Raw genomic sequence first — 130,808 nt, forward strand, 5'->3', positions numbered from 1 at the left:
TAAGCTTACATCAAAGATAAAATTATATCTATAAGAAGTGTATTTGGTTCATATGATTTTCTTTTCATGATTGATTTATCACCCTTAACAAATTTTTATTGATTCCTAATAATGTGTAGCATGTTTTGTGTACTAATGGTTAAATCTTCTCAACTTGATGACCCATTTGACAACTAATCATCCACCCAAAAGCAATTTACGGGCGGTCTCACCCAATCCTTTAGTCGAGAGTGAGTAGAGGCACCCTTCACCTATTAGAGTTGATTCAATTGGAAGGTTGACCCTTAATTTGAGGCTAATCGTTGCATGATCGCCCTTTAGTGGTAAACGATTAAGAACATTTAGATATATTTAAGATGAAGATTTATTATAATGAATCTAAAAATAATACAGTACTATCATTCGTATTTGGTAAAATAAGATTTTAAATAAAATGACCATTATATATACCCAGGACGATTAAGAATTAATTTTTCACCATAAAATTTATCCTCTCTTTCTTTCTTTTTTTGATATCTATCCTCTCTTTCAAATAAAATGAATTGATTCATGCTTTATTAAATATTACTTCAATATTATATTTTTGTGTGGTTTTTTTTATTTTTTTATTTTATTTATAATGTTTTCAAATATGATTCTCTGAAGAGTTCGTGAATACGATATTAATAGTTTTCATAATTTATTCTTAGGGGTGGCAATATTTGACATGATTGGCAAATATGACATGGACACAACACGAAATAAATAAGTTAGTATTTGGTGTGATTGTATTTATGTAAAAAAAAAAAAATGTTTAGCCTATCAAACATTCTTAATAGGTGTAAATGCACTTTTAGTCCCTACATTTTGACTTTTTTTCCATTTTGGTCCCTACTGTGAGGGGTAAAAGACCAGTAGGCCCGTGTCGATGTCTATATTGGGCCAAAGGTCCAACCCAAGGAAAAAATCCCACTCTCTACAAATTCATTGGCGAATATGACGGTTAGTCACGGTCAAGCTCCTATCAACAAGAATCCCTCGAGAGGAACATTTTGGCAGTGGTGTGAGTTGCGCGAAAGCCCCCCAGCATTTCCAGGAACACACCGCCATTATCATAGCTCAGCCTCCGTTTTGGGTCACACTTCAAAGTGTTCATTACGAGGGGAGGATCGCTAGATAGCGTAGTTCAAGGGGCTGGACGTCAGATATGCGCCCCCATGTACTTGTTAAGGGGCTAACTCTTGAGACCCCTAATATTGCGATTCGCTGAATTCCCTACGGACAAGGTAGCCGAGGGCTAAACCGGAATCTATCCAAGTGCTAGACAGAACCAAGGTCTTGCATGGTCCTCGGACTCAAACCTATGGGGAAACTAGACACTCTAAGAGCCCAAGTGCTAAACAGAACCAAGGTCTTGCATGGTCCTCGGACTCAAACCTATAGGAAAACTAGACACTCTAAAAGCCCAAGTGCTAGACAGAACCAAGGTCTTGCATGGTCCTCGGACTCAAACCTATAAGGAAACTAGACACTTTAAGAGCCTAAGTGCTAGACAAAACCAAGGTCTTGCATGGTCCTCAGACTCAAACCTATGGGGAAATTAGACACTCTAAGCGCCCAAGTGCTAGACAGAACCAAGGTCTTGCATGGTCCTCGAACTCAAACCTATGGGGAAACTAGACACTCTAAGAGCCCAAGTGCCAGACAGAACCAAGGTCTTGCATGGTCCTCGACTCAAACCTATGGAGAAACTAGACACTCTAAGAGCCCAAGTGCTAGACAGAACCAAGGTCTTGCATGGTCCTCGGACTCAAACCTATGGGGAAACTAGACACTCTAAGCGCCCAAGTGCTAGACAGAACCAAGGTCTTGCATGGTCCTCGGACCCAAACCTATGGGGAAACTAGACACTCTAAGCGCCCAAGTGCTAGACAGAACTAAGGTCTTGCATGGTCCTCAAACTCAAAGCTATGGGGAAACTAGACACTCTAAGAGCCCAAGTGCTACACAGAACCAAGGTCTTGCATGGTCCTCGGATTCAAACCTATGGGGAAACTAGACACTCTAAGAGCCCAAGTGCTAGACAAAACCAAGGTCTTGCATGGTCCTCGGACCCAAACCTATGGGGAAACTAGACACTCTAACAGCCTAAGTGCAAGACAGAACCAAAGTCTTGCATAGTCCTTGAACTTAAACCTACGGGAAACTAGCAACTTCAAGAAAGGCCTAAGTCCTAAGTGGAATGGAGGTCTTGTATGGTCCTCGGCCCCCCGGCCTTATGGAAACTAACACACAATGGTGCCTTTCTGAGTGTTTAGACCAGGTACAGTCATGCCTCGGTCCTCGGACCAGATACTTAAAACAAGTTAAAGCTACGAATATCATCGGAAACGCGGAAAAGAACCCTAGTACCTAGTGACCCCCTCAGACAGTTTATTTTAGATTACACGTACTCAGGCAGTCACCCCGTTCGCAATACAGAATGTGCGGCTGTTATCCCAGTTAGTCTTATATAGTTAACCTATTTAAAGTCGGCATTGTTGTGCTCGTGAGTTTCGATAAGTTCAAAGTAATAACTTTTTACTGACAAGGGCATCGGTTCTAAGTACGGTTCGAAAGAAGAGACACCAGCACATTCATTCACAAAATAATTATTGCAGAAAAGAAAGGACACATAAAATGCGATAAAATCATCTTTTATTAGATAAAGAGATAGTACAATATACATAAAAGGGCTTAGACAAGCCTATATCATAAGCTAACTATAAAAAAAAAAGAATACACAGGAACGACAGATCCTTCAATTTTGCTCTAGCAGCAACTAAGCAAGTCTGGATGGCACCAGTGATGGAAGAGAAGAAGAAGCAAAGGCACCTGGTCCACAACCTTGCTCTAGCAGCAACTAAGCAAGTCTGGATGGCACCAGTGATGGAAGAAAGGAAGAAGCGGGGATGCCAAATCCCCATACCTACTCTAACAGCAATCGAGCAAGTATCATTCTAGCAGCAATCAAGCAAGCACGGATGGTACCGACGATTGAAAGTCGAAGCCCTTACATGCATAACACACGGCGCCGGACGGAAGTCACAGTGCTGTCGCACCAAAAATCTGATGCGACCTCCACCTGTTTCGGATTTTGGCTGAAGGAAGAAGAGGCTCATTTCTTGCCTTATTGAGGAGAAGAAATGTCTTGAGCCTTTGTCTCCCTTGCCCTGATCGGGCCATTCTGAATCTCGAAGATACCCAAGGCTTCTGAAGAGGGTGTGGTTCCTTCACCCTCACCCTAGCCTTAACCATTTCACCTCCTAAAACTCAGTCACACTGGTAATGGGGACTTTGGGAACAATTGGAGAGTTAGGAATCTGAAAAGCTCAAAGGGTTTGCAAATAAAAGGGAATGACCTCCCACCGTGCTTCTTATATAGGAGGCAAACCTGGTGGCAATCAATTCACCCAAATCTCCAAAAAGGAATTACAAGCGAAATAAATCTCGCTCAATTTCCAAGGTGATCTTCAACCGTTGAATTTATGTCACCTCGTGAAGGGACCCTCATTAAAGCACGCCTCGTATACCGAAGCAACAGGGACGCGGCTTGGATAGATTAAAAGAATGTCTCACAGCCAGGAACGTGCCTTAGGCAAACAAAGAGACTCTGGCCTTTAGTGGAGGGCTTGACGTGGCAAGCCGAGACAGAGGCCCGATATCTCCAAAACCCTCCTCTCCGCCCGAGGAGCCGGATAGCAGGATTTTTATGGGCTATTGTGGGGGGTAAAAGACCAGTAGGCCCATGTCGATGTCTATATTGGGCCAAAGGCCCAGCCCAAGGGAAAAATCCCTCCTCAATCGCGGGGAGGAAAAGCCCCTCCTCGGCCATAGGGAGAGCCCTCATCGGCACAGTGTAGCCAAGGATGGAGGAGGTAACCTACCACCGATAGTGACACTCCCTATCATCCCACGGAGCGGGAAAAGTACTAAAGCAAAAAAGGACAGCGAAAGTGTTTAAAGGAAAGGCTGTCATTATTGCATTCAGTGCCTTGTGCCTGACACGGCCATACTTCTCTGTCCTTACAACCACTCCTAACAACTGGAGGGAAAGGCTGATGGGACAAGTACCTACCCTAGGGACCCCATTCAGGAGGAAGAAAATTACTATAAAAAGGGAGTAAAGAGAGACAGAGAAAGGGGGGCGAAAACCCCCCAACACATAAGAGGGACCAAAAAGGGCTCCTGGAACCGTGCCGAGGACCAATTCTCCCAGATGAACTTAGTCCATCTCATCCGGATCGAGTAAAACACCAGGATAACTCTTGTTCATACACCAAAGCCTAGCTCTTTGGCCCACTCTCTACAAATTCATTGTACCGGGCTCGCTAGTCTAAGGTCCCACGCATCCTGGGCCGGATCGGAAAAATCGGACCCTACACCTACATTTTTATTTTACCACTTTTAGTCCCTAAACCAATTAACGCGTGTTATTTTTGTCCTTTCCATCAGTCAATCGATGGAAATAGCTGAGGTGGCTGCCGGAGAAATTAAAATATTATAAAAAATACCACATCACCCATGACACATCAGCATATAAATTTAAAAAATTAATTTATTAATTTTAACTAAATAATACAAATAAAAACAAAATTAAAAACTAAAATTCACCTGAATTAAGATTATTCTTCATGTTCTTCAGATTGTTCTTCATTTTACATCTTGTTCTTCATATTCTTCCCAAATCAAACCCAGCAACCAAGAACTTAAACCCATCACAAGAACACAAACCCAACAACCCAAGAACTCAAACCCAGATCACTAGGACATAAATGAAAACAAGAAGAAAAAACCCAAATTCAACACCTCAGAGATCATCAAACCTAACACCATCAGATCTACCATAAATCAAGATCATCGAATTCTTCATGTTCTTCCCCAAATTCTAACACAATTAACACTGAATTCTCAGAAAATCAAACCCATAAACCCAGTTAACAAACCAACCCAAATTAAACCCAGATCAAGAAACCAATCACAACAAACCTAGACCAACACAATCAAATCCAAACCAACACAATCAAACCCAGATCCCACCACTAATGACCGACACAATCAAGCCACCACTACCTCGCCAATCAAAAACATTTCTTCATAAGATGAACTTCAACTCAAAAACCCACAAAAATTCTAGAACATGACCACCACTGCCACCAAAAAAGTCACCAAACCCACCGATCAGTCAATAAACCCACACCAAGACGATGGTCGAGATCGATGAGCTCCATTGTGACCAAGACCGGGATGAAGACCGAGACCTGCGAGCTCCATTGTGGCCGAGACGGTGGCCGAGACGGAGGCCGAAACCGAGTTCCATTCTCTCTAAACCACTGCCGGCCCCCTTCCTCTAGATCTGCTCCAAACTGCCGGCCTCATCTCATTCTCTCCCTCTCTCTCTCTAAAATCAGATCAAGGTTTAAAAAGGTCTGATAATAAATAAATAAATAATTGTTTGATGCTTTTGACTAACTCACTTAAAGAAAAGTAAATACACTTAAAACTAAAATGATCTAATGATGAATTTTTGTTTGGGTTGGTTAAGATGAGAGAATAAAGTTTGAGTTTGAGATGAAAAAAAGAAAAAGTGTGTGGCCGGTTTGAGAATAATGTTCAGGTTTGGATCTTATGTTAATTTTTTGGGTTTTATAATTTTTGGGTTGGTGTTCTTGTTCAAGAAACTTTTAGATCTTAATTCATGTGAATTTTAGTTTTTAATTTTGTTTTTATTTTCATTATTTAGTTAAAATTTTAAATTTATATGCTGATGTGTCACGGGTGATATGGCATTTTTTATAATATTTTAATTCCTCCGGCAGCCACCTCAGCTATTTCCGTCAGTTGATTGATGGAAATGACAAAAATAACACGAGTTAATTAATTTAGGGACTAAAAGTGGTAAAATTAAAATGTAGGGACCAAAATGGAAAAAAATCAAAATGTAGGGACTAAAAGTACATTTATGCCTTCTTAATAATATGTCAAATTCATGTTGACCTACATACCTAATATACATATAAATTGTAAGCGAAGAATTGAATAATTAAAAAGAAATTGATGTCTTAATTAGTAAATACACATACAACTTTAAAGTAGGCTTGTTTGTATGCTTATAAAATGTAAAAGGTTAATTTTTTTATGTAATGTATTAATGTTAATCCAATATGTCTCATTTCATACGTTGAAATGATCATTCTGGTGTTAATCTAACAAAACTTGTTAATTAAGTAGGCAATGCGGATCGTATCATGTCAAACCACAAAATAAATATGACATGTAGAGTTCTGGGGCTAACACAATTATTAAATGAGTAATGGTTGTGTTGGCCCATAAAGTTAAATGTTCATATAAAGTTAAGAGTAATTCTTACATTCTTCGGAAGCAATGCTCCCTCCTTTCACATGAGGGGTGGGCCTTATGGTGGGACCCATGTGTGAGGCCTACCCCTCATGTGAGAAGAGGGAGCATTGCTCCCGAAGCACCTAAGTTTTTTCCTAAAGTTAAATGTTCATATCTCATCACAATATACATCTAACCCATCAATATGAATTGTCACCCTTACTTCAAAAAAAAAAAAAAAAAAAAAACTTTTTTCATTTGCTTTGGAAATGGAGAAATTTTGTCAAGTGTCTCAATTCTCAAACACGAGTCATATCTCCTCTTCAACTCTGCCCCATTTGGTGTATGTTTGTAAAGAAAGTTCATTATAAAATGAAGATTTGTTGATGTGGGCCGCGTGGCTTGTATTGCCAAGCCCAAGTCAACACAAGTTTACCAAATACTTGTTGTATTAGGAGTCCAAGGTAGCCGACCTAGCATATATTCCTATATATATGTTTATTAGTTACGGCAATAGAGGAGATTCCTAATAACCTAGGAAGTAAAGCCAAGTGAGAGAATTAGACAATTCCTAAAAACCTAACAGCAGCCGCATAAGAAGAAGAATAGTGTTTTCTTATCTTGTGGGTGAGAGAGAGTTATGGTGTATTGGGATTTGGGTTTTTTGATAGTGTTCTTGTGAATTATTATATCTCCCTATTTTTATAGTGATATTTCTCAATCGTCGCCATGGAGGTAGGCAGTTTGCCGAACCATTTAAATTCTTGTGTTTTTGTGTGTGCTTGTTATTTAATTTCCGCTCATTTACTGTTATTAATTTGAGTCTTGGGGTGCTATATGCACAACAAGATTTAATATTTCTCAAATCTAAAGATGAACGCGATGTCATGTTATTTGAAATCAATAATCTTTCATTATTTGATGGTGTGAGATTTTAAATGATACGATACTATGTATTCATTTGAATATATTATAGATTAATCTTCACCATGACATAGATTTCCTTCCTTTCAAATCATATAGAAAGATCCTGATTCCCCTTAACTTTTTAGTTTATAGAAAATCAGTTCTTTTTTCTTTCTTTTTTTCCATTATCTTTACTTAAATTTAAATTGAAAAGAGTAGTTTTGAAAGCTTTTTTTTTTTAATTATAAAAAAGTATTAAAAGCCATTCTCGTAAGCAATTGAAGTTTTAAACAAGACCAGCGGATGCAATGGTGCTAAAGGACTTTTAGAAAGGGTTTTGATTAAAAATTCACCACCAAATTACATATGGACTTGAAAAAAAAAAAGAAGAAAAAAATTGCCAAGTCATAGACTCATACATAGTTGAAAGATTGACAGAAAAGAGACTACACAATTTATTAGTGGATACTTTTGTTTTTTGAAAGGATTATTAGTGGGATAATTGATAGATACTGTTCAGTGTTTTATTATGGAATAAACTTCAATTCTGGTGCCACAACTTGTAGCACAATTTTTGTCACAACTCGTCTATGTGGTGAGTTATGGTTGGTGGAGAAGTGCCCCCACATAGACCCACCATCACCCACGAGTTATGCCGCTAACAATGCTCATCTTTAGGAGTGTCATCACTGTCATCATGTCTCCGTATGGCTTAATTAGCAAAAAAATACTAGAGTGAGTAACATCCTTAGGACAACTTTAATTTTGGGGTGGAGCTTGTGTCGGTGAATGAGTGCATTGAACACATTGAGGTTCGGACTTGTATCCAAAACTGGACATGTCCAATCGTGTCTTAAATTTTTAGCCTTTTTTTTTTTTTTTTTTTTTTTTTTCTTTTGGGTGCTGAACATAGGTACAAACAGAAAGAAAAGAAATTACAAAAGAGGCTTGCCCCTCTTAAGAGCAAAGGACTTTGTACAAATTTTTAGAACAATTAGACCACCACACCATTTGGGTGAGTTGGTACCTCCTTAAGCACGGTGCGATTTGCTTTGTGAGCACAAATAAAATTGCATGAAGGGCGACTAATCGAGTAATGCTATACCTCTACCCAAGGAATAGAGTCAACTTTTTCTTCGCGCAACCAAGCCCCAGTGATGTTACCAACTCAGTTTCTTCCCAAAGCATAATGGACTACTTTGTAATTTTGCAATGCAACTTCAAAATTTGGTTTTATCCATTAAGTTGGGGAGGAGACCACACTTTTAAGACTTTTGACTCCTTTTGATATCCCTTTTAGGTTAATCGATGCTCTTGGAGAAGCCCTGTTTTTCTTTTTCCTTTTTGATAAACAGAGAAGCCCTGCTTATGTCTCTTTCCAATTGGAAATGATCCACTTTATCACCTATAAATATTGATTTCTTTCCTGCCATCCATAATCATGAAAAAATGAAGCAAAAAATAGATTTTTTCTTACACTAATCCCTGTTAATCCTAGGTAGTGGCCTGGATCTATTACCAACATAACTGTTTTTTTTTTTTTTTTTTGAGAAACAACATAATTGTTAAATCTTGAATACTAACGATTTTTTTTAAAAAAAATATTGTGTATCATAAGATATATAGATACCTTAAAATAAATAAAGTATTATATATGACATATAGTAATCATACCTATATAATTTTATTTTTTTAAGAAGCAATCATACACGTAAAATAAAAATTATAAAATAACTCATCCATGCTACCTTCATATTTGACCAATTAATAGAGTTATGTAATTGTTAGGCAAATTTTTGTGGTTATAATACTTCCTCTATGAAGAATATTGATTCGAATCCCCCTTGTTGTAAGATGATGATGATGATAACAGCAACAGCAACAACAACAATAACTTCTATTAGTTACTAAAAGCCAAGAAATTTGTAACTCAATGGCTCTCCTTTACGAGGAGAATCAAGATTCAAATTCATCATTCCCTATTGTTGTAATTATGGAATTATAATAATATTGATTATTAACAATGGAGGATTTAGGAAGGGTTTCAAATTAAACTAAACCTTCATGTTTCATAAACTACAAATTAAAAACTATAATTTGGAGGCTTTCAAATTAAACCACATTGTTTGATAATTTACAAATTAAATCGTATACTTTTACAAACTATTCTCTCTCTCTCTCTCTCTCTCTCTCTCTCTCTCTCTCTCTCTCTCTCTCTCTCTCTCTCTCTCTCTCTCTCTCTCTCTCTCTCTCTCTCTCTGATTTAGATCACATTGGTTAGGGTTTAAATTGAAATGGATTTAAAAGTTCATGGTTAGGGTTTTGAAACTATATATATGGTTCAATATTCAATTTCCTAAGAGAGAGAAACAGAAAGACCGCATTATGTGACAATTGATAAAAGATTACAAGCAATTTTAGGGATACAATTTTTTCACAACTTGTTAAGTTGGAAAGTTTTGATTTGAGCAACAACAATTTTACTTGAGTCTACCATTGACACCACTTTTTTTTTTCTTTCTTTTTTTTAAAAAAAAAAGATACGATAAAATTTGAACATATGACATCAACTTTATAATGATTACTCTTTATTATCATTTAGCCAAAACACTGATTGGATTCTTTTTGGTGTATGCAAGACTTAAACCTAGACCATTTATTCAATAACAAGAGAGTTTACTAGTTGAACTAACTAGAACTCATCATTAACTCTATTTTTATTATTCACTAATCACAATAGATCATATTAACAATTGTAAAAAATATTGTAACTCTTGACTTATTTAGTAAAAAAAAAAAAAAAACAATGAATCATTGATGATGTTGTGTGCCAACAATGAATTACTTTTTTTTAATAATCGTGCCAACAATGAAAAATGATACGATATTATGGAAGTATGTCATTATTATACTCTCAGGAAATAATTGCTCACAAACAATGTAATATACAACTATGTAATGGTCTAGTTAAGGATGCAATATATATCCTTATCAAATCTCATTCCCTCTCCCTTCAGTATGTTTTTGTTTTTTGTTTTTTAAATTCTACAACTAGTTCCAACTGGTTGGCACCTTCTGGTGTTTCTTCATGGAAATACTTATTTTAGATAATCTTGAATATTGTAATTAAATCAAGATATTGTCAGCATAGTAAGAGGCTTACGCAAAAGAAACAAATAAAAAGATAAAAGAGGGAAAATATAATATCTTTAAAAGCTAATTTTGTCATTGTATTTTTTTATATATATAAAAAATTGGTTCTTTGTATACACTATACAGGTCTCTCTCTCTCTCTCTCTCATAAACAAAATAAGGAGAGAAAAATGAGATAAATATTGAATATATTTAAAGGGTATGTATTACAGTCATTAAAAAATTAGAAGAATTTGCTTCCTCCCTTGCACATGTAACCACACTTACATGTGTAACTGTGCGTTTATAATGGTGACATAAAATAAAAATGTCTATCTAACTTATGTATTAGATGCATGTAATATCTCACTCACAGTGTGTAGATCCTCTTTCCTCACAGCGTGTGGCCTTCTCATACATAAGATACCACCATATTTAGTAACCATCACTCACCACCATATTTAGTAACCATCACTCAACTTTGGAGAATGAAATGCCATATTTCATTGTTACATATATCCAAGTGGATGTTTCTTACATAAACCAATATAAAAATTCTATCTCCATCAAATAAATAAGAATCCGATTGTTTGCATCAAAAAAGAAAAGAAAAAATCCATGTTATAGGTATATTGTGCCAAGAGAACCCCAATATTAATTTATCTTTTGATAATTTGATAGTTATAATAGAAGAGGAGGGGATTGAACTAGTGCGTCTCCATTAGAAATTAATGCTATCTTTCTTAAAAATAAATAAATAAATAAGTACCATTTTTTCTTGGCCGAGTAAGAGTTACTATGAATTTACTATTTTTATGTTTATGTGTATGTTATCTAGGCCAAATTTCTTCTTTACCCTTTTCCCTAATGAGAAGGGTGCATCATATATGTCTTTTTCCATTTTTCTTATAAAGTAGGGGGAAAAGAAGATTTAAACCTTAAACGTTAAGGTTGAAAACTCTAGGAGGTGGTAGTAGGATATATGTGTATGTGAATGTCTCAGTTGAAAATACTAAGAAGTCAATTGAGCTACAATGTACTCTTAATTGAGCTATTTTTTGATAATTCAATAATTAGAAGAGGATACGAACTTTGGATTTTTCCGACAGAAACACTATAAAAGTGCTACCCAATTGAGCTATAAAACTCTTGGTAATAGAGCTAGCAAGATTTGAATATTCTTTTAAGTGTGTGTCTATATATATATATATATATATATATTTATGGATATGATAATATTTCAACATATAACTTTTCTCCATGATATTTTTTTTCCAAAATTTTGACAAAATTTTGAATCTTTAAGTATAAATTAGAAACTGCAACCTAGGATTTTTATACAAGCTTTTTTTTTTTTTTTTTTTTTTTGAGAAATTTTATACAAGCTTGTAGCGCAAAATTTGCCATATTTGGTTATATAAAAGAACACCAAAATTTGGTGGTACAACTATAAGGACCGAGGAATATGTCGGACGTTTATTTTGTTTGTTTATTGTTCTTTTAAACACACGTAACGTACTTTCCACCCCCCCTCTCGTCCCGAGATCAAATGACAATAGACATAAAGCACTCGCACAGACACTAGCATTCATTTGTCTCTGCTTTCTTTTTAGCTTTCCTTATTCCTGGATAGAAGTAGAAGCGGCCAAGCCATCACTGTTTTGGAAGAATTGTAAATGCCTACTAAGTTTTCACGTCCCTCATAAAACAATAAGCAACCAAGCGTGATTGTTAGCCTTCGTTTGACAGAGAAAAAGAAGCAAGGGAAACATATTATATAATTCAAAGACAAAGATAGTGATTCTTGGTTTCATCGTAGATATGATGAGTTGGAAATACAAGGGAGGGTTGCTTCTCATCGTCAGTGTTGTGATCATGTGGGTCACTTCTGCAGAAGTCACCCAGGTCAGTTCTCTCTCTCTCTCTCTAGTCTCTATGTTATTTATTGGTTCAGCCAGTTATGGCTGAGAAATTTTTAAGTAATGGGTGTTGATTAGAATGAGATTTTATTGCAGACTTTGATATTGTTTTGTATGTCAGATGCCTTTAGATGATTTCTGATTACTCTGGGTGGACTTTGAAGCTTAATATGAGCACTTGTCAATTAAAATGAATACATATTAATGGAATTTATGGTAGTAATTGAATTCCAAATGGGATGTGAAATCCAAGTTGGCTACTGTAGAAACTTTAAGAATTCCTTGCAGACCCGATTTTTTTGTAATCCGTGGGGCATTCCCTGGCCTGTTCAGTTTTAAAGGCACACAGAAATTTTGAGTTTTTGGTTAGAATCCGCTGTTTTCATATGTTGAATTTTTTTTCCTTCTAGCTGTGTTGGCTTAGTATTGTTGCAGTGTTTTCCCTGCTGGTTTTTGTTTGTTTGTTTTCTGCAGTACCCTTTTTGTTGAACTGCTTGTTGTACTTGTTTCCGAGTATTGTTCATAGTAAAGTCTGCTCATTTATCTTAAAAAAACAAAATTTATGGTAGTATTCTAGGTGGTAACTGTTGTTGCATCGTCTATGAATTAGAAATACGCAATGGTTTTGAGTGTTATGTCTAACTTATGGTAGATAAGACATTGAGAATGAAAAAATAGTTGTTTCTACCTTGCTATCGGATTCTGTAGATAAAAATTATTCCTTGACTGTCCTCTTAATATCACGATCTTCGTCTTCTCCAGTAGTTTCAGAACGGTGGGGTGCACACTACCATCTTGCTTTGGTGGTGGGTCCCTATAACCATCAATAAGTGCATTATTTTTGTTTTTCACTTTTACTTTTGGAGCTAGTGCTTAGTGACAAACAAAGGCTCCCAAGGTTGCCAAGGAAAGTTTGGATATCTTTAGTGGGGCCCCTTAATCTGATCATCTTAATAGAGGAAGTTGAACCAACACAGTGCCAAAAGCATCCACAAGTACTTTACTTATACATCGTTTATTTGTTTTTTTTGGCATCTTCTGAACCAGTGTTGATTTTAGACTTATTGCTCAATGGTTTATTATTTATGACACAATGAGCTTCGTTGGGGTTGACCGTGAGTTCCACTTGTTTCTATTTAATTGGCTTTGGAATTAATATATATTATTATCCGCTTTGTTTAAGCTAATGCGTCTCATTGTGACTCCAATAGGATATGGATTGCCAAAATTTGGAGAGTAAAACCGGAAAAAACAAAGAAAGAGGGCTCCAACAGCCTCTCTAAAACTCAAATATTTTTTTGCTAATAAACGGTAGTTTATCAGGTCTGATGAGCTACTATTCATTCTTCAAATCTTTTTTTCTATTATAATAATTAGGTATTGAATAAAAAAATGTTGGAAGATGTGTAGTTAAAAAAATAATAAATAATGAATGAAGAAATGATATTTAAATGAGATAGAAAGTCTGTTGGAAAGTATATTTGAAAAAGTAGGTAGATAAAGGTAAAAGTCATTGTTTATTCTCCAAACAGTATAAAAATTTGTTGATTCTGCTAGAGATGCTTTTAGAAACATCATTTTTGGGCACCTGGTATTCTTCACCCGATTACCTATGTATAAAGAATGAGAGCCACACTATATTTGTACCATTTGATATTATTGAAGTTTGATTTGTTATTGCTTTATTATTTAATGACTTTGGTCCTAATGAAGCTCATTTGCAACAATATAATGTGCTTAAGATTTTAAGCAAGGATAATTGTTCTGAAGTTCTTTAAGTTATAGTAGATGCAAGGTAGAGGATTTCTGTGTCCTTGATATTTGATATGTAAAAGCCATTTTCTTCCACAAGTGAAGCAGTACATTTACTCAGTTTATGTTGCTGTGGGACTAATTACAAATTTAGTTTCTTTTGTATGATTCTCATTGTGACTGCTAGAACACCTAACTAGTATTCATGCAACAGGGTGTCTTCAGAGAATACAAGCAGCCATTTGCAGTGGCATATCTTGCAACCTCTCTATTGGTAGTTTATCTTCCAGTTGCATTCATTAAGGATTGCTTAGTAGAATTTCTGAGATGCCACCGTTGTAAAAGTGTAGATGATGCAGAAACTGTGGATGAGACCTCTATGGAACTTGATTCTACTGCAAAACAAAATGCGAAGCATAGTATTTTTGAAATTGAACATCAGGAAAAGCTAGGGAAAGAAGACTCTTGCATAGATGTTTATTCTGAGGACGTAAAACTTATAGTTTCTGAATCTGCAAAAAATATAGACACACTGAAGGATGACAAAAAGATTACTACAAAGGAAATAGCTAAATTTGGATTTTGCATTGCTCCTCTCTGGTTTTTTACTGAGGTGAGATCCTTGAATCTTCATGGAGCTTTCATTTGTATCATTTGACTTACTTCCTGGAAAAGAAAAAAAAGCAATTGATTCCTTAAATGTTGTTTTTCCTTGAATCTCTTAAGAAAATAAAACTCTTGCTTGGCAGATTTAGGAATTTTTTCTAGGGTAGCCATTAAGACATTTTAATTATGCAAAATCTAATAGTCTATTATAACAAATAATGCTGCCAAACCAATGACAGTTAAAATAGTCTAATCGCCTTTTTTTTAGGGTTTTTTTTTTTAAAATTTAATTTTGTTGTTGAATGGGTTTATTGTTGAATATTTTATTCATTTGTTGTTATCTGGCCTAATCATGTTGTTGTTTAGGATATTTTTGCTGTTATTTCTGCTCATTCTTATTATTTATTTATTTTCATTTTGTTTAAGGGGTTAAGGATTATGTTTGGAGAGCCAAAATTCTTTTTGTTGAACCAAAATTCTTGGGATTCTCAAGCCAGGGTGTTCAATATATTTTTTAACAATAAACAAAATAGGTTAAGTTAAAAAATAATTAGGCATATAATTTTTTTTTGCAAATCAGAACACCTTGAGCAATACATATTGCTGCCAATACTCTTGCTAACAAGCACTAGCTTACTTGGCACCTCCTCCTCTTGCAAGTGCTAGGTGGAGGATGAGATCTTGGGTTAACGACCCACTAGGTGTGTGAGTAATTTACCAATAAAAAAAAAAAAAAAAATACAACAACTCTTCCAGAATCATTATTCATTTTCCATGCTATTTGTTTCGGTACTTTTCTTTGTGTTATAATTTTCTAAGAATTGATTGTTCACATATCCTGTCAAACTTTTACGTGGTTAGTTGATCTGTTACATCTGGAATAAGATATTATTACTCATAATTATGTATGCACACAACTGTTATCTATTTGATAGATAATGTTCCAGGAAACTTTAGGTTATCAGCTTACAGAATGAGTAGGTATCTATCTTTTGTGAAGAAGCATAATTGAGTTTGTTTTCTGCAGTATCTAAACAATGCTGCCCTTGCACGAACAACCGTTGCCAGTACAACACTGATGTCTTCAACTTCAGGACTTTTCACTCTTTTAATTGGTGCATGTCTGGGTCAAGAATCTATAGATATCGTTAAAGTAATTGCTGTTGTTGTTAGCATGGCTGGTGTTGCCATGACCACATTGGGGAATGTATCAGCCACAGATGAATCACAGTTAAGCACACTTAAGTACGTTTCTTTTCCTTAGTTTAGTGAAATCATTCAGATCATATATGAATGTGGCTGAATGACATGCTTATATTGTTAGATATAAGAGCTCTGTAAGTCACACTGAGCCTATTCATGGGGAATAAGAGTTCAAGCTCCATCAAGTTTTGATTTCTAGTCTGATGATCAAAGTATGTGCAAATCTTGGATGATATATGAATTACAGAACTTTGAACCCATGTGTTTTCAAAGACAATGTCACAAATAACAATTTCCATCTGAAGAAGCTGACTCTAATCTCTAACTACTTTTGTGATTTGCTCTCAAATGTAGTTGATCAATCTTAGTGTAATGTAATGCCGGCCATACATTACATATTCTGGCACTTATTGTTTTTGGTTGACTAAGTTTTTTATTAACTTGAACTTTATAGAGCATGTTTCTTAAGCAGTGACTGATGATTGCTTTTTTGTGTTCAGAAATGGGAAGCATTCGCTTCTGGGTGATCTTTTTGCTATTCTGTCATCTATTACTTATGGACTGTTTACCGGTTGAATATCTTCTCTTTCTATTCATGGAATATTTATGTCTTTTTTGTAATGCTACATAATGATTGTCTTTGTTGCAAAACTACTAATGCAGTGCTTCTTAAGAAGTTTGCTGGAGGGGGTGGAAGGGTAGATGTGCAAAAGTTATTTGGCTCTATGGGATTATTCACGCTTGCTGCTCTTTGGTGGCTCAGTAAGGCTTGCTAGATTTTCCAAAGTCCTGTTACTGTATATGATATATTATACCTGCCAAAGAAAAAGTATATGATATGCTACAGTTCTTTTGCATGAGTTGGCTTCTGTTGTATCTGTGGCTCTTTCTAGTAAATGTTTCTGTTGGTCTCTCATCTTAGAAATAGGCTATGCTATTTTCTTTTTTTCTTTGTTAATTTCCAAAGTCATTGTTATTGTTTGGAAAAGATTATCCTTTTTAATTTTCAATGTATGTTTAATTTTACGCATGCACCACATTTCTGAGAGTTTGGTACTGTAAATTTGGGGCTTGAGTTTTGTTTTTGGTAAGTAATTTGGATCTTGACTTACTAATTGTAAACAATATAGGCTCAGCACCATTCTTGTGTTTGTGTCAGCGGTTTACAGGGTAAAAATGTTATATTTAATCAGGAAACAGTATAGTTTAATGATGCTTTCAGAATATGAGGGATGATAGAATGGGGACATACTGATATACCTGTAGTTTTGAATAGCACAATATTGGCACAACAATAAACAATATGGCATAAATGAAGCAAGTTGGAGCATTTAAAAGTAGGAATGAATTGAACTACTAGGTTTAAGCTTGTTAAATAACCATTAACTAAAACTGTATGACTACCTTGCTTGTGAACCATTAGCCGTCTCTGCACATAATTGTCACCTTTAGGTGTTTCCTCTAAAATTTCAATAATCCATTTCCTTATGTGTCTTTTTCCATGATCACTCATTTATCTCACATTCTCATTAACTCCCTGCATTTTTGAGTCATAAATTATGGATGGTCATATAGCTCTCTTATTTGTCTTTTTTGCGTTTGATCCATGGACAAGTTTGCTCCTTTAGATATTTTTTAGAATTTTGCATGCAGCATTTCTTTTCAGTATGTTGCATTCACCTTTATCACCGTATTTACATAACCCAGATCACTATAACCGTAGTATAAATCAGAGGGAGGATCATTATTGGAAAATGAAATTAAGTGGTTTTTTTTTTTTTTTTTTTTTGGGTTGTTGAGCTTCCCCTATAATATTTGAGTATATACGTTATGTTCAAATTTAAAAAATAGAATTCAATAGAAGTTCTATCAAATGCATACTTTAACTTTGGATGATAAGCATTTGGTAGAACTGCCAATTAATATGATGTAAGATTCATGACTCTTATTGTATCCAATCTTATTTGATGAGCATCTAGAAGACTTATACAATAGGACCTGTTATCTCATTTCCATTGTTGTTATTATAAAAGATTATGCACAAATTTGAAATCAAGAAGGGGTTTGGAAGTCTCAACCATAACATTGTCTATTTTCTTTCATTTTAATCGTGCATGACATTGAATGATTAAATTTATATTCTCTATCTCAGTGTGGCCTCTTACTGCTATGGGCATTGAACCAAAGTTCAAATTCCCCACCTCTGCTAAAGTGGAAGAAGTTATTCTTATCAATGGTTTTGTTGGAAGTGTTCTCTCAGACTATCTCTGGTATGTTAGGAGAGTAACCTTTTGCCACTTCAGTTTGATGAATTTTAATGCTCTTACTCTTCTGATCAGAGTTTTATTATACTTACCAGGGCATTAGGTGTTGTTTGGACCTCACCACTTGTAGCAGCTCTAGGTGCTTCGCTTACCATCCCTCTTGCCATGATGGAGGACATGTTGATTCATGGACAGCACTATTCAATAATTTATATTATTGGTTCAGCTCAGGTAAATGATGTACATCATTATTGCTGGTATTATAGGGCCTTGGTTTTGGAATTTGTTTTTATTATATATAAGTATAGTGCTAGTGCTAGTGCAGTTTTTATATTGCACCCACCCTGCAGAAAAGGTTTCCATTAATTAGTGGTAGTGGAAAAACCAATCCCAAGCTTATAATAATCAATGCTAGCTACTATTGTTTGTGTAGAAAGCAAGTTCTTGCTGGTTGCACTGGCCACTTATTTGTATATCAATTACGCATTGCAGGTATTCCTTGGCTTTGTAGTAGTTAACCTTTCAAATTGGTTCTCACAGAAGTGGTATCAGTATCATCAAAAACCTTGAGTTCACCAGGAAAAATATTGCTTCTCATATTCTCTCCTTGGACGTTTCTTTCTTAACTTTGATGATGCATGGCCTATGGACTGCCTTTTTTTTTGTCCGTATATTATAGGCCTTATTATGAAAGAAAAGATAATTGTTCACAAGATGCAACACAAATTCGAAATCTGGCCATCCAGTTTCTTGGCTTGATTGACGAAGACACGACTCCAAATAGAGTGGAATTGCTGCAGTGAGATGTTGTTAAAAGTTTTCTTGTTCCTTGGGTTTGAAGAGACTTGTCTTTGGCCACTTATTACTCTATATGTACTCCATAAGATTTGTACTGGACTGATGCAAGGAATTATGTGTATGATGTAGCTCGATCTGCATTGCCTTAAGGCTATTGCAGATTGATCGGTAATGGGAGCAAAGGTAGATAATTTACCAAGGAAAGAATGCGCAAAAGCAAATAAGTATAGAAGTTGTGAATTAGGGTGGGAGCATGGTGATAGTGGCAATGCAATCATTATCTGCTTCTCTCATAATAAAATACTTTTTATTGTTTTCTCACAATTTTAAATTGAAAAGCTTCTTACCTTTACATTTGGTGCTTCTCCTAAAGGTCTTACATTCTGCCATTAGCTGAAACTTCTTGTGCTCCTGGTCAGGGTTACCCTTGCTTTGCTTTATGTACATAATCCAATCCCTTAATTTTTATCCTGATCCAGTACTAGAGAAGGACTTTTAACCCCTTCAATTCTATACACAACACTGACAATTTGTTTTTAACGTGCACAATTGATCATATAATTAGAGCTGTTAAGGTCTTCCACTTTCCTTGACACCTTGGATAACTTCAAGTTAAGAAGCAAAAGACAGAGAGAGAGAGAGGTCCAGATGGATTCAATTGAATGTTGATATTTTAAGCTGAATGAAACCTAGCTGAAATTACTTGCCAAAGTGATGAATATGGATTTGGTTTTTACTGACAGCTTATTTACTTATTTGCTAAAAATGGGCAATTCAATCTAAAAAACATGAGGTTTTATAAAAGATGTACTCAAGCAAATAAGTTAAAAAGCTAAATGAAGAAAACAACTAATTCAAACTCATGCTAATCAGGTTCTCAAAAAAAAAAAAAAAAAAAAAACTTCACGCTAATCAGCAAAATGAAACCCAGAGGTGGAATTACTTTGGGGGTAATATGGCCCAAGTAAATTTTTTGGAGTATGCATCACTAACTTGACTCTTTGCTTTGTAATGTAGCTGTGTTTCTATTTTGTTAAAAAAAGAGAGGGTGAATTACACATACCACCCTTGTGGTATACCCATAAAACATGAAATTCCCATGTGGTTTTCTTTGTCACCTACCTTTCTTGTGTTTTGTTTCATGAGGCATTTACCTCACTTGTGATTTATTTATGAGCCATTTTCAATAACTACAATGGAATTTGATGGTGTTACAAGTATCAACATTAAAATTAAAATTGGAAGTTTTCTACAATGAGACTGTTGACGTATTAGGTCAAATGCCTCAAGGGCAAGGGAGAAGAGAGGAGCCGCCATCGAATTGTAGGTCTAAAAAACACTTTGAATCGCATATACGAAGCTTTAATGGCCCAAATTGAATTTAGAGTTAAGGTATGTTCTTGGGAAGATGTTAGACATCCAAAACCACCTAGCCATAACTAGCCCTTCACTTGCATTATTGGATTATACTTGAATGAACGTTACTAAATAGACTACTATTAACATGCATTTGCACCCTAACACTAAGTAAATCATACAATAAAGCAACAAAATGAAGAAAATACAGGATGTAAATCTTCCAAACATTATGGCTAATTAAGTATGTGAGCATCCAAGCATGTGATCACTCAAGTATGAGAATATCCAAACATATAAGCACCAACCAAGGGATTTGAGTGGCCAACTTGGAGTGTGACAACACAAGTGCTTTTGGCAAGTTTACTTTGGTGTGGGCCCCACCATGAACATAAGCCTAGGAGTACATCACATGCCTAAAGGGCAAGGGTAGAGAAAGGAGCACATTTTGAATGAGAGAAAAAAATGAGGAATCCTCTTTTCAATTTTAACTCTCCCACTCCAGTCATTGCTTTTCTTTCTGTTACTTTGAAAGTAGCTACTTCAGCTTTAACCACTCGAATTTTCGATATTCCTTTTTATAAATCATCAGTTGCCACTTGGTTGTAGTTCCAAGAACTACTTGAAACCATACATGTGAAGGTCTAATTAGCCTAGACTAAGTTTGAAGCTAGAGTACGTTCTATGAAGGTATTAGGCACCTAAGACCACCTAATTGTAACTAGCCTTCACTTGCAATTTTGAGTGCTAATCAAAAAAAAAAAAAAGGGATGGAAAGATCTAACAAGACTCAAATGAAAGGTTAGTAATTTCAAGACAAGAAATGGAAAAAAAAAAAATGAAAAAGAAAAGGAAATGATGAACCGGTTGTATTAGATGGAATCCAAGAGTGAGAGTTTAGCTAACTAGTGGTGAAAAACCAAAAAACTCAATTTAACTCTCAAAGAATTTTCCCTACTATTTTGGCGAGGAGAGAAAAATAAGTAGAGAGTGAATCCAACAAGGTTTCATTATGATTTTTAGGGATGTTCTTCCTTGTTTGAAATGACGGTGTAAGGGTGTTTTTAGAGACTTATTGATTCTCTAGAGGTTGGTAAACCATTCTGGCCAACTAGGAGCTGACCAAAATCAAAATCACCCGATAGAAATGGAAATAAAGTGATTTTAAGGTTCTTGTCACTAAGTGTGTGCACACCACCCTCCCATTGGCATACACTAGTGGAAGCAGCATACATTGCTTTAGTGCTTATTTGAGAATAATTTATCTAGCTCTAAAAGTGTGTTAAAGTACATTTGTACCTTAAAAAAGTTTGAAGACAAGAAAAAATGAAGTTTTAAAAAGCAGTACATAAATGCTAAAAGCTAAATGCTTATCCCAAACACACTCTTTAGTGTGACAGTTACTAAATGGGATTTGGAAATGGGCTTGATTTTTGCAATTCAGACTGTTGGACTTAACAGATGATGCTGATTATTTTGACAGTGATTAAGACTCATTCATTATCAAGATCGGGGACCTCAAGTATAGATTGGAACAGAATAGAGTGTCTAAGCTTAATATTAACCTTTGTCCAACCATGTTCTGCCTAATCTACTCCACAATCCTCTTCATTGCTCTTGTAGTTATCCTTAATATATAGTTTTGTTACATTGTCATATTCCATAAGGTTTATTGGCCCCAAATCTTCGGTAATCTCTTTCTCAAAAAAAAAAAAAAATCTTCGGTAATCTTCACTATATATGTAAAAGGTAGGTTCTCACCACCTCACCTCGAGATAGAGTTTAGCAAAAATGGTCATTTGAGTGGTACAAGGAAACTCATGGGGGAAAAACGAAACATAGAATAATCACAGGCACAGCAAAACAGGACAGCACCCACGGCCACGCACACTAGACCTTGTTGGCAACATGAGTGAGCAACTTGATGTCAAGGAATTTTCAACAAAACAATTTTATAAAGCCTTGACTTTTGTCGAAGTTAACTCTCTTACTAGTTATCACATGCGTATGAGCTGAGCAAATAAGGACGGTGTTGGCTTAAACGCGCTTAAGAGAAAGTATTAAGGTATTAAATATGTTGGTAGAACTTGCCTAGTTGTTTCTCTTCTTTCTTTTTGTATTTTTCCCTTGGTGCATATGCTTGTGCGTTCGGTTTGTTTACACTAACGCAAAATGCGACTTGATATATTATACTACTTATTTTTCTAACAAATAAGTGTATCCAGAATTTCAAACCCCTTCGAGTATTTGACTATTCCTTCAAGTATGTACAGTCCCTCTGTCCCATACACAACGGATTATTATAGGAAGGAATCTTTTGAGAGTAGTTCTAAGGTACTAACATGATATTTCGAACCCTGAATCTCATAGATATCATAAAATTTTAGAAACCACTGAGCCAATCTCTTAATATTCAATATATTGTAGTACTTTTTATGAGTTATGACAAAAAGTAGTATACACCCTAATGAAGATATTTCTCTCAGCAAAACCATGGCTTTGGACTGAAATTCCGTCTACGCGTTCCCATTCAATGATAGCAGTTAGGCATTTGCGATTGGAGTGTTCAATATGAATTATTGAAACTCTGCAGATCTACAACCAAGCAAGAAAAATGCTTCTTTGTTTTTCAAGCTTAAAACAAAATATTAAAGAAAACTTCAGAAAAACAAAAAAACAAAAAAACACCAACGTACGTAGTGGGGGTGGGGGTCCATTTTGTGCAGTGCGTTGATTCTCACATTTCTTTTTAATCATTTCTAAGAAAAAAAATTTCCCAATTTATGATGTATGTGCACTCGTCACAAACAAACTATTTGGTCAAAATATGATTTTTAGTTAATAGTCTATATGTGAATCATGCATGTACGGGATTCTAAGTTTATCTTGATTAATTGTATAATAAAAAAGAAAATTTATCTTGATCTTGATTGTTTTGTTTAGCATTTGAAATTCTAAAAGCCAGTCAATATATTATTTATATTACCTTTCATGCAAATACTAATGTGATAGACTTATAGAACTATTTTGTTTTCTTATATTATTAATATGATACAGTAGTCACATATTATACTAATAAAGTGTTAATTTCAAAATTTTAAGATAGGAAAGAATCTTCAACAGGTTAAATAGGATCGGTCACATATATTTTTCTTTGTTATTAATTTATTATATTTAAAATTATACTTTTTATTACATTCTTAATATATATATATATATATATACACTATTTTCATTAGTGTTAATTTTGGTCTTTCTTTTGATCCTTTTCCTTGAATAAACATTATCCCTCAAAGGTGTATTAATTTTTCTCCATTTTCTTATCAAGAAAAAAAAAAATCTCCATTGTATGCGTAAGTAACTTACTGAGGGATGACAATCATGACATTGCTCTATATTGCTATTTTGTGGAAATTGCTAAACTACAAGCCTTATTATGCTTGACTAAAATGGGGAGTGACTAATACTCTTTCCATCACATAATGATTAACTCAATTAATAAATGCACACATTTTCAGAAAAAAGCAATCAACACTAAAACTTTTCAAATTTTTATTTAAATTTCCAAAATATTCCTCTTAAAAAATTAATCTAGTTAAAAATATTGGGTAGGTTTTAGTTAACTCAACAACTAAAGTTTTTTGTTGTTGAATAAAAAACTTAAGTTAGAATCCAGTCCATGCCAAAAACAATCCATTGGTATCTTTGCTAGATGGTAAAGAGAAATCATTATAGATTAGACACTATAATTTCAAATATTATCATATCTATAAAATAAAAAGACCAAAAACAATCCATTAGTATCTTTGCTAGATGGTAAAAGAGTAACTATTATAGATTAGACACTATAATTTCAAATCTTATTATATCTATAAAATAAAAAGACAAAAACCAATCCATCGGTATCTTGACTAAATAGTAAAGAGTAATCATTATAAATTAGACGTTGTAGTTTCAAATCTTATCATATCTATAAAAAAAAAAGTATAAAAAAAAAAAAAGAGAAAATGAACTATTTAATTTCTATATATTAACATTCATTGTTGAATAAGTATAAATATTAAAATATAAATAAATAATATTCTTTACCTATCATGTTTAAAACTTTTAGGTTAAGTTAAAACAACTAATAGTTAAATGATAAAACTAAACTTTGACTCTTAATTTATAGAGAATATAAAATTTTTTGACAAGTTATTATTATTATTATTATTATTTGAGTATCCAAACTTCAAAGATGATAGATAAATTTTTTTTTTCTTAAATATTATTTATGTTCTATTTGTGTCGGCATGTTTAATGGCATGGAATGCATATTTTAGAGATGAAAACATTATAATATTCAATAATGAAAAGAATATAGTTCATTTAATTTTTCCTTCATATATATAATTGTTGTCACTTTCATTAGACATGTTAAACAAAAGACTACTAAACGTGGTGAGAATGAAATATAAAACATTTGAAAGATCAAGATCAAAGTTGAATTACTATATTTTTATCCCAAAAAAAAAAAAAAGGTTGAAGGAAAATGAATAATTTAACCAAAGAAGATTAGAATGATAGAGGAAGTAGAAGTCAAAATGGATTTGGAAACTGCACCGGCATTTCTTCTTTCTTCCAACTCTCAAGTCAACATTGATAGTGGAGAGTAAACATCATGGGTCCAAAACATGGTCTAATTTGTAAACCAGAGGTGGAATATTTTCTCATCCTAGTGTATGAAAATGAAACCAGTGGTCTTCGAATAGATGTGAATGTAATCTTAAATTCTTAGCATTCACACACTACCCTCCGCCGCATGCACTAAAGGTTCCTATTGATTTTGATTTTTATGTGATTCTTCATGTGAATGTCATTCCTTCCTTCTTCCTTCTTCCTTCCTTTTCTTGTAAAAAAATATTTTCTTTTTTATTCTTCTTTTTACCAAAGGACCCACATTTTCCACCTAAGAGTCCGACATTCACTCACACACACACAAAAAAAAAAAAAAACAATCACGCGCTTTTGCACCGAGTTCTAGTGTTTGGAATCTTGTAGTTTTAGTACCAAGTGATACAAGATATTGTTAATTATTAATTGTATTTTATTAATGAGTACCTTAAATCACAAGTTAATTAAGTATTAAAATACTAATTAAGTTATAGTAATATTTTAATGGCCCACTCATTGCAGCAACGAATTATTGTTTTTTTTTCTTTTTCTTTTCTCTTTGGTAAATGTGTATTATAACTCATTAAAATGAATTTTTATTTGTGTAATTAGCATATTCGTTAACAATATCGGAACATTCTAATTTTTTGATAACTCAATAATTATAATGAAAAATAAAGATTGGAATATCCTAATTAATTTAAATAGGATATACGATGGGAGATTGAGTTTAACTTGTTTTGACCTCATATTAAATTAATTACCATTCTATATAATAATAATGAAACCTACCTATTAATAACCTACCTTTGTTTTTTTTTTAAACATTATTAACCAAGTTCAAATCTTCTGTCCCACTTTTCCTACTCTACTCTATGCTCCGTCAATAAAAACTTGTCACATGTTCACCTAACTAATTAAATACTACCATTATTAATTAATGGTAGTATTTAATTAATTAAGTTATTAACCTACCTAATTAGAAAATGTGAATTAATCAACAACCTACCTATTATTCATAGGAGGAAAAAACACTCCCTATTTTATGTTACCTTTTAATATTTACCACTTTCTTTCTCAAAAAAAAAATATATATATATATTTACCACTTTCCTTATTATATCCACTATAAATTTTAATACAATAATATTATGAATACACCCAATTTCTTCAACTTTGGGGTTCAATCTCCGCTATACCAAAAATCGATTGGTGTCTTAATCTAATGATAAAGAGTTATTATCTATAGGTTGAAACTATCTTTAAAAAAAAAAAAATATTTATTTTATCTCAAAAAAATTATATATATATATATTCATGCATGCCTGCTTAAAAATTGACGGCGGCCTGCCTAGCTATATAACATAGGGGAGGAAATCTACAACTACTGGAGCATTGTAAAAACAAGGTAGAAAACTAGAAATAATGCAGTGTCATGGGTCCAAAGTTCACCCATTTTTCACCGTTTATATTATAAAAAGTTGATTCGTCGAGGCTGGCTGGCTGGCTAGTCCAAGACTCCAAGTTGAAATTATTCTAGAATTTACCTGCACCACTACATAACAAAGGTTGTGACAGCTCGGCCAATTTTTGTTTTTTTAATCATTCTTTCCTCAGTGTGGTGTGGCTAGCTAGCTACTTTAAGAGAAATATCCATAGAGCCGAAGCCTCTTTCAGTTCAGGTGGCTAGCTAGCAATGCATAGTACAATTCTTGAAAACAATATTTATAACCCCTCCGTGTCTACTAGATTTTCTCATTACTAGCTGAGAAGCACAACCTACCTCATTATTTGAAGCTAGCTGTTGAGAGATCGAGTGTTTCAACTTTCAGCTAGCACTACTTTCTTTTAGATACTACCTTTGAGTACGTAGAGAAATGAGTTGGAGATATAAAGGAGGGGTGGTTCTGATCATTTCTGTTGTACTTTTGTGGGTTACCTCTGCAGAAGTCACCCAGGTCAGCTCTCTCTCTCTCTCTCTCTTTCTCTCTCATTCAAAACTAGATTTCATTGCTCTTTTTCTTTTTATTTTTTTCTTTTTTTTTGGAATTAGATTTCAAGTATTGGTGTACATTAATGTACTCTCATGGTAACACTATTCTTTGGTAAATTTCCCATATGACCTTGTTAGTGTGTCATAGCAGCCTTGATCAGTTTGGATGTTAAAATTGTATGATCTCAATGGCTTTGAGTTCTCCATGTTGTTCAAGGTACATACATGTCTTGATTCAAAGGCGGAGCCAGAGGTCCCCCTAATAATTGTAATTGGTATTTACAAAACTGTCCCTTTAAAAAAAATATTATGTTAACAGTCCACTGTTAAAAATCATTTTAAAAAAAATCTTAAAATACTTTTATGGGAAATTGAAAAGATTGTCAAAATTTAAAATTTATTTTTTCTCATAAATACTTTCTTAAAATAATTCACTAAAAAATGCACTTGGAGTATTCATTAATATTTCTCTTGAAAAAAAATATGTAATGTATCAGTTACATGCGAAATATACCCACGAGAAAAAGCTCACCAGAGAATGGAAACACCTTGCCCAACAACTATTTTGCCAAACAGATCTATTCTGTAATGACTAGTGTCCATCATGCATGTGGTCTAAGGTTTAGCCAAGCATAGAAGGCATGTGGATTTCCCAATAATGGAATGTGACACACAACTTTGCACTTAGCACTTAAGAGTATTCATTAATATTTCTCTTGAAAAAAAAAATGTAATGTATCAGTTACATGCGAAATAGACCCACGAGAAAAAGCTCACCAGAGATTGGAAACACCTTGCCCAACTACTATTTTGCCAAACAGATCTATTATGTAATGACTAGTGTCCATCATGCATGTGGTCTAAGGTTTAGCCAAGCATAGAAGGCATGTGGCTTTCCCAATAATGGGATGTGACACTCAACTTTGCACCCTTTCCAATTATAATTTTTTCCTTAGTTTTTAGTGATTTTCTTTTATGCATTTGTTATTGATATATATTAATATTTATCATACTTATAATTAAATTACTTCTGAACAGAAAAAACAAAATATAGTGAACGTACATTTGTATATAAATTTTGCTCCCCAAATCCAAATCCTAACTTTGCCATTGTCTTCATTAGAATTAATCTCAAGCAAAATGATACTCTGTCATTGTCTTTATTAGAATTAGAATTAAACTCAAGCAAAATATCATTTTGTAACACAGCAATCAAGTTCACTCAACTAGCTAGGCCATTTATTATGGCCCACTGATCAGTGCTTGTATAGATGAAAGCTTTATCTGTCATAAACTGTCTTTCCAATTAATAGGATTAAATTTTGTTGTTATTATATACAAATAATAATAATAATAAATAAATAAATAAAAACCTTGTTTCCACCCAATAGGTTTATATTAGCTGTGGAAAGTATAAACACACTACAAGAAAAAATATTTATTACAATGGAAAAAATCTTTGCAATAACATAAGAGTCGTTGCAATAGTTAATGCGAGGTATTGTAATAAAATCTGAGATAATAGTTTTGTGCAAAAAAAAATTGCAATAAATTTCAAATATTTCAATAACAAGCTTGATACAATAACATGTATGTTGCAATAAACAATTTATTGTTTTGAATAGCTTGTAACAATAGGATATTATCTCACGAATCTTATTACAATAAATTATAAATAATGGACAAAAATAATTCAGATCAAATAATTGCAATAATATTTTCGTTGTAATATAATAGATAATTACTCTATGTTTATCATTGCAATAAATTGTAAAATAATTAATATCAAGCTATTGTAATGATATTTTCGTTGCTAATAGATATAATAGATTATTGCAATTATTAACTTGTAGATGCGGTATTTTGTCTACTACCATTATACTAATTTTGTTATATTAGCAATTGATATAATAGACTTATTCTGATGTAGTGCATATTCCAAATAATATTTTCTTCATTTTGATTCTCATTTGAGCTCATTCATGTATAATTCAACATTGGAGTTTTTATAGTTTTCATTTGACTTTTTTTTTTTTCATTTCTGACAGGATATTTTCACGGACTATGAGCACCCATTTGTTGTAACATATCTTGGAATCGCTCTATTGGCCGCTTATCTTCCAATAGCATTCATTAGGGATTGTTTACAGAAATTTCTAAGACGTTCTTACCAAACTGATGGTAATGATGTGGATGAATTCTCCATGACTCTTGATTCTCCCTCTAATAATTGCCAGAATGGAAATCTTGACATTGAGCAACAACAACCATTGGCTGATGAAAAATGTGTCAAAGACTTGCATTCTCAAAAGGAAGGAAAACTAAGTGCTTTTGATAACAAAGACGATGTGGACATATTGATACATCAGAGAAAGCTTAGCACGAAAGAAGTTGCTACACTAAGCTTATTCATTGGTCCCATCTGGTTTCTCTCAGAGGTTGGAGGCCCTTTCTTTTTTGTGTGGGTTAAATTGCATATTTGGGTCTTAATTTTTTACTTTGTTTTAAAAAATGTTTATATATATATATATATATATATTTTAAATGAAAATGCTAAGATTTCAAACTATTTTATAACAATTTGAGTTCAAATAAAAACTAGTAAAAATTGGTTATATCAATAGTTTGTAAAAATGTTATAAAAAAATTTGTGACAATAATATTACTCATTTTAAAAAATTTCAAAGAGTTTTTACCATTTTTTGATGGATAAAAAATAATGAAATTCACAAAATTGATATCACTTTAATGAAATGAAACCTATGATGTGACATAAATTTCAAATATCATACCAACAATGTCCATCAATCAATTGCCAATAAAGACATTTTTTAAAGTAAAAAATATGAAGCCAAACATTTCAAAGTAAAAGAAGGACAACTATAAAATTAAAATCAAAAGTTATAGTTGGTTTGGTCGGAGAATGGAAAAGTTAGAAAGGTAAATGGAGGAAAATACAATTTGAGTTGTTTGGTTGAGAAGGAAAAAGATGAGGAATTTTGGTGGGACCAAATGTGTTCTCCTTGGGTCTATCATAAATGAATTTTCTCAATTTGAGGAGGAAATGGAAAGAAGAAAAGTAGTTGTAAGCAAATGACTTAACAACCTTTCATTTCATAATTTGGTTGTTGCCTCTACTTTTTTCCCCCATTTTTCTTTAAACTACAAACCAGGCGGATTGCTGCCTTTTTTTTCTTTTTACTATGCACGAATTTTTTTAATAAGAACATATAAGTAAAATTATAAAAAATTATACTTTCTATCTTCTTACTTTTCTTTTTAACTAAATAAAGGAGTCTTTCACCCCTCCACCCAACTAGATAGAGCCTTTAAGTATTAGTCTTGTTGTACATAGATTATTTATAACATGCTAATCTTACAAAATCATTTATATACAAATAATTCTCCTATTTTATTGGAAATTTATCCATGTGATTGTCATTGATTATGTTATTGTTTGGATGTCACATTCTCAATATTTATTCTATTCACTTTTTGCAGTATTGTATGAATGCGGCACTTGCAAGAACAAGCGTTGCCAGTACAACAATATTATTCTCCACTTCAGGACTTTTCACTCTTCTAATCAGTGCATTATTGGGAGAAGACTCCATAAATGTAGTAAATTTGGTCTCTGTTTTCGTCAGCATGGCTGGTGTTGCCATGACTATATACGGCAAGACTTGGGAAAAAGAATCCCAGTCAACCACATCCTTGTAAGTTTCTTCATTCTTGTCCACATCTTTTGCTAATCGTTTGGATAACAGGTTAATTTTTACCATGAACTTCACTATTTCTTTTGGTACTTGGCTTAAACTAATAAAAATTGGAAAAAAAAAAAAAAATTCAAGTCACTGAAGTTTACTAGTAATATACTTATATTAACTATTACGGACACAATAATTTTTACAACTATTGATGTGATTTATTTTGACTTAAGTAATATCATTTTTACCAAAGTTTATTATTAACACTATTTTTATTTTCCCATTTAAAAAAAAAAAAAAAAAACACTACTTTTATTTTGTATCATTCACAACACATATCAAAAGTTGTAAAAATAAAATAATAAAGAAACAATTTTTTTTCTTTCAATATTGCTCTTTTTCAATAAGTCTAGTGGGTATATTATTAATTTTTTGTTATTATTTTACATTGGCTGCTATATTTTTTTGTTGTTTTGTACGATGTTTTATTTATAGAGCAACTAGTTATGAGATTTTTCTCCCTGTGTCTGGGTTCACAGAGACAGAAACCATTCTATTCTCGGGGATTTTTTTGCTTTGCTCTCAGCTGTGACCGATGGACTATTCGCAGGTCAAACATCTTTTATTTTATTCACATATATATAAATAAGAAAATATATAAAAGAAAAGAATATATATATATATATATATATTTGTAGTTGAAAGATTGTAGTTCTTATTATTGTAATCATTCATTGACAAAATACCAATTCTGCAGTGCTCCTTAAAAAATATGCTGGAGAAGAAGGAGAAAAGGTGGATATGCAAAAGTTCTTTGGATATATTGGATTGTTCGGCCTTGTTTCTCTCTGGTGGCTAGGTAAGACAAAGATTCTGTGTTCTGACTTAATTTTTTCCATTAACCTCAGCACATGTAACTTATCCAAATTATCACAGCAAAAGTGCTTTCCTCAAACAAGTATTAAGGATTTAAAATTTTTCATGACTGTAAATGTGACATGTTGTCATTGATATATAATAAAAATGGTATTGCCATATACAAAGAATTGTGTGCAACTCTCAACATAGGTATGCCCAATAAAGATACCATGCTTTTTTTGGGGTTGTTTTGGTGATTTATGGCAACCAAATTTATTTATATGTAGATTCCAGTTAGTTTAACTAATAAAGTCTTTGATGATTGAATAAGAGATTTGGAATTCAATTCTCGCTTATAAAAAAACTGATTGGTGTCTTAGTCTGATAATAAAAAATTATTATCAGAAGCGGATGCTATAAACTGAAACTGTTTTAAAATAAAATTTTTTTTTTATAATATTGGTTCCAACCAGTGGCTTTAGCGTGGATTGATTATAATGTTTTAATTTGTTATGTCCCTTTTCAGTATGGCCCTTGACTGCATTAGGAATTGAACCCAAATTCATGATTCCTGATTCTGCTAAAACAATTGGAGTTGTTTTTGCCAATTGCTTTGTTGGGAGTTTCATCTCTGATTATTTCTGGTATGTTGGGAGGAACAAAACAAAGATATCCATCATGATTCATTGTCTTTTGTGCAAATATTTTTATTTTATAAATATATAGTATCTTGACTATTTTATATCATAATCCCAGGGCATTAGGTGTTGTTTGGACCTCTCCACTAGTGACAGCGCTAGGTGCCTCGCTTACCATACCACTTGCCATGTTGGAGGACATGGTGATCCATGGCCGACATTATTCAGTAATTTATATTCTTGGCTCAATTCAGGTTAGATTTGTACCATAGTTGACTTTTGCGTGTAGTGATTTCTAACTTTTGAATAAAATAAATAAATCTAAAGTGCAAACTATATCCAAGTTCGGAAATTTTGGGATTTTACACTTTTAAGTATTTAAATTTGAATTTTATCTTTTAAAGTAATATTTTGCTTACATCAACGGCTCATATTTTTTTATAAATGTCACGTAAACATACTACACGTATCTAGTTTGTTTAATAAAATAATGCCAAGTTATTTTTATTATGTCGCGTGGCATAATTCTATTAAACAAACTAAACACGCATAACAACCTTATGTTGCACTTAATATAATATATAAATGGAAAGATTGCTTATGTAAACTGAATATAACTTCAAAAGATAAATCCAAATTTTGAAACTTATATGGTATAAAATTCAAAGACTCCAAATTTTAAGAGTATAATTTGCACTTTAGCTATAAAAAAAATAAAAAATAAAAAAACCTGAAAATCGTTTATGTATTGTACTAACCATTTATCCATGAATTGGTGATGTGTTGTAGGTATTCCTGGGATTTGTAATTGCCAACCTATCGGATTGGTTCTCACCCAAGCTAGGATCGCAAATTTTGAATTCCTTGAAGAGATTTTTCATCCGTCACTCTTTTTAGAAATATCATTCTTTTTTATCTTTTCCCCGTCATCACTCGATGATGTGAGGCTGTAGCCTGTAGGGTTTTCAATTTCACCAGTTAGTCTTGATGTTTATTGTTGTTCAATATGTTCTAGGCATAGAGAGGATAAACTTTTGTATATTCTAATGAAATAGAGCAAGGGGAAATATTTATTTTTCTTCTCCCTCTTTTTGGTATGAATAAAAAATTGGTCTTTCACTCGCCTTCATCAACAAAGATTATGTTTATGTCATGTACTAAAATAAAGTCTAACCTCAAACCCCACGAAAGAGACAGAGAGAGATTTATTTATTTTTCTTATTTTTTGAGAAGACAAACCCTACAATATTGGCTATGCATTTATAGCCAATACCTTGGGACCATTATGAAGAACTTATCCCTATAATTATTTGGTGTATGGGATAGAGGATTACACGAATTACACTCACCGAACTCTAGACTGCCACATCCAAAAAAAAAAACAATTACCCGTTTTTTTTTTTTTTTTGGGAAAAGTAAATCAATTATAGTTTTTTGATAAACTAAATCAATTATCATTTTTTATTGTAAAGACATATACTAGTATAAATTTATAATCATGCCAAGCCTCATTTTGATCCATTCAAGAATGATGGTTACCCAAGGCCCCAACCCACATAAAGTTGGATTTTTTTTTTTTTTTTTTGATAAGACATAAAGTTGGATTTTGATTAACGTTAAAATGATTCGGGAATTCCAATGCACAAAGTTTTAAATTATATTATAATATAAAGAAACATTACCTTTTTTTTTTTTTTTTAATAAGAAGTATGAAATATTCATTCAACTTGAAAAGTGACATTACTTGGGATGGTCTGCTTAGATAATTGAAATCAAGGACACACACACACACACACACACACACACATATATATATATATATATATATATATATTACTTAGGATGCTCCGCTTGGATATTGACATCGTCATTATTTTAATTAGTTTGTACTATATTTTAGTTGAGCAAGAATTAAGCAACATTACGACAAAACTTAGGTACAGTACTTTAGATACTGTTCTTTAAATTTTCCCTCTAAAGATTTTGTCACGTGACTACTTAACTTAAAAATACACTTTCATTGCATGAATAAAAATCCACATGACAGAATCTTAAAAGCTGAACTTAAAAAACAGTACTTAAATTCTATACTAAGTCTTAGGGATGGCCATACCCATTAGGTAATGGATATCCAACCCTACCCGATCCAATTATTCTAGGTAATACCCAGTTCTTAATGGGTAGAAGGTAATTGGGTAGGATTTGGATATTATCCAAATATTTTGGGTAGGGTTTGGATATTATCCATTTACCCATTATTACCCATTTAACTAATTAGATCTAACTCAAACCAAACTCAACCAAATTATTATGGGTAAACCTCAACCCACCCAATTAACCAATAATCAAAATTACCAAATTGCCCCTAAAACTTGAAAATGACCAAATTATTCATAAAATCCTCTAAAACTGCCGAAATGCACTCCAAACCTAAAAAATGACCAAAATATCACCGAAACATAAAAAAAATGACCGAAACACCCCCAAAACCTAAAATATGACCAAAATACCCCTGAAAACTAAAAATTACCAAAATACCCCATAAACCTAAAAAATGACCAAAAGACCACTGAAACCTAAAAATTACCAAAATACCCTTTAAACCTAAAAAATGACCGAAATACCCTCAAAATATAAAAAATTACCGAAATACTCTCTAAACCTAAAAAATGACCGAAATACCTCCGAAACTTAAAAATTAGCAAAAAACCCCCCGAAACATTAAAAAAAATGATTGAAACACCCACGAAACCTAAAAATGACCAAAATACCCCCGAAACTAAAAATTACCAAAATAACCCCTAAACCTAAAAAATGACTGAAAGGCCACTGAAACCTAAAAAATGACCAAAATACCCCCCGAAACCTAAAAATTACCAAAATACCCTCAAAACCTAAAAAATGACCAAATACCCTCGAAACATTAAAAAAAAATTACTGAAATACCCCCCTAAATCTAAAAAATGACCGAAATACTCTTGAGACCTATAAAATTACCAAAATACCCCGAAACTTATAAAATGACAAAAATGCCCCTAAAACCTATAAGATGATAAAAATACACCCAACCCTAAAAAATGACTGAAATAACTTCGAAACCTAAAAAATGACCAAAAGATCCCAAAACCTAAAAAATAACTGAAATACCCCCAAAGCTTAAAGAATAACCAAAATACCCCCAAAACCTAAAAAATGACCAAAATACCCCTGAAACATAAAAAACTACCCCTGAAACCTTGAAATTACCAAAATACCTCCGAAATCTATAAAATTAACAAAATAGCCCCAAAATATAAAAATTACCGAAATACCCCTAAAACCTAAAAAATGAAAAAAAATTCCCCCGTAATCTAAAAAATGACTGAAATGCCCTTAGAATCTAAAAAAATGACCAAAATAACCCCGAAATCAAAAAAAATTACCATAATTCCCTCAAAACCTAAAAAATGACTGAAATATTCTTAAAACCTTTAATCTTGACAAAAATACCCTTGAAACATCCAAAATACCCCAAACCTCTATTTTCGTAATTTAAAAGGTTACAAATGTATTTTGGTCATTTATAGGTTAAGGGGTACTTTAGTCACTTTAAAGTTTTCAAGGGTGTTTTGGTCATTTTAGATATTTTCTGGGGGTATTTGGTTGTTTTAGAGGTTTAGGGCTATTTTGGTCGATTTATAGGTTTCAGGGTATTTTTGGTAATTTTAGAGGTTTGGGGTTATTTTTGGTCATTTTAGAGGTTTTGGGCATATTTGGTCATTTTACAAGTTTAGGGCTTATTTTGGTCATTTTATAGGTTTGAGGGTATTTTAGACATTTTATAGGTTTTAGGGGCATTTTTGTCATTTTATAGATTTCGGGGGTATTTTGGTCATTTTTCAGGTTTACGGAGTATTTCGGTCAATTTTTAGGTTTCAAGGGTATTTTGGTAATTTTCAAGTTTCAGCGGTGTTTTAGTAAGTTTTTAGGTTTCGGGGATATTTCAGTCATTTTTTAGGTTTAGGAGTTATTTCGGTCATTTTTTAGGTTTCGGGGGTATTTTGGTAATTTTTAAGTTTCTGGGGTATTTCAGTCAAATTTTAGGTTTCGGTGGTATTTCGGTCATTTTTTAGGTTTAGGGGGTATTTTTGATAATTTTTGGGTTTCGGGGGTATTTTGGACATTTTTAGGTTTCGTGGGTATTTAGTCATTTTTTAGGTTTCGGGGGTATTTTGTCATTTTTTTAGATTTAGGGGGTATTTTGGTAATTTTAAGTGGTTTTTGAGCATATTTGGTAATTTTGGGGGTATATTGGTCATTTTAGAGATTTAATTGGTATTTTGCTCATTTTAGAGATTTTGAGATATTTTGGTCATTTTAGTGGTTTTTGAGCATAATTGGTGATTTTAGAGAATCAGGAGTATTTTGGCCATTTTAGAGGTTTCATGGGTATTTTGCTCATTTTAGAGATTTTGAGAATATTTTGGTCTTTTTAGTGATTTTTGAGCATATTTGGTGATTTTATAAAAATTGGGTTTGGGTCGGGTATGGATATCCATGGGTAAACAAACTGGGTAACAATTGGGTATGGATACTAATTGGGTAAGGTAATTGGATATCCATGGATAAATTAATTGGGTTGGGTATGGGTATACCCTACCCATACCCTACTCATGGCCATCCCTACTAAGTCTTACCTATTACTTGTATATTGAAATGGTTGGTTTTCATTGAATTTATTTGGTTTTTTTTTTTTTTTTCTCAAGAATAAAGATGCCTGAAACTCTCCAAGGTCAGTCGGCAATACTTTCTCCCTCGAAAATGAACAATGCAAAACCAAGGATGTGAAAATTGAAAGCTTTTAGTATATGACAATGAAGCCATGAGCCTCGTTTGTTCCTGGCAAATTTTGAAGGTCTGGTTGTTTGTATTATCATATTCTGTCACAGCAAATTTAGTATAACTATCAGTTAATCATCAGAAATTGTGCAGAGCCTGATGAATTAGGGTCAACTTAACCAAGTTTTTCATGAAAGCAATCTGATATAAGTACCAAGATTAACGACAATAGTTGGTGCAGCTCTATGGCTTATGGTTAACTTGGCCAAGTTTTTTGTGAAGGCAACCTGATATATGTACAAGACTGTAACAGGCTGTGAAAGAAATTGAAACTGGAAATTATGCTAGAGATTTATCTCTAAACTTTGATTTTTGACTATGACTATGACTATGCCAAGTATAAGCAGATTAGTACACTGCTAAAGTACATATTCAAGTGTTGCGACTTTCAGCCATAATCCATGACAACAAAACCACCAGTCTACCAACACCAGAATTCAATATCAGAAATCATTTTTTTTAAGAAATAAATACCTCTATAAATTAATTTTCCCAACTGCCACATCGCCTCAAAAAATCAGGCTTAATGCTCCAACTGAGAATTTTAAATTCACCGCTCAAAAATGTCCTCTAGAGGGCAAAGTGGAGGAGAAGCTGCTTCGTAATTTGCCAATGACAATGCCAACTCAATGACTTGTTTTCAAGCAATACAAAACTAGCCATGGCATTCTTTGATGCACAATCAAATAATAACCATAACTTCAACAATTCGTCCAATTTTCATTCGTTTTGTGCGATTAATATAGGTATCAATTCTTGCTTCACCATATCATGCAGCAACCTGTTTCTCACTTGCTTTATAATATAGCATCTTCTGTACATAAAACATCATGTATCCTTGTGCGGCCCTCACAATGTTCTCATTGACTTGAGTTATCCAAGCATCATCACACTTATACCATTGGTTGCTTAACCGCAAGTAAGTCACGTAATGTCCAGCATCTAGTTTACCTGTATGAGTGACAACAGCAAACAGCTCAAACTCTGACGACAACTCATTTGAGGCCTCTGGCTCATCCCCATCAAAAGGGAAAATTCTATTCCCGAATCTACGCCTCAAGATTGAAGATGAGAGATAGGGCGCCATGTCCAATGAAAATGGGAATTGCAAGTAACGGTCAACCTTCCTCGACATTTTCCGTGTTGAGGAATGCTCAAATCTTTTGATATGGAAGCAAGAAACCAATGGAAGCTTTCTGATGGACATTTGTTTGAGAGACTCTTGCCTCACCTGACACTGTTGGCAAAAAAATTTCTGGTCGGTGCCCAATCTCTCAGGTCTTGTAAAACGGTCCAAGCATCCCACAAGGGTAGATATCCCACTGTTTTGACTTGAATTTAGGCAATCCGCCTCACCGTTGGAAGCATGATTGGACTTTGTGGGCGCCATCTTTGCAGATCCCCCTTGGTTTGGCTCCAAGTCCAGTGAGATGTCTACACATGGGTCATATGTTGTAGATGTGAAACCACAGGTCATACACATCACATCAGATCGCAGGATACCGGAAAATACTCTATGAGCAATACAACAGTCTCCATTGCCTGCACTACAAAAGAAATGGGAATGGGAAGGGGTTATTAAGATATTCTAACATAATTAACGAAACAGTAACAAACAACCCAGCCATATAACAAGGAAACAAATTAACATCTGACGATTAACTGTAGCCAATGATGTTCCGGTGAGCAATGTATATATAAAAAAGAAACAGTGCTTCAGAAAGTATAACATAAGATCCACTTTTAAATACAATACTAATTCTATCTTGAATGAATTTATATGATTCATGTTAGCATATCCTTCATACCCACATTACCATAAGTTTAACTGTAAGCCATTAGAGACTTAATTCTTCTTTAGTCAGAAAATCAGTCAAATTCAATTTTCTCACCAACAATTTTTTATAAGAAATTGCTCATAATTAACATATGCATCCACTACCTTCCTAGGTTAATGTAGCATTAGCGCAACCCCTTACTTTAAATACCCTTTTCAACTTCCAAAATGTGCAACCGGAACACAAGTTACAGAAGCACACCAACTTATTGTTATTAACAGACGGAGAGGTGCAACATAGCTACTAGTGGAGTCCTAGGGTTAGGTTTCTCAAGATATGACTAGAAGATAGTTAAAGCTTCAAAACAGCATACTACCAATGACCGGGAAATTCATTTTTATTTTGTCTATATTTTTTATCAGTATGCTGGCTCTGAACCTAATGCAACCTTCCTTTCACTGAGACCAGGGGATCAGCTGAGTAATACAACCCTAAACACACCAACAGGTGGAGTTAACATGAGAATTATCCAAGATGAGAAAACCCTATGATCAAACCAAGTTGGCTAGGAAAAGTTGACTTACTGGATGAAGCAGAAAACACCTTCAAGCCAGCAGGTTGAGGTTGACAATTAGCCCTAATTTGTGAGCACTTTTCAACTCCTAGAGCGACAAACAGGAGACCTAAACCCAGACCCTGCAGTTAAATGTTACGGTTACTTCTTAATCTTTAACAGTATCATCTAGATTAAAAAGAAAAACTATTAATGTATGAGAGTGACACTAGCTGCTTATTGATAGAACTTTAGTTCATCATCTTGCAGTATATGCTGGCAGCAAGTTCCATTCATGCGTTAGAAATCCATTGGCTTGTCCAATGAATTTATGAAGAGAATTACATCAAGGGATATCAAGTTATCCAAAGGTTCCACCTCTTAGTTACTGCAACACCAATAATAACATGGACAATATACCAACTGACATGACCAATGAAGCGCCTAGAGTTTTTCAGAATAACTACCTATTGGCTATGTTTCACTGCATCTTTTGGGAGCTAAAGACGAATATTAATTTTTAGGAATAATCCAACTGCAAAGTTAGACCATCCAGGTTCTAGGTCTAAATAAGGCAATCCATAGAATCTTATATCAAGGTTCTGACCTTATATTAACAAAATTTTCAAAATCCAAAGTAAATTATCTAGTACAAAATTCTAGGTCTTAGGCCACAATGCTGCTAAACAGAATCTACATATAAGGCCCCACAACACCCAAATTCCCTGATCATATTTACTATAACAAATATGTTACACGGTTCCTGCCAAGATATTTTCACAGTTAATTGATTAGGCCACATATAAACAAATCATACCACTTTTCAGTCTCACTACAAATGTCTGTAAAGAACATGTTTGCGTGCCTATTTGGGTACAACTTATTTTTAATTTTTTTCAAAAATGGGTTGTTTCACTGGTTTGAGAAAGTATTAACATACACAAAAAATACATGAAAATTTGATATGAAAGAAATTGGAAGAGGGTAAAATTTACCCTGACTATGTGGTTTGCGCCGTTCCTTCTCGACCTTTTCATGGATCCCATCTAGCATTGAAATGAAAAATTCATGAGCATCTTGCTGCTCATAGCTTGCCAGATTTGCAGCATGTTGCCACCAACTGCAATGCAACCACAGCGATCATAAACATCAACAAGCTATTTACTTCTTTTTTTACCTTCTAAACAAAAAATGTAAAATCAGTAAAGTTTTAAGTCCAAAGGTAAAATATTTTTATCCACATGGGTCAAAACTCAAAATTCAAATACTACAAATTGAACCCGTCAACCAAAATGCACATATTCAGACCAATCCCATATATCAAAATCAAACAATTTTCACGAACCTGTACAAAAACTTTGCAGGACTATAAGGCTTCCGATCTCTCGAAAAAACGGCCGAAAACATGGCGTCCATATCGCAAGCCAAACACATCCGCGAATTATTATTCTTTTCACTGTTGCTCGCATTTCTCCGATTCGCAATGCCGTCTCCATTGCCATTTCCATTGCAATTGCTCTTCTTTTGGCAATAGAATCGGTTGTGCCGATCGCTGAGGAAATAGTTTCTCAGCGGCGGAGTGTGAAGCAGAGCTTGCAGAACCGAATTCATGAAGCACGTGTTTCCGAGATTGTTGAGTCCGCGCAATCCCCAGGGTAACAAATCGTTGGATCTGGAATCGGAGTTTGAATCGGAATCGGAAACGGTGCCGTTTAGGGGACTAGATGAGCTTCCCATTAAGGATCGCTCTCTCGGATCCGGGGTCCAAGGCCGGTAATCTACTCGCCGCCGTTTCCTTAGGTTTTCAGGCTGAGGTAATCGGATCGTGGTCGGCGTTGTGACGGAGTGAGGCGGCGCGTGGAGCGTCGACGCTGCGGTCTGAGCGAGGACCACCGCGGAGTCGAAGTCGCGATCGTAGACCTGATCGCGGCACGCGCAGCAGAAGAGCTCGGCGCGATCGACGTCGACGGCGATCTCGTGGCCACCTCCTCTCGTCGACTCCGCGTGCGCCGCCGCGTGCGACGGACCGCCGCCGGGAGGCGCGTGGCAGTGCACGGCGGCGCAGGAAACGCAAGCGTAAAGGCGAGTGCGACCGCCGCCGGAGTCGCCGCACGCGCCGCAGAGAGGGACCTCGCTGGGGTCCCGGCGGATCGCGGCGCGGCCTCCCGGCGGCTTGATCCGGAGACAATCCTGCAGAGCTCGGAACGGGTTGGACCGGTGCCGGGATCGGAAATCGGCGAGGTGGGGACACGGCTGGAGAGAAATCTGGCCGTTGATCCGATGATTGTTGTTGTTGCTGTTGATCTTCGAAGACATTGTAGATGGAGATTAGGATTGAGGTTGAAGATGTTAGACGATGATGAAGAAGAAGAAGAAGAAGAGGAGGAAGAAGATGAAGCCCTAGATTCCAAGAACATAAGGCTCATCGATCGGTGAAATCAACGGCTGAGATTGGAGGAGTGAAAGTGAGAGACCATTGAGTGTGATGGTGAGGATTATATATATAAAATCTGGTGAGAGTTTTATTTGTTTTCTTTCTGTTAAAATCTGTTCAGCTTGTTGGGATTTTTAGATTTTCAAGATTTGTTGGATTCTTTCTATTTTATAGTATTGATAAAAGAGAGAGAAAAAAAAATTAAAAATAAAAATAAAAACATTTTTAAAAAATTATTTAATGATTAGTTTTAGTTTTCAATATAATTTTTTTTTTTTTTTTAATGTTTTTGATACAAAAAGAGAGGAGAGAAAAAACACTTAGAAATTGGGTTTATGTTTTTTTTGGTATTATTGGGTTTTGGTTAAAGTGGTACTGAATCTTCAACAGTAGCTAGTGAGCTGAGAGGTATACTTTTCAAGTACAGTGAAAGGCCAAAGGTAGATTAAAGTAAAGACTAAATATATTTTTTTGCTTTTTTTAATGTGGGCCATTGGATATGAGTGGGTTGTTGTGTGGATTGTCTAGTGGATGTGGGCCCAACTAGCCTTGATGTGTTTGTGTTTGGGTTGGTGATGAGCTTCTTCTTTTGCTCAAACTTTCCCTCAGCCTAGGTTAAGGAAGGTCATCATTATTCATTATCAGTGATAGTACAGTGAGTTGTGACTGGTGGAGTCTACTTTTTAATCCTTTCATTCAAGTGTGGTACTATGGTATGGTAGGGTATGGTGTACCTAACACTTATACAATAATTTAGATCAATGTTATTTAAAAACAAAAAAACAAAGAAAAAATGAAAATTAGTATTTTTTGATATTTTGAATGAAGACATTCAATTTGAAACCCTTTTTTCTGCTTATAATTCTTCTTCTTCTTCTTTTCTAAATAAAGAATCTAATTTGTAACATTTCAATAATCGTATCTCTTTTAACTTTCAATTAAAATGAAAAATGAAAGGAAAAAGGCTTAGAAAAGTATCTTTGCTAAATTAACCCACACATCAACCCATCAAGAACATAAGTACAATTTGGACAATTCTAGCTCACCTTCTCAAGCAAACGAAACAAAACCAGATTCTCTCAAATTTTGAGATAATAAATTCTAAAGAGGGTTGTCATTGGCTAGCTTCAAATGACAACCTATTTTTGGGAGACAATGTACTCCACCTTGAATTTATCCACACACGTCAACCCTTCAATTCTATTTGGAATCTGTCAAAGTCATTTTAGTATATTGAAGACATTCATTTAAGGCAAGAAGAAAGTTATAACCAAAAAAAAAAAAAAAATCAAACATTCAAAATTTTCTTTTGCTTAGCTACTTCTGCATCATCCTCATCTGTCCACAACCTTATACTTGGATTAGAGCTTAGACAATTTAGCTCACCTTCACAAGTAAACAAAATAAATCAAAATATTCCCAAATTTAGATATAATATTCCAAATAAGGTTGTCATTAGCTAGCTTCGAATGACAACCCTATTTAGAAGACAAAGTACTCTACCTGAATTAATCCACAAAAAAAAATTTAGTACTACAAACTTAGCTACAATTTTTGTCACAATTCTCCCATTGGTTGTGAGTAATAGAAAAAAAAATAGTAGGTCCATATGAAAGTGACAAAAAATCAATCATAATTTTCTATATAAAAAAGTTGTGACAAAAATTGTGACTAAGTTAGTGATACTAGAACAACTCTAAATACACGCATCAATCCTTCAATTCTATTTGGAATTTGTCATATTCGTTCAAGTATATTGAAGACATTCATTTAAGGCAAGAAGAAAATTATACCCCAAAAAAAAGTTTTTTGAAAATTCATACTTTTCTTTTGCTCATGTACTTACGCATCATCCTCCTCTGTCCACAAGCTTGTGCGTGGTTAAGGAAAGAAAAATTCATTTGACTCCAAATCTCCAACCACAATTTTTTGGACCTATAGACAATTTATTTTGGTGTTTACCTAATGGTCTGTTTGGATTGAGTTATGAACTCTACTCTACTCCCCTCCACTTTTCCTCATTTCTCTTCAATCCAAACAGGCCCAAGTTAAAAGGGATTTTGAGTCATGACCTTGTCACTATTTTAATTTTCAGATGGAGCACTTACAACATATGTTCGTACCTCATAGATAGAGCATTGAAGTGATTTTTTTTTTTTTTTTTTTTGTAACGTACAACAAGCTTTAATATAACACCATGGAGCATGCTGTGCCAGTATGCTCACGAGTCACGGTTACATTATCTTTGAAGGAAACTAGTGGGCATGTAAAGAGAAAAATACCCAAGCAACCAACCGGTCCAAGCATTTGGTCAACCTGGTTCAATAACTGTTTATCTATTGGTTGGAACTCACAATTTTTCCTCATCAAATCATGTCCAACTGTCTGTACAATTGTACATTGTGTACAATACATATTAACCATATATATCAAACAATTTCCCACACGTCTAGATTTTTCGTACTTTTCGTTCATGAATATCCTTTGGTTGCTGACTAAATGCTGCGACAATGGTTCATTCATGTGCAATCTCATGCCCTATCAACCTATGAAGAAGATGAGCATGAAAGCAGCAGAAGAACATGAATAAGTTGCATCTCTGAAAAGTATCAAATAATGCAAATACCGCAGCTGATAACAGAACCTATAAAAAGACTACTTGTGTCAGAAAAGAAAATAATTCCACAAACCACTGGTTTTAAGGAACAGATATCAAAAAGTAGCTTTGAGCCCAAAAGACTTTGCTCCACACTTTTGAAAAGCCTACCATAAAAATTTCCTCTTTTGGGCCCTGCGAAGAGAGGGAAAATGACGTGGGAAAAGAGGAAGAAAAGAAGATAAAGAAATTGCAAGACAAGACAGCACGAGGACAAGGACATGAATCCAGCAGAGAAAAATAAAGAAATTGGTCATTTATAGGAACTGTAATATAGCACAAGGTGCATCATTCCACTGCTTCAATTACTTGGTACAAGATTCTTCAGCGAAAAGGAAGACAATGCTTGGGAGTAAAGCACGCGTGTTTCATTAGATGGGGTAGTCTTTACAAGAAACACTTCAAGGGACGATAATGTTCATGAATTTCCTCTTGGCAAAAGCTAACCACCATTTATTTGGAGTCCCATTGGGTCTATATGCAACACTCAATAGTCTCCCACTTGTTTCCTCCCTTATCTGCTTCAAATAATTCCTCAGCAGCTCTGCATTCAATAATTAGAAAAATAAGAATGGAAAAAAATTTTAGTCTGAAGCAATCATTCACATGGTTGAGGATGTTCTTAAGCAGAAGACGAAACGTTGAAAACCAAAATTTCACAGGTCTGATCATATATGTCAACATTTCAAACATCAATATGATTGACTAGTCTCAAGACTCAACATTCATCTGCCCTTTAATTTTTACTAGGTAAAGCATTTGGGGGGAATGCGAAGCCCAGACATACCCTACCTAAAGGGGTGAACATGCCAGTTGGGCCATTGGCTGACTCAACATTCAACTTTCATATCTCACATTGGTTTTATGTAAGTATATTCATCAAAATGACAGAAAAGATTTGAAATTTTCTTGATAAAAATCTCTATGAAGTGGACATTCAATGGTGTATTATGAATTATGATCCCTTTGAAATAACAAAAATCAACATGTTGGTGGAGAAATGATACATTAGTCCCATGTTGAAATATCAAAGCCCTAACTATGAAATAGAATGTACAAAGGCCCCAACTCCATAACCCGAGAAGGATGCAAAAAGTCTCATGGATAATGTTATAGTTAAGAGCCCTAGAATAATACTTCACCCTCAATCTTGCTCTTAAAAGGGGAGGAGGTGCCATATGACTATAAATCACACAAGCAACTCACGAACAGATTCCATCAAAAGTAAATTATGAAACAAGAAAATAAAAAAGCCAATATTTTAAGGCCAATAGTTGAAGCCACTACATCAGCCCCATCAAACAAAAAAGGCAGTAAGCTAAGCCTAGATTTGAAAACTGTATCTATATAATGAACTTCACTCAAGAAAAATTTGTTGTTTCCACAATGAAAGAAAATACAAAGAGCCTTCACATAAAACTGAGGTATTTGATAACCAACAAATGGTTGAGGGTGAGTTTAGCATCAGCTTTTAACTTTTATGTACAACTTCTTAAAACCCCACTTTTTCCCGTCTTTTCTCACTTTTTCAAATTTTTTCAAGATACAAGTATACTTTAGTATATTTTCAGCAAAAAGTCTTCAACAACAAGCTAAATAAGCTATTCCCAAACGGACACTTAGTCTCAAGTGATGGTCATGTAATGAAGGTATCAATTGCATCATTGATATCACATTGATCCCTAATTAGACAATTTTATCTCCAAGCAACATGTCATGTGAAACCAGCAGAAAGAAAAGAGGGCCCATGCAGGTTGTGAATAAAAGCAACATTTTAGAGTTAAACTATTTTACAATATTACTTTTTCAATTGAGATGTAGGTTTAAAGATGGTGTAGCAAATGTTGCAAAATTAGCAGCAAGAGCTTGTATCCAACCAGAAACTACATTCCTCGTCATCTACATTTAAAACTTAAAACTATGATATTTGAATAGTATCCAAGAGGAGGCTTCCCTTAAAATTGTTACATACATTAAAGCACAAAGGAATAATTATCAGTATTAGAAACATAGAGCATTATTTTCTCACCACAAATTGTAGTGACATAAAGACAATAAAGAAAATGCCAAAGAAAGCAGGAAAAGGTGGACTTTCTTCAGCCAGAAGGACACAAAATAAGTTGTCAAACTTGGGAGCTTGAAAGAATAACTAGGTGTGGGGGCCAGTTATCTAGAAGGAACTATTGAAACCGTCTGAATTGGGCCTATGGCCCAATCCAAGGATATCAATCAATCCAAGGTTATAATAGGCATGGTATAAGAAGATGAAATAAAGATTGTATGTGATAGTCCAAAATATGTCCGAGGAGAAAAGTCATTTCGGAAACGGAGATCCGAGGTCAGTAAGAATGCCTTATCATCCCAGACATCCTTCAAAGTTGCATCACAACTAAGAGTCGGACATTGGATAAGGATGAGCAAAGGGAGGCAACAAATATCTTCAAAGCTGCTACCTCCACATTAAATGTCTCCCAACTAACTCTCTGGCTGCATTAATGTGGAAGTGATACCTAAACAGTAGTCAAGCAGCCTTACAACTACTAGTTGATGGTTCTGGGAGGTGTTGGATGGGACAAGAAGGAGTTCCTAGAATCTAAACTACACGTGTATGGTAGGGATGATACCAAGATTGTAGTATATAACATGGGAAGATGGCCTAAAGAAAAGGATCGGAAAAATTGAAGAAATCTTTGTAATAATATTATGAACTCTTGTAACTTTGTGTAAGTGACATAAATAGCAGACTAGAGAAAAAACAGAGAGTTTAAGGCCTGGCTACCTTGAATTAGCCATAGATTTTTCTGTCCTACTCGATAATGAAATTTCACAGAGTCTCCATGTTTTGTTCTGCTTGTTCTGCTTAGAGAAATTTTAGACTGCTTGTCTTATCAAACTCTTTCTTTGTGACCTTCTGTTTTTGAGTTTGAAACTATGGGTGGTTCCATTTTCTTTTTTCTCGAATCCAAATCGTTTGAATTTTCTGTGGAAGAGGGTGGTACTTTCTTCTTGTTACGCATTTTTGAAAGATATAAGGATTCTCTCCGATCGGTTTTCATGGGAAAAGAGAGTGCTTTTCGGTTGCTTACATATATTGAGGATCACTTGTCAAATACCCGTCCTGATAACTTTGCTAGAACCTTCAGGGATGGTAATAAGGTTTTGATTTTGCAAATGGGATTAAATGCACATGGAAGCTTTCTTATGATCTCTGAGCTTCTCCATGGTCGTCGGAAGGGCCTCATCATTGTACCAGAAGGAAAGCTGGGTAGTGGGTGGAGAGGTTTTGGCTTTCATCTTCGCAAGGCCATTGCTCCCATCTCTCCTGGCGTCAAATCGCCATCTCATTCTGCCCCATTTCCGTCATTGCAAAAGTCCAGAAAGCATAAGTCCTTTCTGGCGGCAGCGGTGGAAGGTGATCGGAAATCCTATGGTGGTAGTAGAACAGGAAAGCTTGCAATGCCCAATATTCAAAATTCTATCAAATCAAATCTAGCTCCCAAGTCTAGATTGAGCAGTTAGAAATCTCAGAGCCTGGATTTGCGCGATAGGGGTGCTGGGCAGGTAAGCACGGTTCCTGAGGCTGAAGTCACGCTTGAACTTGAGGATGACGCTCTTACAATTGCTGACTCTCCTCTCTCGTTAGAAGTTTCTTTACATTTGGTACGTGGGCTGAATGGCAAGTGGGACATTAAGAGTTCAAACATTAAGGAAGTGGGCTGTTCTGGTGTTGGGCCCTTGAAAGATGTCTTTAAGCCCAATGCTCTAGCTGAAGCCCCCCCACTTAACCCACCTCATGTTCCCAAACTTAAGCCCAAGCCTTCGTTGGTCTGGCAGCCCAAAAGTACTGCTGGTAAACAACTGAGTCACCTGACCAACACGAGCTGCCCGTCGCGAGAGACCCTTTCTCCAGGTTTGTTGAGTCCTGGCGCGAGATCCTTCCAGTCGTCGCCGTGCCCTTCGTCTTTGCCTCTGACGTCGTCGGTGGTTTCCGATGTCACCGCTGCCCATTCTCTCATAACCGACAAGTCTGGCGAAGCCAGGTTTGAGTCACCGGCGACGACGGACTCGATTCTTGTTTCCGATGTAGCCGAGTCTGTGCTTCTCGGCTCCGACGAGTCCGAGGAGGCCAGGAATGGGTCGGTTTGCTCCACAATTCACGATGAGAGCTTAATGCTTGATCCCCGACTGTTTCTCCAGGAGCATTCCGGCAATTTTGACAAGAAATGGGGAAACTCGGAGCAGTGGTTTCTTGAATTACGCGATGGGAGGAGGGTTGCGGTTCCGGTGCAGATTGCTTTGCCTCCTTGTGAAGCTACAGAGGTTTTGGAAAAGCAACAACAGCTTGTTACGTTGGAATTTTCTGAAGTCACGAACATGTCTTTGGCTCTGTTCGAAGAAGATGATGTTTTGGTGGAGGATTGGGCCTCGGATTCCTTCTTGGAGGAAGCTAATCAGCCCCTAGTGGTTGATCCAATTGCATTTTCTCTACCCTTGGCCAAGGAGAAGCAGTCTCTTGTAGATGAGGATAGTGTTGTGGGTGTGGACACTTCAAGGAGTCAGGAACCTTACTCCGATTGGTTTCAAAAGAGATTCAATAACTTTGATAGCTTCCTTGGCACGTCACTTGTGGGTTTAGAAGATCAAGCAACAGAATTTTTATTGGCTGTTGAAGCTGAATTATATCGGAGGGCTGAGGTGAACACGAAATCGTGTGGTTCAAAAGGTTCGGGGGTGAAAGGTTTAAGAGAGTTGAAAGGGTTGTTTAGTTCCATTAATTATGGCTCTACATCTGCTAGGCGATGTGGTCTTAATAGGAATCGGGTTCTTTCCGTTGCTCAATGAATTTAAAGCTTATTTCCTGGAATGTCAGAGGTCTGAATGAAGTTGACAAGAGGCTTCAAATTCGTAACTTGTTGCGATCCTGGAAGGCTGATATTGTGTGTTTGCAAGAGACCAAACTAGAGTGGATTACTAGAGGTACTGTTCGAAGTATTTGGAGTTGTCCTTATGTCAATTGGTTGTACCTGGGCTCTGAAGGTGCTTCTGGAGGAATTTTATTGATGTGGGATAGCCGGGTTGTGGAAAAGGTGGAGGAAGCGGTGGGGCATTTTTCAGTTTCTTGCAAGTTTAAAAATGTAGGCGACCAATTTGAGTGGGCTTTCACAGGTGTATATGGGCCTAATTTGAACAATAGGCGTAGGTTGATGTCGGAGGAACTAACCGGGCTGATCAGTTGGTGGGATTTGCCTTGGTGCCTTGGAGGGGACTTTAATATTATCCGCTTCCCTTCTGAGCGTTTGGGGGCTGCCAGCTTCTCCAGGGCTATGTTTGGATTTTCTGACTTTGTTTCTTTGCATGGGTTGTTGGATATTCATATGGAAGGGGGCCTTTATACCTGGTCTAATACTTCCTCAGCTTCTAGGCTAGACCGGTTCCTTTTCTCCCCTCTTTTGGCTGATCACTTCTCTCAGTTCACCCAAAAAAGGATGCCTAGAGTTCTTTCTGACCATTTTCCTATTTCGTTGGAGGGTGGGTGTCAGCGAAGAGGCAGAATTCCCTTCCGTTTTGAAAATATGCGGTTAAGGGTGGATAACTTTGTTGACAAAGTGAAGGAGTGGTGGGCTTCCTATTTGTTCCATGGTACCCCTAGTTTTATTCTTGCTAAGAAGTTGGCTGCATTGAAGTCGGACTTAAAAAAGTGGAATGAAACTGAGTTTGGCAATGTCACTTTTAAGAAACAGGCCCTTTGGAGTAAGTTGATTGATTTGGATGCTAAAGAGGAGATTCATAGTCTATCTACTGAGGAGAAGTTAGCTCAATCTAATCTTCGTTCAGATATTGAAAAGTTGACTCTTATGGAAGAGACAAGTTGGAGACAAAAGTCCAGGGTGTTGCATTTGAAAGAAGGGGATGCCAATACCAAATTCTTTCATAGAATGGCTAATTCCAACAGGAAAAATAATGCAATCGAAAGCCTTATGGTTAATGGTACTTTGTCGTCGGATCAAGGTATAATTGCAGACTACGTTTCTCATTTCTTCATGAATTTGTACTCTGAGCAGCAGGTTGAGCGGACGTTTCCGGATTCGTTGGTTTTTCCAATGATATCTGGGGAGAATGCGGATTGGTTAGAGAGACCTTTTGAAGAGGCAGAAATCTTTGTTGTTATTCAAAGTTTTCATGGTGATAAATCCCCTGGTCCCGATGGCTTCCCTATGGCTTTTTTCCAAGCTTGCTGGGGGATTGTTAAGCCGGATCTCATGGCTGTTTTTCATCATTTTTTTGCCATTGGTCAGTTTGAGAAAAGCTTAAACACAACTTTTGTTACTCTTATTCCTAAAAAGCATGCAGCTAATGAGATTGGAGATTTTCGGCCCATTAGCTTGGTTGGGGGGGTTTACAAAATTATTGTTAAAGTTTTGGCTAATCGTCTCCGCTTGGTGATGGGGGATATAATCTCTGCATCTCAGAATGCTTTTGTGAGGGGCAGACAAATCCTTGATCCTGTTCTTATTGCTAATGAATGCCTTGACAATAGATTGAAGTCTGGGTTGCCGGGGCTGATTTGTAAGCTGGATGTTGAGAAGGCTTTTGACCATGTAAACTGGAATTTTCTGCTTCAGATGTTAGAAAGAAGCGGTTTCTCTGCCAAATGGAGACAATGGATTCGCTTTTGTCTTTCTACTGTCCGCTTCTCCATCTTGATCAATGGCTCTCCTTGTGGTTTTTTTGGTAGCACAAGAGGCTTGAGGCAAGGTGATCCGTTGTCTCCTTTGTTGTTTGTTTTGGTGATGGAAGCTCTTGGTCGAATGTTGGACAAAGCAGTTCTTGAAGGTCGCATGTCGGGCTTTAGTGTTGGTAACTTGGAGGGAAGATCCATGGCGGTGTCTCATCTCCTCTTCGCAGATGACACGCTTATTTTCTGTAAGGCTGATTTAGATCAGATTTTGATCCTTCACATGATTCTTATTTGGTTTGAGGCGGTGTCTAGCCTTAAGATCAACCTGGGCAAGTCAGAATTGGTTCCGGTTGGGGTAGTCAATGATTTTGACCTTTTCTTGGTTGTTCTTGGCTGCAAGCAGGGCTCTCTCCCTATGAAATATCTAGGTCTTCCTTTGGGAGCTAAATTCAAGGATAAGTCTATATGGAATCCTATTCTAGAGAAAATGGAGAGGAGATTGGCGGGTTGGAAACGTTTATACTTATCCAAGGGAGGTAGAGTCACCCTTATCAAAAGCACCCTATCTAATCTTCCCACTTATTTTCTTTCTTTATTTCCTATTCCTGCTAGTGTGGCTAACCGTATTGAGAAGCTCCAGCGGAATTTCTTGTGGGGCAGTCTTGGAGATGATCCCAAAATCCATTTGGTTAAATGGGCTACTGTTTGTTCTCCTATTTCTGCGAGTGGCTTAGGGATAAGGAAGATTAGACTTTTCAATGAAACTTTACTTGGAAAGTGGCTTTGGCGATTTGGGGTTGAGGAAGATGCCCTTTGGAGGCAAGTGATAGAGACAAAGTATGGTTGTATGTGGGGGGGCTGGTTTTCCAGAGCTGTGATTGGCCCTTATGGTGTTGGTTTATGGAAAAATATCAGTCAGGGATGGCCTTCTTTCTCTCACCATATTCTGTATGATATTGGTGATGGATCTAGAGTGAAGTTTTGGCAAGACCGGTGGTGTGGAGAGACTTCTCTTACTATTAGATTTCCAGATTTGTTCAGATTTTGTAGGAATAAGGATGCTAGTGTGGCTGAGCTTATGATGTTCGCTCATGGTGTCCTCTTTTGGGATGTGAGATTCATTAGGAGTGTGCATGCTCGGGATCTAGAGTCTATGTCCGACTTCATGGCATCTATTTATGGTTCGCATATAAGGGGGCGAGGTGAGGATAAAATGTGTTGGATTCCTAACAAAGTTAAGGGTTTCTTGGTTAGTGGTTATTATAGAATTTTAGCTGGCTCCGCTTCCATTGGGTTTCCTTGGAAAAGTATTTGGAAGCAAAAGATTCCCTCTAGAGTAGCTTTCTTTGTTTGGACTGCTGCTTTAGGGAAATGCTTGACGATTGATAATTTACGTAAAAGGAAGGTGTGGATTTTGGATTGGTGCTACATGTGTAAGAGAAATGGTGAATCGGTTGACCATCTATTTCTTCATTGTCCTTTTGCTTCGGATCTATGGTCTATGGTTTTGGGCCTTTTTGGAGTTTCTTGGGTTATGCCGCACTCTGTTCTGGGGCTGTTATGGTGTTGGCAAGGCAGCTTTGGTCGTCATCGAAATGGTTATATTTGGTCCATCATTCCTCATTGCCTATTGTGGTGTCTTTGGAGGGAGAGGAATAGTAGATGTTTTGAAGATACTGAGAAATCTATTCCTGTCCTCAAGCTTCTCTTTTTTAGAACTTTAAGGGATTGGTTGTTTGCTTTGCAAGATAAATCTTTCCCCTCTTTTATTGATTTCCTAGACTCTTGTAATTTTTGTATTTGATTTCTTTTCCCTTGTACACTCCCTGTGCACTAGGGTGTCCCCTTTTTTATCAATATATCTTTTACTTATCAAAAAAAAAAAAAAAAACTCTTACTCTTGTAACTTTGTTCATGAACAAGACATTATAATATAAGCTCCTCAGGCCGTGCTGAGGACAGATTTTCTTATTTTACTTTCGTTTAACAATCTTAATTTAGCAACTTTTATTGTCTTTCTTTTGGAATAGTACTAGTTCTTTCATCTACGCTCTACAAATTCATTGTTTGGGCTTGTTGGGCTAAAACCCAATCTTATACTGGGTCCAATCCAAATTTAGTCCCTACACTAGGAAATGCACAATAGTGAAAAATGAATGTATGATTCTATCTACATATACTATTCCAGCTAGATTAACGAGTTAACAAAACAAGAAATCAGATCGTAGGTTTAAACTATTTGCTGAATTAACCACCATCGTGAGTATTAAATATGAAAAAATAAATAATTAAATTAAACTAGGATGTTTACTCTCTAGATTCATAATAAGTCTAGGCATTGTGACCTAAAATTGCTGATGAATTTTTCAAATTTGGTATGAAGCTACATCATGAATTTCTTATAAACCATCCAAATAATTGAATTTCTTAAGGTTTTCAAAAACGTTACAACTATAATAAGATAAAAAGAACAGAAGTCAGCCAATAGAAGAATTTTCCATCTTAGATGAATAAACAATATGATAATTGAGGCAAGCAACACGCCAAAGAAGCTCTCTAGCATACATTGATATACTAAACACAAAGACAAGGAGTTTCACCTGCTTCCTGCTGAGACTGCGGAAGGGGGAAAAGGCCTGGAAAAGGAAAACCGGACTCTCCAGGGACTGGAACCTTTTCCAAACCCAAGTTGATGATTGCCTTAGTTCCTTCGGCCAAAGTTCTGCAACCTTCAAGCCTCTTCAAAGCCACATTAATGTAAAATGTCAAATATATGAGGAGCTTATCCGCCGAACTCTTAATATCAAAGTTTCTGAAGAAGACATTGGCGCGAAAGAATGTAATTGCTTCATCTACGATATCAGTTCTATCTGCATACACAGAGACCTCAATATTAAAGACATAAGGAAGTACATGCTACTCTTAGTCCTTTTATTTTTCATATATTGTTTTTCGTCATGCTAGCTTAAGGGCGTGATAACACCACTTGGATCTAGAACCTACATGCTGATGCTCATGAGTTTGATAGCCATACTAGTGATTTGGGGAGGTCCTCTCAAAAAGTATTTAGTACCCATTTGTCCAACTCTCTCATCTTTGTTATACCCTTTATGATATTTAGGAATAACCCAATTCATGGGCAGTTGGAGTGTCATAGGAGGGATTATAATGATTCCTGGTATTTGAAGTCACAAAGGTCTGGTCAATGCACATATTGCATTTTCTGGCAGCAACCCAAAATTGTTGAGTTTATTTCTATCTTTCTATATGTAACCCAAAGAATGGAAAAGATTCCTCAAGAGTCTTGAACCCACAAAGTGCATCATCTTTTACCACCATTTCCATAATGTACGAAACAAATGTATGCATTTGGACTAGGGTCATATCCTTCATAATTAATATTGAGCATTTAGCAACTACTGATTTGTTATTTCAAGTACCCTAAAAAAAATATGCACATTTTTTATATCAATAGTGAGAAACCTGTATACTTCTAGTGAATACAAAGCAACCCTTCTGACCTAGCATGTAATGGGAGTATAAAAACTTGGTTTATAATTGCACTATCAAATAATGAAGCATTTGAAACAGTTAAATGATAAGGTTAAGTAAAAAACCTTGACCAGAAGCTGGAGCAGGACCCTTTATATGGCTTTTTAAAGGAAGCAGAGGGCACCCACAAGCTTTAGTAATGCCTTCATCATCCACAAAGCTAGAATGATATACCTGCCATGACAAACATCTCTCTAAAAATTTTCAAATTTCGAAAAATTCCCACTTTAATAAATATTCAATGCAAACCAGGATCAAAAAATAAAAGAATCCCAGAAACCCAAAAAGGAAAAACGTCAAGATTGAAACTTTGTCAAGCTAAGCATGATTGCCATACCATACTTTACTTCTCTTTCTCTGTTTCCCAGATGAATTGGTGTCTTATTGCAGCAATTGAAGCCCAAATTATCAAACTTTTTCCAAATTCAAACAAAAACAGACTGATTCTGTATATTAAAAAAATGAAGTAGAAAGCAAAAGATTAAGTGGGTATTATGTAAAAATGAATGAATAATGGTGTATTTGAAGAATGATAGTGATTGTGCAATGGAACAGAATGAGTAAAACAAAATTTGGAATTCAGGGGATGAGATTACCTGAGTTTTCAGTTGATGGATCGGAAGTGGGTCGGAGCCACGGAAGATGACAAAAAGCTCAGCGGATCGGTGCTATGCTCTAATGTGATTGGTGGGTGAAATCAATGGAACCGCTTCTGATAATTATTAATAGTTTATTATATTTTCGAGTGCACGACACGACACCGTATCCATTGCGCAACGACATGTGTTTTAGTTTTCTCCACTCAAGAAAAGGGTGAAAAGAAAATTGTCGTTTGATGTCGTTTAGCAGGATGCATGCGTGGAGTCTTTTTTTTGGTGAATTTAGAGTAAAATCTAAAATGGATAAAAAGGCATTTTGCATCGCTGGATGCTAATGCTTTAAGAATGGTTTAGGTAAGGAAAATATCTAATTTGACTAATCTTTAGAATCTTTTGTGCTCGGCAAGGACGGAGTTGGAACTTGGAGTTAGGAGAGCGAATCTGCTACTGTAGCCGCTGAAGAATTTTTCTTTTTTCTTTTTTTTGTGTATCTTTGATGCATTTATCTACTATGAGTAGGAATCAAATTTTATTCAAAAATTTTTAAAGGACTGGGTTGTTTGTTTTAGGTAAAATTGGTTGATTGGGCTTAATTTTTTTTAGTTTTACTACTGGTAATTTTTGTTATTGAGCTAATTTTTTTAAGCTTGCATATTTTATTTTAATTTTAGATCTAATTTTTTTTTATGTCTTTTAAAAGGAAGAAAATGCTAGAGTTATAAACTTTTTAACAAATTGATGATGTGGTGAGTGGTATTGGTAAGTTAAAAAGTTATGTAAATGGTGGACCCAAATGTAAACCATAAAAAATTTGCTACCTTAACCGTTTGTAAAAATATTGTAAAAAAGTTTATGACTATAGCATTACTCTTAAAAAAATTAATGATATTATTAAATGGGGCCAAAGTTTAAGAGTACCTACTTCCCCAGATAAGTATATAGAGAATGAGGGAAGATAAGGTTCAAACCACAAACATAAAATATCATAAAGGATGTCATTACTATTAGATGATCACTTAAAAAAATCCTACTAATCCATAGAATTGGATAATAGTTAACCTTAATATTAGCATGTTAAGAACATCTTTCTACCTATTAAAAAAACTAGCCTATTTCTTCTTCTTCTTCTTTGTTTTAGATAATTTAATAGTTACAATAATGGAAGAGAAGGCACCTCCCCTATTATCTACCTATTAAAAGAAACTATAAAAAAACTAGTCCATCTCTTTTTTTTCCTATTTTTGAATAATTTAATAGTTACAATAACAGAATAAAAGAGATTCAAACCTTGATTTATGCATCATGATGTTTGATTCAGATTAGATCTTTGCATGTATTAATTGTAGATGGTTCAATGTCTTATTTCAAGTTTCAAAGCGAAGAATTTGACCCCGAGGATTATGGATAGGGTTTAATATTACCTCAATTAAGTGGACTTTTAACAAATAGTGTAAATAATTACCGCAAATCCTTGGTGCGATGGTTAATTCATAAGTATAAGTGCTTGTGGGTGTGGGAGGGGGGTAAGGGCCGGGGTTTAAGTCTCTAGGAAGAAGCTTTACATACATATACACTTAGATTATGCATACTAGATTAGAATTTCTATCTTGTATAAAAATAAATAAATAAAACAAACAAACAAACAAAACACAAGTAACAATGAAAATGAAGCAAGCAAAAGAAATTTCAAGTGATCAAGTTTTAGGATTGAGTGCTAATCTATTTCTAATGCCCTTGGATCTCAAGTAACTAAATTGGAATGCAAACAAATTAATTCGAAGCCTAGTTCATCTAAACAGCTGTTGATTCGAAGGTTCACGAAAGACAGATTAAAGCTTTAGATTAAACTAAAAATAGGAAACTTGAATCAAACTTCAATACTCATATAAACAAGATTAAACTAAGTACAAGATTACAAGCATTAACACCTTACAATTAGAGCCAATTAGCGAGGGAAAAGCTTCAATCCAACCCCTTATTATATGCACTAAATTAATCTGATTCTCATACTTGCTTTATTATTATTATTATTATTTCTTACTTGGCTTTATAATTAATCTTATAGTTTTTCTTAGTTTGTGACAAGTTTCCGCATCAACCCAAGTATTTCTCTCTCTATATTTGCCCTTAATTTTTTTATCAATTTCTTTTTAGGGATAATTACAGTAAACCCACCTGTGGTTAGGCCCGTTTTCACTGTGCCTACCCGTGGTTCAAAACTTATCGCTTTGCCCACCTGAGGTGCCTTCCATTAGGGATCTGTTATCCACCTCTCCGTTTGCTGTTAGAAAAACACATTTTTAAAGAAAAACAAACATAACAAAGATCAAAAAGTTAGGACTTTTTATTGCTTAAGAACTTCTTTGAGAACAAAACACAAGAATAGCACAGATCAAATGCTATTCCTGATTAAAAGTGATTTCATTGAGCATTTGTTTTTTTATAGATCTCTCCAACTTTTATTCAAACCAAGCCAAACCCAAAAAAAAAAATTTTCCAAATCCCAGAAAAACACAAGCCACAAATCCAGAAAAAATTCATCAACGATCGCGATCCGAGATCGTGATCTCGCCGGCGCGATCTTGCGAAGGCGAGATCGCGATCAACGTCGCGATCTCGCGAACGGATCGTGATCTCGCCTGCGAGATCGCGATCGACGCTTCGCGAGATCACGCCGTCGATCGCGATCTCGATCCGGCGCGATCTCGCGAAGGCGAGATCACGATCGACGGTTCGCGAGATCGCGACGTTGATCGCGATCCGTTGGACTGGAGCTCGCGAGATCAGCGACCCCATTACTAGCACATACCGAACTCACAAGAACCACAATCTCCAACAACTATATTTATATGTATGAATTTTTTTGTGATTGGTTTCAGAGAATGGAGGACAAGGATCAACAGCAAAATATATTTCTGGTAATTTGTTTTCTGGGATTTGGAATTTTTTTTTTTGGGTTTGGTTTGGTTTGAATAAAAGTTGGAGAGATCTATAAAAAAAACAAAAATAAAAAAACAAATGCTCAATGAAATCACTTTTAATCAGGAATAGCATTTGATCTGTGCTATTTCTGTGTTTTGTTCTCAAAGAAGTTCTTAAGCAATAAAAAGTCCTAACTTTTTGATCTTTGTTATGTTTGTTTTTCTTTAAAAATGTGTTTTTCTAACGGCAAACGGAGAGGTGGGTAACAGATCCCTAACGGAAGGCACCTCAGGTGGGCAAAGTGATAAGTTTTGAACCACGGGTAGGCACAGTGAAAATGGGCCTAATCACAGGTGGGTTTACTGTAATTATCCTTTCTTTTTATAATAATTTTTTTTATTATTTTTAATGGTGTGAACTATTCAGCCAATAATAGCCTTGTTGACTAGAGGATAGTAAGATTCATTCCCTCTTTTTTTCAGTCATTCTGATTTTTGTCGAATATGCAAATAAGAGTAGGTATTCCCTTTGTAATCTTCGCTTTAATAAAATATATACAATACATATAGTCATATTCTATAATAAAACATCATGGTGTCAACTGATATATCATAACTTGAGGCAATGCAAGTCCAAGCAGAAACCAACACTATAAAAAAGTTATTCAACCTTTGCAGCTATCTATATTTTCAAATTATAGACCCCCCATAAAGATACAATTAAGAATGTATTTAGATACCGCTTATTTTATTAAAATTGAAAAATTATTACTGAAAATATTGTAGATAAAAGAAAAAGTTAGTTGAAATAGTATAGTAAGACCCATAAATAATGCCAAAAAGTACAATGAGACTCATAAATAATAACAAAAATAAACTAAATAGTAAAATAATTTTAATTTTTCATTTCAATTTAAATACACCTTAAGTCAGACCTGTTTGGTATTCGAGTTTGAGCAACAATTTTCACATTTCAAACACACTTATACATATTTTCACACACTATTTCACTTACACATATTTCCCAAAAAAAAAAAAAAAAAAAAAACTAACAAATATCTCATCTCAAATTACTTTACCAAACACCCAGGTGGTCGACCTGCACAAATATTTTTTTTCCCTCTTTTTGGACTTCGTTTTAGGATCTTTCATGTGCTACCCTAGTACTCTTGTTGTTGACCTCTCTGGATTTTTGGTAGCCTCGCTTGCGCCACATGGCACCATCATGTTTGCCAAGTCTTTACAGTCTGTCATGCTGTCACTATCTTAGTCACACACACCCAACACCAAATGGCAGCTTGGCTTCTTTCTTTACATTTAAAAACCTAGCGCTGTTAATTACACACCGACGTGTTCATTGTCTATACCACCATGAGTTCAAAACATGACTCTCATTAAATTATGAAATCGTAAACACGATTTTCAAATGTTGTGTGTACGGTGTGCAACAATTTCCTTTAAAAACCTATGTACGTGTAAACCTTAACTTGCAAGTCTATGACCGTGTTGAGCTCATATTAGACTTGTTGCATCATGACCCGTGACAAAGTCTTTGCGTCTTCTTTTTCCACAATCTTGAACCACATTTCTTAAGATCTTAATACTTAACAGGGTTTTAGGAGTCAAAACTAACATTCTTTAAGAGCATTGAGTGCAACGAGATAACAACCAGTCAACCTGGTTTCATATCTAAAAGCGTCAATCTACTACCATTGAATGGTAATAGATTCACGCTTTCGGTGCAAGTGCACACACCGTGTTGAACAATTTATTCCATTTGTCCATTTTATGCTAGACTAAACCCAGCAAGTTCAAGCAAGGTGTCTAAACAAATCTTTGGCTTGACAATTCAAAGCATATAAGATTAGGCATATTTACTTCACTTGTTTGCTTCTTAAGCCCTCTATCACTTGCTTCAATAGTCTATTAGTCTCAACGAGTTTTGTACTTTAGCTTTGAAGCAAACAGGTCATTGGAAGAAAAGCAAACTTCACATCATGCTGCTTTCGAAGACGAGTCATAAATCATGATGGACAAAGAAGTTTAATAACGGACAGGACAGGACAGGACAAAAATTTTGGGTACACAACAAGCTAAGGTCATTACGGGGCAGAAAAAAACAAGAGGGGGTAACACTGCAAAATACAGAATACAACATTATCAACTTTCACATGATCCTATTTTCTCCCAAAATTAGCCTAAAAGAAATCCCAATCATTAAAAACACGAGAGCTTGTTTTGCATAATTTACAACTCATATTAACGACCAGGCCCCTGAGACCAAAGAATGATAATTCCAAAGCTAACTAACTGTACATTGCAATATACTATGGAGGCAAACCTTTTTTTTTTTTTTTTGAGCTAAGTAATTGATTGAGTGGAGGAGCCTCAAGACACAAATTTTTTTTTTTTTTTTTTTTGAAGTGCCTCAAGACACAATTGTTGTCAATTAAATGAGGCTTGTGAATGAAGATGTTAACATGTAGGGGATATTCGCTAGAGGCCCTCGTTGGCAAGCGAGATCATGGATGTCCCTCACAATGTTGAAGACAGCCTCTGGTTGTGCTAATTTAAATGCATTCTCTGACATTATCTTGAGTTCATCTTTCTTGGTGCTGAACCATTCAGTCACTAGTCTTGCCGTTTCTTTAGGACTTCGGGTGAAGACACCGGCACCATTGTCTACAACATAAGGTACATTGCCCTTTTCCTGAGCAAAGTGAGAAGGAAAGTATTAGTAATGAGGGTACAGCTAGAAAATAAATTAGACATGTTATCTATCTCAATTGCACGAGTGATGAGGTTGATGACTAACTTGTCCAGGAATGTAATCATTGAGAATAATAGGAAGCCCCCTGATCAATGCCTCTGCAATTGTACCAGGTCCAGCCTATGAAACATAGAAACCCATAGAATCCAATTAGTAAGGGGCTTGGCAATATGCGCGATATAAAAGCAAATAGATGGGAGGGATTTATTAACATACTTTTGTTATAATGCAGTCACAAGCTCCCATCCATTTCTCCATTTGGGTCTCAAACCCTCTCACCTACATCAAAGAGGAACAAGCATTTAATCGATGCTCAAAATGAATGCATTGTCTTGATCCAAACCAGTTTGTGAAAGCCATTACCTTTACTGGGATTTTAAACTGCTCGGATTGAAGAGTAGCAGCTAGTGTTTTATTACGGCCACATATAATAATTAATTGCCCAATTGGTTTTCCAAGATTATTATCAAAAAGTGATTCCCCAAGAGCCAATGCAGTTTTCTTAACAGGTCCCATCCCTTCACCACCTCCCATTAGCAAAACTGCAGGCAACTCTGGGTCCATCTCAAGCTCTTCCCTCAATTGATCCTATACAAGACATAAAACAAAGAAAGTAAAAATCAGAAACTCCAGCCAGTAATGCACGCATAGAGTTATAATACCAAACAGGCATACACCTACCTTGGAAAGAACCGCACGGGCAAAAGAAGGCCGGATGGGCAAGCCAAAAACACGAGTTTGAGACTCCTCAAGGCCATCCAGTAACGCTCTCTTGGCTACCTCCTCTGATGGGCAATAGCACCGATTAACCCCAGGGTGAAACCTGGATGCAGTTTCAAAGTTAGAATGCAATGCAAAGTGAACTATGATCAATGGACAGCAAATATAAATGTAGTTTCAAAAGGGTTTGTTAACTAACCATGTAGGATGGCAACTATTTAGGTCAGTGATGACAGTGACAAAAACCACTTTCTTCTGGAGGCCTTGCCATTTAAGAACCCACAAAGGAATATGTTGCATTAAAGGATGCACACTGATGATGATGTCTGGCTTGTACTCCATTAGCCCGGCCTCCACCTCTCTTCAATCACACAATATAGCAAAAATTAGAAAAACTAATTGGACTAAAAATATAATATGCAAATTGATAATATTGTACACCTAAAAAGTTATAATCATGTTCTCCAACTAAGGGAAATAATTCATCTTGGAGTAAAAAGTAAGCAACTATGTCCTCAATAATTCTACTTCTACCCAATCGATCAATCAGCAGGTGGGTGATAAAGAAGCATCATTATGATGAGAGCAGCAACATGCACATAAGTGACAGTAATAAAAGATCTGTCATTAACTAATAATATATATAAAAGTAGGGTTAAACTTTTGTTAGACTATGGGGACCAAACAATAGTATCATGTCATAAAGTAAAAAGAAATCTAATGGAAACTACAATCCACTTGAAAGCAATAAATTATTTATCATGTACTATAGTATCTGTAGGTAACAATGAGAATGAAAAGTAGAAGGGTTAAGAGGATCCAAGTACTTGGCATAGTAGGCAGCAATGGCAGCAAGATAGAAGCTGTGTATCCATCGAGGAGAGGTACCGTGGAAAGCAACCTTCCATAACTGTACATGTTTCACCATGAACTTGTATGATCTCTCCATGTCATTTAATGGCCAGCCGGTGTATTCTTTCCATACATCTTTCACAAATATCTAAAATCAGAAGATACCAACAGTCAGGAGAAAAAAAAAATTAAAGCAACAGATTATCGTTCAGATTGAGGCTTCAGATGATATGAGTTAATGGAGCAGAACACTAGAAAAAAATTTTAATTTGACCCAACTGGGAAGTTCATTAACATTAAGAAGGAAATTAACCAAGTAAAAATAGAAAATTTCCACTTTCAGCATAACAATTAAAACAGCAAAGGAAAAAGTCATTAAAATTGGAGAAAATCCCAAGATCATGAATTAGTACAGCTGGTAAGTAGAAGAATTAGAACAAGATGAGATCATCATGCTCACCTTTTTTTAAAAAATGGAAAATTCTGGCAAATTTTGAATCATGAAAACAGAGAATCTGAATTGAAAATCTTGAAGGTTAAAAGAACAGTAAAGGTTCTTGATTTGACAAACAATGAGAAAGAGAGAGGCAGAAAAGTCCAAGAAGAATAAAAGCTACATGATGGACAAAATTTTAGATAATCTCTATGTACCCAAAAAAAAAAAAAAATTATGGAGGGAAAATATCTGGCTTCTGAACAATTTTACTTTTTAGAGAAGAACAGAACACATAAATCCAAGAAAGTCCAATAAGAACAGAAAGGCAAGCCATTCACATGTTCTGCATAAAACATTTCTCTCTTCCACGAAAAGAAACATAATACTTCCAAACAAGACCACCAGATCAACAAGGACAAGTAATTCAAGGAAAGAGCTGTAATTAACCACAATTTTTTTAACCTAAAAAAAAAAAAAAAAATCCATGAAAACCCAGATGAGATTCAAGCCAAATTACCCTATACTCATCGCCAAACTCAATTTGAAAGGCGTCTCTGATGGCCTCAGCAGAGGCTCTGTGTCCTCCACCTGTATCACTCATGAGAATGAGCACGTTCTTGGTCCTCTCTGCTCCAATCTGCACCAGCTCCACGGTGCTATCCTCATCATAATCGTAGTCAGTCTCGTTCGAGCACCTCCTCTGGTTTTGGTTGCTTTTGCTGCCATGGTAGTACCCTCCAACCTTCTGGAACACCTTCTCTGTTATCGACTTCCTGGGGGTCGCCACGGAGATCACCATCTTCGTAGAAATCCCCCCCAATCAAACCAAACCAAACCCCAGATAAAAATCTGCCAACTTTAACGAAAACCCAGTTGAACCTAACGGTCAAACTCCCTTTCCCGCCACCGGGAATGGGAATTTTCCGGCAGAGAAAAACAGAGCAAAAACAGATTCCGTTGGAGAGAAAGAAAGAAAAAATAGTTTGATTATTGATATATAAGTACAACAACTCATTAAACGAAATGTGTCTATGTTTTTGTGAGTGTGTGTATAGGATAGAGAGGGTGTAATTGGTTTTTAAGTTTAAAGAGGTTCCGAGTTGGCAAAATTTTGGTGCTAGTGGCTGAATGATAGCTTAGACTTATATGCTAGAATTATGCTGGGAATTTTATGGGAGAGAGGGAATTTTACAGCCGTCAGATTCGCATTTTATTTTGGAATGTTCTAATCGAAAGATTCGAATCTTTATACAATGCTTTAAGAAAAATTAGAAACAGAACAATGCTTTTGAATTTTTCACTACCCAAAACAATAAAAGTTTATTATAGGTTTTGTTAATGTGTGCAAGGCACACAATAATTCTTTCTAAAAAAAAAAATAAACACACAATAATTAATTATTTTTGAAATTTTTTTTTTTAAATTTAAGAAAATATTAACAACTTTTTCAATTCTCAATAAAATATTTTTAAAAATAAATATTTTAATGTGTGTACTGACCGGATCCAAAGTTTATTAAGATTTTTGCTTTAGGTAGTCATGTAGTTTTGCGTATTTGCGTTTGAGGGAAAAGACAAAAATGGTAGGTAGGTTTTGAGCTGAAAAGACTAGTTACACTTCTTGGAAGTTATGGGTCGTCGATTTGAGGTCAGGAAGAGTGACAAATACTGAAGTACCCATGTTTTTTTCTTAAGACTCGTGTATGGTGATGTAGTGTTCCTTCTTTTTAAGTCTAAGCTGTGTTTATCGCCACCAAAAAATAAAAATAAAAAAGTCTAAGCTGTGTTTGTTTCGGTTGTAAAGGAAGTTGGAAAAATATTTTACACAATGCTTGCTCTTTGGGATGATCAAAAAATTCGGTCAAAGGGAAAATTAAATAATTTGACTATAAAATAAGAGGGTTTCAAGTGTAAAATAATTTACACATTCAAATTACCTTCAAATATAATTTTACAGACTGAAAACAGAAAAGGAGAGAGAGAGAGAGAGCAACAGTAGTCTAGCCTCCGATCCACCCAAACCCATTGCTAGTCAAATCACGCCGCTCAAATGCATTGTTGGTCTAATCACGCTGCCTCAGCTCCTCCGTCGTGCTCAAACCCATCTCCAATGAATACTGCTAAACCCACCCCGATTTCACCACATCCCAGTCCCTGACCCACAGCCTCACCGTCGTGCTTGCAAGCCCTTTTGTCGGTGAAGGTAGCTTCTCATCTACTTTACCTTCGTCCTCTCTCTCACTCATCAGACCCATCCTTCTTCCACCCACGCTGTCGCTGCCTCAATTTTTTTTTTTTTTAATTGTAAAATAACATTTTTGCATAGGTTTTGGAGGATTGGTGGTTGGGGTGATTTATGGGTTTCAATGGTGGTGGGTTGGGGGTGAGTTTACGCGTTGATGGTGGTTAATTGGGGGTGGTGGATTGTTGGCTAGGGTGGTTTATGGGTTTCGATGGTGGTGGATTATAGGTTTTGGTAGATGGTTTTGATATTGATTTTGAGATTAATGGGTTTTGATTTTGATTATGATTTTTCAAATTAATTGGTTATATGGTGGTTGATGGTGGCTAGATTTGTAGTGGCTAGTGGTGGCTGGGTTTATGGTGGTGATTGTGGTTGTTGGGTTTTCTAAAAATAGATTTTTACATGCAATACCAAACACTAAAAATACTTTTCCAACAAATTTTCCAGAACACAAACAAACAACTGAAAATATTTTCCTTTTCGTAAAATATTTTCAATTGAAAATATTTTACACTCAGAAAATATTTTATATATTGTCAAACGCAGCCTTAGTTGAATCACATAAGTTAATTTATGATGAGATTTGTCATGAATGTAAGAGGAAGAAGTATATCATATCACTGTACTTTAGGAACACCCAATAATTTTCCTTCTTTTTTTGTACCGGACTCTTTTGCTTTCCCTAATTTTTGCTTTCTAAAGATAGGATTAGAATTTTGAACCCTTGTTGAAAAGAAAACCACTCCATTTAGTCATTATTTAAGGAAACATGATTAGGCATATTCATGGATTATGCCTCTGTTACACTTTTCTATTGCCTTGTTTATAGAAGATGGTCACTTTCCCTTTTTTCACATTCTTTGCATTTATAGGTTCTCATAGGAGTTGATGCGGTTCTTTTTTCTTTTTTCTTTTTTTTTGAAATACTATATATATCCACAATATTTTTACAACACTTTTACAACAAATCATAAATGACAAATTATTACAGATTGTTATTGGTAGACAAAAAAGTAATTTTAATGATAGGTTCAAACCATAACCAATAACAACTTACCACTTATGATTTGTTGTAAACATAACACTTCTTTATATATATATGGGTTGGGTTCAAGTTACACCTGGTGTAACTCTAAGCAATGTTACACCACTCAATAACTTATTATTGAATTCATATTTTGAAAATCCAACCGTTGAATTACATGTTTTATATGTTCTTAACATGAATGCCAAATTTCATGCTAATCAAATGTAATTTACCATTTGATCCATAAACTAATATTTTATGCATTATTTCAAACTACAAAAAATTGAATTTAAATAATTGATTGATGACATAGTTATTGATATTTGATCACCTTGAAATTTTGCAAGCATGGAGAATAAATAAAGATAATGTAATCTAACGGTAGATTTGTCAAAATTTATATCAAATTAAAAATTATTGGTTGGTGTAACATTGCTTAGAGTTACATGAAATGTAACTTGAACCTAACCCTATATATATATATAAAAAAAAAGTTACAATTTACTCTATGTGGTTTGATTATATCATAATTTAGTTTATAAACTTCTAAAGTTTGGACTAAAAATAAAGTTGCTTGGGTTTCTTCTAAATAGTGGCATTTGATTTCATTTTAATTGAATTTAAAGAATGAAAATATAACAATTAAAACATTCATGAGAATAATTTGTTATACGGCCAATTCAAAAAATAATTTTTCCATAAAATATAAAATTTGTTAATTTGAATAAAATCATAACAATTCAATTTTAATCCAAATTGTAAGAACCCGTTTCATAGCCCAAGCCCAAGCCCAAGTTGTAGGATCTTGGCCCAGTGTGCCCAGTACAATGAATTTGTAGAGAGTGAGTCAAAGAACTAGACCTTAATAAGTTGGAAAACAGCTAATACTGTATTAAATGACAATCAAACACCAATAAGAGATCCTAATATCAATGGACATACAGTTTGAGGAGGTCTCCTTTTATAAGTTGATCACAATTAGGTACAAATACAATTTAAATTGCTACGATGCTTTCTCTCATGAAATTTCTGATCATTTTCTTATGGAGAGTCTCTCACATTATATAGCTCCCTTTGGACCATCTTGATCCTACACTCGTTGATCATCCAACCCTTACTTGAGTACCTGTCCCATCAAACACCCTATTTGGCTTTCTGAGAATTGTGGTAGCCAAGGCAGTACTGTTCAGAGGTCTTCTCCACATAAATGCGGCCAGAAAAGTAGTTGCAGTGCATTTAATATGATGGTAGCAGCTTTCCCTTAGATATTTTTGGGTTTCCTTCCTTCTCGTATGTTCATAAAGCACGTCCCTATCATTGGAGTTTCTTAAAGGATCATTCTAATTGCTAGAATGCATACTTGAACTGTATTCGCCATATTTGAGGAGGAGTTCCTCCTCAAACCACCTTACATTCATTCTTTACTTATGAGACTATAAATTAGAACCCCTAATAACTATTTGTCCCTCCTCGGATCATTCAACATCCTCGGACAAAGCCCAAGGCCCAATATATGAATAAGGGGTCTACTTCGAAGGACGTCCCCAAAACTCAAGTCCCTACAAATCTTCCTCCTCCTCCTCCTCCTCCTCCTCTTCCACCTGTAACCACGGTTGGGTTGCTCCCCAACCCTGACTTAAAAAAGAAGAGAAAGGTGCCAGAAGCGGAGGAGGGGGAAGTGATTCCTTAAAAGGGCACAAAGCAGCCCAAGAATGCCAAGGACAAACGGTCTCCCACCGCGGAGAGCAGGGAGGAGACCGGTATTGATATGCACCGAGGGCCGCGCACATGGGCTCCTTAGCTAGAAGTGGGGGATGCTCCTATTCCTTAGGATGCCACCATTTGGGAGTCCCAAAGAGGACATGCCACCCAACTCGCCAAGGCCCTAGAGCAGCCCCTCCTCCTCCCTAAAGATATGGAGGGCCTTAGACGCACCAGGCAATAAGACATGTTTATGTCTCTGAAGAGAGACCTTGCCATGGTAAGTCAATCAGCACCCTTCTGAGTTCAATGTTAGAATGTATGCTTATTCATATGCATATGTACTTGATCACTTTGCTATTATTATGTAGGTCACTCAACAAGTTTTCGTGGCCGAGGAGTGGGTAAGGAATGCTTGAGACTAAGTTAATGCTAAGGTCCACTCCCGAGCTAATGTTGAGAGGGCCCTTGGAGCCCTTAAGGAGGAGCATGTTGAATTGGCCAGAAAGCTGAAGGAAGCTAAGAATGCATGTCTGAGTGCTGAGGCAGGTTTAAAAACCACTGAAGCCTAAGCCGAGGACCAGCGCAAAAAGCTCTATACAACATAGCTTAAATTGGCCACCCAAAAGCAATTGTTATGAATCTTAAGGCTAAACTGAAGAAGGCTAAAGATGTAGTTGTAGAGGCGGTTCGTGTGGCCAAGGAAGCCACTAAGGCTGCGGAGAGAACATCCTATGAACGTGTGGTGATGGATACTCAGGCTCGGTTGGCGAAGGAGGTGGCCGTAATGTGCAGGGACTACTGCACCGAGTCTTAGGGAGTAACAATGGACCGAGCCGGAGTCCCTGCAGACTCTGAGCTGAGGAGGTCCAAGAATATCTTTTTCACGGAGGATATCCGAGAGATTATAGCAGAACTTCCTCCACCTACTACCCTTCCTTTGCCTCCTAAGGAGTAGCAATAGATCGGGTGGGAGTCCTTGCAGTCTCTGAGCTGAAGAGGTCCGAGAATATTTTTTTCCCGGAGGATATCCGAGAGATTCCAGCATAACTTCCTCCACCTACTGCCCTTCCTTTGCCTCCTCCTGAGTAGCCTCTCATCATTCAAAATTCTTCTCTTGATGCTGAGGTTGCAATTGAGATCGAGAAGGGCAAGGAGATGTAACCACCAGCTCCAGCCAGCCAGTCAGAAGATCAACTCACAATCAAGGATATGGTCTCCAAAGCTAAGGATGCTAAAGAAGCCAATCTCCAAGCAGCTGGCTCCAAGGGGGACTCTCACCCATCCAAGGCTTAGATGTAGGATTTGTCTTTGTTTTTGTTGCCATCATTTGTAACATATTTCTTCCTTTTAATCAATTAAAATACTTTTCTTCTTATTCTATGTGTTTTTATTTTATATGCCTTTAAGATTATTACTATTGCCAATAAACTTGAACTATTATAACTGTTTCTTTAATAACATCTAATAACAGCAACTTGTCATCAGCTTAAATAATTTGACTAAATATCAGCAACAAAAAGATTTGCCACATATTTGCACTGTGAATTGATCATTTTGTAATGAAGATCGAATCTAATATAAGTAAGTAACTTACTTTGTAAAAAATAGAAGGGGCAAACATCCTACATTCTGCCCAATACTTAGACAAACAAATGAGGACTTTTAGCCAGTTCAAAACCAACAATCCGAGGAGTTTAGGCGTAATCCTGGACCTGTTTCACCAATTAGTGAAGGACAAGTAAGTACTCCAATGTTAATACTTAGCAATATACCATCAAGTATTGATTTCCCTTAAGTATATGGTCTGGGGGATCAAGTATTGAATGTTAATTTCACCCAAGTATGTGGTCCGAGAGACCTAACATGTCTTAGGATCTGTTTAACACTTATAAAGATGCCATTGAGTGTTAATTTCACCCAGGTATGTGGTCCGAGAGACCTGACATAACTTAGGATCTGTTTAACACATATAAAGATGCCATTAAGTGTTAATTTCACCCAAGTATGTGGTTCGAGAGACCTGACATAACTTAAGATCTGTTTAATACTTATAAATATGTCATGAGTGTTAATTTCATCAAAGTATGTGGTCTGAGAGACCTGACATAACTTAGGATCTGTTTAACACTTATAAAGATGCCATTGAGTATTAATTTCACCCAAGTATGTGGTCTGAAAGACCTAACATAACTTATGATCTTTTTAACACTTATAAAGTTTGAACAATGGGAAATTTAATGCCTTTATACAACAAATGGACATATTGACAAAGAAAACTTTCATTAATAATAATACATTTTCAGGTTGTTTACATTCCAAGGGTGCGGTATTACATGTTCATCTAAGTTTTCTAAAAAATATGCCCCTATACCAGCCACTGAGGTGATGCGGTATGGTCCTTCCCAATTGGGTCCTAACTTTTCCCATGCTGGGTTCTTTGCAGTACCCAAAACCTTTCTCAATACCAAGTCACCAGACACTAATGGCCTCAGCTTTACATTGGCATTATAAGCTTGCTTGAGTTTGTGTTGGTAGTATACCAATTGAACCATTGCACTTTCTCTTCTTTCTTCAATAAAGTCTAAGCTCTTTTCTAGTAACTCATTGTTACTGCTTGGATTGAATAAGCAGGTTTTTAGCGTTGGGAAGTCGGTTTCTAAAGGAATAATGGCCTCGGCTCCATAGGTCATTGAAAAGGGAGTTTCCCCTGTTAACCTACAAGGTGTGGTTCGATACGTCCACAAGACATGTGGCAGCTCTTCCACCCATTTTCCCTTTGCATCATCCAACCTTTTCTTGAGTCCATTCAGTATGACCTTGTTAACAGCCTCGGCTTGTCCATTCCCTTGGGGATAAATTGGTGTAGAATATCTATTCATAATTCCCAAATCACAGCAATATCCTCTGAAAGATTTGCTATCAAACTGAAGGCCGTTGTCCGAGATGAGGGTGCGAAGGACCCCAAACCGGGTGACAATGTTTTTCCAAACAAATTTCTTGAGGGAAATACTTTGCACATCATCGCCACTGGTCCCAAACTTGAGGGAAATACTTTGCACATCAAAACCTCGTCCTTAGAGTGGACAGTCATCCTTTGGTTGAACTGGCTCACATGTTTTACAGGGTTCGTTCGACCATTGTAAATGGTAAACGTGGGCTGATGGAACCGCCGAGAAATTTTTGCCCTCTCTATCTTGCGCGTGAAAGGTGATTTGGAGATTTGATTCAACGTCTTGCTCAGCATTGCTTCCCAAGCCTTTACGAGGCGAACTCTTGTATCTTCACCAGTGGTGGTGCTCTTCATCGTAGGAGAAAGGCTCGCTTGGTGGAGTTTTTGACCTTTGCCTGTAACTAGCATCCTCTTCATCATTGGAGGAAACGTCAGAACTGGAAGGAGTTTGTTTCCGTTGTGCATGGTGCAGCTTCTTCTTTAAATTGTCAATCTCCCTTTGCATGGCTCTTTCGTTCTACTCTTAAGAGACATGACTCCCAACCCGAGAATGACTTTTACCAGTATGTGTGGTGTTTGTGCTACCTTCTTGATCTCGCTTGCATTCAAGGTTAAGGAAGTCATCCTGTCGCCTAGAACCCATGGATTCTTCTTGATGAGGACCTGATCCTACCATAGTTAGATGTCGTACTCACTATCACACAATATCTTCCCACAGATGACACCAATTGAAAGGACCCGTTTCACAGCCCAAACCCAAGTTATACTGTTGACATCCCATTTTGCAACCCGCATTTAACCTCACATGGAGAATAAAAGGGTAATTTTACATTGGAAATATGCATCTTGATTCTAGTCACTATATCCTTAATCTCATTTTACCAAAATGATCTTGATGTTGTAACAATCAAATTGACTGGTCATAAGCCCTAATCAAACCATCAGATTGAAAGTTATCATCAAATCAAGTTCTAATGGTCGAGATGCACTATCACAATTTGAGTCCGACTATATGTGATTATGAACAATTGATTTCAATTGGTTATAAGTATAATCAATTTGAGAACAATGATGTGTCATAATTTGATTGGTTATGACTACATTTTATGGTAGGGTTACACACACCTAATTAACTTGATTGTTAAACATTAATTATTTAATGAGTAATTTGTATAATTATATTTTAATTAGGGTAAATTTGGAACCAACTAAGTCTGAAATGAGAGTGATTGGAGCCATTTAATGTTGATTGGGAGCTAATTTGAGACATATTAATGCTAATTGTGCTGAAATCATTTTCTAACAAATGACTTATGCTCACCATTTCATTGATATCTCTCAAAATATTTTGAATCTATGAATGAGGTTAATTTTCCCAAAAACTAGACATCCGAGTCTTCAATTTGAGCACAAGAACGAGACAATCCCGATCAAAATTAAGTCAGATATGATTATTTGAAATTGACTCTACAAACTGTAACAACGGCTACGGGAAAACCAAATTTTGATTTGCTCCTCACTTCCACCAATCTTTTCATTTAATACACTAGATTTCCCCCAAGGCTAAAATGAGGTCTAGGTTTATGATTCTTTGTCAACCCTCATTAAATGACATTTCATTCCAAAGCACACAAAAAACCCCCTCTCTTGAGTTCTAGTGAAGTTGAGTAGTCTTGTCATATTTTGGTCTTCTTGAGACTCAAGGTATTGAGTGAGACTCACTCTTCTTCTTCTAGCTCTTCTTTTCCTCTACCAAGAGTTTTTTCCTCCACCATATGGATCTTGCATGAAAATATAATCTCTTTCCCTAACTTGTTTTTTGTGTTAACATGATGAGAATTTAGGATTAAAGCATGATAGTAACTATTTAAATTCTCTTGAATATGTTTGAATGTTCTTAAATGTTCTTATGTATTCTTCATATGTCCTTGGTTGTTCATCACATGATCATACATAACACTAACTTCGATCTTAAATCCACATAAAAAGACATGAAAAAGATGTTTGTTTAATAATTTTTTTAAAATTTTGAATCTAGGATATCACCATCCATACACATTCACTAGAGTTTATTTTTCAATCCAAATGTCATGCTTAATAAATTGAGTTAGGATTTATCACATGCACACACATTAAATTCAACATGCAAATTGATTGATAATATATTAGATGATGTGATATGAATGTTGGGCACCATAGTTTAGAAGACCGGTTTCACTGGGCAAGGTGGGTGTCTAACACCTTCCCACCTTGTAACATAGCCTCCGATCTTAGATTAAGGGTTAGTAGATCAAATGTTTATCCATGTAATTTTTGATTTTTAGATTGTAACTAGGAAACAAAGTCATGTACTTTATCTTAGATTGTATCAAGGACCAAAGCCATGTAATTTTCCTATGATCGATGTAAGTTTAATTACAAATTAATAAAATGAGGAATTTTTCAATTTTGGTTTTCTTATTTATTCCAATAATTAAATAAGTGGTGACTCCATTGTAAAACCCTTAATTTAAAGGGGAAAATATAACTAGTCAAAACTCTATTTTGAGAGGTAATAACACGACTCCACCCATTCACGTGGATTTGGCCCAACATCCTATAAAATAGGCCGGAGGCTCGGTCTCTCACATGTAGAATCTTGGCCCAGTGAGCCCAGTACAATGAATTTGTAGAGAGTGGGTCAAAAAACTAGTCCTTAATGAGTTGGACAACGACTAATACTGAATTAAATGACAATCAAACACCAATAAGAGATCCTGATATCAATGGTCATACAATCTAAGGAGGTCTCCTTTTATAAGTTGATCACAATTAGGTACAAATACAATTTAAATTGCTACAGTGCTTTATCTCATGAAATTTCTGATCATTTTCTCATGGAGGGTCTCTTACATTATATAACTCTCTTTGAATCATCTTGATCCTATACTTGTTGATCATCTGAGCCCTTACTTAAGTAAATGTCCCATCAGACACCCTATTTGGCTTTTTGTAAGTTGTGGTAGCCAAGACAGCACTGTTCAGAAGTCTTCTCCACATAAATGCAGCCAGAAAAGTAGTTGCAGTGCATTTAATGCGGTGGTAGCAGCTTTCCCTCAAATATTTTTGGGTTTCCTTCCTTCTTGTATGTTCATGAAGCACGTCCCTATAATTGGAGCTTCTTGGAGGATCATTCTAATTGCTAGAATACATACGTGAACCGCATTCGTCATATCCGAGGAAGAGTTCCTTCTTGGACCACCTTCCATTCATTCCTTACTTATAAGACTTTAAATTGGAACCCCTAATAATTATTTGTCCCTCCTCGGACCATTCAACGTCCTCGGACAAAGCCCAAGGGCCAATACATAATTTTGGGCCGTTATCTCTACACAAATCATAAAATTTTAATCCGATTTTTTTTTTTTTTTTTGAGAATCAATTTTAATCCAAATGTAATGGGTCATTTTTTTATTACATTTTTGTATGACCAAACCATAAGAAGATTAATTTTACCCCCCCCCCCCCCCCCACCCTCCTCTTTTTTAGCCTACGTACATTTTAGGAATAAATTCAATACAAATACATTGTTAGCTAAGTAATGCTACAGACACAAATTTTTTTACAACATTTTTACAAATTGATGTTGTGTCTAACTTCTTATTAGTTTTCATTTAGGCCCACTATTAACACAACTTTCTCATTTACTACTAATCATTCACTATATCAACAATTTGTAATTTTTTTTATAAAATAATTTATATCTCTAACATTACTCTTATTAGCTAGAACATATATAATCTTCAATCAATTAACTGCACTTTTTCCTTATATAGTACATGGATAGTTATATCATTTTTTCAATTTGGTAGTTAAGAAAATTCACATGATCCCTTATATGGAATTTGAGGTTAAAGTAAATATAATCATGAAACATTATGACCCATAACTTCTTGATTGCGACCCATAACAATAAGGTATCCTTTTATCCTTAAGTTTTACCATAGTAGCTCTAGAATTTGCTTAGGCCAAGAAGGATGAGTTGTAATAGCAAAGTAAAATATTACAATAAGGAAACAGGAAGCTTGCAGTATTATTTGACTACCGCAAACATATTATAAACCAAAATTAACTTTCGTATAGAATAAGGTAACATTAGCTTTATTTAATTATCTATTGTGGGCGCTTTCAAAAAAAAAAAAATATATATATATATATATATCTATTTTGGGCCAAATTTGTATACTTTGAATAATTGGATAAAATCACCGAAGTACAAACTCAATCCCATCCCATCACACCACCTGGGTTGCCTCGAAATTGATTTGAGGAGGGGATTGGGTAAGGGCATGTAGATTGAGTGAGACATCACATACCTACTTGTAAAAGATTATATAATAGGTACAAATGTACTATTGGGAATAAAATCAATAAAGAGAAATAATGACTTTGCACCCTAAAGTGAGAGACTAGAGATGTAAACGTAATATAATAGAATGCAAAAGTAAGGGCATATTGGCAAAGATCACACATAATTCCAATGAGTGGGATATGGGACCCATGTATGTGTGCAATAGGCTATGCGGAGTATCTTTGAGCTGGCGAAGAGCCCTTGCTTATAGTCAGCCTGTTTTTGTGTGTAAGGCACGTAATTGGGAAATTTACCGCAATATTTTCGCAACTTCTTACAGCAATTCTCACCTGTAATAAAGTGAGTTGGGTAAATAAAAAATAGTGACTTTATGGGTAAGTAATGGGAAATTATTCACGATCTGTCATATCAGTTATGACAAAAAAATTATAAAATAATTTGTAATTTTAGAACTACTCCACATAATTGAGACTATAAATTAAACATATTTTTGAGTATTTTAAATAATATTACACACTTTTTCAAACATTTTTTCACCCATACGTATATCAAAAACATCCAAACAATATTACTTAAACAACTTTACCAAACACCCCTAAATTAACATGAGGAAGATCTCACTTGTTTTTTTTTTGAAGATCTCACTTGTTACTACATAGATTTCCCCAAGACATAAAAGCTCCAGAGAGAGAGAGAGAGAGCTTTCCCTCTTTTTCTTACGTACTCGGATACTTTTTTACCAATTTAGCAGTACTTGCGTGCATATAAAGAAACAGTCAAAGATAAGAGGAAAATGCCAATGTTTGATTATGATATCATAGTTTATAAACCAAAGAAGAAGAAAGGGAGATAAAAAATTTAGAAGCACGTGTAATGTAGATAAGTACTCTATATTCCATGATTATTTAAAGTACTTAAAACATCCTTGGTGCTTTGCTAATTACTTGTAGGAAGAAGAGAAGAAGAAAGGGAGATAAAAAATTTAGAAGCACGTGTAATGTAGATAAGTACTCTATATTCCATGATTATTTAAAGTACTTAAAACATCCTTGGTGCTTTGCTAATTACTTGTAGGAAGAAGAGAAGACGAGGATGAGATTGAGACCCATAAGAGCATTTCCATCAACAATTCTAAAAAATTTAGTATTTACCATTTCAAAAACCAATTTTATAATATATAACACATCACTTTACAATATCCTTTCCATCAAAACTTCTATTTTTTTTTAACACTCAATTTAAATATTCTTTCTTTATTATTTTTTATTAATTTTTTATTTTTCCTCTCTTTCTCTCTCTCTCTCTCTCAACCCAATTATTCTCAGCATTGTCGGCCACCACATCCACCCACCTATACTACAACCATCACATCCACCCACCATTGTCACCACCAGCCACCAGCCAAATCCACCGCAACCACAAACAATAGCAAAAAAAATAAGTCCACATCCACCCACCACATCCACATCCACATCCATCGTTGGACAAAAAAAAAATCAACAGCAATCAGACCAAATCATCACCAACCATAGTAAGAAAAAAAGGAAAAAAAAAAACCCCACAAACCATGGCCAAATCGAACCACAACCCACAACCAAAAAAAACACACAAACAAAATCAACCAAATTGGACCACGACTCCTTCGATCCACGCTCCGACCTGTGCTCCATGGCTGACCACCAAGCTCCGTCTGAACATCAACGCCACCAAACCCAGATTGATTACCCTCTCCATAGTAATCCAACAAAGTCTCACCATCTCCATAGTAATCCAACAAAGAAATAGCAAAAAGAAACAAAACCCAGATTGATTACCGGAGTTCGGTGAACGCCAAGCCAGAGTTTAACGAAACCCATTGACGGCTCGGAATGCCGCTTCATCATTTCGGCATGGATTTCCGCCTCCGACATCTTCAACAAATCGGAAGGCTGAAGATCGGACTTGATAGGCCACAAACTGAATGACCCCTTGTGATAATAATTAATTAATTAATTTAGCCAAGTTATTAATTAATTAATTTATCATGCAAACGCGTGGTAATACAAACAAATCACTAATAAACTAATTATGCAACAAAAAATAAATAATACGGTGATTTGTTTACGAATGGGGAAAATCTAACGGCAAAAACCCCACCGGGTGATTTTCAAGTTACCACTCCCGAAACTCCACTATTATCACAACAAGCGGTTACAAGTAAAGGAATCTCAAGTACCTTACCAACCTACAGTTGAACCCTTATCCCAATACTCAATTGGACTTGTTCTGTATTGACAGTTCCCCTTTCTGATGCATGACTCCAAAGTACGTGACTAACCAATTGCGCAGATCCCAGTACGCGACTTCAATCACCAACTAAGAAGATTGTTAGTTGCAAAATTCTTCAGTTCATCCACACGATGAAGATCAAGAAGATACTTGGTCACAAAACCCTATGGTGCACATACACAGCAACTTCTTCAAGAGAAAGAGATGAACTAGGGCAAGAATTTCGTCTCCAGTCACAATTTGCTTGGACAGAGTTTGCTCAATGCTTGTGCAACTTGTAAATTGTTTGACGGTCTTTAAAACAATCCTTTTATATGTCTAGGGTTAGGAGAAAAGAAAGCCCAAAGACATATTCACGGATCCCAAGAAAATCATATCAGAATTTTGAAATTCTTAAACATCGACAGATAGAAGGTGTCGAGCAGCTGTCGAGTACACGGGGCTTGAACAGCTTTCTTAAACTCGATAGATGCAGCTGTCAAGCCAACTGTTGAGCTTTAATGAATTTGCACTATCAGCTTGTTTTTTTGGACAGACTTGAAGGCTTCAACACTTGATCTTGAAACATGATTTCTTGAAGTATTTAAACACATCCTAAATCTACCCAAATATAAGTAAAGTGCGTTTTGTCAAAGGATTAGCCAATTACATAAAATCATGACATATGTTCTTAATATGTGAACCACATATGTCCTAACAGGACTCACCAGAGTCAAATCACAAACCCATATTTGAAGAAATTTCTCATTGGAGTCTCAGATTCTAGCTCAGTGAGAAGCAGAGAGAAAGAGAGAAAAGATAGAGAGAGTGAGAGTGAGAAAGGAGTCTGAGTCTGAATCTAAGGAGAGAGAGAATTAAAAGTATTAAAAAATGATAGCATGATGCTACAGTGCGGTCTCAAAAAAGAGAGTGCACTATAGCAATATTGCAATTTTTTTAGCATATGCAATCTTTGATGGAGCAGGTTTTTGGGTTATACATGCTAAAAAAATAAAAAAAATAAAAAACATCTTTTAGCATATGCAATCCTTAATGGGAATGCTCTAAGCAAACTCCTAGACCTACCCCAAAAGAATGCATTATACATGACTAGGTCCCTTAAAGTAAAGTACTTATAAACCCTTATCCATGCATCTTCCCTTCTTAATTAATGAGGGCAATACCAAAACAAAAGGGGGTATCTTGGGTCTCGATCAGAACAAAACCTATTTGGTTAGGTTAAAATCCAATTCTGATATGAATTCAACGTATTTAAGATTCTACTGTTATACTATTTCAAATTCGACAATTTGATTTTCAATTAGATCCTTAAGATGTGTATATAACTAGATCAAAATTGGATCAGCATAGATTTAACTTTAACTATACTCAAATGCCAACAAACTATATTAATAATGACCCAGCTTTTTTTTAAAGATGAACTGGCCATTCATTTATTTAAATAAAGCAGTCTAACATTATGTCCGATAACAAGGGGCATAGTATATAGGAGCCTATTCCCGGCCCATTTGGTCATTAACAAGACATTGAGAGACATTAATGGATAAGGGTCCATCGGTAAAAATAGACAAACTAACCACAACGCTCAATCTATGTGAGAAGTAGGAAAGTATGATGGGCTGTGATATGATTTAAAAATAGATGGAAAGTGAGTTGCTTAGAACAATTGATAGGAGGTTAGGCATCTTTGCAAAGAACACATAGTTCTCAAAGAAAAGCTCTCACACTTATTTCAATCAATTTTCAAAAACTGATTACAAAGTAACTTCAATGTACTTATACTAGCTATTTGGCATTGGTAGCTGAAAGCCAGAATTTGTGCTAAAACACAAGAGTTTGTTCAAACCCCCAAATAAAAATTACGGCTAGATTGTTTTTACACTACTTAGACTAAGTGCAAAACAAAAATAAATAAGCGCAATGAACCGATAACACTACCCGAAGTCATAATCATCCATTATCAACAATAAAATGAAAGTTTAAAGAGTAAGAAAGAGAGATGCAAACACAAGATAACACCGAGACGTATTATCGAAGAGGAAACCGAAGAGCTCGACGAAAAACTTTTTTGCGATCCTCCAAGTCGAAATCAATCCACTAGAGAATAAAGTTAGAGTACACGAATAACAAAATACCCTCCAAGCCTAGTCTACCCCATGTATTTGAGCCCTCCAATCTCCTACTACCAACTGACTTCTTGAAGCCTTGTCTTCTCTAGTTTTTCGGATCCTGCAATTCAACCCAATTGCATCCACCAATAAATGACTCTTTCTAATACTTCCCAGCAACACCAAAATCTCACTTTACACTCAGAATGAGTGTGGTAAGTGTTTGAACTAGCAACCTCTCAAAGATCTAGAGATGGAGAAGTAGGAGTTGAGGAAAACTACAAGGGAATGTGTAGATGATTGTGAGTATAACAATTTCTAATTCTTAAGTGTATTTTCTAGGATTTTCTCTTTGAAAAGCACTCTTTGCTACTAACTGACTTCTCAGAGCCTTATCTTCTTTAACTTTTCGGATCCCGCAATTCAGCCCGATTATATCCACTAATGAACGGCTCTTTCCAATGCTTCCCAACAGCACCAAAATCTCACTTTACACTCAAAATGGGTGTGATAAGTGTTTGGGCTAACAACCTTTTAAAGATCTAGAAATGGAGAGGTAGGAGTTGAGGAAAATCATAAGGGACTGTGTAGATGATTGTGGGTATATATAACTATCTCTAACTCTTAAATGTATTTTCTAGAGATTTCTCTCTGAAAAGTACTCCTTACAATTTGTGGGTAATGAGGGTAGTGTGGGTAAATACTTGGTAAAGCAAAACACAACTTTTTGTCAAATAGAGATTTTCATGGGTCCTTCGCAACTTGACCTTTCTCGCAAGATAGTCGCGAAAATGACAACCTGGTACGACTTTTCATTTTCCAGTCATGTGCTCTACATGTGGCTTTTTCGCGAGTTGCTTCTCATGAGCTACTCGCGAGCCAGTCGCGAAATCCACTTGTTCAACTTTTGAATCTTGATTCTTCACCGATTTCTCACACTCATCCCTTACAATTAAACTTACATACATACAGGAAAAATGATTGAAAAAATTACAATTAAATTTGCCACGGAATAAAAATCCACACAACATAATATGAAATCACAACTTTACCTTAGCCTTGTAGACAGATGACAAATGTCTAAATCCTATTTGGTCAATGCTTATGCAATCATCTAACGAGCTTACTAATTAGTTACAAGAAAATTTATAAATTGCTACTTGAAATGCCTGACATCAGGGTGTCCTGTCGTCACATGGTTAGTAACTTGATCAACAATTTGATGTCTGTTTCCATACAAAGTACATTCCCACTCCTCTTAATGTTTAATGCTTACAAGTTCCATCAATCACATTAAATACTACTTGACACGTGATCTAATCTCAGCCTCTTCAAGGGACGTGGGGTGTCAGTCCTTTTTTTTTTTTTTTTTATGGGAACATATCAATTTCATTGAAAAGAAGCTGGAATACAACAGAACCTGAAAAATTACAGCAGAAACCGAAATTGGATTACAACAGAACCTGAAAAAATTACAACATGTCATCAATTAAAATCTGTTGAATGAGAGGAGGAGAGACCTCCTTCCATGTGTGAGAGTGACCCGTCAGCTTTTCATCTCTAGCTAACTCATGGAAAGCCCTGTTGCCATCCTTTTCAGATAGAGTCTCTAACCCTTGGAATCAATGGACGAGAAAATGCCCATAATACCCTTGATAGAGTCCCTATATTCCAATCAAAGGTTTGATAATTTAAAAAAATTTCCTTTCATCCAATGTGTGTCAACTTTGATGTCAAAGAACCTTCACAGTTTCACACTAACCCGGGTTGGTCATTGGTGTAGTGAATGGATAAGTGTAAAAATATCAATGTCAAATTGATCTGTAAAAAGCCATTGCCTCACTTGTCAATGATAATTGGTGCATGACTGTCATCATAATGAAGACAAGCGGTGTAGCACAACGCATGGCCGACGTTCAAGAGCCCTAGTAGAGTAGTTGTAGTAGCAAACTATATTAATAATTGATTACAACTGCAAGCTAGAACGTCCTCTTAATAGCTTTTTAATTATGCTATTGAAAAAAAACAAAGAAACAAAATGAACAAACAAAAACCTCAACAGCAACCTTACGTCCTTGCGGCTTACGTTGATTTGGCTCTCCCAACCACAAATAGCAAAAAGGGACTCATTGGGCCCTCAAATTACACAAGTTTATGATAGAACTCTATGTGAGACAGTGAGAGAGAGTATTTGGACTGGCATTATGTGGGTTACAATTTATTGAGCCTGACCGAAGAGGGTGTGGCTCAAATCAAATCCATCTAATTAGTGGGCTGCTTTTAATTTATCCATCAATTTTGACTTGCCATCTATTACCATTAACATTTTTTGTTTCCTGACATATCTTTCCTTCATTGGATTGCTTAAGGTATGTAGAGTAGGACCACCCTTGTCTAAAAAAGAAGGAACTAACAAACAAAAAGAGGAAAGAGGGACACTACAGAGCCAAACGTAGAGATGCAAGAAAAGAAGAGCTAGCAAAATACTAGCAAATAGGAAAAAAAGTAAAGAGACGCACAGAGTTTTTTTTTTTAAAAAATTTAAACATTAGCGACCACAGTGGGAGTCGAACCCACGACCTTTTGATCCGAAGTCAAACGCGCTAATCCACTGCGCTATGCGGTCTACTTGACGTTCATTTATACAACCCTTTTATTTTATCCAAAGTAATTCCTGCATGAGGATTGAGAATAAACAAACTGAATACAGATACTTATCACTGATGATCATATTAAATTGCAACCAAATAATACACCTAATATGCATTTTATCGGAAAATCACAATTCTATTTGTATTCAATATGATTGCATCGGAAATTCCTTAAATCACAAGTAGGTATTTTGTGGTTAATGTCAACAAACATCTTTTGACATCTTTAACGAATATGACCTGAATTCAAACCCATCCTCCCACTTGAAAAGTATTAAAAGAAAAAAAAAAAGATGTTGATATTGATGTTGATGTTGAATTAGATGTTGATGATAAACCAATTGTTAATTTACTTTCTAACAATGATAGCTCTTGTGCTAACTTTGCACCAATTCTTGATGATTCTAGACAATTCATAAACCAAATCCCATCCTTGAAGATCAGCCAATGCTTTAGGGAAGCAAAGGCTTATGCTGATGTGCTTGCTAAGAAAGGTTCCCACTTTTAGCATGATTTTGTTATTCTGGACCCTCCGCCTATGGAGATTGCCCAGCTTTTAATTAGAGACTCTTCGGGGTTATTTTGTAATCAACTTTGTTTGGACCCAGCTGCCTTGACTGCTGGGTAGTTTGTTTGTTTATATATTTCCCTATTTACCCCCCAAAAAAAAAAAAAAAATAGACATCTTGTGGATGCCAAACACACAATAGTCATTAATTAATATATTTGTTGAACACTAGTGGAAAAGTAAATAAAATTTGACATTTGGTTATGGGTTTGCAAATAAAAAAAGGAAAAAAAAAAAAAAAAAAAAAAAAACTAGCCTCTTATGTCTAATCCAAAAATGTGATGTCCCTCTAATAAGAAAAAAAAAATCCTATATTCCTAGCAAGATAATGCTTAAAAATAACTTATAAACATATCATACAATACCAAATAACTTAATACAGATGGATCTTCAATTGGAAACCCAAATAAGGCTGGAGGAGTTAGGCTTTTGCGAGACAATGTTGGTGGATGGATTAAAGGACTTGCAAGTATTATCTAAATAGTGTTATGGCATGGGTATAAGCTCTTAGAGACAGTGGCGATTCCAGGAATTTTTCTTAAGTTGTTCTTTAAGAAGCATAAATTATGCAATCTAATAAAAAGATAAATTCATATATTGACAACAACAACAATAAAAAAACATGCAAATACATAAAGTTTACAATTGTCTTCTACGACTTTTCATATTTTAAAATCAGTGCATGATAGTCTCATTATTGATATTACAAGCTACATCTTTTTCAATGTACACAACTAAATAATCATTCATCCACTAAATGTAGAACAAATTATGAAGCAAAAATTAATTTTATTGACATAAAAAAAACTAAGAGAGTTCCCAAATTTTTTTTGAAGGGTAGACAAATAAAAATTTTTAAATTATTATATATATAAAAATTCAGATCAGGATGGTCCTAGGACCACCTTGGTCTTAAGGTGGAGCCGCCCCTGCTTAGAGACGGTCTTCCACTAGCAAAGGATTTAGAAATTTCAAACTTGATAATGGAGCTGGATGCTCAGGAATAATTTTATTGGAAATAATTCATTATCACCTCTACTCACTGATTATAGGAACCTTTTAATGACCTTCTTTCATAAGCGGATTGAGCATATCTTCCGAGAAGCTAACTGATATATGAATGCCTTATCAAAACTTGAAAATTCCAATGACTCTACTTATGTTTTATTTGAAAATCCACCGTGGTGAATAAATTTATAGTCCTCAATTGGGAGGGTGTATTTTGTAATAGACTTATGATTATTTAATCTGTGCTATGCTATGCCTTATCCTACCCAAAAAAAAAAACTTAATTCATCATTTCCCTTTTCTTCGTTTTTGTTACGACATATCTTCCACAAAACTTTTTTGTCAAAAAAATATAGCTAAGTAGTTGCTTTGCATGACCGATTGTTTACTTCACACTTGTAAAAGGATAACGCTAATAAAAATTACAAAGAATTGAGATCTAGAAATCATCTCACACACTTTGAATACTCATAACTTGTCCAAAGATAATAAAAATAATACTCATCTATATCTATATTGATAAAATAATATAAAATGTAAACACTAGTCCCTCCACATGTGTTATGTGCATGTTAGAGGTTTTTAAAAAAAAATAAAAAATAAAAATAAAAAGTATAAATCAATATAAACGCATTTACTTATTTTTTTTATCAAAATAAATTTTTTTTTTCTTTTTTCCTTTGTCAAGAAGCTTTATTAGAAACTAAAATTACGCAATTATAAGAAATATTGGTAATTACTAATTATAAGTTCTTTTAGTACAAAAGTTGGAAAAAGTAGGGAATAACTTTTTTTTTTTTACTAGTAATATTTAGGTGTGTGCTCCATAAATATTATTAATTTTATTATTATTTTAAAAAAAGTGTGCATTCAACTCACAAACTCCAAAAAATCAATCCACCCTCTTAGAAGTATGTAGTTAAATGATTAAATTTATCATATTCCAATAACTCAAGTTTTTGGGACAACTGGTAATTTAACACAGTATCAGACCAAGATGTTCTAAATTCGATCAATGTCTCATTCACTTTACCTCCCATTTAAATTTTCACAGATTAAGCCTTACCTATTAAAAGGTATTTTTGGCCCACATGTGAGGAGGAGTGTTAAAAGTACATGGTTAAATGATTAAATTTACTTTATTCTAATAGTTTAAACTTTTGGGACAATCGTTAATTTAACACATCCTAATGCCTTGGGTTGGATTTGCATGAGTTGATAGGTTGGGTTGGATCTTAAAATTTGTTTAAAGCTTGGGTTGTATTGGGAAATTTTTTAACCCAAGTAACCCAACACAACCCAACCCATTCTATTAATAGTTAAAAAAATATGAGTATTTTAAGTTAATTTATTTGATTTATTTTGAATTTTAATACTTGATTTAAATTTGTGATTTAAATTAGGAATTGATGAGGTTCCCTATCAATAAAAAAAAAAAAAAGAAGAAGTATAATTAGAGTTTTCTTCCTTTCTCTCATTATAGGTGTATCTGGTGTGATACAATGCAATATAAAACAAGACAATGAAATTCAATGTAAAGGATTATTTTGAGATATAGTTTAGATGAAATTGGAATCTTAAGACCAATTGTGTAACTCTAATTATTTATTAAAATTGAATAATGAGCTTGAATAATTGAGTAAAACCAAATTTAAACAAAACAACTCTAACCTAATGATCCAACAAAACCCAACCAGGGTAGGTTTGGTAGTGTGGATTAAACTAATTAGAACTTATTGTATTTTTGGATAAAGAAACTTAATATTAAACAAAAATTCAAATTAAATTATGATTGATATTTTAATCTGTATTGGACACTCTTTTATATAGAGAATTAAGATTCAAATTCCCCGTATGTTGTAACTTGTAAGTATTAAGTTATTAAAAAATAATATTTTAATTTGTATTTTTCATTAATTAATATTTATTAATTTGATTTTGTCATACATTGATTAGGGACTAGTCTATAATCTATAATTTATAATAGGACTTTTGACTTTTGACTTACTTTATAATATTTTACCACATAAATTTTTGTGTCTCACAATTTTACATGTCAAATTCTAATATATATTTTTGAATTGGACTTAAATTCTATTATAGATTTAAACCCCAATTAAATAATAGAACAAATAATTCAATATACAAACACAATCATAATAAAAATCTATTAACAATTATTATAATATTATATTATATTATCTCGAATAGTTTCATTATCTAACAAAACCATTATCATAAATGTCATAAATATTGAATTTGATATACAAACATAATCACAATAAATTTCTATTAATAATTATCACAATTATCAAGTTTCATGTTTTTTTTTTTTAAAGAAACTATTAAGTTTGATATTTTATATGCAAAAAAAAAAAAAAAAAAGAATATTTTTTTTGTAGATAAGGAAAAAAAATCTAAGACTACACATCATATCATATTATATATAATAAAAGTTGGGCTTAGAAGCCGTGGTTGCTCCACGTGACTTCACCAAATTATAGAAATTTTATTAAATTTTTAGATTTTTAACGAACTAAAAATGAATAGTATACTAAAATTCATGTCTAAAAAAAATTGCAGATTAATATTAGATTAATCAGGACGCTAATTCATTCTTATCTCTAATTCAAAAAATCATGACTCTAATTCATTTTTATCTCTAAAAAAAAAATAGTGCTTCACGTAAGAATATATATATATATATATATATATATTAATTTTAACCTAAACAAAAAAAAAAAAAAAATGTAATATCAATCTAGCTAATAAATATAAATTCTTTATGTTGTTATCTTCTTCTCCTATAACTTCTAAGTTGATTAAAAACTTTAATTTGATTACAATCCAAACTCTTCATCCAATCCCTTCCTTCACTTTTTTATTCTTTGGATAAACACTAAAATTTAATATAGAATTATGATCAACGTTAATGTAGAGTTCTAACTAATTGATACGCATGAAGCCCAGGTCTACGTTAATTGATACAGATGACACCTTTTTATCTAAAAAATTTCAAATTAGGTGCCTGATTTTTTTTTTTTTAAATTGTAAATAAATCATCTTTAGATAACTTTAAAAAATAAGTTACATTGAGTTTTACTTCTTCTTCTTCTTTAGATAACTTTAAAATTCTAAACTGATTATGACTTTTTTTTTTTTTTAAAAAAAATCTATCCTATTTCCTTATTAGCATCATTCACGTTTACCTACTTCTTCTTCTTCTTCCTTTTTTATTTATTTATTTATTTTTAATTTTTAATTTTAAAATTTTTTTTATTATTATTATTACTTACGTTCATGTCATTGTTGTCAACATTTTTTTTTTTCATTCAATCTATATGACATTTTTATTTTGCGGATAAAACATATATCCTAAATTAACTCTTCTTCTCTTATAATTCCTAGAGTGATTAGAAATCTAACTTCCTTACAACTGAAAATTTTCTATATATATTCCATTTTTCGGTGTATTCTTATATATTCTTAGGCATAACAACTTCTTATTTTCTCCCCCCCCCCATTATTATTAATAATTCTCATTCTTTTTATAATTTCTATGTTGTTTAGAAATCTAACTCTCCTTTGTTTTTTTTTTTTTTTTTTTTTTTTCCTTAGGCAATTTGATGTCTATGAAATCTATAGGGCCACATTTTTCAGGCCAAGCCCAAAATGCATGGAACATTAAACCAGCGAGCCAAGTACAATGAATTTGTAGAGAGTGGACCAAAGAGCTAGGCTATAGTGTATGGACAACGGTCATCATAGTGTTCTTTACGATCAAGTTGAGATGGACCAGGTTAATCTGAGAGGATTGGTCCTCGGCCCGGCCTAAGGACCCCTTTTTTGGGGCCTCTCGTGTGTTGGGGGGGCGGGGGGGTCAGTACAAGTTTTTATCAAACCTACCATCCAAAGTATTACAGGTATGTATTTCTCTTCTTTGTTTTGGTGTTTTTTTCCAACAATGGTGGACAAGTACGTATCTCATGCAAGCATACATGAATTTAAATTGCTTTTCAATATTTTGAATGCTTTATTATTTGCTAGATGTGATTAGGCACAAAAGTATATGCTTTATTATTTTTTTGGATCGTTTAAATACACCACTATTAAGTTAATAGGATTTTTTATATAATTTTTTTAAACAAAATAAAATTTATTTTTTCAAATTGGATTTATTCATGTTGTTCCCTTTTTCTTTTCTTTTTTTATATTTATATTTTGAATATTATCACTTAATACTTATTTATGTAAAGTATGCATAGTATTATGTATTGGTTTGCAACATTAATTGATATTTTTTGCTAATTATTAGTATAATTTTTTATTCCCAAAAAATTTTCATTAATCATTTTTTATTTTGGTTTTTAATTGCAAAATTTTGAAACTTTAATTCCTGAATTTCATAATCTTTAAAAAGTTACCATTCTTCAAATATCACTTTTTTTGTGCATTGATTAGTTTTACTCTTGAGCCATCACTATAAAATAAGGTTTTTTTCCTATGTAATTATTGAACTTATTTGACTAAAATAGTAAAATCAAAGTTGAAATGATAGCTATTTTTTAAAATTTTATTTTAAAGCGGTCATAGACTCATATGCAACTTTACCATCTATGTGGTTCTATTTAATTCAATTTAATTTTCTTCTTGATTTTTTTTTTTTTTTTTTTTTTTTTTTTTTTTTTTTTTTTTTAAGGTTTGTCATAAAAGATTCCAAGCATATCCTAAGAAAGGTTTGTAATCATATGTAGATTCATTAAATGCAAAATTCATATGAAATAGTTTGATACATGTAACTAAAAATAATATTATAACACAACTAATAAGAATTATTTATTTTATTATAATAATTATTAAAATATAATAATTATTTTTACATATATTCTATAAATTTTTTTTTTTCATAAAATCGTGCAATACACAGACCTTTAATTAGTTTTTGTGTTATAATTTTAATATGATAAATTATAATTAATAGAAAAAAATAGTACATATATATAAAAGTAATAGATAATCATCATAGTCAGCCATATAAGGTAATTATGAATAAAAGTGTGTAGTAAAAGGTGTAGTACTCTCATTACTCATAAATCATATTTTATTTTCTCTTGCATTATTGACTAGTAAAAGTAAAACCTGTATTCCCATCCATCTATAGTTTATATCTCTCTCTTCTAAGGTTTATCCTATTTCCTTTAAATTCCAAAAGAGCCCCTAAAATCAAATTTCTGTTCCAACACTAGCCCCATCTTTTACACTTACTTTTCCAACACACCCTTGCCCTTCGATTCTCGTACCTTTTCACTCTTTTTCTCTAATTTCCGAAAAGCCCCAAATTCTAGGGTTTCCATCAACCTCAAAGTCCCTGCAACACCATTTCTGGTATTTCTTCTTCTCTTAAATTAGGATTTTAATTTAATATTAATGTATATTTCCCAATATTTTACTTGTATTTTTATTATTTTTTGTTTAATTATTAATTACCTGTAATGATATTCTTCTTCATGGGTTTAATCCATTTTTCAAAAATATTATAATGTGGTTCTGTTCTGTAATTCAATATCATGAATTTGATGGACTAAAAATTCATGGGTTTTTGAAAAAAAAGGGTCTTTCTTTGATTGCTGGTTGGATAATCATATAGCCTTTGGATTGGTGCTTTGTTGCTGAGCTGATTTAACATTTAAGTTAATCACCTATGAAAATTAAGGTTACCCAGTTACTTTTTTATCATAATTTTGACATGGATATGATTTAGAGTGATAAAAAGACATGGGGTTTTGTTGTAACTTTAGTACTGTAACATGATGTGTTTGTGCTTTGGATTGGTGGTGCAGTGTTTTGGAAATGGGGCTATGCAATCTGAGTTTGTTTGGTTGGCAGTGTTTGTGATGGTATTGCATTTGATTGGGTTATTAGATGATAAACTGAATTGGGTTTCACATTTTTTATGTGTAACCTTCCCCAAAAAGACAAAAGGGATGCTTATCATGCTTTTCAATTTTAACATGATATTTTTTCTGATGACTTGTAGTGAGGAAAGTAAATTATAAGAATTTAGTGTAGTTTGCCCGTGTATACCCCTCAGTGCATTGCATAGTATGATGTTAGCATGTTAACTGTTAAGGTGTCAAGCCATAAAAAAAATGTTCTAATCTTGTTTACCTTTATATTGTGCTTTACTTAAGATTAACAAACATAAATGTCTAGGAAGTAGGAAAATGGTCTCAATGATATTTGGTAGTTTACTTTGATCACTGAAATACTGGATTATGTAGATGTTGTTTAATGGAAAATTTGTCCACAGTGTGAAATTACATTTGGCCTCTCACTACATATTTACAAAACATCTTCATAATACATAATTTGAGTGTTATATATATAAAAAAAAAAAAGAAGAAGATAAAAGATAAAAGAAAAAAAGAGTAATTTGAGTGTCAAATATTACCCAGTCGTCATTGAATTTCTCCTTGCCCTTCTAAAATCCATTTTAATGATTAATTTGGCTGTTGTAATGATGTGTTTGGTTAATTAGTTTTCCTCTTACATTGGGCTGGTGTCTTGATTCTAGATATACGGTAATTTGCTGTGCCCGTCATTACCATTTAGTTGGTTTGACAGATTTTTTGTCAATTGAAAATAATTATGACTCTATTACCAATTGGCCGATGCTTTCACTCATTTATATTTTTATTGGTAAGTTACCCATGCACCTAGTGTATTATGAACCCATGACCTCACCCTTCATTCATTCTCATGGGAGAAGGAAATGCCATTTGAGCTAAGAGTTCGTTGGTCTGCTTTCATGTAATAGATCCTGATATATCAGTGTTAAGGTTATTAATGTTGTTGTTTTATGTGGAGAACTGTTTATATAATTATTTGCATTCTGTGGCAGTTTCATCAATTCAATAGCCTATACACTTCCAATAAACCATTACCTATCTGGATTTTGGATGTCCCATAGAAAGTGGATTATTCCATTATCCATTCTGTTTTATTATAAATTGAAATGTATTTTACTTAATAAAAAAAATTAAAATGTATTTTGTTCTATGAATTTAAAGTTAACTCTTTTTTTTCCCCCTTCTATACACTTGTCTAAAAAGAGCATTATAAGTAATAATGAATGAATATTCTGGACAGTTTGGTCATGCGTTCATATTTCAGTCAACTTATGAATTTATAAATTTTCTAGACAAAATGAACAAATTCAATTTCGTTGGAACATTCTTGCAAACAAAAACTTATTGATGCATTTTATAACCACCAGTGTTTATATGCATGATGGGCCTTTATATACATGGTCATTATTACCATCACCAAGCACTATAAAGACAAGTTTTTAACTTATTTTTTTCTTTTTCTTTTTAAAACTGAAGTTCATTGCAATGGCAAGGGGAAAGCTTATATTAATTTGCCAATCTGGTGGTGAGTTTGTCACAAATGAGGATGGATCAATGTCATATACTGGAGGAGAAGCACACGCTGTAGATATCAATCGTGAAACCTTATTTGATGATCTGAAATTAAAATTAGCTGAAATGTGGAATTTGGAATATAAATCCCTATCCATCAAGTATTTTCTCCCTGGAAACAAGCAAACTCTAATCACTTTATCTAATGACAAAGACCTCAAAAGGATGTATGACTTTCATGGGAGTTCAGTAACTGCTGATGTTTTTGCCATGGGGAGAACAGGTTTTGATCGTGAAGCCTTGAACAATGGTAACAGGTACTTCTTTCTTTCTCCCCACCCCTCTCTTTTTTTCCATATATTCTGCTTTGTTTGTTCTCTCCTGTTTGTACAAGCAGGGTTGCTCTACGTTTCTTTCTTTTTGAATTATTATAGTGAAAGATCAAATTTTGACTCTTTGTTTTATAATCTCTGCCCAACTAGTTCTGGAGAATACTAAAATCCTGTTGCTTTTTAATAAAATGATGGCAATGACTTCCTGTACTTTATATGGTGAATAGTAACTGATAATAGGTTGGTCATTGAGGTAAATTTGCAAGTTTTGCTTGCATTGAATCACATTAGTCATCCCTTGCAGAGCATGTGGGATAAAACTTGCTGAAACTGTAACCCCTATTGCTGCCTGTACTACCTCCGCAGCTGCATGTCATGCTGCTACTGCTACCCCTGTTGCAACATATACAACTGCAGTACCCAGTAATGCTAATTCCTCCACGAGTCCTGAAGCTATCACCCCACTTGCTGCAGTCCCTCTTCCTGGAGGAACACCTGCTGATTCTGTTAGATCTGTCAAAGCAACTGCCAAAAGTCCTACTGGAGCGATCATTAATTCAAACCTTTCTTCTGCCTATACTGCCACTGAGAATCTGGATGCTGCTAATTCTAGTCCTTCTGGTTCCGTTGCTGTTGCCACTGATGCAACTGCCCATGACCCAACCATAATTGACATGTGCTCTACACCTGCTGATACTGTTAAGAAACGCAGGCGAACTGCATCCTGGAAAATTGGTGCAAATGGTCCTGCCATTGTCGCTGTCACTGACTATGTTGAGGAAAAAAGGAAAATTACCTCTAGAAAAAAGAATATCCAAAATCTCAGCATTGCAGTAGTAGCTGATGATTTGAAGCAACAAGGAGATATAGTACCCTGTGAAGATGATTCCAACAGTTCACTTTTTCTTGCTAGTTCAAATGATGTTCCACCAGACAAACTAGTTGAATCTTGGAAAGCTGGTATTGTTGGTGTAGGTCAGGAGTTCAAAGGTGTGAAGGAATTTCGTGATGCACTGCAGAAATATGCTATTGCGCATCGTTTTATGTACAGGTTGAAGAAGAATGATACTAATCGTGCAAGTGGCATATGTGCAGCACAAGGCTGTTCTTGGAGGATTCATGCATCCTGGGACTCATCTTCACAATCATTCAGGATAAAAAAGATGAATAAATCACATACATGTGGAGGGGAGTCTTGGAAGTCAGCTCATCCATCAAAGAATTGGTTGGTGAGTATCATTAAGGAAAAATTACGAGATAACCCACATCACAAACCAAAGGAAATCGCTAACAGCATTCTTAAGGACTTTGGAATTGAGCTGAATTATACTCAAGTATGGCGCGGAATTGAGGATGCCAGGGAGCAACTTCTGGGTTCGTATAAAGAGGCATATAATCAGTTGCCTGAGCTTTGTGAGAAGATGGTGGAGGCAAATGCTGGTAGTTTTGTTAAGCTTTGCACTGCTGAAGATAAAAGATTTCAGCGTCTTTTTATATCATTTCATGCCTCAATATATGGTTTTGAGAATGGTTGTCGCCCCCTTCTTTTCCTTGACACTACATCTTTAAAATCAAAGTACCATGAGATTCTGTTGACAGCTACTGCATTGGATGGGGATGATGGTATTTTCCCTGTTGCATTTGCTATAGTAGATTCTGAAAATGATGATAATTGGCAGTGGTTTTTGGAGCAGTTGAGATCTGCAATATCAACTTCACGATCCATAACTTTTGTCTCTGACAGAGAGAAGGGTTTAAAGAAGGTAGTACTTGCAGTATTTCACGATGCTGGTTATGGTTACTCAATTTACCACCTTATGGAAAACTTCAAGAAAAACTTGAAAGGCCCATTTCATGGAGATGGAAGGGGTTCTTTGCCTGGCACTTTCGTTGCTGCTGCCCAAGCAGTCCGACTTGATGGTTTTAGAATGTGTACTGAGCAAATTAAACGGGTTTCTTCAAAAGCATATGATTGGGTCATGCAAATTGAGCCAGAATATTGGACGAATGCAGTATTTAAAGGTGAGCGCTATAATCATATTACAGTAAATGTTGCTGAGTTATTTACCAACTGGATAGATGAAGTGCGGGAGTTACCCATAATACAGAAGATAGAAGTGCTAAGGAGTAAGATGATGGAGTTGCTTCATACTCGTCAAATTGAAGCAAGTAGGTGGTCTACAAAACTTACTCCATCCAAGGAGGAAAAATTACATGAAAAAACTCCTAAAGCAAATGGCCTTAAAGTCTTAATCTCATCTGATACCCTATTTGAGGTTCACGATGATTTAATTAATGTTGTGGATATTGATAAATGGGAGTGTAGTTGTCTAGGATGGAAAGCAACTGGGCTACCTTGCCACCATGCTATTGCTGTCTTTAATTCTACAGGTAGGAATGTGTATGATTATTGTTCAGGGTACTTCACAGCTGATAGCTTCCGTCTAACTTATTCTGAATCCATAAACCCTGTATCTGCTATTCCCAAGCCTTTGAGTGATGGAAAAACTGCCTTAGATTCTCCGCAAGTACTTCCTCCTTGCACCTCCCGGCCGCCAAGCCAACATAGAGAGCCTACCAGTACCAAACCTGAGGGAGAGTCCAACAAAAGGCCAGTTTCTTGCACTAGATGCAAGGAACTGGGGCATAATAAATCTACATGCAAGGCAGACTTATAGTTCTTGTGTACTTCCTTTAGTAGGTATGACACTGTACATTGGTAATAATGTCATTACTGTTTTCTAACATTGTCTCAAGCCAGTCTGTTTGATTAACGATAGTTTCTTATGTTCTTAGTTTTGCCCTTTTCCAAAACCCATTTGCTGAATTTTTTTTTTTTTTGACTAGTCAAGTAGTGTCTTTGTGGTATATTTAGGGAAAATGATCAACTTACACCTATTTTGGATTTTGATTCTAATCAATAATTTATGAGAAGGATGATGAATTTCTTTAATATTGATTATACTTCTAGTGTGTCCACGGATTGCATTGTCACTGGAACATGCTATCAAAATTTGACTTTTTTCAAGGCAGGAAAGCTATAGAGATACTTAAGTCCCATACCATACTCGTTTGGAATGTCGGCCTCTCGGCCCTGCATGTTTTGTGAATCTATTTTATCCATTTGATTCGAGTTAATAAAAAAGAACATATTGCAATCTTTTAAGTATTATGCATGCTAGCTTGTTCTACTATGTATATGCATGGATACACTTAAAGATATACAATAAGATGTTAATATAATTCTTATATATATAAGTTAATACTATTGATAGTCATTTTTATATTTTGTTAACTCTTTAAAAAAATTTGTAAGGATATTATTAGGTATAAAATGTAAGTTGTCCATGTTTTTTTTTTTTTTTAAAATTATTGTGAAACATTTTTTTTTATTTTTTTATGATTCATTTATTCTAGACTCTTTGGTTTTTATACTCAATAACTTATCTGAATGAATATTTGTGATGTAGTCCCACATTTGATTCTAAAATTAAGAAATAAAACTCTTTAAGAATAAATAATTTAGGACACATGGCGCAAAATTAGAACTCTTATTTGAAATTCTAATTTGAGTTTCTCTCAGTTTCATCTATTATTTTATATATATAGATTACAGGTTATTAACCTTTAATTTCAATTTTTTATTTTAGTCAAGTTACACAATCCAACTTGAATCAATTGAGTTGTAGAGACACTTTGCCAAGCACTTTGTTACAATTTGTACATTTGTCAACTTGTGATCGGATTACATTACTTATACATGAGACCACTACTAGTATTCATGAAAATTAATCTAATTGTCATTAGATACACATACTAGTTGTGACAAAGTGTGCAAGAATGTGTCTCCAAACTTTTTGGAGTAAACTTATGTCTCAACTCTCAAAAAGTGAATTTATGGAGCTACGTTTCCATTTCCATATGAAGTGAATTCCTTTGGGCCTTTGGCAATTAACGAGTCAAATGCTAAATAAATCCTTTAGTATTTGGGTTGGGTTGCCAAATTCTGGGACTAGACTACTTCCTCCTTGGGATCCAGTCAATCAACTAACACCTTGCTTTACTTATCTTTCTTTCTCTCTCTCTCTCTCTCCCCAAAAAAAAAAAAACCACTCCTACACTACACTTCATCAAGCTAATAAAAACTGGACCATTCTTAGACAAGAAAAACAAAGGAGCTAAAGGTAAGGTTTTAAGATCGGACCGAGGTTCAATTGGAGACCAAATTGTAATAACATGACACTTGATCAAGATTTTAAAAATTGAACTGTTCAAAGAATTGGAGAGCGGTGAGGATGGTTTTAAGGTTGAACTGGGATGCAACCAAAATTCAATCTGTGATGACATCAAAATCAATTTAATAATTAACTAAAATATAATAAATAGAACCAATTTTTAAAAATGAGCAATCTTGATGATATATATACACAATAGGGAAATTACATAATTTTCAAGCATATTTTCACTACTTATATAAGAGAATTAATAATTAACTAAAATAAGCTGAATGGAAAAAATTTGTAAAAATAGCAATCTTGATTTAAAAATAAATAAATAAATAATTTTTATAAATTTTAAAAGCCTAGAGAAATCACATAATTTTCAAGCATTTTTTTCACTACCATGGCAACATACCAATAAAACCCGAAACTCCCAAATCCCATAAATGGTCCTTCACCCCTTCGGCCCATAACCACTCATAGATCATCCGATACCTAACACAAAAGCCCCAACACCAAAAGTTACACCCAAAAACCCAAAGTCAATCACCCAAAAACCCAAAGTCAATCACGACCCTCGTGGCCTCATAAAATCCACCACAACCTCCGACCTTCACATCAAAATCATAATCATAATCATAAGCCGCCATCATTTAAGATATGACTGAGCCTCAAAAAGAAATAAAAAATAGAATAAAATAAAATAAAGGCCAACTCGATACCTGCCGACTGAGCACAATTTTTCCTCAGATGATCAATTGTGATTGAAATATCACTTTTACATGATAAATGATAATGCTCAATATCACATCGTTATAATATATATATATATATAGATAGATATTTCTGCCTGCTACCAAGATGCCCCACATATATATTGTCATGGACCACCACACACAAGCGTGTCACAGCACAATAATTTCGAGGATGCAACATTTGACACATCTGGTGCCGACCCAGACATCAATCATGTGTTTACGTGTCCTTTTCACATAGAAATATAGAACATAGTATAGCAAGCTGCAAATATTATTTAACCCCAAAAAAAAAGGGTAATACAATACAGATTTTTTGAGAACTATTATTACTTATGGTGCCGAAAACATATTACATGAACCAGCATCTTTATCATTCAAGAAAAACAACATAAGCTGGTTACTATGATTTGCCTATTGAAAAACTTGCAAATGGCTACTAGTTAATGAAATACAATAGCACTTCAACACTTATAGATTATCATAGTTGCAATAGAATGTAAGGCCAGATTCCTGCCTGTCAAACAGCCTGTTGTTCATACAACTGCTGCCTGCATTCCCATCTAAGCTTTCTGTCTACTGATCTAAGTCCGCCCCGTCTCTTCTAGATAATATGTATCATTAGTGCGAAGTTGAAAAATACTCTACAATTACTTCTGTCCTCTCGTTTCATCATCGTTGGAGATCAAGTTCAGACACATAGGGCAGGGAGGGTCACGTTTATCTTCAAGACATGTTCTTTGCTCCAAGCATTCTGCATGATAAACATGACCACACACTAAAACTGCCACAACAGAGAGTTCACCAGAAGACAGTGTACTCCCAAGAAAATAAGGTTTCCGTCTCAATTGCTTCTGGCATGTCCCACACTCCATCTTCACTACATCTGATGATATTGCATCCATTACCATGGAACCGGACCTAATTCTTTCTGGCCTGCAAAACATATTTTCCCTGAACTCTGGAAAAATGGTGCAGTATGGAGTTAGTTTGAGAACAAGTGAGAATGATTATACCGAAAATCTTAGGCAGCAGAATAATCAATAATGACTAAAATAATCTTGTTCACCAAAATTTGTTTTCATGTAATCAGGGTGGAAGGGATGGCCCCAAAAAAATTTGAAAATATTATTAATTCTTTATATAACCATAATTAAAATTACTATAATTCTTTATATAACCATAATTAGCTATCTGAAATTTTAAATTTTTATAAAGTCTGCTCTATGATATTGAATATTGGGTTGTTAAGAAGCAACATAGTTATAAAATGACTATAGTTGAAATGAGAATGTTAAAACGGATACATGGAAACATAAGATAGGTGTCGAAATGAGGAAATTTAAAACTTATAATGTTAAAAGATCCCCCCTCCTCCCAAAAAAAAAAAAAAAAAACCGAATCAAGTACCCTCCTTGAAAATTTAATTTAGTCATTTCTTAAAAAGCATTAAGTTTTTTCATTACAAGCAAATCCACATTATACTTTTCTGACAAGTCAAACACACGTGTACGCTAGATGTGCGCACAGCCAGTTCCAAGCCCAGAAAAATGAGGAAATTTATGGTAGGCTGAAGGCTAGCTTAAAATTTAGTCATTCTATTATGAATGGCTCCACTATAGATCTGACCGACCTTCACTCTATTGAGGATCCATAGCCAACCCCAAAATTTGGGACGAAGGCTTGGTTGTTGTTGTATTGAAAACTCAAAAGGATGCCAAAAGTTCAGAATACCCTTTCTAATAGTATAGACGTATCATTATTTCAAAAATAAACACTTTTTAAATATTTAGTTATATAGATTTACAGGGTTTTATCGCATACACAAATGTGTGTATGTTTTGGGAAGGGGAAGTGGGATCAGTTTTCAATGATACAGTCTGAGAAAAAATTCAATGTTCCACCCCTGTTAGTAGCCATTCCATCACAAAGGAATTTCTCTTTTGTTTTTCCAAAAGATCAACTGGTCTCTTCATTATTTTTTAGAAGTGAAATTATTTACATACTCAGTATCATCACAAAGCTGGACACCTCATCAAATAGAAAAAAAGAAGAAGTTATTTTTGAGATTTGAATCTCCATTGAAAGAAATAGAACCCCGTTGTTTTATAAGTCAAAAGGAATGGATCATTAGTAAAATTGAACAGAATTTAAACAAAAAAATACAAAGAAAAAGCACCTGAATGATGTCCAATCTGTGAGTTGCATTGAGTAGCCAACTTGAAGGATAGTCTCTCATCACGTAAAGAAGCAACTTTGCCACGAGAAGTTGATGGATTGGCATGATTGGCTGAGTTACGCCGAGAGTACTGATGGCTGTAGTGGTGACGAGAACGTTTCAAAAATATTGAACGGCCAAGATTCTGGTGATGTGCAGCAGTAGGATGGGCATTCAGTAGCTTCATAGAACTATCCGTTAGATCCAAAACAGATGATAGTGGGTTTAGTGCACTAGAGTCAACTGCATGCAAAGGTGTCTGCCAAAAAAATCATACCATTATGTATCTTTGACTGCTGATAAGATGCATGAATGATATAGGGGAAAATGTGAAGTGCTGTTAAATAATATTGAATACTCTCTCTCATAATCCTTATCAAAGGTGAAACTGGCTTAGTAATCACTCTCCATTATTATAAGTGAGGAAGGAGATGACGTAAAAAGGTTAAAACTTGGAAATAGTACTTATAGTAATAAAAGTAGAATACAAAACTAACCTCTTCTGACATTAGTTCCATCCCTGAGGAGCACGGCATGGTATCTGCAATATTTACACACAGATGGTTAATGATAACTTGTGTTTCATTTATTATATCTAAAATAAAAGTAGTATAGATTTTTTTTTTATTAAAAAAAAAAAGCTAAATGCCAGCTAAATTAGAGTCTCATATCCATGAGCTATAATCTTCTTCCTTTACTTGAAATAGACCACCGATCCCTATAAATCAAGACAGGGACTCCACTAAATTAAAATATCACTTGGACTACATTCTTATTAACCACATGAAACAAATACATAACAAGACCAAAGACTTAGATACTGAACCACTCAAAAATAGATGCACAGCAAGCATTGGCAACCAACTAGCCAATAGGGAAGGGAAATGCCACTGACTAAAGCCACAAAAAGGCCAGTTCCATAATACCAACAAAAGTGTATCAGATAAATTACAATATGGAAGATATGCAAGGAGACTCAATTGCGACTAAATGGAGAAGACCCCTAAACTAGGATTCTAATCTGAAACCTATTGCAAGGGCAAAACTCCTTTAATGGTCCAATAAGGGCAATATCAACATTGGTGGGTGGCAAGTTTATTAACCCCAAATCACCGCAAACTAGTCACCTAAAGTTTGTACAGCTTAATTATAGATTATGATGCTCCTGTTAGAAGCAAATACAGATAACTTTCATTCCAAATCTTGGGGAGAAACTAAAAAGTAGTGCACAGCAAAGAAAAGAAAAGAAAAGAAAAGAAAAGAACTTTACAAGTAACAGGAGAATGGCCAAGGGACAAAACAAGATTATGTTGGAATCTATCTAGTTTCAGTCCCCAATTGCTATGTTCCAATATGTACTAAAGCGTATAAGGAGGTTTGGTCGCAGTCAAAAGAAAGCTCATTTGCTGAAATTAACATCTACAGATTTTTTTTTCTTACAAATTTTGAAAATCAAAGACATTCTTTGAGATAACAACATGGACTCCCAAGTAATTCAACCTCATTTTTTTTCAAAAAGAAAAATTTCTCAAACCGAAGCAATCTCAACCAGCTCAAATGATCTAAATTTAAATTCCAAATCTATACCACAAAATATCCAAAGCTAATTGCAAAGTGAATAAATGAAAATAGTTTTTCATCTAACACACATGGTGCTTCAATTAACAGCTTCTAATTTTACATCGATTACACAAAAGCAAGCAAGGAAGCCAACCAAAAAAGAAGAGAGAAAAAAACACAGAATCCCCATCAATCAAACATTGATCAAAGATTAAATAGCCTCATAAAAATAAAATTAAATATACACACAAACAAACCCATTAAACAAATTCATAAAATTAAAAGAAAAAAAAAAAACCATCAAACTATATGACCTTGATTATAAAAAGAAGCTAAAATAATGAAAAAAAAAAAAAAAAACCCATCAAACTATATGACCTTGATTATAAAAAGAAGCTAAAATATTGAGTAAAAAATGCAGGTAGATCGTAAACCCCCGGGCCCCCCCAAAAAAAAAACCCTTCAAATTGACTAAATTTCTGCCCGATCAAACGGAAAACTTCGATAAAATTCAACAACTTTTGTGGCATTTTCTCGAGAACCAAACAGAGCCCATATAAAGTGGTAAATTTATAAAAATTATTTTTTTAAAAAAAAGTACCGGAAGGAGGTTGAGTATTGGCGTGATCAGGGATTCGCTTCCTCTTGCCCATGATAAGAAGAAGAAGAATTACTATAAATAAATATCTGATAAAGTTGGCACAACAAGAGAGTTAGCGGCTGAGATACAATACACCAACAATTCTAAAGGGCTTTTAAGTTTGTGGGCTCTCTCTCTCTCTCTCTGGTAGTCAGAGGACAAGGTTTTCGTGTGGATGAACGGTCAAGAAATTAGAGACCGTGTGTATGTGCTTGTGTTTGTTTTTGTGTCTCTGAGAGAGAGAGAGAGAGAGAGAGTGTGTGTGTGTTTGTCTGTGTGTACTTGTTTGGGCAGGTTCTGATAGAAAAGAAGAGAAAACGTGCGAAGCATACAGTAACCGACCCTTTGCGGATAGGAGCACGTGTCAATGGGTACCTGAATATCTCTTTAATGCATCAACCAGAACCAAGTAAACGTGGCAGTTGTGATTAATAGATGTATGATGGCGGGTCATATGAAGACACACTTTTACCACTCATAATTCGCTACGTGGCTAGTTATGGTACAAAATTATGCATTTTTGTGTGCACCGACTGAAACTGGTCTGATCTCTCCTCTCAGGACTCCGCTGAAGGTTTCCGATATGGTGGTCAGCAACATATCTTTAGTGCCGATGTCGGATTGGTGCGGCCATCAATGCCAAGATGTGCACACCACCGAGAACCGAACCTACCCAAGTATGTTTAATATATATATATATATATATATATATAGTCTCAGTTAGGTCTTGTCTAAGTTGTCTTGCATTTTCAAAAGAAAAGAAAAACGATGCTATATTTGGTTACTGTTTAAGTCATTGTGTAAGATTTTTTTTTTCTTGTTTGCTCTCAACCACACACATCTTGTTTGAGACTTTGAGACTAAGTTGTCTCCTTCTCTCCTTTTTGGACTTTTGCTCTTAGACTCAATCACTCAGCCACCTTCATTTTCTTCCAAACCCTAATCCCACCGAACAAAGTCTAATGTTTCCCCCTCAATCTCAGAATGTCATTCTCCCACCTAACCATTTTTCTCTTCTCTTTTGCTCTCAGTCACATAATTTTTCTTCCAAACCCTAATCTTGTTGAACAAATAGTAGTGTTTCCCTCTCAATCTCAGATTCTCAAGCTCCCACCTAACCATTTTTCTCTAATCTTTTGCTCTCAGCCACATAATTTTTTTTCCATACCCTAATCCTGCCGAACAAAAAATAGTTTTTCCCTCTCAAATTCTCAATCTTAGGCTCCTAATCCCACCTATGACCTAACCTTCTACTCTTTAAGAACATAAGCTCTCAGTCTCACACTCTCAAGACTCATCTCTGATTCTCAGTCTCACTCTCTCACAAAGAAAGACTTTCCTCTCAAGGTCTCACAGTGTGAGAGACCGCGCCCCCGGTCCGTTTTATAGGTGTTGGGCCAAACCAACGTTAATGAGTGGAGTCGTGTTATTGCCTCTCAAAATAGAGGTTCGACTAGTTATATTTACCCATTTAGATTAAGGATTTTACAATGGAGTCGCCACTTATTTAATTATTGGATAAATAAGAAAACCAAAATTAAAAAAATTCCTCATTTTATTAATTTGAAATTGAATATACATTGATTATAGGAAATTACATGGCTTTGATCCTAGATACAATCTAAGATAAAGTATATGGTTTTGTTTCCTAGTTACAATCTAAAAATTAAAAATTACATGAATAAGCATTCGATGTACTAACCCTTGATCTAAACTCGAAAGCTATGTTACAAGGTGGGAAGATGTTAGACACCCACCTTGCCCAGTGAAACCGGTCTTCTAGACTATGGTGGTCAACATTCATATCACATTATCCAATATGTTATCCATCAATTTGTATGTTGAATTCATTGTGTGTGCATGTGATAAATCCTAATTCCATTTATTAAGCATTTCATTTGGATTGAAAAATAAATTATAGTGAATGTGTATGGATGGTGATATCCTAGATTCAAAGATTTGAAAGAATTATTAAACAAACATGTTTTTCATATTTTTGATGTGAATTTAAGATTAAAATTAGTGTTATGTATGAACATGTGATGAACAACTAAGAACATGTGAAGAACATATAAGAACAATTAAGAACATTCAAACATATTTAAGGGAATTTAAATGACTACTATCATGCTTTAGTCTTAGGCTTTGTTTGGGAGTTCATAAGGGAATGAAATAAAATGAAATGGAATGATCATAAGGGAATGGAAATGAATGGAATGGAATGAAATGTATTTAAGTAAGGGAAATGAATGGAAAAAAATGGAATGGAATGGAATTAAGTAACCTTGATTGGATGTTTTAAAATAAAGGAATTGAATGTAAGTAATCTTATTTGGAAGTAACATGGAGGGAATGAAATGAAATCATTTTATGACAATATTACTATTAGACCCACATTTTAAAATAAATAGTTGAATATGTAGGGGTATTTTGGGAGTTTCAGTAAAAAAATCATTAAATCTAATTCCATTCCCTCCCATTCCTCACAATTTCAAAGGGAATGAAAATTTGAGGTTTTAAGGGAATAGAGAGGAATGAGTGTTCTCTCCTGCCCATTCTATTCCCTCCCACTTAAACTCCCAAATAAGTGAATGAATTTTTCATTCTCTCCATTAAAACTCCCAAACAAGGGAAGAGAAGAATATTTTAAAATTATATTTTTTTTATTCATTTCCATTTCTTTCCATTCCCTTCTCTCAAACGAGGCCTTAAACTCTCATCATGGCAACACAAAAAATAATTAGGGAAAGAGATTATAACTTCATGCAAGATCCATATGGTGGAGGAGGAGACTCTTGAGGGAGGTCCTAAGGGTGGAGGAAGAGAAGAGTTAGGAGAGGAAGAGTGAGTCTCACTCAATACCTTAAGTCTCAAAAAGACCAAGATATGATAAGATTACTCAACTTCCTAAAACTCAAGAGAGGAGAAGAGAAGGGGTTTTTGTGTGCTTTGGAATGGAGGAGATGGGGGGTTTATATAGTAATAGTTGAAGAAATATGAATGGAAAACCATTTAATAAGGGTTGACAAAGAATCAGAAATATAAACCTCATTTTAGCCTTTAGGGGAATTTAGTGCATTAGTTTATGGAAAAATTAACCTCATTCACAGATTCAAAATATACTGAGAGATATCAACGAAATTGTGAGCAGAGGTCATTTGTTAGAAAACAACTTCAGCACAATTAGTATTAATAGGTCCCAAATTAGTTTCCAATTAACATTAATAGGCTCCAATCACATATTCAAAAGATAATTGCACAAATTACTCATTGAATGATTAATATTTAACTATCTAGTTAATTAGGTGTGTGCAACCCTATCATAAAATGTAGTTCTAATGAATCAAATTATGACACATCATTGATCTCAAATTGATTATACTTATAACCAATTGAAATCAATTGTTCATAATCACATATAGTCGGACTCAATTTGTGATAGTGCATCTCAGCCATTAAAACTTGATTTGATGATAACTTTCAATCTGGTGGTCCGATTAGAGCTTATAACTAGTCGAATTGATGGTTACAACATCAAGATTATTTTGGTGAAATGAGATTAAGGATCTAATGACTAGAATCAAGATGCATATTTCCAAGGAAAAATGACCATTTTACCCTCTAGGTGAGGTTAAATGTGGGTTACAAAATGAGGTGTCAACACACGGAATTCCTAATCCTTAAGTCAGTCAGTCTCCTTCTCATCTCCATTCTCTACCGTGGCTCTGCCAGATTGCTACTATGTAGTTATGTCTTTGGTAACCCTAACCCCTAATTTTTTGGTTTTATTTTGAGGTCAATGAATGTTTCTTGTTGATTCTAATTTTTTTTGGGGTTATTTTCTTGTAATCTCAGGGGTAATTTAAGAGATTCAACTTCAGCCTAGTAAAGGACTAAATCTCAAAAGCTTAAAGAGTTCCTAGATATTTTCTCATACTATTTTTTTTTTTGAGTTCACTAATGTTTGATTTTTTTTTTCTATGTTGTTTGATTTAGTTTTAAGGGTTATTTTTTATTTTGTTTTCAATTCGCCACGTTGTGTCGAAATTTCATGTTTGTGTTTGATTTTGCTTTAATTTTTTTTTTTTTTTTTTAAGGTTCACTCATGTTATTTGCTGTTTGATTTTGTTTTTAGGGTTCAAAGATTGTAAATTTATTTGTTGATCTTCCTATTAATTGATTATACTGATGTAATTTTAGTTTATTATATCATGCTATTATAGTTTTAGTTGATTATCTTGTTGTTGTGATTTTAGCACTAAGTAAGCTGCTTGTATGGTTTTTGTTTACTAATATATTATTAAAATTAGTGTATGAATGTGTTTTTTTTTTTTTAAAGGTTGCTTGTTGTTGAGGTCTAAAAAAAAATCACAACACCCAGGCCCAAAAAAATTACAAAGGGCCATAGAAAGTGAACCTAAGAAAAGGCGGTAAGCCCAAAAGGCTTGAAGCCCAAAAGCCATGAAAGGACAAGCCTTAAAGAAAAGAAGGAAAAAGGGCCCAGACCAGAAAATTGAAGAAAGACCAGTGTTGAGTTGGGATCCCCAGAGGATGCCAAAGGTTCGGGATCCCTGAGACGTGTAACCCAGTTAAAATAGGATTAAGACAGCTCAAAGGAAAACGCCAAAAGAAACACAAGAAACGAAGGGGAGAAATGTCCTTCTCGAGCACCAGGGGCAGCAAGAAGAGCAGGGAGCTTAGAGTAACCATTCACTATGCAAGTGAACGGTACCTCGGGGAACCAGTATGAGAACATATAAAAAGGGAAGTAGCAGCAAAGACCTTCGAACCAGCAGAGATGGATTCTACTCACTTGGGAAAAATGACAAAGAAGAAAGACGACCAAAAAACTGAATCATAAGAAGTTTTGAGGAACGGGCGCACCCCAGAATGGAAAGTCAACCATGGGCTTTCAAAGAAACAACATCAAAAGGAGAAAAATATGAGAAACAAGGAAAGGCTCAACCTTCTGGATGATGGGCACAAAACGGGCTCTGGTACCCAAGGAGCAAAATAGGGGAATCAATAGTTTCCCGGGACTCTAGAATAACTCTATAAAAATGAGGGAAAGCAGCCAGCAAAAAGGGGGAGGGAACTTTTTTGTAAGAAAGCAATAGAAAATCACAACATAATCATTAAGAAAGTTTTGTCGAAAAACTCAAAAAAAGTAGTAAAATATCTTCCAATATCCCAAAAACAGCCACTATAGCACATACTTAGATTCAAAAGGATTCAAACTTTGCAAGTCTTAGAGGCTTGGATAGCCATCTAAGTTTGTAATTTTTGAGCTTATTTGAACTTTGTATCACGTCTTAGTGAGCACATTGTAACCATAATAAAGAAAAACTAATGAAGTATTTCTTATTAAATTGAGGATCCCTAACAATTGCTTTGTGTATTTCCTGATTACTTTGCATTCCTTTTTGTTGTTTTTTATTGTTGTTCAATACAAATACTCTCATTTGCTAGTTTATGTGTATCGTAGGAAACATGCCCTGTGCACCACTTGGTTCTTAAACAGCCCTTTAGCTGCGGTGAATCAAAGCCCAGTCCACCAAACTATAACTATTTGGCCCAGGATTCTTGGACCTGTGTGCTAAAAAAAAAGCACTCTCACACTTGCTTAATTTATTTGTTGTTGCTTCCTTAATTACTATGTATATATGATTGTTATTTATATTGATGTAATTAGATCATGGTTGCTTGTGCTTCCTCTTCTACCCCTCCTATTGAGCCTACTCCTAGTCAATGTACTGAGGCTAATTAACCAAATACACATTCTCCTATTCTACCATCAAATGCTGCACCCCCTCAAACACAAACATAAACTCAACAAGCTAGTATTAATGGTGGTAAAGAACCTTCTAAGAAATGAGATCATTTCTCTAAAATAGAGGGTTGTAACCCCCTTTACCCTAAGTTATAGTGCAACTATTGTTAAAAACATTATAATTGTCACCCAAAAAGAAATGGAACCTTTGCCATGTGGTCCCATATAAAATATGGTTGTAAGAAGTACCCCTATAAAGAGAGGGACAATTTGAGAAGGGTTTTAATGGCTGGTCAAAGAGTGCGCTTGACAATTGATGCTTGGACTTTAATCCAAAACCTTAATTACCTTTGTTTGACTTATACTGATGTTGATTGGGTTTATCATAAAATGATTTTGAATTTCTGCCTAGTACCTGATCATAAGAGTCAGACCATTGGTAGGGTGACTGAGTCTTGTTTGCTTCAACAAGGGATAGATCATATTTTTACAATTACTGTTGATAATGCAAGCTCAAATGATGTGGCCATAGACTATCTTAGGAGGAAAACAAAGGATATGGTGGGTAGCCTCTTGGGTTGTGAGTTCCTTCATATGTGTTGTTGTACCCATATTTTGAATTTAATTGTGCAAGATGGGCTAAAGGACCTTAATGAGTCAATTGTTAAAGTTTGTAATGTAGTGAGGTATGTGAAATCCTCTCCTAATAGATTTGAGAAGTTTAAGGCATGTGTTAAAAAAGAAAAAATTCAAAGCCAAAGTTTGTTGTGCCTTGATGTGTCTACTAGGTGAAATTCAACTTACCTAATGTTAGAAAGTGCACAAAATTTTGTGGCTGCATTTGAAAGGATGAAGGAAGATGATGGGCATTTCCTTCGTTATTTTGAGGATCCATCTAGTGGCCCCCCCTCGGTTTTTAGATTGGGAAAATGTAAGACTTTTTACAAAGTTTCTTGGAGGCAACTTTAAGATTTTTTGGTTCTTTATTTGTGACTACTAATGTGTATTTCCATGACCTTGATAGTCTTCAAGACCAATTAAATCAATTGTGTAATGGTAGGGGTGATCCTTTGTTAAATGGTATGGCACAAACAATGAAATTGAAGTATGATAAGTATTGAGGAAGTGTTGATAGGATAAGTCTGATGTTGTTTGTGGCTGTTGTGGTTGATCCTAAATATAAATTGAAATATACGAAATTTTGGTTTAAGCAATGGTATGACAAGGAAAAGATTGATGAGTTAGGATTGAGAGTTAGGGAAGTTTTGAATAGATTGTACAAGCACTATAATGGAGCAACGGGGACCCCATGTGGTGCTAGTGCTAGTAGAACTAGTGAGTTTGGTAGTAGTGATGTTGCTGCCATGTCCTCCATGCTAAGTGGCTTTAGTAGTGCAGAAGAGAGGATGAAAAGGTACAATAACATATACAAACATCACTTAGCAGATGAGGATAGTGCAGAATGCAAATCTAAATTACTGATACTTGTTAGAAGCTCATGTAGATTCGGAGATAAAAGGCTTTGATATTCTTGATTGGTGGAGGGTGAATTCTTCAAGATATAGGATCCTTCTCAAGTTGCCCATAATGTTTTGGCAATTCCCGTCTCTACTATTGCATTAGAATCTGCATTTAGCACATGAGATCGTGTTTTGGATCCTTTTCGTAGCTTATTGTCTTCCAATACTGTTGAAGCTTTGATTTGTACACAAAATTGGTTAAGGTCCAAGGATTCAACTAAACCAATTAACCTACGAGAGGCAATGAATGAAGTGGAAAACTATGAACTTGAATCGGGTAATGTGTTTATGTAATTTTCTAATTTTTTCTGCTTTTGTTATTTATAAATTCTCTTGTATTTTATTTGTTATTTATTTATTTATTTGTGAATTATTATTTATATACAATTTGTTTTGTTTTGTTTTTTCCTTTTAGAGCTTGCACCAAAACCCACTGTGGGTACAAATTCTGTTCTAGATTGATTTGGAAGGTGGGGTTGTTTTTTGGACTTAGCTACCTTAGGTAACTTAAAAATTTTATGTGATTTGCTTATGTTTGTTGGCTGCTGTTTGTAATGGTGTTAATAGTCATGTATTACTTTCTACTTTCTACTTTCTACTTATCAATATTTTTTGGGGATTGACATTGTAGGGATTGAGTTTTTTGTATATGATGACTTGGAGTTGGAGTTGGAGTTGTTAACTGGCTGATTGCAGAAATTTTTGTGTGGATATTTTGCTGACTTAATCATGGAGATGACCAAATTAAGAGTGTTTGGGTGCTTGGGCTACTGCTGGTTGCTGGCTTGATGCTTCTGTTGCTGCTCTCTCCTTTATTTTTGTTTACTAGATGCACACATGACAATACAAGCACTAAACACACACTTGAAAATTATTAGACTATTAGTCTTAGTAGACTAGACTACCTTCATTTTTTGTGAAAAATATTTAGTTGTGTTGTGTACCAACTGTATATTCTGGTCCTACATCCATTATGAATATTTGTATAGTGCTTCTCAAGCACTACTTGACTACTTTGTAGTGCTGTACTACTCCTCCTCCCTGGGGCTGTGCTACTGCTTATATTTGATGTTATTACTATGATGCTAGAACTATTAATGTTAATGTTGTTGCCATACTAGAATTCTCTTGTTATGGTTTAGACTTGATACTTTATAATTGTGTGTTTGATTTGGAATGTTGTGACAGGTTTAGATTTATTAATATGTGTTAATGTGTTTAATAAAAACATGTTTAATTTGACAGGTTGAGATTTAATTCATATTATAGTTGAGACTTGAGACTTGATACTTTATAATTGTGTATTTGATTTGGAATGTTGTGAGTCTTGTGACAGGTTGAGATTTTGTTTTGTTGTGGTTGAAACTTGATAAAGAAAGACTCAGTTCAAAAGAAGTCAAAATGGGCTCAAAATGCTATTTTTTAAAGGCCCAAAAGCCCAAAACTTAGAATAGTAATTTTTAAAAGTTCAGCCCATATAACCAAACGAACAGCACCCAGTTGCTAATATTAACCGCACCTTGTGTAGACCGGTTTTTATTTTCCAAAAGTGAGGTGCGGCCAAGCATAGGGTGAAACCGCACCTTATAGGCGCGGTGCAAAAAACCTCTCCAAAATCGACCGCACTGAACCGTGTACACCCCCAGATACATCCATAACATTTTCACAATTTTGTCATAACAAATCTTAGTTGGTACGTTGTTACAAGTTTTTAATTTGAATCCACCACTGAAATTACTTTCTCACCCACTAGTAACAACCTGCCACATTGGATTTGTTGTGAAAGTGTTATGAAAATATTGTGGACATAACATTTCTCATTTATTTATGGTTCATTTGTTTTATAAGTAAAATATTTTTAGGTGTTTCGTGTGACATGTAAAACTTTTCAAGCAAATTACCAAAGTCGTTGGTACCGGAGGTCAAACAACCACCACCAGAGCCGCAAAACGTTGTCTCTAGCGATTAGACCGCCAGAATCAATTGTCCAGCTTATCGAATCGGCGACCTAACCACTAGATGGGGTGAAGGGGAGCCACTGTATCTTTTTCTAAAATGTTTTATCTAGTTTTTATAAGTAAAATGTTTTACAATTTTTTATAAAGGATTTTACACCAATGAAAAATATTTTACAAGTTTGAACACATTTTACATAAAAACATGGGAAAACATTTTATGAAAAGTATTTTATTTCAAAATAAACGAAGCGTAATTAGATGTGACCAATTTATCACTAGTTTTGTAGCCAACCCCTCTCAATTTCATTTTTTTTTCCCCAAAAAATCCATTTATTTCCTAAACAAGTATCCAATGATAGGGGAACAAGAAAATACCATAATATATTTATGGGATAATTACACATAACCTACCTGTGGTTTGGGCGAAAATCACTTTGCCCACCCGTGGTTTGAAAAGTATCACTTAACCCACTTGAGGTGTGTTTCCGTCACTCTCCGTAACCCACCTCGGTCTCTGCCGTTACAAAAACACCTTTTAACCCCAAAACAGAATATAACGTGAATCAAAACCCCCAAAACTCAAACACTTTTCGAGAGAGAGACCCGGGGTGCGATCAGCTTGTTCTTCGTGGTTTGGAGCGTGTGGAGAGGGAGAAAACACTTGTTTTGCATCATCGAACCTAGGCAAGGTATGTGTGACTGCTGTTCATCTGCATTTGGGTCTGTTCTCGATTTAGGGTTTCAGATTTTGTTCAAGTGTGAACTTACTGTGTGAAAGTCTAAATTTGTACTTCTCAGGAATCGTGTTATGTTGATATGTCTTCATCAAGTGGTAATTTCTCAGGTTCATGTGGACATATGTGCAATGAGCAGACTTGTGTTTTGAGAACAAGTTTGAGTTTGTACAATTTTGGGAGGAAGTTCTTGGGTTGTAGCCGTTATAAGGTTGGTCCTAAGTGTCATTTCTTTGTTTGGATTGATAACCCAACCTGTCCTCGTGGGAATGAAACTGCGCCTTTGGCTCTAGAGAAGATGTATAGGCTTCAGACTGCTCTCCAACTTGCAAATGAGAAGGAAATGACAGCTCTAGAAATGACAGAAGAAGCTAGGCAAATGGCAGAAAAGGCTCTTGAAGAGGAAGCCAAAGCCAAGGAGAGGGAGAGAAAGGCTCGAGCTGTCTATGCAAAAGCTAAGGAAAAAGCCATTCTTGCTGAAGAGAAGCAAAGAATGTGGAAGTCTGCATGCATTTTGTCATGGATCTTTTTTGTTATTGTTATGTTGTTGTGTTTTGGCTCAATTGAGTTCTCTGGAGTGAAGAGACCTAGATTGTTGCCCCTGAAGTAGTTAATTGGTTAGTAGAGATAGTTATGGCAATGGTGTTAATGAATTTGCATTGTAATAGTACTAGCCTACTGATGTAATGTTTTGATGTGTCAATGAATGAAGAATTGGTCAATTATTGAGTATTTTGTGCATATCATAACAACCATTCAATGGAAGAAGTAATGGTCAATTATCAATTTGGCTGTGCATACCATAACAACCATTCCACAATAAAAACTTCCATACACTATATTAGAAAAATATACTTGAACACAATTTGTAGTAGCAATAAATAAACTTCCATATAATTTGGCTGTGCATACCATAACAACCATTCCACAATAAAAACTTCCATACACTATATTAGAAAAATATACTTGGACACAATTTGTAGTAGCAATAAATAAACTTCCATATAATTTGGCTGTGCATACCATAACAACCATTCCACAATAAAAACTTCCATACACTCTATTAGAAAAATATATTTGGACACAATTTGTAGTAGCAATAAATAAACTTTCATATAATCTAGTTTGGACAAATATTGTTCCATACAAACTGTAATATCACAACTTCCATATAACAACCTGGAGTGTATTGTACCTTAATTACAAAAAAGCACATTCCAAGGCCAGCAGTGATTGTTTTTTTACACTAATTGATAATTACAAAAGGCCAACAGTGGTCTTCACAAAAAAAAAAAAAAAACAAAAAGGCCCACATGTTCCCACTAGCTTTACTCCCAATGCTGGCATGCGTACCCACTAGCTTCATTCATTTCTTACTTTTACTTTTTCCTCTTTCCACCCACTGGATTCATTTTTGGTGGCCTTTGTGCAGTAAGCTGTCTTCTAGTCCTCACACCAACAGTGCTCCCATTTGCATGTGAAGGCTACAAAATAAAAAATAGATCCACTTGTTAAAAAATATCCCAAGCTACACAACCATCCAGGACTAAATTACCTGTGAAGAACTTGGTAAGGTATCCCAGGTCTCCCTAAGTGTGTGAAACTCTGGTTGTGAGGAAGAGAACCATCCTGCTCTCTTGTGAGATGGCCTAGGTTGATTTCCTTGCTGTGAGGATGAAGGTTGAGTGGCAGACATCATGTTGTAGGTCTGGGTAGGCTGCTGGGATGGTGGCTGAGGTGCAGGCTGAGGTGCAGATCTAGGTGCAGGCACCCCTTCCCTTGCCTGCAACAAAACCCAGTTTCAATACAGCGTTTATTGTAAGTTTAAAAACAAGTTTTTTTTTTTTTTTTTTGCCATTTAAATCCTAATTACTTACAGCTTTTTCTCTTTGAAGTCTCTGTCTCGTCGGCCATGGTGTCTCCCCAGTGATGCCAGCCTTGCACCCTCTTGAATTATGCCCTTCCTTTTTGCATTTCCCACATCTTACAGGTCTGTTCAGTCTACTTGCTTTGTAAGGGTTCCTAGGCTCATCAGAAGCCCTCTTTCTTTGCTTGGGTGGTCTGCCTGGTGGTTTGTATATGTGAGGTGCCAGGGGAGCAAGCTGTTCAGTCTCAGCCCATTCTGACTGGCCAGGCATGGGAGGAAGTACCTCCTTGTATATCTTCATTTAAGTTTCTTTGAAGTAGCATGGGTGGGTATAGTCTTTTGGTGTCTCAATGTTTGTATAAATGGCTGTTATGGCATGTTTGCAGGGAATGCCATTTAAATCCCAAGACCTACAGCTACATGTCTTCTTCACCAAATCAACTACATGCCTCTCATACTGACTGCCTACCTCATAAAGGAAACTACTAGCTGGGGTAGCACTAAATGCCTTACTTTCAACCTTCACTTTCTCCAACTTATCTTGTATGCTTGGACACAACTTTCTAGTATACTTCTGTATCCCTTCCCTTTTTGTGTAAAGCCTAGTCATAAGTCTAACCCTAATCCACTCCAACATTGCCAAGATAGGCTTGTCCCTAGACTTCAATATCATTGCATTAAAAGACTCACTCAAATTATTTACCAAACAATCTGTTAAGGCCCTAGGAGTGAAGTGTGACCTTGTCCACTGTGCAGGTGCAATGTTTGCAAGATACTCATATGCCTTTTCATCCAAATCCCTTATGTACTGCATGCATCTCTCAAACTCCCTTACTGTTGTGGCAGCAGCACACCTCCACAATGCATCCTTTAGCTCCAATCCCTTGTGATCAATTTTGAAATTGTTGTAGATGTGTTTCACACAGTATCTATGCTCCACGGTAGGGAATAGTGTCTCTATTGCAGGTATAAGCCCCTGTAAATAAGCAAACAAACAAACAAAACAAGTTAGTTCAGCAAACAAAGTCAACTATTCAAGTGTAACTGAACAAAACAAAACTTGCATACCTTTTGCCTATCAGAAATGAAGACCAACTGAAACTCCTCTGGCCTCCCTATATCATCAGCAAAAATTTCCAAAAACCATATCCAAGACTCCCTAATTTCTTGTTCCACAACAGCCATGGCTATTGGAAAAATGTTGTCATTTGCATCCTTGGCAGTGGCAGATAAGATTTGCCCACCAAATCTGTGCTTTATGTGACAACCATCTAAACCTATAAATGGCCTGTATCCACCTAAAAATCCTACCTTCTGAGTATTGAACCTAACATACATCCTCTTAAATTTTGGCTGGGAAGTCTCCTCAGCCATTTCTGTCTGCAGTATAACCCTACTCCCCTTTTCTACAGTGGTTATCATTTGTGCATAGTCCCTAAGGACACCATATTGCAATTGCTCATCTCCATTTATCAAATCCTTTGTCTTTCTCTTTGACCTATACACTTGGTTTACACTTAGGTTAACAGATAAATTTTGCATCACATGGTTGTGTACATCACTCACCTCCCAATTTGGATTTTTGCTAAAATCCTCAATGAACCTCTTAGCAACATAAGCTGATGTTGCTTGGCTGTTTTTAAAAGACTTGGGACAAGTACAGTCATCAGTCAAGGTCTTAATTTGAAATGTTAGCTCTCCACTTATTTGAGATGCATAACATCTCCACCCACACCCATTCTTGCAGTGAACTGATATCTTGGTCCTCTCATTAAGCTTGAATTTGATGTCAATAGGTTTTTTGATTGCATACTCCCTCAAAGCAGCTCTGAACACCTTTGCATTAGGGAACTTCATCTCCTTCTTCAGTACAACATTTCTCATATCACTCTTAGCATTAAACTCTACTTGCTCAGGTACCTGCTCATCATCAGACCCATCCATGCTTACCAGGTCATCCTCAAGGGCTGGCTCAGCCCACTCAGGGCCTGCATGGAATGCATTGCTTGATTCTGGGGCTGTGTGGGGTGCATTGCTTGATTCTGGGGTTGTGTGGGGTGCATTGCTTGATTCTGGGTTTGTATTGGGAGCAGAACCTTGTGGAGCTGAGTTTTGAGTAGCAAATATATCATCACCAAAGCCATCCCCCTCTAGGCCTTCATTTAGCCAATCATCATCATCATCATCTCCTTCAACATTCTGTTCTTCATCTCTTGCATCAATGTCAACATCCTCAACATCTTCTTCATCATCACTCTCATCATCATTCTCATCATCTTCATCATCATCACTATCCAATTCTATTTCAACCCTTGCTGCATCACCACTTACATCACCACCTGCATGACCACCTACACCATCTGCCACTCCCCCTCCATCACCACCTACACCACCATCTGCCACTCCCCCTGCATCAGGATACTCAACTGCCAATGGCTCCACATCTATGTCAGTATAGATTATGATTTTTTCAGCATACCATGCCTTATGAAGGTTAGTCATGTTTACGACATCTGTATCTGTTTCTATGTCTCTTAAATCATGCTGTAGATCACCATCAGGAATTAAATACTTATATCTACTGTGTTCTTTAGGAACACCAACTAGATGGCATAAATCCCAAATTTCAAAGTAACTCAACTTGTCAGGGTCAATCTCTGTAAGTAAACGTACAGACCCACCCACATATTGTATGGTTGGCTCCTCCACAAAACATCCCCTAACATGAATTTCAAGGTTAAATGTGAAGTCAACCATCTGCAATTAAAATAAGTATTTTGTTTACACACTGACATGCAGAAAATGACAAGAAGCCAAAAGAGACAACAAGCCAACAAATTGACAACAACACACGAACAAAGGACCACATAAAGCACATGCAAAACCAGATTCCCAACAAATTCATAGGGACCACACTACCCACAATTCACAAATAAGTGCAATCATTGACAAATAAACTTGATTCTTTTAGGTATATGCATTATAGAAACAACCATAGCAAAATGCATATCCTAAGCGATTCTACACATAAATAGCAAAATGCACATTTAACATACAAAAAAAATTTTATTGTGCAGATGAACAGCAAAACCTATTTACGTGGGTGGGTCACCATAAAAAAATGACATCAAGAACCCAAATGCAGATGAAAAACAATCACACATACCTTGCCTAGGTTCGATGATGCAAAACAAGTGTTTTCTCCCTCTCCACACGCTCCAAACCACGAAGAACAAGCCTGATTGCACCTTGGGTCTCTCTCTCGAAAAGTGCTTGAGTTTTGGGGGTTTTGATTCGCGTTATGTTCTGTTTTGGGGTTAAAAGGTGTTTTTGTAACGGCAGAGACCGAGGTGGGTTACGAAAAGTGACGGAAACACACCTCAGGTGGGTTAAGTGATACTTTTCAAACTACGAGTGGGCAAAGTGATTTTCGCTCAAACCACAGGTGGGTTATGTGTAATTATCCCTATATTTATTGACTTGCAATAAGGGGTATTTTATTTTTTGGGGATAAAATTTAGATACAATTTTTTAAATATAGAATTCTGTGGAGGAACTACAACGATGTCATTCTTGAGGAACCGCTAAAGAATGTCAAATAGTACCATATCAGAGTTCTACGGAGGAACCATCGCAAAGGAACTTTGTTGCAAAAGTAGTTCACAATAAAATACATAACAAGCCTTAAAAGTTCTATTTTTAATCTCCTTTCTATTGTGAATATTATAAATCATTGCTTTACTCATTTTATAAGAAAAAAATCATTTTACAACATTCAAACACTTACATTGTTATTTTATTGCTTAGGGAAGAGTGTAGCCATAGCATGCCAAATGGTGACATGTTGGCACGAGTTTCAGTCTCGACTTTCTGAACAACCTTGGGTCTAACTGCCAACGTATCAAAGCATGACACGTGTATTGGTTAAAAAACAACCCTCAACACTATCATAATAAAATTGTAGCAATTTTATGGATGTAAAGCCTCCTAAAATCTAGTGTTTATGTGTATGCTTTGATCGAACCTTTTGCTCTCTCTCCCTCTCTCAACCGATATTAAACCCATGTTAGGTTTGAGTGGAACGATTGTTGTAGATGATGAAAAGGGTTTAAATTGAAAGGGTTAATCGTATGTATTTTGGGTTCTTAAACAATGGTAGATGGAAGAGTTTTTCCTAGGGTAGTCATTATGAAATTTTAATTATACAAAATCTAATAAAAAGATAATTTGAATATATCGACCAAAAAAACAAATACATGAAGTTTTACAATTTCACACTAAGAAAATGAAAAGGCAAAAAGGGGTTGAGAGATACAGTGAGAACTAAGGATGTTGAGAGAGAGAGAGGGATGATACATGTTGCAATTACAAGCTAGACTACCAAGGAGAGTAGAGAAGCTCCTACACCAAGGCCGAAGAGAGTAGAGCTGTCAGTGACGCCGGGAAGAGCTTCTTTTAAGTTGAACAATTGACGAATCTAAATGATTAGGGTTTTTTTTTTTAATGATCTTTTTGTTGAATATTTTGTTCATTTGTTATGGTTAGGCCTGATCTTGTTATTGTTTGGGTTATTTTTCTATTATTTGGGCTAATTTTAGAGTTGTAACACAACAAATTGTCATAACAGCTGAGGTGTTAGTCCTTTGTAGGTCAAAATAAAATAATAGACTAGGACCCGCCACAATTAAAAATAAGATTGTTATAAAATATTGTGAGATTTTGATGTGCCCATAGAATTTCTCTAAATTTGTTGTTGTTGTTGTTGTGATTTTTTATTTTTGTTTAATGATTTAAGGATTATATTTGGGGGGACAATATTATTTTTGTTAAACCAAAATTCTTGGAATTCTCAAGTCAAAATGTTCAAAAAAAATTTTAGGGTTGACAAAACAGAACACCCTGAGTTACCTATAAAGCGGACAATGTTCTTAAAGACCCATATTGAAGATAAGTTGTACAAAAAAAGCAATATTTGCCTCTTGGGTATAAGACAGACTGATGAAGAATGACACTAGTTAAACAAGCATTGGAGAAGAATGGCTTATACTTATTAGTGCATATACACATATATGATAAATGAGAAAATTATGTGTGGAGTGGACGGAGTGGTATTCTTGAATAGATTATTTTATGGGTAAAGATGGGTATTTCTTTGGTGAAACTTTGAATTTAACCACTTGTGCAAAGTTGGTATGAGTTACATGACGATTTAGTTAGGCTGTTGTATCCTGGAAGGAACAAGTCGTAACGGTTTGTGGAATTTGCTAATCACAAAAGGCTTGATTCTCCTTAAAGATTGTGAGATTTCAGTGCTTTAACGTGATTGCATGTTTTCATATTATATGTATAATTGACTTTGTTCTAATTTTAAATTTCATTCATTTTTCATTATATTTTAGTGTATTAGAACTAATAAATAAATTGCTTGGGACATTCTATCCGTAATAGAATTTTTGAGTTGGAGAGTTTCATTGAACGACATTTCTTGTTTAATCTTAGCCACCACACAAAATCAACCTAACCTTCTAACTTTGCATCAATGAGATTAAGACCAATACATGATTGAGTAATGTTATTTCTTACGTACCCCAATAGAATACAAGACATTGGCAAAAGGATGAAAGGTCCTAGACTATGTTCTTTGTTATATTTTGTGATCAGATTTGGCAAGTAAGGAATTCAACTCTATTTAAAGACTCAAAGCCAAATCTGATCAAAATTGTAGCAAAGTTAAATATTACCTTTACTTTAGGCATATCAAATCATTAAAAACATTAATATAGAATTTATCGTATTATGAAGCATGTAAAGATGAAGCCATAATAGCAATAGCAGTTCTACAAGATAGCAACAGTAGCAGCACTTCTTGATGTTAATGTTGCAGTCTTGGAAAACCTTGATTTTGTTATGTTTGAAGGAGACTACGAAAGTTGTGAAAGCCATCAATGGGTTTGTGCCATGTGATACTAATGGGGTAGTTGTTGATATTAAGTTTTGTTATCCAAGTTTGTTGTTTGGTCTTTTGTTTCATAAACCTAAATTAGAAAATTTCTTAACCCAAGCAGTTAAGTGCATGGATATAAGCTTGCATGCTGTACATGTGTGGCCATCAATTAGAGTCTTTAGAGCACCTTTCTTCTTAAGTGCTCACTTGCTCATGTAATAAGCTAGTTCCTATCAGTTAAGCATTTTAATTTTCAAAATTTTGAATCGAAACTAAAAGTTCAATTAGTGTGAAAATACTAATGCTTGTTTAGACCCCCATTTAAAATTATGGCTAAATTTCTTTTATTCTAACTTATCTAAGTGTGGAACGAGAGTAAATGAAGCGCAATATACCGGAACTACTCTAGTGCATAAACATATACAATAAACAATAAAAGTAAAGCACAAAAAGTAAGGAAAGAGAGATGCAAACACAAGATAACACGGCGATGTGTTATCGAAGAGAAAACCGATGAATTTGGCAAAAAACCTCTCCGCGACTCTCCAAGTCGAAATCGATCCACTAGTGAATAAGTTAAAGTACACGAATATCAAAAAGACCCTTCAAGCCTAATCTACCCAATATACTTGAGCCCGCCAAGCTCCAGTTACCAACAGACTTCTCGGAATCTTATCTTCACTAGTTATTCGGATTCTGCAATACCGTCCGATTGCATCCGCCAAGCCTCACCGGCTTCTTTTGGCAAATCTCCAAAGCTTCCCAAGTTCGAAAACACTCTCTACATTTTGAATAAGTGTGAGTTGTGTTTGGGATACAAATCTCTTCTTAAGGTATAACAATGAGGGAGGGAAAGGAGAAGAGACTACTAAGGAATTTTCACTCAAGGATGTGTAACTCTCTCTAAGATGGTGGGTGTGTTGTAGAAACCTCTCTAGGGTTTTCTTGTCAATAGTCTCATTTTACTTTTGTGAGTAATGAGAGTATATATAGTATGGGTGAAAGGTAGGAAAGTCACACTTAAAAACATTTAGGCAATGAGTTTCGCGGGTCACTCGTGACTTGGCCTGAGTTGCGAAGTGACTCACGAAATACAGCTTGGCAAAAGACTGTTCAACTTCTGGCATGTGTTCCTCATGTGACATTCGTAAGTTGCACCACTTGCGAGCCAAGTCGCGAGGTCAACTTCTTGAGCAATCTTCACCAACTTAATACTTAATCTATTACAAATAAATCCCACAAAATACAAGGAAATAAATTAATGCAAATACAACACTTTTTGTCATGGAATAAAATCAACATAAATATTAGGTGAAAAATCATAACTTATCATAAACTAATGCATGATGAGTAGTCATAATGTTTCTTGTTTCTAATAAGTACACGGGCATCAACACGTTTTCTCTTCTTTGCCCCTTTATTTATTTTTTATTTTTTGATTAAAAAAAATGGCAAATCAGAATCACTGCACTCTTTCCAATCAGTAGGTCTAAATCCGACAATTGCTGCATACCCAATGGGTTCTTCAAAACTATTATTGTTAGTCACTGTTAATCTACAAAGTTTCAAACTAAACCCTTGTCTCTAGCCATCTTATTAATTCCAAAATTGGGCATCCTTTATCATATAGTGCTTTGTCATGAATAGTAGAAAGCTAAGGAGAAAAATATATTTAAAATGTTTAGGAAATTATAGAAATCAAGATAAAAGAAAAAAAATACCACTATTCTCCACGTTAATGTTTAATGATTTAATCAAATCCTGTTAACACTCAAAACTAAGAAACTCTTCTAGTATGAACATGACCTTCTGCAATATGCAACCATTTGATAGCCACAAATTCCACAACATAGATTCCAAGAATATATATATATATATATATATATATATATTTTTGGATGCCCTCATTAATCTTTCAAATTTTCATCAAACACTTTGTAAATTTATATAGTAAATTACTAAATATAAGCATGTACATGCCTTCGAAATATACGTTATTATGGATTAAAAAGATAATTTCATTATGACTGGAAAACATGAATAGAAGTTATACTCTTTAAGGTGTTATGGCATTACTGTTCCACCTCCTCAGGAAGATTGTGTAAAATTCATCTTCTGCACATATGAACTCAGACCTTTTAACTCACTATCTTGCACAAAGTTCGTTAAGCTGCTTATGAGCTAACATGAGGTCTATACTGTGTCGTTGCTTAACTAAATCCTAGTAACACTCAAAAATGAAAAGATTAATATCCAACTTTTTTGTGGCATCAAAGCATTATCCTTATGAACAACAAAGAATAAACATTATAAGTTAAAATCAAAAAAAGAAATTAAGAAGACTAAATTGAAATAGGCAGGAAAAATGAAATTAATTTTGTGTTGATATCTTGCAAGAATATATAATTAAACCAAGAATTCCCCATAAGGCCTTCGAGCCTCTTAGCACCAAAAAGTGGCTAATGCAAAACTGGATATCACTTTGTCTAGCTAGAGAAAAAGGATAAACATGTCTCTATTGTCCATTTTGCACAATCTAATACAGACTTCCTTCTCTATTGTTACTGTTGGCACTAATCTTGAATCTCTGCTCTTTGAGAGTCAAATCTAGAGAAGTGGGTTGGGTGGGGAGAAAGGCAAAACAGTTGCTTTACGCGAGTTAGAAGTGAAGGACAAATAGCCGTTCTGACTAGTTGGGTCCACCAATTGAGATAAAAGATGCATTTTCAAATCCAAAACTAAGGAGATTTTAGAGTGAGTTTAGAGTGCCAAACATGCTCTAGAATGAGTTATGAGAAAAAAGGAAATCAGAATTGAGACATGAGATTGAATTATGAGCAAAGAAAACTGAGATATGAATTATGCATAAAACCAAACAGGCCCTAACTGTCCATATCCTACTCTATGTTCTCATTGTCAACACCAACCTTCAACCTTTGCTCATTTAGAAGGAACTGTCCCTTTTAATTATTTATTATGCTAATCTATTGACCTTGCACGTGTTGTGGGAGGTTGTCAATTTCTGTTGTACATATCTAATAGCAAGCCAAGAAGTATTAGAGCTTTGAGGACAAGAAGCTTCACATTTGTCATCAATCATGCAAAGAGAAAAATCTAACGTGTTTCAAATCTTTCATAACTTGTTTTGTGATGTTGCCTATATTGAGTTAAAACCAAATTAATTCTCAGCATGGTAAAATGTAACCACAATTTTCTTATTCAATCCTTTACCAATTACTAACACATGAACCATATATAAGTCACTATTTTTATATTGTACGACCCTCTATAACCCACACGTACCGTTAAAGATGTTTTCGATAATGTAATATTGTCAACGAGTATGAAATTCAATTATTAGGTTACCCAACTCACATCTAGTTATACCTGATTTGTTTGTTTACTTTTCTCTCTTTGTACGTAGTTAACTTTAGTAATTTAACCATTGACAATCGTGAGAAAACCAAAGTTATCAATTCTTTTATCATGATCATTTCAATTTTTTTTAATTGAAATGAAATATTATAATATCGGTTTAATTTCAATATACTATTTTAGGATCGCCATTAATTTTTCCTATGTCAGGATGATCCCAAAATTGTATCCAAAATTAGAATGAAAATATAAATACCAAAAAATAAATTTATCATGAGTTAAACTATGCATACACAAACACATAGAATACATATTAAGAAAGCATATATTTACCACCGCACACTCTTGGTGTGATGGTCAAGAAAAGACCACATTTTCTCTCAATCACCAGCCAATGCATTTTGATATCATAGCAGCCAATGATGAGTTTGTCCAAATTCCTAGGCATGATCAAATTCTCCTAGGTTTTGGTGTAGCCTTAAAACCACATTTACTTTTGAGCAATCAAGGGAACAATGGGTTGAATGGGAACATCTTGGGCCAACACCGGTTACTAACAACACCGATGGATAAGCAACAAGCACGACCATCCACACCAAATTTGCCCCTAGAAAGTGTTCCATAAATCTCATCAATACACCAATTAATGCTTGAAAGTGATGACCAACATTTTGTAATGTCTTGTTTCCAATTGCCTAATAGTCTTTGGAAAGGTAATTTCACTGGCAAAGAGAGCTTGCTTATTGCAATCTAATTAGCTCCCAGAGGTGAAGAAGGTGAAGGTGCATCTCCTCCAACCCCAGAGCCAGTTAAACAAATGTTTTTAAGTGTTGAATGAAAAGCTAGGTTAAAAAGGACCAATTTAGGCAAGCAATGACCATTGACCAAAGTGATGGCTTTACAACAAGTAGTGCCAAAGAAGCTAACTCTACCACTAAAAAGTGAATTAATAACATCTGTAAGACACCCTGGTACACCTGAAAGAGATGACCAGCATTGTTGTATGTCTTGATTCCTAGGTAAAAGACTTGAGAAAGTGGCCTTGCTCGCGGTGAGTTCGGATACTTGTCCATTTCCGTTAGATGGTTGACTACAAGAGTTATTAAGCAATGGAGCAAAGATAGGATTGGAGGGGAACAAATTAGACAAGCAATTTCCCTCAATCTCCAAGATGGCTTTGCAACAAGAAGAACCTATAATGCTAAATTGGCCATTGATAAGTGAACCAAATACTTGAGTTAGACACCCTAGTATGTTTACAAGAGGTGACTAACATTGCCCATTTGCCCTTGAAAGTTCCCCGGCCCCAAGGTTGGGGAACAATCCAGATAATTGTGACAATTTGGGTATTTGTGACAATCCAAGTATTTAAGGCAATCTAGGTGTTTGTGGCAACTGAGCTAACCCTATAGGAACCAACACTGCCAAATATGCAAATAGCAATATGAGAGCAGTCTTTGGTGATTTTTTTGCCATGACTCTTTGCAAAGTGGATGAAACTTGTAGTGTGTGTGACTATTGGTTTATTAGTGGTTTTGGAGGATGCATGCTTAAGGCTAATGGAAGCGAGAGGATGGAAATTTATAGTACTTATCAAATGCATAAAAACTGAATCTTTTTAAGTTTCATTGATGCATTAATTTTATACTTCAAAATCCGTTCTATTATTATCATCATAAATGCCAAATAACTTTCATTAAGACTATAGTAAGTTATACTTCATTGATGTTGGTCATTTTTCTGCTAAGGATGTTCTTGAAAACAATGAATAATACTAATAATAATAATAATAATAATAATAATAAAAAATAAAAAAAAAACAACAACAACAACAACAACAACTTGAAGGGGCATTTTGGCATAAACATCAAGGTTTCCAAATAAAGCTTCCTTGGCTGTTGCTACTCTTCCCATTAACCAAATGCAATATAGTCGTCAACTTGTCATGTTCAATATTCACGATTTTGTGTATATATAACTCATAGGAGAATTGTTGACCAAAAAAAAAGCTCATAGGAGAATTTCTCAACAAGAAGAAGAAGAAAAAAAAACTTACAGTAGATATACACATTAAAAAATTAAAAATTAAAAATAAAATATTTTATAAGTGTTTGATGTGTTTGATTTATTATTATCTATATATATATATATATATATATAATTGAAACTTTTGAAACTTCCACAATTTTCCACGTCAGCATAATATTAAAAAAATAATAATAATAAAAAAAAAACCAAACTTAATAAGGGGTGAAACTCTATTTCTCTAACAAATTCAACTTAAACTAAAACTCATCATTATCATTATCATTAGGACTCTCTCTTATACATATAAAGCAAAGTAGTCCGAGTCCCACTCTCTCAGCCTCTCCATTGTTTCCCTGCGGAAAACATGAGGAAAAAACAAATTATATATATAATATTGATTTGTTTACCTATGACAGCTATAAGGATTGTGCGAAGAAAAAAAAAAAAAAAAAGGCTCAGGAAACATGATAAGAAGAAGTTTCTTCACACTTCACTTGGTCTTTAAGTCAAATTTGTTAAGTCGGCATCAACTACAATGACAGTGGCCACAAAAAATTGGACTTGGAGCTCACTGATTGATGCACACCGTGTTGTCTTCACCGATTGTAATGGGTTTCTCACTTTCTCTTTCTCTTTTGGTTTTTTTTTTTTTTTTTTTTTTTTGTACAAAGAGGTTTCTTACTTTCTCTTTCTCTGATGAGTGGTAAAAATATTATAAAATAATAAATTTTTACCACACGTACATTGTCTGCCACACTTTGGTTTTGGTGTTTTTCTTTTTATCATTTCCTCTCTCTCACTCTCTCTCTCTCCCTCTCTCATATTGTGTTCGTAAAACTTTGTAATTTGTATGATGTTAGTAAAAAACAATCAATTATATTAAATATATATTTACTCTAAACATAGAACAATTTGTATCTAAACATTAAAATAGCTTGAATTTCTTATTAAAATAAAAAAGCTTCAATTCAATCTTGGGAGTCCAATTAATTCCTTTTGATTACATTGTAAAACATATAAAAACAAAAGTTGTCATAAAAATAAATTTTTTCGTAATGTTAATATGATTATTTATAATCTTGTTTGAATACTCACTTAAACTTATTTATGTGCCTTGGATAAATTTTTAACTCATAATATTTATTAAAAATTTATCCAAGGCACATAAATAAGTTTAAGTGAGTATTCAAACCTCATAATACTAAAAAGATTATAAAAGAAATTTGCAATCAAAGAAGAAGAAAAAATTAATTGTTTAAATATTCTTACAAAAATCAACGAAAGTTATGTTTGCAAAACATTCATTTACACACGAAAACCCTCTATGCCCTTTCTTTTGTTTCTACAAACTCTTTGTCTTCTAGGTATGTAAATTTCTCTTCGTAGCTTTTCTTTCTTTTGTCTTTTATATTTTTACTTTTATAGCCCATGTGTTTGTTTGTGTTCTTTCTTTTATATTGTTAAATGATCATGGTGATGAGTTTTGTTCATATTAATTTCAGAGATTATTTCATTAGCTATTTCTTGGCTTATATATATATATATTATAAATTATAACTTTGTAATATGTAATTATATTAAAAAATTTGTATTTATATATTTCTCTCTTATTCACTTTTAAAAAAAAAAAATTGGTGATTGATTTTATTTTTATCTTTATCAAAGGCAAGTAATCAAAAATAAAAACATAAACTTCTTCTAAAGAGACTTTCTAATAGATCTTTATATCTCTATAGCTTGCATGCTACATATCTTCCATCATTAATGCCTTGCGTTTAGGTATGTCATGCAACAAAATCACAATAATTGTTGAAAAAAAAAATTGTTATTTTAACAATGCAACATCTATTGGATAATTGAGGATACTAAGGACTAGAATCATAATTTTTATTAATTGATATTTTTTATTTAGCAACTGAATTTTTTATATTGAGGTTAGGAATTTTTGAGATTGAAATCCTACTTTGCAATCAAAGAAGAAGAAAAAATTAATTGTTTAAATATTCTTATAAAAATCAACGAAAGTTATGTTTGCAAAACATTCATTTACATCTTAGAAAAATAAATTAAAAATTGTGCTCACTTAACGTTCATTCCCAAAAAAGTTACAATATTTGCCGGATAGTACTTAAAGAGTTAAAATATTGCTAGATAGAACTTAATTTATTATATAAAATTTTATAAAATAATTATATAATAAAATTATATAAAATAATTTGTATATTATTAATGTTACCTCATGTTTCTAAGTATACTATGCATTTATGATATGATGATTGTGGTAAATAAACCGAAATTAAATAATATTTCATATACTCAATAGTTTTTCCGTGTATTGCACGGGTCAACGACTAGTTATTATTATTAATGAAACCTATGTACTACAAAAAAATATAAAGAAGGTTTTCGTTTTGGAGAAAATATACTAAAATAAATAATTCTTAAAAAAATCTCATTTTTTTCCTTTATTTATTTTGAGAAAAATGGCATTCTCCTTTTTCAATTTTCATTAATTGTTATTGAAAATGATAACATTACTGTAGATTTTCTAAAAATTTATTTATAAAAAAAAAAAATGATACATTGATCATATTGTATTGGTCAATACAACCATTAAAAACTTTAATAATTAAGTTTATTATTTCAAAGTGCACAACTTAGGATTTCTTTGGATCTTTTATTTCATTTTTTAGCCTCCCTGAAATGATTTTTTGTCCATTCGTCTTCAAAATTTGTTGATCTTTTCTAAATTTTTATCCTTTTCTTCAATAATTTGAATCAGGTTGCTCTTGTCAAGGCCAATTAAGAGAATCCAAATCTTTTGTCCCACTTTTCTTGCTCCACTCTATACTTCACCAATAAAAACTTGCCACATATTCACCTAATTAATTAAATACTACCATTAATTAATAATGATAATATTAATAAGTCAATAATGATAGTATTTAATTAATTATGTTAACACATGACAAGTTTTTATTGGTGAAATATAGAGGAAAGCAAGAAAAGTGAGATAGAAAATTTGGATTCCAATTAAGATGGCACATGATGGGATGTGTGGTTATGTCAAGGGTCTGGGAGCCGGTACCTTTGAGGCCATGGATCAAACAAATTTGGCGTTCATTCAATTTTGGGGTATTTATCACATATATTTAATAATACGTTAGAGGCCATACACTAATTAATATAATTTTATGTAGACATGTAGCCTAAATAACAACATGGTATATTAATTTTAGCAACTTCATGGATGTAGAGCCTCGTAAAATCTGGTGTTTGTGTGTATGCGTTGATCCTTTTTGCTGTCTCTCTCTCTCTCTCTCTCACACACACAACCGATATTAAAGCCATGTTAGGTTTGAGTGGAATGATTGTTGAAGATGATTAAAAAGGTTTATATTGAAAGGGTTAACCATATGTAATTGCCTACTCAAAGAAGATAAATACCAACCTCTCTCTTCAAGCTGAGGTTGAGGCAATTATTTTAGCGCTTAGTATTGCCACTAAGCTGAATGCCTCTCACTTCATAATTGAAAGTGATTCCAAGATATGCATAGATTCTATAAGAGCTCCTAGTGATCAGGTTCCATCGAGATTATTCATTTTTGTATCGGCCGTCAACTCTATGTCTGTCGATCTTGGTTATGTTTCCTTTAGTTGGGTTTATTGTTAGGCGAATTTAGCAACCCATGAACTAGTCAAATGGTCTTGTATACATTCTCATTTTGGAAGTTTTGGTCCTGGTCATTGCCCTCGTAGTGTTGTAAATGCGAATGTAAAGGAGGCTGACCCTTTTGCTTAGTTTTTCTTTACTTCAATAAAGTCTTTTATTCATCAAGGAAAAAAAAATCATATGTATTTTGAGCCCTTAAACAATGGCGGTTCGAGGAATTTTTCTTAAGGCAGTCAATAAGAAATTTAAATTATACAAAATATAATAAAAAGAGAATTTGAATATATCGACATAACCAAAAAAATGCAAATACATGAAATTTTACAATTTCATACTAAGAGAATGGAAAAACAAAAATGGGAGAGAGAGAGAGAGAGAGAGAGAGAGAGAGAGAGAGAGAGAGAGAGAGAGAGAGAGAGAGAGAGAGAGAGAGAGAGAGAGAGAGAGAGAGAGAGAGAGAGAGAGAGAGAGAGAGAGAGAGAGTAGAGCTGCCGCTACCCCAAAACCAAAAAGAGCAGAGCTATTGGCAATGTTGAGAAGTGCTTACAACCATAGTATTTATCTTGATACCTTTTTTTAGGAAAAATAAAATTAGGGATTATATTTAATGAAATGGGTTGAACAAGTTACGAATTTGAATGATTAAGGGTTTTAAAAATAAAAATTGGATGAACTTTTTATTGAGTATTTTGTTTAGGGTCTGTTTGAATACCGCTTATTGCTGAAAATTGAAAACTTATTACTGAAAACACTGTAGCAAAATAATTTTTAAATGTGTAAATAGTGTCGTAGGACCCAAATTTACCTAGAAATTTGTGTTTTGCTGAGTTTGGCTAGGTCATGAACAGTGCTGTGGGACCTAGCCAAAAACGCAAACGCACGCAAATGCACACTTGCTGCTACGCAAACGCACACTCATTTTCTATTGTTTAGCCTAATCTTGTTGTTGTTTGGATTATTTTGCTCTTATTTGGACTCATTTTAGAGTTATGCTAGGGATATAACAAATTGTCATAAAATTTTCACAACAGTTGAGGTGTCAGCCCCTTATAGTTCAAAATTAAATAATTAAATAATAGACTAGAACCCACCACAATAAAAAATAAAAGTGTTGTGAGATTTTGTTGTGCTCGTAGAATTTCTCTAAATTTTTGTTGTTGTTGTTGTGATTTTCTTTTCTTTGTTTTATTTCATTTTTTGTTTAATGGGTTCAAGATTATGATTGGGGAGATAAGATTATTTTTGTTGAATCAAAATTCTTGGGATTCTCAAGTCAAAATATTCATAAAAAATTTAGGATTGACAAAACATATTAATTTATAATTATATGTAACTCTTTTTTTTACAAGCTATGAACACTGGATTACATATAAAGCGGCCACTATTCTTAAAAACCCATATTGAAGACTAGTTGTACCCAAAAAAATCAATGTTTTCCTCTTGCGTGTAAGAAAGACTCTAAAGAATGGAGCTTGTTAAATAAGTGTTGGAGTAGAACGGCTTATTAGTGTATATACACGTATATGATAAATGAGAAAATTATGTATGAAGTGATATTTTTGTATAGATTATTTTTTGGGTAAATATGGGTGTTTCTTTGGTGGAGCTTTGAGCTCGACCATTTGTGCAAAGTTTGTATGAGTTACACGATGATTCTTTCAAGCTATTGTATCTTGGAGGGCTCATACCGGTTTGGGGAATTTGCTAATCACAAAAGGCTTGAATCTCCTTAAAGATTGTGAAATTTCCATGCTTTAATGTGATTGGTTTTATATATATATATTGTAAGGACACGTTTTGCTTCACAGCCCAAATGGATGGACAATGGCCCAGTGAGCTCAAAACAATGAATTTGTTAGAGAGTGAGTTTGAGATTGAACGTTCAATGAGTTAGGAAAATACTGATCACAATAGGCTAGTTATTATTGGAATGAACAAACAAACAGTTTGAACAAGAAAAGTTCTCCTCAGTCAAGTCTGAGAACAGTATGTTCTTATATATTTCTCTTAGACTTATACAAAAATTACAGTTCTTGGTTACATAGTGATTTTTCCTGGTTTTTCTGATGATCCCTACTGTAAGGGAGTTCATCCCCTTTAGATTTCCCTTCTCTCTTTCATCTCAACCCTTCACGTGTAGATCAAATTGCTAGTCTTGATACCTGTCCCATCAGTACCTTCTTGAAATCTTTGTGGGTAGCTGTAAGGCTGAAAGTTACTGTTCAGGTATCACTTCCACATTAATGTGGCAAGGAGGTTAGATGCAGAGTATTCAATACGGTGGTAGTAGCTTTTTACCCAGATATTTATCAGTTCTCTATTGACTCATCTCTCTCTGAAGCTTATCCTTCCTAGCACAGTTGCCTGCTGCCTAGTTCTTGATGTGTGGTCGGACATTAGGCCTCCACTCTGTTAGCTGAGGAGGGATTACTCCTCAGACAACATTTCTTGCTCATCGTGACCAGACCTCCTCCCTGGCCCAATAATTTATCTGCCTTTACTAGTACTTATCTATCCTCAGGCGCGGCCCATGGCCCAATATCTATATCTGGGCCTTTCATACCTACACATATATATATATATATACATACACTTTTTCTTATCTATCTCCAATTGACTTTGTTCTAATTTTAAATTTCATTCAATTTTCATTATATTTAGTATATTAGCACTGATAAATAAATTTCTTGGTACATTCTATTTGTAATAGAATTTTTGAGTAGGAGAGTTCCATTGAAAGACACTTCTTGTTTACTCTTAGCCGCCACATAAAATCAACCTAGCTTTCTAACTTTGCATCAATGAGCTTAAGACCAATACATGATTGGGTAATGTTATTTCTTGCGTACTCCAACAGTATACTAGACATCTTTTGTGATAAGATACGGCAAGTGAGGAATCTAACTATTTGAAGACTCAAAAGCCAAATCTAATCAAAAGTGCA

At 34.7% G+C, this 130,808-nt stretch overlaps 7 protein-coding genes and 1 non-coding gene across 10 annotated transcripts; 3 read left to right on the top strand and 5 right to left on the bottom strand.

Moving 5' to 3' along the window:
• The first annotated feature begins 11,907 nt into the window (after window positions 1-11,907).
• Window positions 11,908-19,289, top strand: LOC126715476 (uncharacterized transporter C405.03c-like). Of its 2 annotated transcripts, none has more exons than XM_050416084.1 (8): window positions 11,908-12,300; window positions 14,281-14,679; window positions 15,700-15,902; window positions 16,376-16,446; window positions 16,539-16,637; window positions 18,028-18,145; window positions 18,235-18,370; window positions 18,632-19,289. In XM_050416084.1, the coding sequence occupies exons 1-8, from the start codon at window positions 12,217-12,219 to the stop codon at window positions 18,707-18,709; spliced, it is 1,188 nt and encodes a 395-aa protein (XP_050272041.1). In that variant the 5' UTR covers window positions 11,908-12,216; the 3' UTR covers window positions 18,710-19,289. The 2 variants fall into 2 exon arrangements, with proteins under 2 accessions (XP_050272041.1, XP_050272040.1); XM_050416083.1 differs by having other exon boundaries at window positions 11,910-12,300; window positions 15,700-15,917.
• Window positions 19,290-26,615: 7,326 nt separating this feature from the next.
• LOC126715475 (uncharacterized transporter C405.03c-like) lies at window positions 26,616-33,279 on the top strand. The gene is made up of 8 exons (XM_050416081.1): window positions 26,616-26,904; window positions 28,988-29,377; window positions 30,441-30,655; window positions 31,186-31,256; window positions 31,404-31,505; window positions 32,031-32,148; window positions 32,261-32,396; window positions 32,932-33,279. Exons 1-8 carry the CDS (start codon window positions 26,824-26,826, stop codon window positions 33,037-33,039), a joined length of 1,221 nt encoding a protein of 406 aa, XP_050272038.1. The 5' UTR covers window positions 26,616-26,823; the 3' UTR covers window positions 33,040-33,279.
• A 4,007-nt stretch (window positions 33,280-37,286) lies between these two features.
• Window positions 37,287-41,933, bottom strand: LOC126715477 (ubiquitin C-terminal hydrolase 22-like). The gene is made up of 3 exons (XM_050416085.1): window positions 40,697-41,933; window positions 40,347-40,471; window positions 37,287-38,562 (listed from the first exon to the last, which is right to left on the bottom strand). The coding sequence occupies exons 1-3, from the start codon at window positions 41,665-41,667 to the stop codon at window positions 37,790-37,792; spliced, it is 1,869 nt and encodes a 622-aa protein (XP_050272042.1). The 5' UTR covers window positions 41,668-41,933; the 3' UTR covers window positions 37,287-37,789.
• A 2,741-nt stretch (window positions 41,934-44,674) lies between these two features.
• LOC126715478 (actin-related protein 2/3 complex subunit 3) lies at window positions 44,675-55,435 on the bottom strand. Its single transcript, XM_050416086.1, has 5 exons — window positions 55,269-55,435; window positions 55,010-55,118; window positions 54,738-54,846; window positions 53,721-53,990; window positions 44,675-44,985 (listed from the first exon to the last, which is right to left on the bottom strand). The coding sequence occupies exons 2-5, from the start codon at window positions 55,010-55,012 to the stop codon at window positions 44,843-44,845; spliced, it is 525 nt and encodes a 174-aa protein (XP_050272043.1). The 5' UTR covers window positions 55,013-55,118; window positions 55,269-55,435; the 3' UTR covers window positions 44,675-44,842.
• Window positions 55,436-60,385: 4,950 nt separating this feature from the next.
• On the bottom strand, window positions 60,386-64,094 carry LOC126715479 (monogalactosyldiacylglycerol synthase 2, chloroplastic). The gene is made up of 8 exons (XM_050416087.1): window positions 63,488-64,094; window positions 62,510-62,682; window positions 61,882-62,043; window positions 61,644-61,785; window positions 61,326-61,550; window positions 61,179-61,241; window positions 61,008-61,082; window positions 60,386-60,902 (listed from the first exon to the last, which is right to left on the bottom strand). Exons 1-8 carry the CDS (start codon window positions 63,767-63,769, stop codon window positions 60,642-60,644), a joined length of 1,383 nt encoding a protein of 460 aa, XP_050272044.1. The 5' UTR covers window positions 63,770-64,094; the 3' UTR covers window positions 60,386-60,641.
• An 18,080-nt stretch (window positions 64,095-82,174) lies between these two features.
• Window positions 82,175-82,248, bottom strand: TRNAR-UCG (transfer RNA arginine (anticodon UCG)). Its single transcript has one exon. It is a non-coding gene; the product is annotated as a tRNA-Arg (tRNA).
• Window positions 82,249-89,048: 6,800 nt separating this feature from the next.
• LOC126715480 (uncharacterized) lies at window positions 89,049-94,397 on the top strand. 2 transcript variants are annotated; one of them, XM_050416088.1, is made up of 3 exons: window positions 89,049-89,234; window positions 91,235-91,587; window positions 91,907-94,397. In XM_050416088.1, the coding sequence occupies exons 2-3, from the start codon at window positions 91,244-91,246 to the stop codon at window positions 94,278-94,280; spliced, it is 2,718 nt and encodes a 905-aa protein (XP_050272045.1). In that variant the 5' UTR covers window positions 89,049-89,234; window positions 91,235-91,243; the 3' UTR covers window positions 94,281-94,397. The 2 variants fall into 2 exon arrangements, with proteins under 2 accessions (XP_050272045.1, XP_050272046.1); XM_050416089.1 differs by lacking the exon at window positions 89,049-89,234 and having other exon boundaries at window positions 91,449-91,587; window positions 91,894-94,397.
• A 2,433-nt stretch (window positions 94,398-96,830) lies between these two features.
• On the bottom strand, window positions 96,831-101,285 carry LOC126715481 (uncharacterized). Its single transcript, XM_050416091.1, has 4 exons — window positions 100,957-101,285; window positions 99,293-99,336; window positions 98,757-99,054; window positions 96,831-97,538 (listed from the first exon to the last, which is right to left on the bottom strand). The coding sequence occupies exons 1-4, from the start codon at window positions 101,006-101,008 to the stop codon at window positions 97,228-97,230; spliced, it is 705 nt and encodes a 234-aa protein (XP_050272048.1). The 5' UTR covers window positions 101,009-101,285; the 3' UTR covers window positions 96,831-97,227.
• Window positions 101,286-130,808: the final 29,523 nt, after the last annotated feature.

The sequence above is a fragment of the Quercus robur genome, chromosome 2 (genome assembly GCF_932294415.1).
Source record: "Quercus robur chromosome 2, dhQueRobu3.1, whole genome shotgun sequence".
NCBI classification, from domain to species: domain Eukaryota; kingdom Viridiplantae; phylum Streptophyta; class Magnoliopsida; order Fagales; family Fagaceae; genus Quercus; species Quercus robur.

Coding starts and splice junctions, on each gene's coding strand:
- LOC126715480 (XM_050416088.1), top strand. CDS start 91,244: ATGGCAAGGGGAAAGCTTATATTAATTTGCCAATCTGGTGGTGAGTTT. Junction 91,588..91,906: donor GCCTTGAACAATGGTAACAG/GTACTTCTTTCT, acceptor CATCCCTTGCAG/AGCATGTGGGATAAAACTTG.
- LOC126715478 (XM_050416086.1), bottom strand. Junction 53,991..54,737: donor TGCTCCAGCTTCTGGTCAAG/GTTTTTTACTTA, acceptor CTGTGTATGCAG/ATAGAACTGATATCGTAGAT. Junction 44,986..53,720: donor GCAGTCTCAGCAGGAAGCAG/GTGAAACTCCTT, acceptor TATTGAATGCAG/AGCTGCTGAGGAATTATTTG.
- LOC126715477 (XM_050416085.1), bottom strand. CDS start 41,667: ATGTCTTCGAAGATCAACAGCAACAACAACAATCATCGGATCAACGGC. Junction 40,472..40,696: donor CCTGCAAAGTTTTTGTACAG/GTTCGTGAAAAT, acceptor GTTGCATTGCAG/TTGGTGGCAACATGCTGCAA. Junction 38,563..40,346: donor GCGCAAACCACATAGTCAGG/GTAAATTTTACC, acceptor TTTGTAGTGCAG/GCAATGGAGACTGTTGTATT.
- LOC126715475 (XM_050416081.1), top strand. CDS start 26,824: ATGAGTTGGAGATATAAAGGAGGGGTGGTTCTGATCATTTCTGTTGTA. Junction 26,905..28,987: donor CCTCTGCAGAAGTCACCCAG/GTCAGCTCTCTC, acceptor CATTTCTGACAG/GATATTTTCACGGACTATGA. Junction 30,656..31,185: donor TCCCAGTCAACCACATCCTT/GTAAGTTTCTTC, acceptor CTGGGTTCACAG/AGACAGAAACCATTCTATTC.
- LOC126715479 (XM_050416087.1), bottom strand. CDS start 63,769: ATGGTGATCTCCGTGGCGACCCCCAGGAAGTCGATAACAGAGAAGGTG. Junction 61,551..61,643: donor CCCGTGCGGTTCTTTCCAAG/GTAGGTGTATGC, acceptor TGTCTTGTATAG/GATCAATTGAGGGAAGAGCT. Junction 61,242..61,325: donor AGTTTAAAATCCCAGTAAAG/GTAATGGCTTTC, acceptor TCTTTGATGTAG/GTGAGAGGGTTTGAGACCCA.
- LOC126715476 (XM_050416083.1), top strand. CDS start 12,217: ATGATGAGTTGGAAATACAAGGGAGGGTTGCTTCTCATCGTCAGTGTT. Junction 15,918..16,375: donor TCACAGTTAAGCACACTTAA/GTACGTTTCTTT, acceptor TTTTGTGTTCAG/AAATGGGAAGCATTCGCTTC. Junction 18,146..18,234: donor GTTCTCTCAGACTATCTCTG/GTATGTTAGGAG, acceptor TATACTTACCAG/GGCATTAGGTGTTGTTTGGA.
- LOC126715481 (XM_050416091.1), bottom strand. CDS start 101,008: ATGGGCAAGAGGAAGCGAATCCCTGATCACGCCAATACTCAACCTCCT. Junction 99,055..99,292: donor TGGAACTAATGTCAGAAGAG/GTTAGTTTTGTA, acceptor TTTTTTTGGCAG/ACACCTTTGCATGCAGTTGA. Junction 97,539..98,756: donor ACAGATTGGACATCATTCAG/GTGCTTTTTCTT, acceptor CCATTTTTCCAG/AGTTCAGGGAAAATATGTTT.